Source organism: Idiotropiscis lumnitzeri, chromosome 5 (genome assembly GCF_059441095.1).
Source record: "Idiotropiscis lumnitzeri isolate Australia: NSW breed Sydney's pygmy pipehorse chromosome 5, RoL_Ilum_1.0, whole genome shotgun sequence".
Lineage (NCBI taxonomy): Eukaryota > Metazoa > Chordata > Actinopteri > Syngnathiformes > Syngnathidae > Idiotropiscis > Idiotropiscis lumnitzeri.
The window spans coordinates 3,667,363-3,789,258 of NC_142395.1; the positions used below are offsets into that span (position 1 = coordinate 3,667,363).

The 121,896-nt window shown below is 39.6% G+C and overlaps 2 protein-coding genes across 2 annotated transcripts; one reads left to right on the forward strand and one right to left on the reverse strand.

Annotated features, from left to right (window-relative positions):
- The first annotated feature begins 7,938 nt into the window (after window positions 1-7,938).
- On the forward strand, window positions 7,939-10,255 carry mesd (mesoderm development LRP chaperone). Its single transcript, XM_088296602.1, has 3 exons — window positions 7,939-8,122; window positions 9,173-9,405; window positions 9,576-10,255. The coding sequence occupies exons 1-3, from the start codon at window positions 7,970-7,972 to the stop codon at window positions 9,841-9,843; spliced, it is 654 nt and encodes a 217-aa protein (XP_088152728.1). The 5' UTR covers window positions 7,939-7,969; the 3' UTR covers window positions 9,844-10,255.
- Window positions 10,256-13,735: 3,480 nt separating this feature from the next.
- cemip (cell migration inducing hyaluronidase 1) lies at window positions 13,736-119,307 on the reverse strand. Its single transcript, XM_088296527.1, has 29 exons — window positions 119,163-119,307; window positions 69,586-69,764; window positions 60,309-60,446; window positions 59,493-59,631; window positions 58,160-58,396; window positions 57,399-57,578; window positions 54,516-54,586; window positions 54,171-54,266; window positions 52,115-52,236; window positions 49,862-50,009; window positions 48,922-49,113; window positions 46,020-46,189; window positions 40,900-41,109; window positions 39,077-39,282; window positions 35,038-35,107; window positions 34,146-34,274; window positions 31,549-31,634; window positions 31,013-31,144; window positions 30,910-30,945; window positions 28,539-28,694; window positions 25,373-25,553; window positions 24,803-25,018; window positions 23,430-23,641; window positions 19,687-19,872; window positions 18,782-18,986; window positions 17,940-18,026; window positions 16,067-16,224; window positions 15,728-15,828; window positions 13,736-14,930 (listed from the first exon to the last, which is right to left on the reverse strand). Exons 2-29 carry the CDS (start codon window positions 69,638-69,640, stop codon window positions 14,803-14,805), a joined length of 4,047 nt encoding a protein of 1,348 aa, XP_088152653.1. The 5' UTR covers window positions 69,641-69,764; window positions 119,163-119,307; the 3' UTR covers window positions 13,736-14,802.
- Window positions 119,308-121,896: the final 2,589 nt, after the last annotated feature.

The window sequence follows — 121,896 nt, forward strand, 5'->3', positions numbered from 1 at the left end:
CCCCAGCCAGGTCTTCTAGCTCTTCCAGAGGGATCCCCAGGCGTTCCCAGGTCAGCCGGGAGACATAGTCTCTCCAGGTGTCCTGGGTCGTCCTTGGGGCCTCCTGCCGGTGGGACATGCCCAGAACACCTCACCAAGGAGGCGTCCAGGAGGGACCCTAATTAGACGCCCGAGCCACCTCCTCTGCCTCCTCTCAATGCGGACAAGCAGCAGCTTGAGGCTGAGTCCCTCCTGGATGGCCGAGCTTCTCACCCTATCTCAAAGGTAAAGTCCGGACACCCTGCGGAGGAAACTAATTTCGGCCACTTGTATCCGAGATCTTGATCTATAGGTCACGAGCTGTGGGTCATGACCATAGGTGAGGGAAGGAACATAGATCGACCGGTAAATTGAGAGCTTCTCCTTTTGGCTCAGCTCCTCCTTCACCACGACAGACGTCCGCATCACAAGAGACGCTGCACCGATCCACCTATCAATCTCGAGCTCCATCCTCCCCTCACTCATGAACAAGACCCCACGATACTTGAACTCCAAACACACAAAAAACACGACTGGTTATATTCGGGACATTTAGCTACGCTTTTGTTAAGTGTGAGAAGTCTGTCAGGCATTGATGAATACACCTCCCAACCCCCACAGGTAACAAAAGTGCGTTCTTAATTAGCTTTTGGTTGCTAAACAGATGACGCAAGCACAACAAAATTAGCTTCTTATCAGCAACTTGGTGCCGAGGATGCCTGGCTGTTGCCACTCTTGCTCGTTTGCGTCGACCACCGCTTGCAGCTAATTCATGAAGCTGTCAGCGTTGCGTTGTGAGTCGGCATCGATTTCAGATAAATTCCTCATCAATGAACCCGGGAGGTGGTCTTCTTGAACAATGTGGGGCCGTGTTCGGAGTGTCAATGTTCAGCGAACAAAAAGTTCCAGCGAGGAGGCCAACTCCATGGCAGAGTGTGGCTGTATTGCAATGTATCATTGAGTGGTGTACGTGTAGCCCAGAGCTGTTACGTTCCAAAGAATAAAACGGCGTGTTGTAGTTATGTCGCCTACAACCAAAAAAACTGGGGTCAATCCTCATCCAAATAAATGTGCATGTGTACTCATTCCCACTTCAGTCTCTGTAAATATCCCCACTGTTGCTTATATGCTGTGCATCCTCACTGTGATCGGCAAAGAAGAAGTGTGCTGCGTCCTAACAGCATAATCTATGAATCTGTTCACTTCCTCTTTCTCATATAACTCAGACAAAAAGAGGTTAATCCTTTTGATATGTTGAAGTGGCCATGGGTAGGGATGTCTACATGAATTTTGGTGACATGTGATCACCATTTTTAGACGTTATAAGAAATTAAAGTACAATGATTTCCAATGGAGAGTTCTAATCTGTCCCTTAAGTGACTCTTGCTGTACCATGGGGAGAGCGGAGGGGGGAGTCCATCTTCCTCATTATAAGTACGCATTTTTCAAGTCCTCACTTATTTCCTAATTTCTCCAAAATGAAAAGATAAAAAAGAAAATTATATCTGATTTGAGTTTCCTGATAAAAAAAAATACACCAACTGAGCTTGTTAGTGAAAAATGAGCTATCTTGGCTCTTGTCCTCCTTTTAGGTCTTTATGTTTTTATAAGTTTGTGGGCAACAACAGTACAAAATAATCAAGTATTTCACTGCAAGTGCAACTCTTCCTAACTTTGTTGAAGTAAGGCTAAACTTGTCATTTGAACTAATCAAATTTCACACACAGGGACTTCCCAAATTGACAACATCCATCCATCCATTATCTTAACCGCTTCTCCTCACAAGGGTCGCGGCAGGTGCTGGAGCCTATCCCAACTGGCTTCGGGCAGGAGGCGGGGGACACCCTGAACTGGTTGCCAACCAATTGCAGGGCAAAAACGTCATTGTCATGATCCACACCGCTTATCCTGTCCAGGAAAGCATGGGTGCTGGAGCCGATCCCAGCTGACTACGGGCAAGAGGCGCACCACACCCTGAGCAGGTCGTCAGCCAGTCACTGGGCAGTTACAGACACCATCGCCAAGTGGGAACTGAACCCACGCTGCCCGCACACAAGTCAGGCGGGTGTACCACTACACCATCGGCGACATTAAATTGACATCATATGAAATTGTAAACATGTTTCAATACTGTCATAAGACACAAAATATGTGTGCTGTATATTTGAATCGGCCCAAAAACTTTGGCTTAGCAGACTCAGCAATGTTGACACCCTGCAAGTTTTTATTTCTTTTTTTTTAAACTTGATTTGGAAATAAAAATATATACAAAAACAAAAAAAGCAAAGAACATATACTGTCCTACAAAATCATAAAAAGCACACAGATAGAGGCTTCTGTCCTTTCACATTTGTAGATTGTTCAATGTTTACATTTTTAAAAAAATCATATGACTTTGTTTAAAAACCTACAAAATAAGGTCTCTAATTAATACATCAACATTTATGTATGTCATTTGTCCAACAATATAATAACATTAATAATACATAAAGATTTTTTTATTATTCACAGATGGGTCATTGAGACCATACAAAATATTTCAAAACATCTGGAAAGATGTGGCTCTAAAATGGCCAAAATATCTTTACAAAATTTAACGGAAAATGGTCAATCCTAAAACAAAAGATACAAATCCACAGGAGATTCTTCGAAAAAAGAGCAAACTGTGTCTTTTTAAAAGCGCTCTTCGAAAACGTTGCAATCGATTACATCAGTGAATTATTTTAATTACTTTAAATACTTCTTTTATCCATCGATCCATCCATCCATCTTCTGTACCGCTTCTCCTCACAAGGGTTGCAGGGGGCGCTAGAGCCTATCCCAGCTATCTTCGGGCAGTAGTCAGGGGATACCCTGAACTGGTTGCCAGCCAATTGCAGGGCACACAGAGACGAACAACCATGCGCGCAAACACTCATACCTCGGGGTAATATAGAGTGTTCGATTGGCCTGCCATGCATGTTTTTAGAATGTGGAAGGAAACCCACGCAGGCACATGGAGAACATGCAAACTCCACACAGGATGGCCGGAGCCGGATTGAACCCACGCCCAATGTTGTCTCTCACTGTGAGGCCATGGTGTTAACCAGTCGGGCCACCGTGCCACAGAAGAAGAGAAACGCTTAGGGCGCACCACAGTGCATATCGGAAAAGGGGAGGGGACATGTTAGTTGTCTTAGGGCTAAAAAGCACGTTGAGCTACAAGTACAAAGACGACTGACAACAGAGGTCCTTGGGATACTTTTTTTACTTTGTTGTTAATCAGAAATTTAGCGGGGAGGCTCCACATGTTTTTCCATCTTAGACTGTTGACAAGATTATATTATATATATATTTCTGAAAAAGTCTTCATACATTATAGGTATTGTTATGTATAGGAAATAAACAAATCCTACCAAATGTCAGTTTTTGTTGGATCAGAGGGCAATACATTTAGGCTCAAATTGTGACCAGCTAAACTGCTAAATTTGTATTTATTTTATTTTTTGAAAGTATACAGGGACAGTGCATATTAATCAAACAGTTTCCCGTAAATATGCCAGATTATAGCCAATGGCTAATTTGCATCCGTTGTCCCTGTAGCAGGTTGATGTTAGACTATACAATACAAAACATAACATAACTTTAAAATACAGTACATTTTCAAGAAACACACTATTGGACATATAAATACATTAAATGCAACCAAGTATGAGTATGAGTTGTAAATTGCTGCAGTGCTAGCTTTCATGCTTGTTAAAGTGTTGTAGTGCAGAAGTGCTTGACTGTTAAAAATGCTACAAGTCAGATGATGTCTCAAGTAGTAAAAACCAAAAACTGATAACAGCGCGACAGACAATTCCAAAGACATATTCTCAAACATAAATTACAAACAGAGGGTTTCCTACTCAATGGTAATCATATAAACTGAGAAGAAATATGAGTACAGACTTGATTCTCAAGAAGCCAGGTTTTCAGACGTTTACCAAAGGAAGTGAGAGTGGGTAAGTCTCGTACGGCATTTGGTATTGTGTTCCAGGTGTGAGATGCTCTGTATGAGAACACTGACTGGCCAAAGGTACTTTTTCTGAATGGAACTATCCAGTCACCTCTAGACCCTGCTCTGGTTGACCTGTTCATATTCTTCTGCACATATTTATTTAGTGGAGGTGGAGCCAAACCATGGAGAATTTTATACACAAGAATACAATCAGAATATTTTTGTATATTTTCCCAATTTAGGAGTTCATATTTCTTCAGAATTTGACAGTGGTGGTATGTGTTCGGCTTTTTATCCAAGATTTTCAAGGACTGTTTGTATGCAATTTCAACAGGCTTTAGTGTGGATTTACATGCCATTGCCCAACTAGTTAGACAATAAGTCATATGTGACATTATCATGGCATTTAAATATAGTTTTGATGAATCAAGAGTTAAATTATTCCTAATATATCTAAAGTTAGAGAGATTAAGTTTCATGTGATTCATTAATCTTTCTTTGTTGCCTAAACTGTAACTGCGAGTCCAACATGATTCCCAGATATTTAAACTCTTGTACAACCTCAATTCTCGTTCCTTGCATATATACGTTAGGATTTGTATCAGCACACCTCCTAATTGAAAAGAACATACAGACAGTCTTTGAAACATTAAGATGTAAGTGAGAACGTTCTTGCCAATTAGACACATCAGACATGGCTGCTGATAGATATTGTGCAGCTTGATATTTTGTTTTTGCATGTACATAAATGACTGCATCGTCAGCGTACATCTGACAAGTAACATAAGATGGACAATGTTGTGGAAGGTCGTTTATGAACAAGCTAAATAGCAGCGGTCCCAAAACCGACCCTTGAGGTACACCAGATGAATTCTCTTTTGTTGCAGATGTAATATTGTGTATTTTAACACACTGTTTTCTGTTTTTAAGGTATGATTCAATCCATTTCATCAAGTCGAAGGAGAAATTAAAGTATGACAGTTTAGTCATTAAAATGCGATGATTTACAGTGTCAAATGCTTTGCCCAAGTCAAGAAACACTGCTCCTATTACACCACCTGTATCTAATTTTGATTTAAAGTTTTCCAATAGATAGCTGATGGCCGTCTCCGTAGAGTGATTTTTTCTGAAGCCAACCTGCATTTCATGTAGGGAATATGGACTGTTATTCAAATACCTAATGAGTTGTTCAGCCACTAATTTTTCGGCTATTTTGGAGACTACAGGGAGAATACTTATCGGTCTATAGTTACTTATCATTGTAGGGTCTCCAGATTTCAAAACAGGATTAATGATTGCAGATTTCCAAGAAACAGGGAAGATTCCTGTCTTTATCGATTGATTAATGATAATAGCAATTGGGGCTATAAGAGGTTGTTTAAGACTTTTTAATGACACAGTATCCATATGAAAAATATCTTTGGCTCTGGAATTCTTTAGACCACATATGATTCTGTCAACTTGCAGATGCGTAACTTCGTTCAAATTAAAAGCTCCAACATGGGTGTTTACAGTCCTATTTTTTTGTGTCAGGTGAGAATATTTTTGAGTCAGACTGTTTACAGAATCTATAGAATCTATAATTATAATATAATTATAATCTATACAATCTATATATTCTCTCTGTGAATGTGTTTAGGGCTGTTGCAATCTCATTTGAATCTTGAGTCGTATTTCCATTTAGCTGGAGTTCCTTAATATGTCTATTTGCAGCATTCTGTCCTGTTAGTTTCTTTATGTTTGTCTATATTTCCTTGGCATTGCCTCTTGCATTTCTTATTGCGTCAATGAAGAACTTTGCCTTTGCATTCTTAAGAGCTTTAGTGACTTTATTTCTTAGGGAAGTGAATATTTGTCGATCATGTGTCGTTTCTGTCTTTTGGAATATTTTAAGTGCGTGATCCCGCTGTTTCATGCATAATGCAATAACACCAACAGAAATAGTGTTTACAACAGTATTCAATTCAGAAACAGAAATAATTACACCATATTTTGAAACAAATTCAACACGACCCCAGATGTCCGATCCACCTCATCTGCATCCTCCTGATGCCGAGGAGAAGTCACCCTCCTGGATGAGGAGCATTTCAATCGCTTGACATAGGAAACTCCTTCCTTATATCCATTTTCTTGTTCAACTTGTGACCACAGGTGTGGAAAGTAGATGCTTGATGTGAGCTTTGCATTGTGGCTCAAGTTCCTTCTTCACCATGACAGACTGAGTCTGCTTCACTGTAGATGCAGCATCAAGCCAACAGTTGATCTGTCACTCCATTCTTACCTTACTCTTTGACAAGACCCCAAAATCATTTTTAAATAATTTTACAAAGGATATGAAAAGTCTACACACCCCGTCATTAAAAAAAACAAAAAAACAAAAAAAAAACCCCAAGATAAATCATTTCAAAACCTTTTCCACCATTAATGTGATCAATAACATCTTCAACTCCACTTTTCTTCCTTTTAATGAGTTTGCAACCCAGTGTACAGTACACCCTCTTATAACTGGGGATTTGGCTGTGCTCAGAAAAAAACTAACACATTAAAACTAAAGCTAAATTGGAGTCAGCACATACCTGCTATAATTTAAACGGCCTCTGATTTCCCAAAAATACATTTCAGTTGTTGTAAAATACTTTTTTTTTAAGTTTTTTTTTTTTTTTGCTTTTTAATGGAAACAGAAACAACTAAAAGTTGCTAAAACTGATTATCATTCGGAACTGTACAATGACATGCACCTTGTCTAAACGCACTGTTCTGGCTGAAGAAACACGTCCCAAAGCATGATGCTGCCACCACCATGATTCACTGTAGGAATGGTGTTCTTTTGGTGAGGAGCAATAGTGTGTTTGCGCCAAACATTAGAATTATGTCGAAAATATTTAGCCTTGTTATCATCAGCCCATAAGACTTAAGATTTTCCCTAATGTGTTTGGGAGATTTATTTTGATTGTATTTAATTTAGTCACATAAATGTTTCAATAATAATAATAAAAATGATAATAATAATAATTAATAATGTGGCATGGATTGGAAGACCACCTGCATGGCAGGAAAGAGATATCAACATATACATGTTTTGTATTATTATTATTATTATTATCACGAATAAAAACATCACCACTGTAATAAAATATAATATGAGACTTTGCTTTCAAATGTTCTATATTTTGCACTATTTGTACTTTTTATGTAATTTATATATGCACCAACCCTATATTTGAGCGGGGGGGTGCATATATATATATATATATATATATATATATATATATATATATATATATATATATATATATATGATTAAAGCATGAACTTAGGTGATTAATCCAACATTTTTTAACTCAGTTAAATATTTTGACTCGATTAACTCACTTCATACATAATTTGCATACTTAGCAAATATTGTGCCATATTAGCTGTACATCTTTAGCAAGTCTCAGAACAAAACACCGTGCTCACGTTACCACTGGGCCTTGCAAACCAACACTGCTGGAGTGTGGCGCTTGTTGGCAGTTTTGAGAAATGTTTCGACGAAAAATGCCTGTAAAGATGTCTCCATTTAGATTGTATTGAAGAATCAAAGAAAGCTATAATAACAGTCTTTGAATGATTCCGATTCTGATTCTAAATATACTTCATATTTGGTGATTTTCGAATCAATTCCAAGATATTATTCAAGTAAATATCAGTTCCAAGCGTCACAAAAATATAGTATTTGAAAAATGTGATTAATCGCAATTAATCATGGATTTTTTGTGATTAATTAGTTAAAAAATTAATCACTTGACAGCACTAATATATATACATTGTGATTTCACGTTCTGTTTTCTTCACAAAAAAAAGCATGGTTTCTTAAATTTTGAAAATCCCTCAACGAAAATTAGGTTTCCGTCTTGTTTTACCTCTGAGACGTACCCTTCGGTCTTATGACATAGAAAGGCACCAGCCAATCAGATTGGAGCATCTGTAAACATGGCTGACTTTCGGTGGAAATGTGTAGCGCTCCTCTTTTGTACTTGTTTGCTTTCTTCTTTGGCGACTGACAGTATAGATAAGCCCAAGAAAAAAAAGGACATAAGAGACTACAATGATGCAGATATGGCTCGCCTTCTTGAACAGTGGGAGGTACCGTAATATTTTGCTTTTCATTCAGTCGCTCATAGGCGAGCCAGCCATGAGCTGTCCTACGTCATGTATCCAACTATCCAAATAACCACTTCTTCGCGGTTTTAACACAATAACATTGTCCTCAAATTTACCCAAGAGTGTGATTTCGCTGCTGTTGTATCGACTGTCACAAGACTGCTTTGCCATTTTCAAGTATCGGTGCGATGGTGCTTCTTTCATTTATATCAATGGCTTTACGTTGTGTGTTAGCAATCTTCGTACGTCCACATGGCTTCTCCCGCAAGTATGAAAGCGCCCCCCCCCCAAAAAAAAACTGCATAATTGGTCCAAACTAATGGCCATCTCACTGAGCTGTTAGATTATAAAAGCAAACATAGCAACATGACATGGTCAGATTTCTCTGATAAATAAACGTGTATCAGCCCGAGGACAACAATGTTTAAAACAATAATGACTGCTTTCATCAATTATTAACCAATTTTAACGCATTTGATTATTGCGGTATTTCAAGAGAGATATGTGACTCAAAAGAGTTCTAAAGATTTCAATCAACTTGCAGATGAGAAGCATGAAACAATCCGAAGAAAAATAAACAAACAATTTAAGTGTTTAAAATGCTGAGACATTTCTTGGCACACAAACTGACAAACATGAACTGACCATTTCACTCCTGATGTTTGGAATGATTCCTTGTGTCAATTTTATGTTGTTGTCCAGTCAATGGAACCTGTACAGCATTGTCAGCCTTAGAGTTTGCATCATCTGTCACATAAATATACAGAATATATGTGTATATGTGTATAATAATTAAGTAATTTTTTCATCATACCTGTGGTTGTTTTTTAACAACGTCAAACTAGAAAATCTATTTGCTGGAGTAATGAAACCCTGGTATTCTGTTTTTGAGTTTAGTGTAAATGAAATCAAATAAATGTATCCCTTACAAAGTCGCTGCTAAATGTCATACACATGAATACATAAGTGAGTCATAGTATGACAGCGTTTTGCATTTGTTTGTGTGCTACCTTTCTCCTCTCATGTCCACAGAAAGATGACGACATTGAGGAAGGTGATCTTCCAGAGCACAGACGAGCTCCTCCTCCCATCGACTTCTCCAAAATCGATCAGTCCAAACCAGAAGACCTGCTGAAGATGTCCAAGAAGGGTCGCACACTGATGGTCTTTGCTACAGTGTCAGGGGAACCCAATGAGAAGGAGACGGAGGAGATCACAGGCCTGTGGCAGGGCAGTCTCTTCAATGCAAACTATGACATTCAAAGGTATGAAAAGCATTTGGACAGTCCCGCCATGTTTGACGTTTTATCCTTTTGTACCACCAGAATGAATTTTATAAGCTTTCTGTCTTCCTCTTCTATACTGGAAGGTTTCTCTTTTATTTTTGCTTTTTTTAAATACAACAGTACACTTGTCGTCTGTGTCCCCCCTACAGATTTGTAGTGGGCTCCAACAGGGTGATCTTTATGTTGCGAGATGGCAGCTTAGCCTGGGAAGTCAAAGATTTCCTGCTGACCCAAGAGCGCTGCTTGGATGTCACTGTAGAAGGGCAAGTGTTCCCTGGGAAGGCTGCCAAGGATGACGGCAGCAAGCACAAGCAGGAGAATGAGGTGAATGCCAAGAAGAAGAGCAAAAAAAAGATGGAGGGCACAAAGGTAGATTTGGAAGGTAACAGAGCCGGCCTTGAGAAACAGGAGCTATGATGGCGTGATGGAGTTCTCTTTTAAGTTGTCTGAGAGGCTGTAGGACCACAGGAACAGGTTGCTGTTCAAGGTCATTTATCAATGAACTAATTAATAAATCATTTCTGGGTTGATTCCCTTGGCTGCTGAGCCCTCCCATGTGTTTTGTTGATCAATATGTACTGTGTTCTAAATTTGCTCTCCGTCTGATTACATCCCAAGGGTAGTCGGTACTCTCGAAAAGCAGTGTTGTTATGCGTTTGTTAAATTGTCCTTAACATAGGTACATGTCATTTATTTGACCTACAGCTCACTCCAAGTGTTTCGAGGAATTCATGTCCAGATGCACTTCAAGCTGTTAAAAAAAAAAAACAGCTTGTACATTCTTCTTGATTTTCACTCAATATGGAAATAAATGTTTTATACAAAGGTTTTGACAAAACAAAAGCTTTCTGTTCACTTTTCATTACATACACTGATTATGTGTATTTTTTGTTGTTTGTTTCTTCCTCCGTTTGCCTCACTTTTTGTGTGTGTGTGTGTGGGGGGGGGGGCGGGGGGTTCAAGCTATCGGTCATTGATGCCATCTGCATTTGCACCTCACTTGTTTGGGTTGGTTCATCCACAACAGTGATGCCGGCATCTTTTTGGCTAAGAGTACACCCCAGGTAGTATATGTACAAGAGCCTCTTAAGATAAGTAAGGCGAGAGGACCAAATAGGGTGGGAGACTCCTTCCATTGCTAATTATGGCGAATATAAGGTGAAGTGACTCACTAACGGATACACTAACAGCTGTCCGGAAACTGCAGTTGTGTTCTGCCACCAACTGTGGCAGCCATTTTCAGTCATGTCATGTACACTGATGATTAGAACTTTATATCCTCTTGTTGGTTGATTGGGACTTCAGTCATCCAAACCCGCGAAAACGACTGATTACTGTTGTTTAGCGTTGCATTTGTGATAAGTGGTAAAATCTGGACATATTCCTCATGGGAATCAACAACCTTCAGACCAAAAAACAAACAAAAAAAAACTAGCCGCGGCCAGTTTGCTCTCAAGACAGGACCCGCCACAGGAGTATGAAACGTCAGCAGCTGTGTGTCTATGTCTATACATGAATGTTTTCAAGGAATGTCCATCCATTCATTTTCCCGCCTGAACTAAATTGGATTTTATTTAGGTAGGAGACACATTACAATAGTAATTCGGCTGTGTAGAATCTAATTTGGTTTGAAAAATAATCGCGGAATGGTTGATTGGTGTATATTCATGCTGACTTTTTCTAAGTATTAGATTCGTATTTCAAGATCAGATCCTCTAAAGCTACGATTTATACGTAGGGTGCTAAGTTCTAATACGTAGTTCACTCCAGTGAGCGTATTTGATTTTGGGCTGTCCTCTACTGCCATCGTGTGGACAAAAGGAATACAATATACATTATGCGTCTCGAACAGGAGTCTCTAACTCCGGGCTGTGAGCACCTATCCAGACGTTTTTTTAGATAACCGTAACCATGTTCCAGCAGACCTGATTCAAAAAATCAGGCTCGTTATCAGGTTTATGCGAAGCTTGCTGATGAGCTGCTCATTTGAATCAAGTGTGTTGGAACAAGCCTACAAATAAAACGGACAGGAGAGAGTGATTCGGAATTTGGTTTAGTTTAGGGCCCTACAGGAGTGTGAACATGAGTTAGTTGTGGAGAATGGAAACCTAATATTTGGTGACACATTTATAAGCATACAATTTTTAAATGCATGGGAAGATGAAAAATACAGTTAAAAACGTAATTTCAATTCAACTTCATTTTGCAAGCCAGATGGTCACATAAGATGACAGTGATCTAACCAGTGTGGCAGGTTAGGTTTGTTCACAAAGTCTGAACATCTATTCTATAAAAACTCATTATTTTAGTTTCAAGTCTTTGAAAAGCAAGAGAGTAATGAGCCTACCTGAGACGGTTGCAGGTGTACGTTACTTTTAATGGTTGCGGATAGATTACTGCTATTCATGGGGAAAAAAATAAAAACAAATTTTCAAACTGTTATCCGACCTAAATAGTTGGATCTGTAAAATGCCTGCCCACCCATCAGTTTAAAAAAATCATTAATCTGCTTGTTTGATCATGACTTGACAGCTCAACCAAGACTGGACTGTACACTGTCTGAAATTTTACCATGCCAAAGCCAAAAAATAACCAGTGCTGTATGAAATTTTGTTGAATGCACAGATAAGCATTGTTTAACGTGCTTAGCTTCTGCTAACCAGCACAATCTTGTTTGCTCTATCAAGTTGTTGACGCGGTGTGGTTGGGGGGAAATTGTGTTCATGGTATGTCTGCTGCATGCATCACATGCATAGCTCTGTTGCACAAATTAACAAGTGCATAAAGAGTTTTGCAAGAAGTGCTGCCTACATGAGTGAAAATTATTTTTATTGTGTCCCCCCCCCACAGTGAAAAACAGCAGCGGTCTTGGGTTCGATCCTGGCATCGGCCTTCCTGAGTGGAGTTTGCATGTTCTCCCCGTGCCTGCGTGGGTTTCCTCCGGGTACTCCGGGTTTCCTCCCACATTCCAAAAGCCTGCATGGCAGGTCGATCGAACACTCCAAATTGCCCCTAGGTATGAGTGTGAGCGCGAATGGTTGTTCGTCTCTGTGCAATTGGCTGGCAACCAGTTCAGGGTGTCCCCCGCCTACTGCACGAAGATAGCTGGAATAGGCTCCAGCACCCCCCCCCCCCCCCGCAACCCTTGTGAGGAGAAGCGGTACAGATAATGGATGGATGGATTTTTTCCCCCCTCATCCCACTTAAACACACACGCGCACACGCCCACACACACCCACACACACACACGTCTCAAGTAGGAGCCACTCGCCTTGTCGCAACACCCTAGCTTTGGACATGATAGCTGAAGCCATATTCGCGGAATTTGTTTCACAGTGGAGCGAATGGGCAGACTGAACTGTCACTCATTTTCAATAGACAGGACTACCCCCTCAAAACAGGGTATGCTTCGGCAGACTTAAAAAAATGGGGCATTTAAGTGAGTTGTAATTTTTAATCCATGAGGTATTTTGACCAAAGCATGTCACAGACATATTAAGACACATGAACACTGTCTTCAAGTGAATCTACTGAGAAGTGTGAATACTAAATTGCAAGTTCAGTGATGTCCTGTAAATTTGCAATATGTTGGTTTTTAAATGTTTCACCAGTAAAACATCTCTTGTCAGCATTGTTTATTTCTGTACAAAAGTCTCGACAGACAAACATGAACTTTTTCAGTTTACAAGCTCAAATCACTTATACAACACATCCATTTTGTTTACAGTGAAATATTCACATGCACGTTTGCAGAAGGTTGAAAGATGGATCGATTATCTCTACACTTGGTTTAGCCACAGGACAGTAACAACCATACAGCTCGGATGACCTTATTCGCAGATTTGGATTAGTGGATGGAGTCTGTACAATAAATAAGTATAAAATATATGTCGTATCTGTGGATTTCTAAAAACACATCCAACATACAAAACATTGAATTACTCCTCCGCCATCCGAAAAAGACCAGCTATTTCGGCAAAGAGAGGGGTCCAGATTGGAACAAATGTTTCTGTAGGACTTTTAAATAAGAAAATTACACCCATAAAAACTCATTTGGCATTTAGTGGATCATTTTGTTTTGGGTTGCTGATTGAACACTAAAGTTACAGACAGATGGATCACAAATACCAGTTACAAGAACAATACACAACCCGGGGTATAATTTATGTTTCTTTTTTTCTCTCAGTAATTAAGTTCAACATGGACTATTTAGCACCCTCGTACCACAGAATAACAAACAAAAGATTACTTTCATGGAGGGATACAGATGATACATGTTTGATAACCAGGACCCGATTATATTATGTAAGTGGTCTTGCATTCCAATATTCTAAATGTCAGTCAAGGCAGAAAAGCACAGAAATCTGTATTTTTTTTTTATCAATTATTATGACAATTTTTTGCTTGTAATACTTATTATAAGAATGTACTTTAAGAAAATACTTCAGTTTGTTTGTAGTGTGTTAATGACAAATACAGCGTGCTCCAGTATTATCAAATGTTACTAATTAAAAAAAAAAAAGCAGTATGTTGTTTCCCAGGTTGAAAAGGTGTCTGGCTGACATCATAGAAATCCACGAAGAGTTGCAAACAAGAAACAATAGCGACCAAAACGCAAACCCAGGAGAAGTAAGTGCTTTTTAACGAAAAGTATGTCACATGCGCATCATCTAAAATAGATGCATGTTGTCTTTCTCCATAGGCAGGCTAATATTTAGCTTGACAAAAATAAATGAACTTTCAACACTTAAACTATCTGAAAAGCGTGGCCACTTCAATGCCAATGAACCTGTAATCTGACCAACTTTTTAAGATTTCTCATTTATTTCCGCACTGCTAAATTGCTTTTAACTTGTACCTGCATGTGTCCTCTGACCATAACTGTCCTCATGTACACGTTAGGCAGAATGCACATTCATTGCAGGATGAATATTACGGGATATGAGGTGATTAATCAACTCATGTTTACACAAGACGAGCGTATTGTTACAACTCACATGTTGCAACAGCAGGACTCAATACAAGGCTAATGATATCGTGACTAATGTGCTCATGACAGAACATATAAGTGCTGCATCACAAACTTGCCCATTAATGTATGAAAAGTCCACCATAATTGTGCAGGAGCAGAACTAAAAAGCACTCTGTATTTGAGTTTAAGCCGTCTGCTAATGAGGTGCTCTTAGATTCATCATGGACAACATTTCTCATTCTTAACACACCTAAACACACAATTCCTTTTCAAAAACACACCATGTGGACCTGGACCGCAGAAGACTGCAGTCAATGTATAGTGTATTATAGGAGTAGGTGAGATTTTTGTTGTTGTTGTCATTATATTCCAGCCACATAGCCTCTGTGTATTCTGTGAGTTGCTCATAGCTTCAACTTGTGGACCACGGGTATTGGCAGGACCTGGTGGATCTTGGCTCTGTCCGGGTCCACTTCCAATCGAATCCAGTCAGGGTGGAATGAGCCCTTGAAGCCCACAAATGCCAATTTATCTGCCGAAAGAAAACATCGGATAGGATGTGAGGATTGTTGTCTCGAAGCAAGCCTCTTCTGCATTGGAATTTGTGTCAACTCTAGTTTATGTGTGTGAAGCTTTTTAGAGAGGTGTGAAACCGCACATAAATCTGTTCGGTTTGGGATTTTTTTTTTTTGCCCAACTTTTTTTGGTAATATTTATCTTTTTTCATCTCCAAAACTAGTACAAAATTTTGGTGCGCACACATTGTAAATCTCTTTTTTGCCCCGCGGCCGCGATCTTGGTACCATTCCAGCCTCGACCTTCCGACCCCCAAAAAAAAAAAAAAAGAAAAGGGTCTGTCTGCAACAAAAAAATACTCAATAGAAATCATTAAAAGAAAAAAAAATCTGCAAATTTACTGGTTAACGCTGATGTGTGATGTGAGTAACTGACAATATTTGCAAAGTTTCCAATTGAGGGGGCAAAATGTCACCATTTTGAGGCCGTCCAGAGCCCTGCTCTGTTTTGCTCATTTGAAGTTTTGTTGTTTTTCTTAATGTGTGAGGACTGTCTTGAAATTACATATTCTGAATTGGTGCAAAATACTGCAAATAATATGTACCTGACTTGAATAATTATGTTTATTTGTCACTTAGTATAAAACCACTTATGGACAGTTGCTGTGCTTTACTAATATTTCAAAAAGCTCGTGTTTGAAGTTTTTGTTTGTCAAAGGTCAACTAACTGTATATTAGCAGACTGTTATTTTGGTGAACATTCAGGTCAAACCACTTTTTAAATTGAAGGAAATATTTTGTTGTTGAAAATTACCTTTCAGTGGCTTGCCTGAGTCCGCTCCAAGTCGCTCCAGTGCTTTGGTCCATGGACCTCTGGTTACCAGCCGGCCTTTTGATGTCAGGAGAACAACAGAACTGGAGAAAGAATGGGACACATGCAGTATTGAATTAATAATAATAATGGAGAAAAAAAAATCGTGGCTCAAGTCACTCAAACGTTTCACAAAGTTGTCGAAGTAAAATATTCACGCCAGTTCTCAATTTTTAGTGAATCAAAAATGATATTGATTTCATTATACAATACAATACAACTTTATTTATGAATCCAATATTTCTGTATTCTGTAGCTGGGGTCGTTACAAAGTGATCTTACCCATCTCTCAGGCCGCTGATGTAGTTGTTTATCTGCGCAGGCACACCTTGAAGGATCGAGTTCCTGAAGCCTTTGCTGTCCACCACCTTCCCATCATGCCCGTCGATTACAGTTAGCTGCACGCCATCCTCTGGTTGATACAATTTTCGGCCATTCACCTGTCATTGGCAGTCAATCACAAAACTCTTATGTGCTACTACACACCGTGCAGCATCATTTAATCTTACACGTAAAAACAATATTTGTTAATAAAACAGAAGGTATTTTAGTCAGAGAACAAGGAACAAGTCTGAGCAGGTGGGAGGCAAATGTGACCTGCCTAAACGCTTATCTGCTTGAATGCTTAATGTATGAAGGGTAACTACACTTGATCTACACAGTGAAGTCATTGAAGTTACAAGAGTGTTTTTTTTATACCTAGTTGAGAAATTAAAAAAATAACCAAAACATTTTTTTAAGGTCCAACAGTGCTAAGCCTCCATAGATGTTGATCTTTTTCACTCAGATGCTATTGGTATGGTACCAATTTTTTTTCACATTGCCGCTGTCAAACAGTTCAAGATAGAAAAATAATAAATAATAAAAAGCCACCGTCTGCCACCTGAGACTTGACACAACTTTAGCGTAGCTAGATAGCAATATAACCAGTTGGGGTTCGTGTACGTATACATGCTCTTGTCCGCTTCAGCCTGTGTAAGAGATCGGCACAGTATATTTGATTTTGTGGAGGTGATCACATGAACTCAGGTTTGATTTCAATAAATCCAGACTATTGTCCAGAACGCTATTATAATTTCACAGGTTGAAGTGGACAAGACTAGTAATGTGCATTTGCATATATGTGGCGATTGGTCGCTGTTTTAGACAACAGAACTGACAAAGCAAGCAATATTACAATGCTTGACTCCCTGCTGTGAAGTCGACGGTGAGACCGAAAAAAATAACAAGCCGATTTCCAAAAGGGGGCGTGAATCTTATCGTAAATCTCATCACAAAAAGCCCTTAGATCACTTCAGAGTCTTTTAGGGCGGAGAATTTTAGTAAATCATCATGCAAATCTATTATATAAGTGCCAAAGTTAATGTCAATAAACTGTCCCTTTAATGTTGAATTCATTTACGGGGTACACTTTGTTGAACAATTAAAGTTAGGGCCCAATTCAGGAACGACCCAAACTATGAGGTGCACAAGTCATTAACCATTGTCAAATGGATGGACAGGTTTCCTTTATGGGAGATTTCTTGTTCTGGTCAGATTTACACATGTCACGATTCTAGGACACCTTTTTTTTTTAATTGAATTGTTTCGGTACACAACTGAACATGTCTGCTGTTTGAAGTAAAAAAAAAAATGAAATGCGGCTCTATTATTTATTTCTCTTTTATTGTCCTGCATTTAATTTGGTCATTCATCCATCCATACATTTTTTTTTTACTGGTCATCTAGGTAAAAGTTATCTGTTAATCTGTAGCTTATGTCAGCTGGCTTTGGACAAGAGTCAGTCACAGGACATGTGTTTAAAGCTGGTTGTTCACCAGGGAAGGGAAATCAAATTGGGAACTTTGCTCCCACTGTAAAAAAAATCCCCAACTGGTGTCGGGAGCTGTCTTTTCTTGTTGCCCCGTGTTGTACTTTCACCGCATTAAAACCAGTTGTCATACACATAACAAGGTTTAGTACTCGAGCCTCTTGGTGCCTTGCTCAATGGCAATGCGAAGTTGGAACATAATACTGTTTACACGGCTCAAGACCTACTGCCATCTGGATTGTAAGTCAAGACTAACACTCGTAACATTGCAGTGTATGCACATCTTAAATCAGAGCAGTGATGGTGCTCTCCAACAAGAGGGATTGGCGGAAAAAAATGATTTACCTCAGTAAAGGCGAAGTCCTCCTTGATGTGGAAGAAGCGAGTGTTATAGGACTCGAGTTTGACTTCCAGTAAGTGCTCTGGCGAGTGCTGAAACAAACAAAAGGAAATCTTATGAAACCTTTTAGACACTTGAGAGAGATGCTTTCGCCACAATAACAGAACAGATAACAAGAGTGGAGATCAGTCCTACTTTGAAAAAAAAAAACTCACCACTTCAATCAAGATGAAGTAATCAAATTATATCACTGTTGGTTCCGTAAAATTAGTGCACATACAGTATTTGCCTCTTGATGAAGATAATTTATGATATTGTCTTTTTCTTAGTTTTTATGTTCAATGTGAATTTTCACTTTGATTGAAACAAATAAAAGCACTGGTGTGCTGGCACAGAATCGGAAAGTTTAGTCGGAGTTACGATAGGTGAGGGGTCTCCAATCCTGCGTCACAAGGTTTTCTGCGACGAACAGGATTGAATACCCTGCCTGGATCAAGAGTCACCAAATCCTTCATGGCTTCCATTTCTCCCTACTGCAACAGACCTGATTCAAATGATCAGCTCGTCAGCAAGCTCTTCAGAAGCCTGATAACGATCCTGATCATTTGAATCAGGTGTGTTGCAGGAGGCAGAGATGGAAAACAGGCATGATAGGTGCCCTCCAAGACCGGAGTTGGTGACCCTTGATCTAGAGGACAAACTCAAACCAGGTTAAAGCTAAACCTGAGTTTGCTGAATCACATGCAGCAACCAAACATCGGTCATGATCAAACTCCCCAAAATATCACCACAAGCTGAGCATTTTGTTATTATTTGTGCATGAATTTCATTCTTTCCCATCTCTCACCAGTCTGTCATTTGGTATCTTTTGGGGCATCGGTACATCTACAACGGGCAGGTCAGCATGTCTTGGGTAGGCCAGAGTCATGCAATTGCTGGGTGGACTTCCTTTAGGGACGATAGCGGTTATCTTTATCCTCTCACATCCTTTGAGGGAGCAGAAGGCAAATTGCTCCCTGTCATTATGAGCTTGAACCTTTAAGAAGAGCAGCCTGCAAAACATACACACACACCAGGTCAAAATGTAAAGTTATTCAAATGTGCTCCAATCTCCAATATAATTGCAGCTTTTGATTCCTTATCGAATTCTCTTTCTAACAATACTTTTGTGAAGCTTGACCCAGAAGTTTTTGATATATAGGGGTTTGAAGGAAGGTGGCCATGCCCCTTTTTGCCAAATTAATGACGAATCGGTGGGCCATAACTCCCAAACCCCTGTTTTACCTGAAATGTGAAATATGGTGTTGTACCACCACTATCAACAAGTACTGCATGTTCATTAAAATCAAAATTCACTTGGATAAAATTTTCAGATTTATTTGGGGCGGGTGACTTGTCATGGAACGAGATTTAATTCAAGCATAATTTGGGGGTGGGGGCTCACTGCCCCTTCGATCCCCCGAACTCACCCCACCCCACTCGCTCCTCCAGTGTACAAAGCTCGTTAAAGTATATCTTAGTTGTGGTTCAGGCTTGTCTTTTGTATGCAGCGCTGAATTTTCAACCTTAAACATTTCAATAGACTCATCGTATTTGTCAGCTGTGTACCTGCATGATTAAACCAACCCTGTTATTTATTTGGGTATAACGTAATCAGAAGCATAATTTATCCCACAACATTAATTTTCCCAACAAGTAATGCATTTACTTGTCTTTTTACATTTGCAACATATTTGCATATGTGTGTCTGACCCTGTGTCTTCCTCCCAGTAGTAATAGCTTCTGGTCAGGTGTGAGTGGTTGATCTTCTCCCTCTGCATGGTTCTCATGAAGACTCCTGTCTTGCGGGTCTGTTTGGTCAGGCGATTGTGAATGTCGGAGATGACAACAAAGGTGGTTCCTTGTGGGTAGCACACACCCACATTGACCCAGTCGTTTCTGTCATAAAAGATGGTTGTATATTTAGAGAAATCCAAAGGACTACTGTTTTGTCATCACTTAAATAAAACTTTCTAATAAATACCTTGACTGGCCACACACACCTTGATGTGGCATTACAAATGTCTTTCAAAATTGAGCATGAAATGTAATGGAAATTGTGTTATATTGTTGTACACCAGCTATTTAAATATTTTTTCAGAACCCATTGATTATAACATCAACATAGTCGGCATAACTCTGCATTATTTTTTAAATGTATTTAGAAAAACAATGTGATTTGTTTCAATAAATTGCTGTGCATGCAGATATGCTAATATGATAGTTGATAATATGATAATTGCTATGTTAAGCTCCAGCTTTAGCAGTGCATTTCTGAGGTGGGGCAAACCTGAACGAACTGACAGCGGATGTGACGTTGAAAAAAAAACAAAAACTCATGTCTTGAGTGTTGTAGTTACATTGCCTAGGTTTAGCGTGTTAGTGAAAAATGGGCCATCTTGGATCTTGTCCTCCTTGAAGAGGATGGGTTTTCCTCCCCAAGAGTGCTCACGAAGAATATATCACAGCAAGTAAAGAAATTTGATTAGATTGTTTGTTTTGAGCCGAGGCCCATCTGCGGTGAAGGGCTTGGTCTGGTAGTCGATGTGGCTTTCCATTTATGGCCTGAATCTAAAACTAAATATTTATAAATCGACAAAGTCAAATGTTCTGTTATCCACCGAAAAGCATTAAGTGACCAAAAAGGAGTTATTTTATATTTGTGAAATCAGCCAATTAATCGGTTATCTGAATTTTCTTTCTGCCAAATATTGGAATTAACATGTCGGTGGAGCCCTCACAATGATCTAATCGCAGTGGGCTTTGTGTTCCTTGTAGGGTCACCCGGGTTAAACAGGTCAAAGCACATCTCAAAATCTGTTTTGATGAAAAACAAAAATGGAACACCTTCCATGGAGGTGGGGCTCAGTGGCGCATTTGGCAGGGAAGGAGCCTGAGTGACTCTCCCCAGTAGTTGAAGTCAGGCTCACCTCAACTGGATTGGACTCTGATGTAGGAAATTGACTGTCGAATCAGTGCAGCGTCTACACAACTGTAATGTGGACTCTGCATCAGTCTGTACTGGAGAAGAGGGCACTCAGCCGAAAGGCAAAGCTTTCGATTTAGCGGTCGATCTACATTCCCCCCCTCAAACATGGTCATGAGCTGTGAATTGTGACCAAAAGAACAAAATCACAGATACCAGCAGTCGAAACGGGTTTTCGCCAAAGGGTGAGAAGCTCAGTCATGCAGGAAGTGCTCAAATGGATTTTTTTTTAATCTTGAAATAACTTTCTAACAGTATTTAACAGGATGGAAATATTTCGATTGACTATACCCCGTGATAGAACAGCAGCACTGTGGACGACGTGTTATATGATGGCCTCAAGTGCAGAGGCCGTGTGCCATGGTCCGTTTTGTCCTGTCATGTTTGTGTTTGTTTTTGCCCAGCTGGAGTGGGGGCGTTTCCTTCCAGCGCTTCGTTTCGGGTCAGTTCGTCATGGCTGGAGAGACGCGCCCACCAGCCACGTAGCTGTCACTTGTCATGTTCTTGATTACTGCACTATTTAAGGACTCCACGCCGACAACTCAGCGTCGGAAGATTCTCCTTGCTCATGGTTCCTAGCTGCGAATTGTTAGACGCCTCGTTGTTGCTTTCCGAGAATTTTGTTCGTAAGTGTTTTCTTTCTCCTTTATTGATCATCTCGGTTGTGCTCGTTCGTCAATTGGCTTTCCTTGCCCTTCCGCGGCAAGAGATTGTCGTTTCAATTTTGTTCCTTGCCTCTTGCAAGCGTTTTTTCCCTGGTGTGAGTTTTTCCACCAGCGTCCTTTGTTGCACTTTGTCGGACTTGCATATGATATATATATATATTGTTCTTTTGTAAAAATAAATATCTTTGTTAAATTCATCTTTCTGTGTCTGCGCTTAAAGAGTCCCGACCCTTTTTCCGGCGGTTCTGGAAAAATACGTAACATCGTGAGATCGATTCCAACTCCGGCCTTCCTGTGCGGAGTTTGCAGGTTCTCTCTGTGCCCTCGTGGGTTTCCGGTTTCCTCCCATATTCCAAAAACATGCATAGCAGGTTGATTGGACACTCTAAATTGCCCCTAGGTATGAGTGTGAGTGGGGATAGTTTTTTGTCTCAGTGTGCCCTGCAATTGGCTGGCAACCAGTTTAGGGTGTCCCCCGCCTATTGCCCGAAGATACCTGGGATAGGCTCCAGCGCCCCACACCACCCTTGTGAGCAGAAGCGGTACAGATAATGGATGGATGGATGAACAAAACAATCATGATGTTAATATATTTGCCTCAAGATGGCGCCATAGTACTAATAAACCAATAATGGTTGGAAAACTCAGATGATGTCAATCAACCAAGGATGCATCGGCTGGATTCGTGCGAGTGCTGCTATCGTGGAAACACTTGACACACAAATACCTCCTCACTGTGACACATTTGATCCCAACGAGGGATATGAACAACTAATGGTGTGTTTGCTTGTTCATTCTTGACTCTTACCGGTAATTATTTGTGCACCTATTTTAAAAATGTCATGCAGCAATAATAGCAATTTATTTTTCCTCATTTGCTATATTTTATCACATTCATACTACTATACATTTCTACATTACATAACTTTACTGAGGCTTTTAAAAACTTTTCCATGGAAAATTCCAATTTAATAAGTCATTGTAGTTTCCAAATTATGATGATTTTTTGTTCAGGAGAGAGTTACCAAAACATTAACTGCAATTACTTAATCAGATTATCAATTACATGAAATATAGTCTTTGAAAATAGGATAATGATAATGAACATTATGGAAGTTTGAAACTCAGATTATGAAAAAAAAAAAAAAGTCACCTAAAACCTTGAGTTCATGGCCTTTGCATGAAGACATTGGCTATAATTTTTCATTAATTTTAAAGAGTCATAATTTTCTTTAAATTTGTCACAGGGAATGATACTTATATCACAGGAATTGTAAGGTTTAATGAGAAATTAATAAATCAAATGAAATTTTACCCACATACGTACCAAAGTAATGAGGTGATGGTAAATTTCATTCTAAAACAGGAATATGAAACTAATGTTTCATTGTATCCCTCAGATTGCCAGTAACTGAGAAAGCATATAAATGTATAATCTCACCATTTACAGCATTACACACTTACCCGATATTATTTTTTCCTCCAACAAATTGATGTACAACATGTTAAAAAAGGGCTTGTAATAAGTGCTTAATTGCAGACAAACATTACATGCTTGTCTATTTCCACACATATATATATATATATATATATATATATATATATATATATATATATATATATATATATATATAAATATATATATATATAAATATCGAACTATGATATTTATTCAGATATAATGGCTGCAAAAGTAAATAAATACATAGTTTATTCATTAAGAAAATATAACGATGCTTTTTGTGAATCCACGTCATAATCGTGTTTCTGTGTGTGATTAAGGTTCTGTTGATGTGTTCACTTACTTGTTGAAGTTAATAAGCCAGATGATGACCTCAGCAGGTGCAGCTTGGTCCCAATGGATAGTGTAGCCCTTTGCCAATGTGATAACTGGTTGGAACTGCTGGTAGTGCTTTTTCTTTCCTAATGCACCCTCTAATGTCAGGGGGCGATCGGGGTACTCATCTCTCACTATGTGCATGTTCAGGTCGGCAGGATTACGTGTCTGGATGTAGATCTGTAGGATACAAACACAGCAGACTTGCTCAGCTGATTTAAGTCTCAAGTCACAGTATTAAGTAAAGTAAAATCTATCAATCTATTTTTCACTTGATGTCCTCTTCGGAGTCACAGAGATGCTGGAACCGGTCTCAGGAGACTGGTTGAAATGGAAAGTTCACCCGCATTCGCCACAATCACAGGCAATAAATCAGTTATATTGACAATTTCAAAAATATTCAAACCAGCAAACAAACAAAAAAAACTATTGTTCAATTAAAGCAGACTAGAGAATAAAAATAAAAAAAATAAGCAATGTTATTTTTTTCATCATTGTTTGCAGGATTATCCCCACCAAAATGGGATAAGAATTTAGACAAAACTTTTTGCAGGGGTGGAGTTGAGCAATAAGACAGATAAATCAAATAAAGAATTATTCTACTAAATGAAAAAGAATACTGTATGCAAGAGATGTGTATCTGTAGGTGTTGCGTATCTGTATGACGGTGTACTAGTAATTGGGATTGTTTGGCCTTGGCAGAAATCTGCAGTCAACTGAATGCTGTTTTACTCATAATTATAAAAGTTTTTCCACACAACACAAATCAATTAATTAGGCTGCAGGCATACCTTATTTGTAGCTTGTGAATGTAAGCCAAGGTATGCATGTTTAATGGTTGATATGATCATCTTGGAAAGACAGAAGAGCTATTGTGATAAAACAAATACAGTGATCTTCATTCATCGTGGGAGTTATGTTCCAGACCCACCTGAGAGCGTAGAAAATCTGTAACATCACCACCTTTATTAGGCCCATAATGAGGACATTTCCAAGAGAAACACCATCTTTTTTTAAATAGTTGAAGCCTACTTTAAGCATATTTAACCTTATTAAAACAACCTTTTTATAGACACACTAAACATATTCAAAAATTTAAATCTTGGCCTTGCTTTGCTGGCCAATTGTGAGCGTTTCAGTTCCTTCTAGTGTGGCGCACGGAGGTCACAGTGCGCTTGATTTCCCTCATCGAGCCGAGAGTACAAAATGATCGCTGTAAACCGCCGATTTCTCGACAGAGCAAGAATTTCCCAGAAGAAATTTAGTTCCATTTACATTGGGACCACAACAATTGAACGGTAACGTGTTTGTAGGAAGTGTGTTTCTCTATTGATGACCAACCTGTGCATAGTGCCCACTGCAGATAGCAGCCCTCCAATCAGGCACATCAATGCACTCAGGGTGACGGAGCAGCCAGTTGTCGTCCTTAACCAGGTAAGCTCCGGGATACTCACTCACTGAGCCGTCAATGTCATGGAAAATAGAGGTCTTGTCCCCATCCATCTGCATCGCATTGAACCATGGGCCAGGCTCCCCAAAAAACACACGCGATGTGATCTATGTAAGACAGAGAGAGCAATTTTTAGCAAAAAAAAATCTATACAGAAAATCTATAAACAAAGATTCACATTCATTGGTGTCCTAAAATGTCAATATATTGTCATTTGTGTTTTCACAAGTTCACTCTAAAGTAATTATGTAAATTAGTCTTTTAATTTACGATTGAGTACTTCAGACAAAATGTTGTTCATGCCAAATTGTCTTTTTTATTCCTATTGAAAATAAAGTCCCATCTGCTTTACTGATGGTAGAAGTATGGATTGTATGTTTTAAAATGTAGTCCTCTAAAAAGGAATCTCTGCTGTAGTGCAAATACTGCTTCAAACTTTGTTTCACACAACTCTGACTTACAGGGACGTGGTCGAAGGTGATGTCTGTTACATTATTGTTAGGGCAGCTCTGCCATGGGTTGTTGAGCCTGAAACCAAAAGCACTGCTGTGGCGTCCCTCCAAAGCCACGTACTTGCGAAAGGTACAGTTTTGCACGTTGATGGGTCCATCATAGATCTGAATGCCCCGGATAGGGAAATCACTGCACAGAAACAAACAGAATCGAATAGTAGAAACTTCACTCTAGTCAGTCTACTGTATTTACATTATTTATTAAGCGGCCTGTCACAATGAGAAAATTTTTCTGGATGATATATTTTCCCAGAAACTACCTTGATGAACAATAGTTTTATTTGTTTGTTGTTGTTTGTTCTTAAGTATTCGGAACATTTGCATTGAAATGTAGAACAATAAGATGTCATGTCATTATCCACACCGTTTATCCCGTACAGGGTCGCAGGAGGGTGCTGGAGCTGCAGCTGACTACAGGCGAAAGGTGCACTACACCCTGAACTGGTAGCCAGCCAGTCACAGGGCAGAAGAACAATAAGTATAAATAAATAAATAAAAAAAATAATTAAACAAAAAAGACTCAGGCTCTGTTTTTTTAAAACATCAACAAGAACATTAAATAAATATTACTACAACACATACACCACACAGTACTATTTGCAGTGGCAGATTAAAATTCTGTAATTTCTTTCCTCCATCTCCTCCTTCCTTCTTGATCAATTTATCTTAATTTTCCTATTTTTAAAATTCTGTCTGTCAGGACTGCATGCGCTAGCATTTTACTGTATACATTTAATATTCATGTTTCAAATCATAAATCACTCGCAGGATTATTTATTTATCAGTGACCTTTCAACAATGCACATTGCACACATTCATGCACACACAAATATTTTTAAATAAATGTCCAATGGTGCTAATTGTCATTTTAATGTGAAGACATTTTCAAGCAGCAAAATAAAAACAAATCGTTAAAAATATCTCCATAGCTAACCATCAATGAGCCGTGGACGCTCATTGACAATATTAAAGGGATGCTTCACCGACGTTAACATAGTTTAGCATGTAAAAATGACATCAGTACTAAAATGCACACACCCCTAAAAGCCTCTTTAGTGATTTAAGTTTTTTTTTTCTTTTTTGTGACAAATTGGCACTCGGCTTGTTATTTTTTTCCGGTTTCAGCGTCTACGTCACAGCAGGGAGGCAAGCGAGGTAATATTGCTAGAATTGTCACTTCTGTTGTCTAAAATGGCGACCGATTGCCACAAAAATCCAAATACACATTACTACACATGCCATAATATAATATAATATAATATAATATAATATAATATAATATAATATAATATAATATAATATAATATAATATAACATAATATAATATAATATAATATAATATAATATAATATAATATAATATAATATAATATAATATAATATAATATAATATAATATAATATAATGTAATGTAATATAATTAGGGCTGTCAAAATTAAAGCATTAACTCAGGTGATTAATCCCATAAATTTGAACTCAGTTAAATATTTTAACTCAATTAACGCAGTTTGATTTACTTCAAAAATAATTAGCATACTTTGCAAATATTGCACCATATTAGCTGTACATCTCTAGCACGCCTCAGAACAAAACATCGTGTTCAAGTTACCACTGGGCCTTGCAAACCAATACTGCTGGAGTGTGGCGCTTGTGGGCAGTTGTGAGAAATGTTTTGAAGAAAAATGGCTGTAAAGATGTCTCCATTTCAATTGTATTCAAGAAACAAAGGAAGCTATTAGAACACAGTCTTTGAATTAAATATACTTCATATTGTGTGATTTTGCATCAATTCCAAGATATTATTCAAGTAAATATCTATTAGAAGCTTCGTAAAAAATTGTAGTTGAAAAATTTGATTAATCGTGATTAATTATGGAATTTTTTGTGATTAATTAGTTAAAAAAAATTAATCACTCTTGACAGCACTAAATATAATATAATATAATATAATATAATATTACCTCCAAGATTCCTAAAAACATTCATGCTAGGTTGATTAAAGACTCTAAATTGTCCCTCGGTGTGAGAGAGGGAGCGGACTAGTTCAGGGTGTACCCGGCTGACTGCCCGAAGACAGCTGGGATAGGCTCCAACACCGACGCAAACCTCGTGAGGAGAAGCAGTACAGATAATGGATGGATAATATAATAAAATAAAATAGAATAGAATAGAATAGAATAGAATAGAATAGATGTCTGAGATTGTTTGAAGTTAAACACAAATACACAATCTGCCCCTAGAGTACGCTATTTTTCCTCTTGCTAGCACTCTGACCGCAGAGCAAGGCCTGCTCAAAGGAATGCAAAACAAATAAATAATCTCATACGACCAGCAAAAATTCAATGGCCAACATTTCTTTGAGCGCAAAGAGAAATGAGGAAGATGAATATGAAGATTACTACTTCATGTGCAATTTTAAACAAGAGTCCAGGTATGTTAGGTTTGTGAGAATATTATATTATGGCCTGGTTAACAACCCAACAAGAAAATGGGTTGTGTGACATGGGTGAACTGGACCCCATCCCAGATGTCTTTGCGCGAGAGGTGAGATAGATCACAGTGTAAATATCAACAAACAACCACTCACACATATTCACACCTGTGAACTATTAAGAGTCTTCAATTAACCTAACATGCAAGACTTGCAAATTTGGGAGGAACACTGAATATCTGAAGAAAATGCACACAAGTACGGGGAAACATTGAAATTCCACATATGAAGATAGCCTCATCTGTCAAAATACATCATTAGTAGATAGCTTGTTACACCAACAAAATAAAATAGAGTGCAGCTTTCTGAGGAGAAAAGTCCAATTTATGTCTATGTTTATTATTTTTTGTGTGTATGATCTACTCATGAAAAAATGTTCAGGTTGTAACTAAATAATACATTATTGGTGAATGTTTTAATTTTCTTTTTGCATCTTAAAGTCTGTTAAACAACAACACATGGACCAACAAAACTCAATATACATGAAAACTGGAACCAGGGCAAGGTTGACTAGTACAGGCTGAAATATATTTTGTGATGTTATCTATTTTGTGATTGCATCCACTTTGCGGTTTGGCGTCTGAAAGAGACGGTGGTGGGATAAAGAATTTGCACTTTCACTTACATTCCTCGCGGGAGGGTCCTGCCCATGAGGTCAGCACCCCCTAGGCCCCAGATACTGTTATCAGGCAGTTGCATCCCATGATTGCCACTTTCCCCCACAAACAGAGAATTCTTCACTTGCTGATGAGAACCATCATCATCTGGAAACATTCCTCGACTGCACACACAGAGAGCAAATGTAAGAAAAATATAAAGCCACAACCAATTCAGAAATAAACATATAATTGATTTGATTTATTATTGTTGTTGAATATGCTAGTGAGTCAGCAGTCCGTCACATCTCTCAGCCCTCTCCTTTGGTTGGACTAACCACCATTTTTAACAATAATAATACATTTTATTTGGAAGGCTCTATTCGTCAGGGGGAAATCTCGGGAACCCCTTGGAAGACTTGCACAAAGTGGCTGGGGACAGGGAGGTCTGGACTTCTCTAATTTGGGTGCAGCCCCCATGAATGGCGGATAGTAAATACAATTAAGAGTTAAAAACAAATTCCTCCGTCTCTCAATTTTATTCCAATGAGTTGATGCAGACGCTGACTTTTGCTTCTGGCCGAGATTTTCCTGGGGCGGGACTTTTCTTTGCCTTCCTTGACAATTGCTCGCTCATGTGGAGTTCAGATGCTTTTCTTGAGTGTGAGGACTTAGAGCATAGCTCGAGACTGTAAAGTTCCTAGAGATCATTTGTGAAACAGTGCTAGATGAATAAAATGGACATGATTTGATTCGACATTTGGAAAACAACAAAACATTAGGTGCAGATGCATTATAATTTTATATAAGTTTACAAAAAATATGAATAATGCAACCTCTACCAGAAATGTTGTGATTCTAGCCTAATTGATTACATTCTTTATTTTTTGTCATTCCACTCAAAAGATAAAATCATGAAATTTTCTGAACGTATCACTTCAGTTGTCCTGTCAAAATGTATTTTCATAAATTGCGGTATTTTCAAAGAATCTTGCATTGTGATTTTTCACTCTATTTCGTAGTTAACATATAGAGAGGTAAGATTGCATCCGTAACTCCTTGTTTACCTACACCAGGGGGTTAAGATCGGGGATGTCGATTGTGGCTATGTAAAGCTCTTTGAGACTGTCTGTGATTAAGGGCTATACAAATAAAATTGACTTGACTTGACTTGACTTGACTCAACATTCTCTGTTTGTTAGGTACTCCTTTTATTTAGTGCCTCTAGTGTTCAGACTGAGAATCATCGAAGTGAAAATGTGTGCCAAGACTGTTACAAAAACATTCATCTAAATGTCATCATTTCCTCTTTCATACAAAATTAATATACATTTGCACTTTTGCACACTTCTGATAAACATGATATCCCACCTAAATGTAATCTAAATTAAGAAACACTTTTTGGGTGAAATTCAGTTTTTTTGTCAGTCCATTAGTCCACTGAAATGGGTAAATCAAACCGATTTGAATATTTCAGACAGCCTCCGCTAGATAATGAGCAAACCATTGTGGAATGTAATGATTTAATGATTTAGTTTAAATGAGTATGAGTATTATGATGCAAATTAGAAATATGACTTTGTAAAGAGTAGGGGATGCCAGACAGGGAAATCTTGAACACAATTTAGCAACTGATGGTCCCAATTCCAGATTAAAAAAAAAAATGGGTGTGTTGTGACAGGAAAGGCATTCGACGTAAAAACTGTGAGAAAGAATTCATGCTGCGGCATTCCCAGTTAGAAAGAGCTGAAAGGAAAAATCTATTTGCATCATGTTCATGCATGTTCTTATGAAGATAAATATATAGAGTGCTATTTTCCTATTCCTCTTTTAATGGTTAGAAAGGAATTAATGGCATTTTAATTTATTTCATTTACTCAAGATGATTTGGGCTAGGAGCAGAGGTGTGAAATCAATTTCCAGAATGTAAAAAGCCTGCCACAGTCTGGGTTTAGCCACTGGTGCTTCTATGCAACGACTAAATGAGCTCCCCAAACTACCAGTGTGGATTCCAAATACAGAAATGTTTTTTCCAATTACTTAAACAGAGATAACGAGAGAGGGGGTATGCTTGTATTGAATACACGAAAAGCCCTTAATTTCATCCGTCAATATAATATGGTATGTAGGGGCGGCAGTAGCTTCTCGAATTAGGACTTTGCAACCGGAAGGTAACAGTTCAAGTCCTGCTGTGGACAAAAAGAAGTTGAAACTGGTTCATGGAGAGATACTAGTCCGCGTTTGACATTCAAGGTGCCCTGCATGTTTGTGAACTGCTTCGGTCTAAGGTGTGTAACAAAACCTTGGCAGCAGTGTATATTTTCCCTTGAGGTATGACAATAATCATGATCCATTTATTTTTATTGATTTACAATTTTGTGATTAAGTAGGAGGTCTTACCTTGCCAGAGTGAGGCCAATGCCATTATCTGCAAATCTATAAAATAAATAAATTCAGGTGAATTTTAAGCCACTCAAAAATCAACCATTTAATTTGGACTCACTGGCAGTCATTCAGCCAGACATCCCCTCCTCTCAGCCAGGCTCCGTGGTCCTGGTTCTTATAGGCTACAAAATGCTGAATGTGAGCTGGGACTCTGGGTTTCAAAGGGTCAGCATCCTGGTGGGGCCCATACCTTTCGGGCCACATAAAATGATGTTATCACTAGGTGATTAAAAATGAAGTTTGTTATTTTTTGTGCTGTTCATTGCATTTGCTGTTGAAACAGAACATGTTCTACCTTTTTTTTCTCCAGATCACTGATCTTTATTAATTGTATTCACTTTGCAATAAAGAGAACAAATGTGAATGCACAGCGAAAATGTATAATTCTTTAATCAATTTTCTCTACTGCAAGCTGGAGCCTCTTCCAATTGACTTAGGGTACTAAGATGTGGTGCACTTCCTTGACTAGTCGGCACATACGGACTTTTGACAATGATTCACACCAATAGGATGTAATAGAATATAATGACAAAATCCCTGACCGTAGTTAAAGATTTGTTAAAACTAATGGAAAAGATGGGCACATCTTTTTACCTTGCTCCAATCAGTGAGAGGAAAGGTCTTTTGTCTTTGTCATCTGCTTGAGTAGTCTTGACTCCATTATCTAGCATGAATCCGGCCTGAAACCAAGGAAGATATTTATGTCAAGTACTGAGCACCCATACAGGCTATTACGAGTTGATCACATTCAGGAGCTGTAAACTGTATTGTATTACACAATACAATAACACAAAGATTATCATCATCTTCATCATTCTCTTTTGCTTATCAGAGGTCGGGTTGCGGGGACAACAGCTTCAGCAGGGAAGTCCAAACTTCCCTCTGAGGAATCCTGATTCCCAATCTAGCTGGCAGATAGATAGAAAGACTTTCCAGTGTGTCCTGGGTCGTCCTCGGGGCCTACTCCCAGGTGTCATGCCCGTAACAAGAGATCACGGCTTGAAGACTTTACCAATACGGACCTCCTCATTTTCTCCCACCATCGGCGCTAACACGCCACCAGGCGGTGATGAGTTGAGTTGCTCAGCCCCTCTTTTCATACAAGTGTGCAAAACATGCGGCCGCAAGTCCGATGACATGACTACAAAATCAACCACGGAACTGCGGCCTAGGGTGTCCTGGTGCCCTATATAGTTTACTGTAATACTAGTGTAGCGCATACTACCGGAGATAAATTCCTTGTGTGTTTTACATACTTGGCCAATAAAGGTGATTCTGATTTTGATAAGTATATATGCACATCTGCTCTGCGCCTCTCAATGTGGGGAACTCCAGAGTGGAAGAGAGTCTAACCCCTCTCGACAGGACTATTACCAGAGCCCAAGCTGTGTGTGGAGGCGAGTCAGACTATATGTAGTTGGAATTTCTCTGCCTTGCATATTAGTTCAAACTCGTTCCCTTACAGAGAGGGGACATGTCATGCCGGGATCGGACTGCCTTTGGCCCTCAGCTCACATTGTAAACGACCCCCTCGACACTCCGAGAGGTGGTGAGCCCATAGAAGTGGGGACCCACGTTGTCCTTTCGGCTTACCCCGGTCAGGCCCCATGGGTGCAGGCTCACCCACGATGGCGCTTACCAACGAGCCTCGCTTCCAGGCCTGCCTCCAGAGGAGGATCCCAGTGATCCACATCTGGGCAAGGGAAAATGCAATGCAATATTTTTCATGGAGGGCCAATAAATTATAACGTAAACCAACCAAGATAATTCCACTCAAACTTATATCAGCCTAACTCTTTTTTTTATAAATAAATAATGCCATGGATATGTGTTGTTGAGGGCCCAAATGCAGGAAAGCACTGAAGCAAGACAGGCGTTCTCTCAAAAAGTATTTAATTACAAAAACGTAAAAGTAACCAAGGCACTTTGGAGTTGGCCCAAAGCTACATTAATAAAAGTCCAAATCACTCAATTCAAAGAAGCAAATACTCAGACAGTTTGCTATGATGTGATGGGACAACTGACTGGAGCTATAAACCAAAGCTAAATGATCCAACAAAGACTGACAGGAGACAAGCAACCTAACAAGACAATGACGAACATCTGGACAAGACACTAGTGGCTGTAGGAGTTCAAAGGTTGACACAAGGGACTGGGATGACAAGCACAGGTGAAAACAATAACCTGACAACAGACACACGTCACACAAGCAAAACATGACAAAAGTAAAATCCAATCAAAACTAAAATCCACAAAACACAGAACATGACAAATAACTATGAACCCACAGTATCTCCTGGTAGAAATACATGTGGAAATAAATACTACAGATGAATATGAATCTAGTTATTGATGATATGAGCATTATATATCACAGTCACCTACATAGAGTAGAAACACATGGCATTAGTTTTTGGACAATGATGAAAGTCAAACCTGTACTGGCTCCAGAACACCAACCTCAAGTGAACTTCCTTCTTACAAACTTCCTATGACAACAGGCTGACATGAGCTACGCTACTATTAGGGTGATCCAAATTAAAAGTGACAAAGGGAGAGAGACGCAAAGGAAGGACGATAACAACTCGCACTGCTGCAACTGTTCTTAACACACACCTCCGTTTCTGATTTATACCTTTGAGAATTTATTTTTATTCTATTTTGTTTAATAATTATTTGTAATTATTTTTTAATGATGTTTATGCGTTTCTTCCCTTGAAAAATCAAAGCCGTACTTCTATTTGTTTGTTGGTTGGCTGTTTGTTGCAGTTTGGGTTCTGACCAGAACAGAGAGACCAGGACATATTACTCCCGTCCCAAAGTCGTTACACTGGCTCCCAGTCAGCTGTAGAATAGACTTTAAAGTTTTGCAACTCGTCGATAAATCACTGAATGGTTTCGGTTCTGAATACATTAAGGAAATGCTAATGAGTTATACATCCAGTATGTCTCTGTAGTCGGCAGACTTGGGCCAATTAAGTGGAACCCAGAGTTCAAAGCAAACACGGTGAAGCAGCATGTATCTGTTATGCTGTCGGCAAATGCAATAAGCTGCCAATCTCTCTCTCTCTCTCTCTATATATATATATATATATATATATATATATATATATATATATATGTATGTGTGTGTGTGTGTGTGTGTGTGATGGATGGATGGATTTGATGAAGTGATATATTTCCAGACTCACCCTGTAGTTGGAATGAGCTCTGTTGTTGATAAACTGGCCCATAGGTGTGTGTTCGGTTTTTCCAGGCGAGTACATCCCCTCAGATGGTCCAGTGGGTACATGGTGGAAGATAAACCAGAATCCTGTTTCCTATGGTATGCAAACATACATCAAAAGCTGTACAGACACTGTCATAAATCTACTGTAGGGGTCATCAACGTGTGACCTATGTGCACCGGGTAGCCCCCAAGGGTAATTAATGCGCACACCTTTTTAAAGACTCACCAGTGAAAGGACAATTTAATTTCCTAGGAATGTTGTACAAGTGATAATTTGAAAATGTACACACTTTCAGAGATGTATCGAAATAAAGAATAGAATATTGAAATTTGTGTGCTTCCGACAGTGTTAAATCATTGTTGATATTTACTGTGAGAAATCATTCAAATGCTCACTACTTTAAATATGTTCATTAATTATTAATAAAACCCATAAATAAAGGAAACTTGTGCAAATTTCAAACATGTGTATCAAACAGACAAACCTTAACATCAATCACTAACAATAATTAACTATGAGGTTCAAAAGGGAAGTGATCTCAAACAACAAACACATACACGTCTGTTACAATATTTGACATATGTCACATAAAGTGCACATGTACACATTCTATTCACATGAATAATCTCACACTATCTTTCAGTATTTTTGGGTTATTTTTGTAGCAATGCAAACAAGGTTATTACGTTCCTGAGAATCATGAAAGTCTAATCATAATTAGGACTATCACCTTGATAGGTGGTGGTGTTTCTGTCTCTTTCCTGCTTGACTTGGGAGTTAATATGCGCGTTACAGTTGTTAATCTGATCTGACAAAATGAGAGGGTACGCTCAAAGTGAAACAAGAAACTCACCTCAGAGCCTGCAGCAGCACAGTTGATAAGGTTGTTGTTTGGGTTGGCAATCCAGAAAGTTGAAGTTGCACTAAAAAACAAAAGTCAGACAGTTGGGAAGAGGAACAAGATAAAATGTTTGTGTTCATCACAAGTTAAGTCTTGATTTCACTCTTTGGAGGATAAGTTATCCTCATCTGACCTGGTATCCGTCAACATAAGTTGTTACCTAATATGTTTCTGTCCGACAAAGAAGAAGGGAGGAAAATGTCTCCTTTCATGCAGACATGGTGGACAGCCTGACAGAGATGAAGGATGTAAACTTGGGGGGGAAATGTCAGACTAATAAGAGTCTGTCCCAAGAAAAACAGAGTAAAGGCCACACCAGCTTGAGTGAAGAATTGTTTCAGCTGCGAAACAAGCACATTCACGGCAGGTGTGGAAAGAATACCTTGTTTTGACTAAAGTTTTTGGATAAATGGTGTTTTGCTGATGATTGAAAGGCATACTTTGAAAAGGTTTTAATAAAGAGCTGACGGCTCTTAACAGTATATATTCTAAGGTTTCTGCAGTCCTCCCTGAAAGCAGACATATCATCTTTGTTTCATCAAATTAAGACATTTCCAAACATCTGCTTTTACTATGAAAAAACAATTATCCACTTTTTGCCCATTTTCTGATGGATATTATGGACCGAACGCAAAACCAAATCATAATCAATTTATGTTTTTGCACTGTGTGCACTGGCCGTTTGAAGGTACATCCTGTGGGATGGCAATTTTAAAATGTGTTTGTTAACCGATTCGTTAATTCATTGGGGAAAAAATAAACAACAGATTAATCAATTATCAAAATAATCGTTCGATGTAGTCCTATTGAGACAGTCAAGCCATACAGTAGCTTCCCTTTCTTTTACGGAGAAGTTAGAAGCGGGGGACTTGGCATTGGAAAGAACTGCCATGATCATCAGGTCTAGCTAAAAAAATCAGAAGGATGTTAAATCAACACAAAATTCTGGTACGGTACATTTAAAACCTGGTAACACCCTGAACCAAAGGATGGTACAGCACAAAGTCCAAAGTTCCATGCATCTGAGCATTAACACAAATTCCCTGAACATGCCCATGGCCGTCACACCATTATCAAACCTGTGCAAAACCTGAGATAATCAAGTTACATGATGTAGGCATGCTACAAAAAACGGAAAAAAAAAAAAAAAAAATCAAACCACCTTTATATCAAAATGAAATACAGATTCGGGACACTTTTATTTTAGCACACAGGTAATAAACAGAATTCTGCATATTAATGAAGTCTCAATACAATGTGTTTCAACGAGGGTGCACAACTTTGCATGGTCCTCAATTGTGCACCAGCGTTTGTTGTTTGGTGCTCTTTTTTTCCTGATCCACCGACCTCATGCAATACATGTGGCACATGTGGTTAAGGTTTATCAGAAACATGTGTAGACTTGTCATTTTGATATAATCCATCCAATATCTGTTCCGCTTCTCCTCACAAGGGTCGCGGGGGTGCTGGAGGCTATCCCAGCTATCTTCGGGCAGTAGGCGGGGGACACCCTGAACTGGTTGCCAGCCAATCGCAGGGCACACATAGACAAACAACGATTCACGCTCACACTCATACCTAGGGGCAATTTAGAGTGGCCAATCAACCTGCCATGCATGTTTTTGGAATGTGGGAGGAAACCGGAGTACCCAGAGGAAACCCACGCAGGCACGGGGAGATCATGCAAACTCCATGCAGGAAGGCAGCAGCCGGAATCGAACCCACGACCTCTCGGCACTGTGAGGCCATTGTGCTAACCAGCCGTCCACCATGCCGCCTTAATATAATGGAAAAAACTTAATTTCTTTTCACTTTTTATTTCCTTACTTATAACAACATATCAGAGTTACACAATGGCAGCTTATTAAAACCAAATAGTTTACTGTTTTATAAAACTACATTAAATTCATCCATCCAATATCCGAGGCGCTTATCCATACAGGGGCCGCGATATATAACACGAATCGGTCTTATAATAATATACTAATCATATAATCATGTTTGTTCATTTTGGAATGATGCATTTACGCAGAGACACACACATACATATGTACTCGGCTTTGAAAATCATTCCAAAATATTATGATTAGGACAAACGTGATAAAAAGCCAAATGAAGATATGGCACAATTTATACATACTGTAATTGGATACATTGGGATGGAAGAGGAGGAAAAAAATGCAATCAAACAGAAAGAATTCCATCCACTGGGACAGCCTCAGATAATGCCAGAGAGAAAGCATACTGTAAATCCTTCTTGTACTTTAATGGCGGGGAAGGTGAAAGACTGTATTAAGTCAGTTCCTGCGCCATTATCAATCCAAAAGCTCTGCGTTTTCAGTGCAGTTTAAGGAAGAGGCACGTTGACAAGATAACGTCATGTGACCTGGATTAAGCTACTTTACATTCAGCGTTGCATTGTAAAGTCTTAAATTTGAGGTTGTTCTCACAGTTAAAAAAAATTGCACACCTCTATTGCAAATACACTGCTTTTTCAGTGGCTTTTGAACAACGTGGGTTACATTTTAAATCCAAAATATATTTATGATTCAACATTTCATGTGTCTCTTCTTCCGCTCTGCTAACACAAAGCGTATGTTTTTATTTCAGCACACTTTGAAACCATTGTAACAGAAATGTTGATATTTTAGTTGAGTTTGAGTATGTACGAGTTTAGTAATGAGACTGGTCTTAAAGTTGCTTTTGTCTTCATTGAAAATGTACGTGTACTCTCCTCTCACTGCTAGAATGCAACTTTTCTGACATGCAATTGAATTCTGAGTAATAATTGGTTACTATAGAGAAAAATAAGTTATTTAGCATACTTACCTTCAATGGCATTATCTGAGATTTTTTGGACTTATTGTGTTTTCCAATATTCAGTGGCACACGGGAGTGAAACCAAAAAGGAAATCAGCTGACCGAGGAAAAGTTGCATGCCTGAAATGCTCTGAAGGCATGCAACGTTCCCTCAGGTCAGCTGATTTCCTTGTTTTTGTACTTTACACATTCTTCTATAAATTATTACACATTATTTTGGCTTTACGTGTCGTGCTACAACACAGCCATGATCAACTATATTGGCCGCAACCACTTGTGTGCAATGAATATGGATTTATCCAGTAATTATTATAAAATGTCATCTATACAATTTACATGAGAAAGTGAAGTTAAATTGTATATATGTTAGACAACGGCTCCATCACTAAGTAGAGTAGAGATGTAGTGTTGCTATTTGCTACAAAGACAAACAAGACGCTGATTCAAAAAGAACAGAACAGTATCTCTGGATAGGGAGGGAGAAATGGTAGAAAAACAGGGAGGCAGCGGGAAAAAAAGAATGGGGGACATGGAGACATGTCCAACAAAATGTGTCACAGTAGGAACTTCTTTTTAGGCTGAAGATTCCCCCATATCAGAGAACCTGCGCTTAGTCTAGGCCTAAATTGATCATTCTGACAACATGTTCTGGTATGTAATATGTTCCAGAGGTATACAGCATATAAGGTTCCCTCGGAATAATGTTATTGTTTGTTATTGTCAATGTGTGTAATAAAAAGATCATCGAACTACACTTTGATTGTTGATAATTCCTCCATGCTTGTCAGTTCAAAAAACAACATAATTTTGTGAAATATGTTTTTGTGGTGTAACAGCATTCTTGTGTTGTTTTTTTTTTTGTTTTTTTAGCCTATTTGCAATTATTTACCCCTTTTGGATGCATTCTATAGTCAAACATAGACACAAGCTTGCAGCTGATCAGAAGCATAGAGAGGTTGTAGCTAAAGCTATTTCTCAACTCCAGTCCCCAGTTTGGCTCTTTGACATTGCAATACAATATAAGATACAAAATATCTGTCAATTAAAAAAAGCTCAAGAAACCAGAATGTCAATAATCAAGGATTGCAATTAGAGTATATGACATTAACAATACATAAAATATAGACTAAAAAAAGGAGTGGCCAAAACACAGTTGCTTCTATTATCTTACCTGCAGTCTTGCCGTGGGCTGGCTACATATCCTGGGTATGCTCCATCAGTGATGTCGCGACACATTTTACTGTCTCGGTCGGAGGGCAGTAGAGTGCCAGCTCGGACCATGAGGCCCAGACAGTGGTCAAAAGTGTTTCTTTCCTCTGGACCATCCTCTGTAAAGAAACAATGGCCCAGCGCGTCATAGCCCACCACGTCTTTTACCTGCAAAGGACAACATTTAGTTTGACTCTTTTTTTTAGTTCCAGGCAAAGAGAAAATAATGTTTCACGCGAACATGTATGACTGCCAACAGCCCGGCACCAAGTTGCTGTTAAGTAGCAAATTTTGTCGTGCCAATGTCGTTTGTTTCATGACCAAATGCTAATTGCTGCCCTGAGCTGTGCTGTTCATTTTAGCAGAACGTACTTTTGTTACCCATGGGGGGTGGGAGCTGTAAACATCGATTCCTGGCTGCCTCCTCACACTTAACAAAAGTTTAGTGTAGCTAAATGTCCAAAATATAAATATATAAACAAAAATGTGCGCATTTTTGCTCTTTTCCACTTCAACCTGTGTAAGAAGAGAATCCATCGCCACGGTATTTTGAATTTTGTGTTTGCGATTGGGTAGCGTTTTAGACAACAGAACTGACAATTCCAGCAATATTACCTCACTTGCCTCCCTGCTGTGACATTTGTACATGTAAACTGATTATATAAGTGCAAATGCTAATGTCAATGAAGTGTCCCTTTTAATGGTTTTTAGATTTTAGAAGTGTTTTCAACAATTCCTTTTGCGGGATTAAAATAAATGCATTTATTATTACACACAGATACAAACATTTGTTGTTGTTTTTTAATGGAAAAGAAAACATTGTACTTTAAAAGCCACAAAATAAATTTGACATTGTTTGAAGGGTCGGCTACACAAATCCAATCCAATTTTAATGTCTAGACTTTCGCCCTGAGAAATCGATGTTGGTGACCTTTTTTCCACCTCTGCCGTCAGTGTTTATGGGTCTGCAATCAGTCATGCCTGGTACAGTATTTCACTGTATATTGCAATACATGCTGTTTTGCTTGTTGCCAATTCTTTTGTCTTTATGCCACATGTATTTCTGCTTTAGTCTTGTCATGGGTTCAATGAGTACTTAAGTTGGTTATTTTATTAAGTACTTCTGTGACTTTTGTTATATTGCTTCCTGTGTTTCCAGAAGTACTTAAAGTTTCTCTGTTTTTCCTGTGTTTTTTGTTTTTCCATCCCCTCGAATTTTGAGAATCCATGGCATATTCTATTTGCAACTTTGGTAAAGTTACTATCAAAATAATTTAAAAAACAAGGTGACCAGTTGGCCAATGTTCAGAATTTAATTTACTTCCCTAGTCATTTTTTCTGATTTCTAATCATTACACAAACCATTTATTGCTTCACAAAGTCATAGTTTGATAGCTTGAAAGTAGGGCTGGGCATCAATTAATTTTTTAAATCGTGGTCAATTGGATGAAGTCTTTGTGATTAATTGTATCCTTACAGACAAAATCCCCCAAATTTTGAAGCAGTGTATAGCAGTACAATAAATGTTTTTCCTCTTCATGTAAGTAAATGCCTACTATTGGACATTCAACCCACGCCACTGTTGACGGTCATCAGACAGCAGCTGTATTTCAACAATGAATAGCAAACCATTCCTATAGCACACCCCTTGTCAAAAAAGAAAAATATTTTGTCTTGCCACTTTTACCAGTGCTGTTATGTTGGTGCATCTGTGACAAACACTGGAGTGTGGTCTGATACATTTTTTTACACATGTTTATGTTGATATTCAAGAGGTGAACTCACCAGTAGTCCATTGGAGCTGTGGATGGTGACACAGCGAGAGAATGAGTGGTGGATTGACAGATCACTGACATAGGTGGGGGGGTTGTAACCCCCCCTCTCATCCACTTCACCATTCATATGGAAGTGGATAGGGTAGTGTCCCATTGTTTGCTGGCCCATGTGTTGCAGCTCCACACCGGATATATGCGTGGCCTTGAAACCTCGCTCTACCTAATGACCGCAGAAATGATCAGTCAGTCAGTCTTACAACAAAACATATGACAATTGCTACAAACCAGTTGGAGCAAAGTTCAGTAGGCGGAGTGACTTTTTGAGGAAAGAAATGGGGAGTGGAAAAGGAAACAAAAGGGGAGAATTTGTGGGATGCAATGAAGACAGACAGCCAGGAGAGCTTTTGTATGTCGATCAAAGAAAACTGACTAAAACAAATGGACGAATAAACTGCAGCCAATGTAAGCAGAGAAAAGGCCATTTCACGGTAACTCCACTTGATGGATCACAGCTTTTTGGAAAATGGAACAACTCTGCAGATATTTGGAGAGAAGGGAGGTTTGGAGATGGTAAAAGCACAAACGGCAAAAGTGGCTTTTTATTGTCAAGGGCTTCACTCTAATCATCTTGGGCTTTCCTGTTTGTGTGTATATTGTAAGTGCGCGTCTGCTACCAAAAGTGCTGCATACATGAGCAATAACTGACAGGACAGAATGTGATGGAAGAGCATAATAGGATATGATTGTACACTCTTGGACGGAGACTGGAAGGCTCTTCTCTCCTGTGTCTTTATGTCCTTCCGTGTCGCTCAGTGTTGTCATTGAATTTCTTACTCCAGACTGCATGCTCATCTTGCACATCTATTTTTTAGCATGTTTTTACAAGGTATATTTTTATTGGGATATATGTGAAAACATCCAACTAATTGTTTATCCATAAAGCAATTAATAACTATTGATAAATTGATTTATTAGCTTTGAACTGTTTTCCTACCATGAGGAAATAAAGATTTATTGAACCTCAAAAAATGCTTAAATCTCTTATTGTGATTATTATTACTTATTACGAGTGGTGGACGGTCAAGGCCTTTTCTGCTGGCCTAACATAATCAAGAAAAAATATATTCTTCACATTGATGTCATATTATATTCTAGTGTTGTATTATTAGGTGAGAGTTTTTATCCAATCAGAAATCCGCTAGCTCGTATTGCCAGGCAGGTTTCACCATACCAGTAGGATGCACTATTCTTCCCGAGGCCTTCAGATAGAATTGTGCGGGCATCTGTTCTGTCAATGTCAATGGGCTTTCAGATTTGATAGACAGTTGTGATAGCCAATCAGATCACGAGTTGCTTACAGGGAGCCTTCTCGCTGGCCTTACGCTGAAGGTGATGAACGCGGCTTGTGATTGGATACTCACTCATGAGGGGGATTGAGTATGCAGAATCAACACCCCTGGAAGTCGTAACTGGCGACCGTTCGAAAATGTCAAATATATTCTTGCTTTTTTAAACCACAATGGCCGAAGGAGGGAAAAGTGTGGATTTAATTGCAGATACACTTGCGATGCCATTTTCAAGACGGACCTTTCAAGAGAAGCTAGGTCATCCAACACTCACTCAGTACTGCGTAAAGTGTGGTTCTGTATATTATTTGTCCAGCCGTGGTGTCATAAATGATGGTATTATGAGGGGGATTTATTCAAATGGGACTAAGTAGGTCTTCACTGAAGGCCCAGGTCTTAAAAGCACAACCCGCCACTGCTTATTACTACACATTTGGGGCTGAATGACTTCAAATATTTTTTGTAGCTGACTTTAAGGTGATCATAATTGAGTTGACGTTGACTAATCGATCACATCAGTTATTTTTCCCAAGTCTCTCTGCGTCCCAATGTACAAAACAAAAACAAAAAAAATGCAGTACAAACTCCAGTTTCAATCACACGGACACATTCTCTCCTAAAGGCACACCCATGACTCATTTATCCAATAACATTCAGATAGCTACAAATACAGTCAGAATTTATGCTCCTCCAACAATTATTGAAACTCAACTACAGCTGTTACTTGCTGCCATATAGGAAAATAGCACAAGGTTTAAATAATAATAATAATAATAATTAAATATGGTAATGAGAGGCAATGCTCTTGTATAATAGTTTGCTGCAAGCCTTCATGTGTGTTGCATGGATTGATTGATTTTGAAATCATCTGTAACTGAGCTTCACATACAGTCGACAAGCAAACCCCAGTTAGATGTTTTCATTAAAAACTTAACCATTCATTTTTACAATAAAAAGGTTATTGATCAACCATGGCTTGTATTTGTTTCGTTTTGTAAGTAGACGCGTTAGTGCCGTACATTGTTGGTCGTTGGACAGCTGTCGTAAGTATTTAAATCAATTAGCCACAGCGCCTTTTTAATTGAAGGTCTGTTTTAATTAAATGTCAGGTTCTATTTATATTACAGTACGTTCTTTTTTTGGGAGGGGGAGTGGAGTTTATGAAATCCTGTGACCTTCCAGTCAGCTTCGCTCTCTATGAAGGAAAGCCAAGTAATTATTATTTTAGTGATTTACCATCTGTGTAAGATACTGTCATGACCCTTTGTGAAGTGTGTTCTATCTTTATATTGTTTATAAATAAATACAAATATATAGAAAAAAATAAACATATAATTTATACTTATATATAATCATGTATTACATGACGAGCTAAGAAATTGTCTATAATCCTTTGGAGAATCATTTAACACACAACAGTTTTATCACATGACTGGTGAATCATCTAATCAAAGCAATCATCCCGAATCCGGTATGATAAAATCAACGTGTCAAATTGTTGACTATTCAGTTCAACCTGTACTAACCACTACCATCTACAAGCACATTTAATTTTAATGTTAAGTATTATTAAAAATTAAAAGGGGGCAAAAGTAAGTAGAAAATTCCTAAGGAATTTTGAAATGACCCTTACTGCAAGTTGTAGTCTTCTTGTCTTGGAAAAGTATTTTAAACATTGGCCTCAGAAAAACTTGGTCAGTATTTTTTTTTTTTTTTTGGAGAGACGAGCTCAAAAGCTAATATGTTAACAGTTGGTATGCTAACATAAAGTGTTCCTCCACCTCGCAGCAATTTGCTACTAATAAATTCACCCTCTTTGCTGATTTTGTCGAAGTATCTCATATTTGCTAACAAACCTACCTATTGAACATTTTTGTGTTTTTTCCTAAATTCTCCAAGATGCTAGATGGCACCATAACTCTGTCTAATAAAACATATGCCATTTTGGTGTCAAGGAAATATGTTGAATTGAAGTAGCCCTTATTTGACAGGCCAAAGCACACAATTAAAAATAGTGCTTTAGTGCCATCTTCTGCCATCTACAGTCTAAGCAATTTTTGTTAGGTGCAGCACGGCACAGTCCTGATAACGCCCAAATGGGTCTTAACTGACAGCACTTTATTACTGTGTCAAGACAGATCTTTGTTGGAGACAGTCAGTCGGGATTTTACATTGTGGCATTTGATCAGGTGCCAGGTTGAAAATAGAATTTCATAAATTAAATGCCCAACATTTAGTCTGCTAACCTATAGCAAAATAACATCCACAGTAAAGAAAGTGCTTAGGCCGGTTGATAAGTGTTTTACATTGTGCCCTGTGGTCAGGTAATATTTTGATACGCATACATTTTCTGTACCGCTTATTCTCACAAGGGTCGTGGATGAGCCTACACAATGGACTGGTTTCCAGCCAATCACAGGGAACAAATAGACAAACAACCATTCGCACTCAAGTTTGCACCAGTTTTTCAGCATGTGAGCTATTTATAAAGTGACCCACTCCAAATGTTCAACCTTATTTATTTAGTTACGTAACAATTCTTTCTCATGAATAATATATTTTAGTGTACTTATCGTAACAGCATGAATTGCGCAATACAACTAGTGTACATTTCTGTCTTTTAAGACTTGCGCTGAATGGAATGGGGCTGTAAGTCTGGAAAGGAGCTGCTGATAGCGGGCCATCCTCACATTTCCCAATGAACATTGGTCATAGTGGAAGAGAACTTGGATTTAATGTTTTTATCAATGGGCCAACCGACCGGTGTGACACAACGGTAACCCAGTCATCTCAGGCCCCACCACCACACCGGCAACTGTGATACGGCATTGGATGCCCCCCGGCCTTGTTTCAGTGTTTGGGTGGATATCTCCTCCATCACACGGATCATTGTGGAATGCTGGGGAAACCAGCCCCAGAGCAGGTCAACTTCCATCTGGCCGCCCCGCCTCTGAACCCACCACAAAAAAATATCCTCCACTCACTCTGTATGCAAATACTTTGCTTATTGGTCCTGTACTTATTTTTCTACTTTAAATAAACATTTCCGACAACCAGCCAATGTGGCTGGTGACGCTTTAATCTTACTCAACAATCAGAATTTCCATCAGCATTTTGTTTCAACTTTAGCTGTCGTGTAAATGTCATTTTCTCACAATATGGCACAGTATTTATTGGAAATGTAGAAGTTACGCACAGGGGTAAAAATGACAGAGAAAAAAACGTAGCATTGAGTAGGGTTGGGCATTCTGTGAATTTGAATGATTCCGGTTTTGATTCCAGTTCCTTGTTTCGATTCCGGTTATAAATCATTTTTGATTTTGATTTATTTCGGAATATGTAAAAGCAAAGCAATGCAAAGAGTCAAGGAATCAAAGGAACATTGCAGATAAAAGGGCAAGAGTTCCATATAAGCGTGAAGGTTGATTTAAGCTATCAGTCAATGTCTGACTGCGCGTGAATTATAGCCGATAGCAGCTGCTGAATGAATGTGCATTCTGTTATCGCTTGTGAGAATAAAGTGACTGAAGACCCTTCAAACATAAACGGGGGTGCAATACACATTAGAGGTATCTTTCCAAAAAAGGTTGGGGACCACTGGATTAAATGTTTCAAGTTTAAAGAAACAAAATATATTGGAAATTTAACAGTTCATTCATATAATGGTTACATGTCATAAAAATCATCTATGCGGGTAAAAATGACAGACTGACAAAATAAAATTAAAATACCATTTTATATTTTAATTATCAGTTCAGTAATCATGTTAGAAAGAATAGCGTACCTTCAAATGTCCTCCAAAGGTATCAAAGTCAAAGAATTTGCAGGCTTCATTGCCGTAACAGCTGGGCCCCATCTCACCACGGATTTGGATGTTACGACTCAGCAGGCCAACCTCAGCTCTCATATCCACCCCATCTACCTCTTCACCCATGTGAATAAACTTGACTTTACCTGAGAACAAAGACACACATGCATATAGAGCTGAGCTTCTATAACTGCAGAGGACATCAAAGTCCCCACCAATGTACTTGCCTGAATGCTGACATCAATGGTTGGATAATTATTTAAATCCAGAGTCCGAGCCACACATGTGAAACAAATGTCACACAAACTCATCACACTTTTGAATTCATTTTTTTTCCTGCTGCAGCATAAAACCTTCAGCAGTAATGAACATTTGTTATTCTGTCATTCATGCAAAGGATGTACTCTGCCTCTCACCCTAAGGCTCCAGCTCACTCATGATCCTAATGAGGAAAATGGTGAAAGCAATGGATGGATAAATCAATAAATAATAGACTATATCAATGTGTCTGCCCTGTGATTCAACGACATCAATGAGGGCTGGACTTGCTTGTATTGAAGCTGGACAGACACTTTTTATAAGTCATTGTTTGATTCAATCGATATAATTAACAGAATAATTTTATACCCCAAATTCTTAATACCATTTTATTTTTTTATTCAAGCTGAGCGAATGAAGAGGACTCTGTAAACAATTTCATTGGTTGTTTGGCTATCCAAAAAATTCGTAGTCCCAAAACAAACCAAATTGTTCAAATTCTGACCAATCTATTGTTTAATGTAACCAATATAAGCTCAACTAACAACAATGCTAGTTTTTTAAAGCAATCAAACCATTTTAATTCGATGAAGTCTAAGTATGACCTTGAGTTAAGTGTGTGTATGTCCACAACTAAAAGTCAATGGAGCCATAAGAATTTGATTGAAAATGTGTAAAGTTCCTTCACCGTTGGAATTGGAGCTGCTAATACAGCCATACAGTAACAAAGAAATATGTTCAGTATTTTAAAAAAATAAATAAATAAATTATTGGCATGGGAACAAACTGAAGCACAAATATGCATGACAGCTGGTTGCTCAACACACGAAAACGGTGGTCCCCTCCAACCCGACAGAAAAAAATATACATGAATAAAAAATGTGTGTCAGCCCTCCAAACAGGCAGCACAACAAACCTGATTAATAATTTGAAGAAGCACTTGTACCCAAGCGATTATGTGGAATGCATGAAAATGTGAGTCTGCGCTACCACTTCTGCAACACATTAGCAGTTTAGCAGCTGCTAACTACCAATGATTCACTGGACCAAAGCAGCAATCATGTCATCTTTTGGTCATGCACAATTGCAAGTAGCAATGACGCTAACACAGTATGTAGCATCATAACTTAAATAATTCACATTTTAAGGCATCTTCATCATTCCTCAGGGTGCACTGTGTTTATTTTGGGTCTTCTATACTTCTAAAACACGCTCAACTGGGAAGTATTTCACTGTACTTGAGCAAATAAAAAAATAATAATAATATTTTTCTGTTCCTCTTTTCAATTTGTTTTATTTTCAATTTGTTTTAAAATGTACTTCATATGTTCTTCATATGAATTACTTTCCAGTTTTAACATTCAGAATACAAATGATTTAAAGCTGGCAATTTTAAAACAATTGAAAGAGAAATTGAGGTAATAAGCCGGAAAGATTGCATTCCAACAAGCCATTGATAAAATAAAAAAAAAAAAGTCATCAATCAATTATCGGAACCATCTCACTTGATCGGATAATTCTTACTTTCTTTCATGTCCGGGTTGACTTCCACTGAGTTTTCTCATAACACACATACTGGAATACCCCCCAGAGTTGCAAATCTACAGTCCACTGTTGTTTTGGATATGAGTGTCAGGAAATACAAGTGGTCTAGTATGCACAGTATCCTTTCAAAGTCTTTGAATCAGCTGACAAATCAGGCCTGAAATAATGTCCTCTAACTGTATAAGCAAGTCTAAATACCAACAGGAAACAAACTAACACCCGCATTTTTTTGTACGAACATAAATGTCCTATTCTTATGTCTAATGTTGACTCATATATATTGAATGGTTAAGCCAGCATGAATAGGCCCATTAAGAAACACACATGCCTACAGGATGCAGGCGGTTACTTTCCCTTGGACCTGAGTCAGTTCAAACACTTTTCTCTGATTCCAACACAGTACGCTAGTTTGTTCAAAACTGACCTGAATTGAACTAAAAAATGGCAAGCCGGCAAAACTCAACCACATCCACAGCTATACCTTGGTAAAATGTGCAGAATATGCCATTGCATTGACTGGTTGAAATATTTAAGAAGGTACTTGGGAAAGATTATTTTGAAGGTCGCAAATGATGCACCTAAATCAGGACCATCTAGGGGCGCAATTATTTTTGTTGACAGTCTACCATAGGTCATGGGGCTCCAACCATGAGGCTCAGGTCTAGTGCCAAACAACGGATCATTTGTTTCTTATGATAATACAAAAATTGGTTTACTGGATTCATTTGTAGTCAATCCGCCAACTATTTTTAGAACTTTAATGACCAAAGACAAACTTCCATGGAGAGCTAAAATGACAAGAGGGACAATAAGCTCCATGACTTAGAACAAAAAAAAGGAAAATATCAAGTGAATTCATCATAATAGGTGCTTAATCTTCCAAGTCCCTCTAAAGTTCAAATAAAAGTGCCTTGGTTTATGACTATAACATCCTTTTCAAGTATTCAAGTAGTCATGCAATGCAACTCATGAATATTGAATTTCTTTTTAATATAAAATCTTTTTTTTTCTTTTTTTTTAGTCAGAATTGTAAGTTTCTAATCCTTTTAAGTGTGCTGTGAGACACATTTCTCACCTTGAACCTTGACTTGGTTTGGTGTACAAGTAGAGCAGGGAATTAGGTTAAACTCTTCAGTCTGATGCATGGAGTAGTCAGTGCTGGCCACCACCACCTGGTCACCAGGTTGCCAACCCACAGGTTGGTCTGCAAGCTCCAGAATTGTGCTGTTTGACAACATGTCGATGGAAATTGAGGCCTGAGGACGGACTGAAGAATTGGAGATTCAGTTACAATTACAACAATGGACTGTTGACAGTTAATGAATTATCCCAAAAGTGCAGAGTCATGAATGTATCATGCTACTGTGAATGTTGTGACTATCGTTTTCCTCTTGTGATACTGTTAATATAACTGAAACGATTGCAGCAGATAATGGATGGATGGACATGAATGTGAATAATTGGATATAGATAGAAAGATAGATGGATGGATGGATGGATGGATGGATAGATAGATAGATAGATAGATATATTTGGAATAAACTTATCATAAATATGAGCATGATTTCTTGATTATGTCAGGCCAGCAGAGAAGGCCCTGAAGGACGCCCACCACTGCCCTAATCACACCACGACCAAGCATGAAAGTTGCGGTAGCTCTCATGGGAGATTATTCAGTCATTAATGTGATTTCTTCTATATAAACAAGACAGAGTACCGCGGAATTAAAATTTTGTTAGGACTATGAAGTCTGAGCAGTGCAGTGTTGTGGCAGCCTGCATTTGGGAAACAGCAACCTGCCAACACATACTGTGCATTTACCATGTGATCACCATTTGTATGAAATGTAAAGTGTTTTTACTTTGAATCTATTCTACTGACAAGCTTAAATGAGGCTACAATACATCAATTAATTTTTAGTTACCATTTCTATTTTCATAAAAGTGGGTAATAATAATAATAATAATAATAATAATGATGATAACAATAATAATAATAATAATAATAATAAATACCAAGTTTTCCACACAGAAATCGAACCCTGTAGTTGTGACAGAGGCCATGAGCTTGGTCTTTATTGCGGCAGATGAAGCCATAATCTTTGTTATTTTTGTGGATCACATCCCCGGTTTGGTTAGAAGGTATGCCATCATGTGTTTCAGCCTGGAACAAAAGAATACGAAAATAGGAGTATTCCAGAATTATAATCACTTCAAACCCTAAACTTGAATGTTTTATGCAACTGTCAAACCTGAAAAAGGTTGCGTTTACCGGTTTGTTGATAAAATATCTATTGTGATTTTGCATTTCTGAAAAGTGTTCATCAGACCAGGGAAAACCTCAGTCGAAATAACTGAAATAATTTGTCATTGAGTCCCTTATAAGGAGTAAGCCTGGTTTCAGGGTTTTTTATATGGACAGAAAATCCATTAGTTTTGTGTTTTTGTTTGTTTTCCACACAGATCATTATAACTAGAAAGACACTAAGTAGAGAGCAGAGCTTCACCAAAGAGGAACTACTGATAAAATGAAAACAATTCGCAGACATTTGTATTGGATTGTTTATCCATCTTCCTGTTCGTTAGCCGGCCTATGAGGATTGAGAACGGATGGGAGGTGCAATTATGATTCTTGGGGTTAGACGGTCCAAGGATACCGTCTGCTCTACATGCTATGCAGGATTATAACAGATACCAGCTGGTTGTTATATTTATCTTCTTCCACATGGTAATGCTCCAAGCATTGGATTCAAAGTTTGACAGTAGACTTGGCACAACTGATTTTCTTTGATGAGTGCAAACAGCTGTTGCTCTATGATGCCAGGCACAAGGAATTTGGACACTACACGATCCATGTTTATTAGCATTTAAGGCTGGCACTGTCATAGTCATAAGCACAACATGATATCAGTTAATTTAAAGCACACTTTTCATTTTATATTTGTGTGGTTTTGTGTAAAGTGGACCCCCATGAACTGGGCTGGTCAGTGATTAGTAACAATCCGTGTATAACTGACTCTTATTGAAATGTATGGGAAAAGTAATTAAACCTCCCAAAAAAAAACAAAAAATGGGGGATTGATGTCATTTTCATTGCTGCACAGAAAGCCGCTCTGCCGCTTCTGTGGTCCTTGTGTGAGTCCGCTAATCGATACCAGTACCAAGTGCCTTTGTGGTACGATACTGCAAATACAGTGCCCCAAATGAGTCAGTGTCAACCTTAACAATGTTTGCAGTTTTGCAATGGTTATTAGTGATATCATCTGAAACAGTACAGACACAGGCAAAATGGACCACAGCCTCTCGACACGACTATTGCAACTCTCTCCTCTTCGGCCTCCCTCACCTGGTCTCGCCATAAACGTCAACTGGTACAAAACTCAGCTGCTCGTGTCTTCACAAGAGCACCCTTGTTCCATCACATCACCCCAGTTCACCAACAACCACTGTCAAATTATGGATTCAATTAAAGCTGCTCATTTTTACCTGCAAAGCCATCCATAACCTTGCCCCTCCCTACCTGTACGACCTCCTGAACATAGTCGCTCCCGTTCTCCTCCTCCATTCCCCTGACTGTTCCACCTGTCCATCTCAGCATCATGGGGAGCAGAGCTTTCAGCTTTGGAACTCTCTGGCACCTGACCTCCGAAACACACCTTCACTTACCAACTTCAAATCAAAACTCAAAACTCAACTCTTCAAGTTCGCCTATTCACTCTGAAGGCACTTTGTCATTTTAATTCTTATTTGTATTTTATTATTTTAAATAAAATTTTCTTACATTGTAAAATTTGGTTTAAATGGCTTTTTATATTTGTACAGTGTCCTTGAGGGTCTCAAAATGTAATCTATTATTATTAGTCGTATTATTAATGAAACTTTCATAACACACTTTTTGTCCTTTTGTGTACCTAGTGTGTGTTTTGGCTTGGAAACGGCACTTCATGTTGGGCAAAGATTACATATAGTCGTCACGGTCTCCTGAAATTTGGATGAGCAGTATGAAATTATGTTTGGAAGATAATAAGATAATTGCGAACCGCTACCCTTGGCTGTGTGTGTATATATATATATATATATATATATATATATATATATATATATATATATATATATATATATATATGCCAATGCACTTCAATGGCCGTGAATTATACACTGATTCTAACTATTTGTTGACCGGCCTGGGCGTTATGCCCCACAAATAGACTAGAACAGAATCCAATGGATCTAATAACTGTGCATACTGTATGCATGTACGTGATTTACCTGAATGTCCAGTGGAGTGTTACACAGACGGTTTGGATAGGCCTCACGCAAATCTGTCAGCTTCTCCCAGTCACCAGACCCCCTTTCATCATCCCTGTCAAACCATTCCGTCCATTCAGTTTCTGTGGGACACAGATTCACATAAACACACGCACGCGCACACATACACACAATGTAGGGTTGATTGTCAGATTTATCTCAAGTTCTTCACATGCAACTTCCATTTACAGTATGCCATTTTAAATACTGTATTCACAGAAAATCTGGGCATCAGAATAACAGCATAGCTGAATTTATTTGTGTGTCCTTTTCAAATGGTCCACCCATAAGTGTAATCTTGCAATCTAATCTTAAATGTCTGAAGCATGCGTTAACACAACTGATGAGGGTTGCCCCATAACATGATTAGATGTTGTGACAGCGGGAATTGAGTTTAACAACATTTGGGGGTTAAACTTCACACTGTGGTTGCAGCTGGGTGAGTTATACCTCTGATCGGAGGAAGCAGGCAAATTCCAGGGTCAACTTTAACAGCCCATCCCAAATTAGTCTTTTACACAGGAAATCAATCTGGGAAAAAAATAAGCTTCGGGCCGGGTTCTTAAATGGCTGGTGTGAAAGAGATCATTGAAGGACTCTTTCCACCTCTTACTTTTTCTGACGTGCTGCTATGAGATTAATACAGGGCCGTGGGCTGCATTTTAAGACTAAAAGAGTGGATGAGAGGCAGCGACTTTGGTGCAAACATATTGAACTTTGCATGCCTGGGGAATTAGTTTCATAAAGTTGCAATCAGATGAAGGATGAGAAGCATCTAATTGGAATCAGATATGAAGCGTTGGTAAAAGCAAAGTCGATAACACCAGCATTGCACTGAGGCAGACTATTGATGAGAACACGACGCTGTGATGATAACATAATTGCTGATTAATTAGAGCCCAGAAAGACGTTAAAGATTCCAAGGGAGATGATGAAACAAGTGCTAAATTTCGTCTGTGCGTTAATGTCTGGTTATTGAAGTCAAGCACAACATCACATACAGTGGTCCCTTGCTATTTTGTGGTTCACTCTATTACGGGTTCATAATTTGTGAGCATAACTTGGACATTGCTGGGTTTGTCCCAGATCTGACTAAATGAAGTTAATGAAGTATTCAATGACATATGTATTTAATGTTGGCACTGAAGCTTACGTAGACGAGTCAACAGTATTTATAGTACAACTCAATGGTTTGTATGGTGCCTGCACTGCCTGCGCCATGAAGGAGCTGCAGAGAGGACATCGTGCCAACATACTTGCTAAAACACTTCATGTGACTCCATGAGATTGGATGCATCATAAAGAATTTTATTTACACTGCAGAACCATTCTGTGTTGGTTCCTAACATGCACAACTCTTTCTTTTTCTGTTTTGCTAATGAGGCCAAGCAGTGTACCTTAGTGCTAATCCTAGCCAAGATGGCGGCTTGCATGGTTGCAGTGTCTAACACTGCTTCTTGTTGGTGCTCTTTTTGTACTACAGTATTTTCTTGATTGTTTATGCACTATATGATGTGTGAACATTGCTACACCTACCGAAAACAAAAGAGACTAGCGCGCAATACATATCATACAACAGCAAGACCAGCAGACCCGGGTCTGTATCTCTCCAATGCAAGACCTCTGTTGCGTGCAACAGACTTCCAAGTCATTGTATTATTCACCAGAGATCTTGTACTGGTAAGACTACAACTTGCTTGAAATTTGCTACATTCAAACAAACACGTCAGTCTATGTGCATCTTAAAATGCAATATTGGCGTGAACATTCTTCCTGTGTTCATTCTTTCACTTTTAACCGAATACAATAATAATAATAGTAATAAAAATGTTATGACTATGCACTTTCACGTTTTTTTTTTTTTTTTACAAAACATATCTGATTTTTCTACGAGTCAACGCACACAGAACCAAACTGAAAACGATGACAAATTGAGATACGAACCGTACTGTTGATGTTGTATACCACTGTGCATCCAGGTTTGATTCGCATTAAGTGTAAAGGTAAGAATAGGTACCTTGCACCCACTGGCTGCTGGCTGTAACGGTGAAATGCTCTGCATAGCTCAACTGAAAAACACAAGAGCTTCGGGCTTCTGAGGAGGCTTTGGTCCCTTTTAATAAACACACAAAATATAGAATACGACTTTATTTGTATAGTGCATTTCATAACAGTTTATACTGTAATAATATGCAAAATACTTTAGTTTCGTATAAATACAAACTATTGTCATCTGCAGAGTTTTCTGCCCCTGCACAATTTTGATAATGTCCTGCATAACAACATGTAATGGCAACATTTTTTCCCTCTGCACTCTAGAGTAGAATAGGACTCTACAGAAGCGAGTGAAAATGTTTTCTACCTTGATAGAGAGCATGATCTTCAGCAGCAGAAGATGTGTTTCCTTTCACAACTATAAAAGACCATGGATGTCTGTCGATGAAAAGGACAGTAAAGATGAAAGGTAAAAAATATTATGGAAAAAAAATGGGGAAAGACCAACTACACAAATATATATGTAGCCAATAAAGTGAAAAATACACACCTGCACACGCACGCAAGGTCACTAGGTCACCTTAATTAAATGAACTCTTTCGGTGTCTTACCGAAAGAACAAGCTGAGCTCTGTGCGCGTATGTGGGCCCATGAAGGTCTTCAAGTATAAACAATATACAGCAGTACTGAGCCATTTTGTATCAATAGAAACAGGAAGTAAATTTCCATGAAAATTGCAAGCGCTTAGTCTTTTAAAAAATGAGTTAAAAAAAAAATCAATGAATGAGATTTGGTTAAAAAAAATATAAGCGAAACAGAAGTCAAATAATAATAACCATATTAAATGATTTTAGAAATGCAAGTAGGCCATATACGGTATTATGTAATAGAGCAAAATGTTTAGTATTATTCATGAATTAATGGTTAGGTTAAGCAACAGCTGTTATTTTTTTCGTAAATGTCATTACTTACAACACATGGTACAGCCATGGCAAGCTAAGCAAACTAGCAAGGCTAACTAAAATACATATAATAAAAATCTATCAAAACCTTTATGTGCTTAAAAAAAAACAATACTTTTTTTTTAATCAGCATAAAAAAGGGACACATGAAGCCATCACTGCTTATTTTTCTCTTGACCAGAGTAAATAGTAAACAAATGTCTTTACTCTCTAGGCAGCTGAAGTGAACTTGCCAATAAACTCCATGAAGTCTCATAAATTAAGCCTTATTAAAATGTCTCTGGGTGTGCCACAAATTACACAGCCTAGCTCCCGATGGCACCTGTGTTAGCCTGTTTGGCACGAGTGTGGAGAGGAAAGGAGACAAAAGTCATTAGGCAGGAACCCCTCTGTCGTCTTGCCATCCCTCCGATTTAATTACTCCACAGCCATGGGGCCAAGAAAGCTAATTCAAACCATTGCCTTCTTCGCCTATTTTTTTCTCCTCGATTAAGGCATCTTCAAGCTCTCCTGGTATACTTACCATCACGATTTATAATAGAACTTGTGTTATTAGAATGGCATTGTTGCATTCATTCTTTTCGTAACAGTAAAATAGTCTTACTATTGCTAAAATCTACTGTCAGAGAAACTATGTTTTCCAGCTAATTTATGATTAAAAGAAAATACCAGTCCTTCATAACTATTGATAAAGGAGATTGAGGTCATGTACAAACTCCATGGGCTCAAATCTGGTAGATGACATCCACAGCGTCCGGAACCGCCTTCAATTTCTCCCAGTCGACGGAAATGTATTTGGTGTACTTTGATCGGCCAATCAATAATAGATTAATGTCCATGTTGAAGGGGCATCCTGCTGATTAGGGGGGGCGTATACTTCGAGAAAGGTCCGTCCACATCCAGAATATGAAAATATATTGGGTTGTCACGGATGCCAGTCTGTGTTGTAACTTCCATTGCTGTATAAAGGGAATGTGGAGGCACGGAGGTCTAGCTCGGCGGACAATGCTCTTTGTTCCCAAGACAGCGGCTGGGGTTCGATCCCCAAATGGAGTGGTTATCTCTTTCATCAATATCCGGCACGGCATATCCGAGTGGGCACTATTACTCCCCTTAATTTGATGCAAATGAGGAATGCCACAAGGATTAGCCGGAAAAGGTCAACTTCCATGCCACAATGGCGAAAAGGTGCAAACACCCAGTTACACTGCCGTAAATTCTAGTAAAATGCCAAAAGATTCTTTTTTTTCCCACTTACCAATGCGCACAGTTAGACTTTATGTTAGACTTGTGCAGGGAGAGTTCTTCTCTTTTTGTTTTTTAGCTGTCACATTGAAGTGTGCCATCCATATATGCATACAGCAATTTCCCTCTCGTTATTGTCTCAAACAGCAGTGCAAGCAGACCCATTAGCATCAGAGTCGCTTGATCACACATTGATGACAGATAATGGATGGGTGGATATGAAAAAATTGTAAAATCACCATGCCTTCCAAAATTTTTTCCATAAAAACGAATTTGTAAATACATTAACCGCTTCGGACTAATCCGCGGGTCTCCGCATTGTTAGTACTTATCCATATCACAATTGTTTTCCGCAGCTATAGTTACACACCGTACTGGAACCTTTCTCAGAGTCACCCAAGGCAAATACACAAATGTGCTCGGACTGGAGTTGCATTGTAGAGATGGCTGTATTATTGCACTTGGTAACTTTGCTAAATTCAAACGCAACTCCAGATGCTTAGTTTGGCTCTCAATTGCTTTCTCACACAGCTACGCGTACTGCTTGCATACTTTCCCCTTCGAGTCTTGCTTTCTTTCGTTCTCGTTCTCTCTCTTTCAGCCAGCCAGCTTCTCCCGCACATGTGTGGATTATGTTGTTCCAATCACAAATAGCTGATGAGAATTCAGTATGAGGGCAGACTCTGACATTTTCATTGGTTCTCCATGGCGTGTTTCATGAGCATCCAATCAACCTGTCATGCATGTTTTTGGAACGTGGGAGGAAACCAAAGAACTCGGAGGAAACCCACGCAATTGTGATTTTAATTAATAATATCATTATATATTAATTAAATTATATATAATTTCTGCATGAAAAATAATGTTATATCAATTTTAACACCCATATTGCATAATGTATGTTTTTCCAATGTCACGCATGGGAGCAGCATTAATGTACTAATACTGAATAACTAAGTGTTGTTGTAAGCTAAGAAATATTTTACAAAGAGTGTGCAGTTAATAGCTTAAATTATCTTTAAATTGATTTCTTGAGCACTCACCTGAATCCCAAACTGTTGATGTGCTGACTGCCAAGCCTGAAGATGCTCTTTTTGGCGGAGTCCTCCAAGTTGTTGGAGCCCTCATCATTGACCACCATGGCTATAATAAGTCCTGCATCCACACCATCCAAATATTCTGCAAGACGATTACTCTCATCCTTACTGCGGTATGTGTCAAACCTGTGGAAATGACAACAGACCTGTCACCAGCCCTCAGCCTTTCGGGGGTCTTATGACATGCATGGGGTAGCCCAATTATTATTAATCCCCTAAAAATCACTACATGTGTGTGAGCATGTGTGGCTCGAATGCAACAGTGGAGAAATTGTATTAATCATGTCTGGGTTCAGACAAGACCTTTCATAATTTACGCTTTGTTTCGCGTGATGTACTATAATATAACATGCTTGCTTAGTTCCTCACAATTTTGGCCAAGTGAGCAAAATTGGCACGACACTTTGTTGTTTTTTGTTTTTTTTCCTTCGCAAATACTTACAAATGATGGATGACTTATTTTTTGCCACTAAATCCGTCAAATTATGTTCTGCACGCGCCCTTGGCTGCTAAATGTTGTAAGTTGTTAATGTGTTTTAATTTGTGATCTAATTTCCTGCTAATTTGTATTTCAACATATGGAAAGCGCTTTGTTACAGCTCCAGTTGTTGTGAAATATGCTATATAAGTAAAGTTGTGTTGTATTATATTAACTTCCGCCTTGTATTCCCCATGTGATATAGCCTCAATTTTGAGTGTCGTCTCACCTGTCATTACTCAGTACTTCTCCGTTCTTGGGGTCAATGACAAGGACAATAATGCCTCGGTTCCCCCAGCTTCTCTCTAATAGGTACTGATTTTGATGGCTTTCTCCAGGATAGAGGGTTTTATTCAAGAAAGTCCATGACAACTTCTTTGTTCCATGGATCTCCAAAGTCCCCCCGGTCCCTACACCGATGTATTTGCGGCCAAAATAGCTGTGCTCCTGATCAGTGTCATCTGACCTGAGAACAACAGTGTGCAAGAGTTATTTTGAAAAACAACAAAAGCCGCAAAGAGTATAAAACAGTATTGTGTCACATAGTCAAGACTAGTGCTAATAGGATGAAATGCACTTTAGATGACCAGAGCATACAAGCTAGCAAGATCAATTTAAGATAAGATAAGATTCCCTTTATTAGTCCCACAATGGGGAAATTCGAGATTCGAACCCAGGCCTCCTGGGGAGACTGGGACCGAAACGCGGCGCCTTAGACCACTCGGCCATCCTGGCAGCCACCCAATTTCCATGCCACATTATTAATAGTTAACTTTATGACTAATTATTTGTTACTTGACTAATGACAGCACTTGGAGAGCATATGTTAATACTACGGCCTTATAGCAAAAATTCAGCTGTCATTGGTAAGGCAGTGAATGTCTCCATAATTAGTGGAAAAAAAGATATATTCAAATAAAATATTAAGAAATGGGTGAGCCTTGTTTAGTTAGGGCTGTCACAATCAAATGTTTTTAGAATGGACTATTCTATTAATTTGTCAATTACTCCATTGATTAATTATGAATTAAAAAAATATTTAGCATTAAAATGTATTGCAAAATCTTTTTTTTTTCTGACGACTGTCTATTAAGTGATTATTGCTTTTTTGGTACCGCTTCACGTTGAAAACAATAATTAAGCAACATCCAACAAGAAGGAATGATGTACTCAGCAATGGTTTTGAAACTCAGAACTACTTCTTGGATATTGAGTAATGCAAAGGGCTACTAGTTTGATATAAACTTTTCAGGCTACTTCAGGTTTAACTTGATTGCTCAATGCAATTAATGATGATTTTTGTAATAGATTAAAATGACCACCCCCCCCCCCGACATATTGAATAGGATTCAGTAACTGACGGAAAATAGGGAAAATGTTGATTGTTGTTTTCATAAGTAAAATCACTGCAGATGTCTTATTTTGAACAAAAACAAAAGAGTCAGTCTGATTTTAAAAGGGTCTACAGAAAGGATTTGGACATTTTTAAGTGAAACAGACCAATGCAGACTCAAACATTGTATGGAGGGGTGTAGATGAATTTTCTTTTACTTTAAGACTACCTTCCAAAGAGAGAAATGGTAAGATTTCCCTTGTAAGGACAATCTTGACTTCCAATGTGCAGCTCCCCTTTATTTCCAATCAGAATGTGTTTTGCCCGAAGAAGAATGGGCCGGTTGGTGTCAGCAATCACTAATTTTCCTGAACAGGTGAGAGACACAAGTAAACAATTAAAGGAGAGACAAGACGCAGAGTGATAGATACTTTTTCATATTAATATTATATCTAATATTTTTACCCAGTGACCTTCAGTATAGAGGCTGTGCTCGCACATGCGTCTATACACATGCACATGTCTTGTTTTCTCCACATTAGAGACTTTGATCATCACATTTTGCCAGTTACATAATAGCAAAAGCATGATTTTGCCTTTGAAAAAGATCTTTGACTCTGAGGAACCTATTATGAAGATGCTTGAATCTTAGAGTGATTAACCATGGCTCAAAAAGTCTTTCAAATAATCCCAGGATCTGCAGGGAGACAACTAATTCCCTTTATATGATAAAAAGTCAGAGGATCAGGGACTAGGCCAATGAAAATTCTCAGTCATGTATGGCCATGGTTATTCAAGGAGTATTCAATGGAGGGCGAGGGGACTTGGCCCCCTAACAGGAACTTTTTCCAGTTCAAAACAAAAATGCAAACTCATAGTACTCACAAAAAAACCTAATTAGAAGGTATCCAAATTGATGATGCCCCATGATCCAATCAATATCTTCACAATTTAAAAAGAAATCTGTTTTAAGTATGACATTGGTGATTTACTGGAACAAACACAATGCTAAACATTCGTTAAAACATGGAATTGTTTGTCTCACCTCCGTTTAGAATCTCAATGGAGTGCACAGTAGCAGAAGTTGAGAGGAGGACCTTCCTGCCATAACCGATGACAACACGGTGATGTTTACTATGTCCCGGCATCCAATGCTTCAGCCCTGGTTCTTTGTCAGGGCACACTGTAAGAGTGCATGGGAGGTAACAGTTACACTTCCAATAACTCACAAAATGAAAGTGTCATCCATCCATTCATAAGACAAATGAGCTGATGTTACTGAGTGATGACTGCAAAAGAAAAAAAGATCAATCAATCAAATTTTATTTATAGAGCACTTTTCATACATAAAATGCAGCTCAAAGTGCTGTACAATAAAAGCATCCAAATTACAACAAAAAACTAAAACCCATTCGACCCACTCAACATAATCACAAGACACATCCACATACACGCCTGAACTCGCATACACACAGAACACTCGCATTCACACAACTTAAGAAACCATCTTAGTAGAAAGACAGAAAGACATGGCAAGGCACAGAGAAACCATATGAGAAAATGTACCCAGGGTAGGTCATCCGCACTGAGAGGGATGACGGCCCACAGCCACAGGGAGCTCCGCCAACACACAGACCCCTGGCCCAGACTGACCGGGGTAGACCCTACACATAGTGCAGAGGGCCCCGGTCCGCCGGGCCTTAGGAGCCTCCGGGATGAAGCCCCCTGTGAGAAGGCCAGCTACACCTCCCAGCGCGGAGGCCCCCCTTGAGGAAACACTGGAGCTAAAATATATAAAAGAAAATGAGAATGCTAAAAGAAAAAGAAGCTAAAAATTAAAAGACAATAATATAAAAAGACGAAGCTAAAATATATAAGAAAAATTATGATACTAAAAGACAAGGAAGCTAAAAAAATTAAAGACAATGATAATAGATAAAATGACAAATTTCCCCACTGTGGGACTAATAAAGGACATCTTTATCTTTATCTTTAAAAGACATAGAAGAAGCTAAAAATTAAAAGACAATAATGTAAAACGACGGAGCTAAAATATATAAGAAAAATGATGATACTAAAAGACAAAGAAGCTAAAAAAATTAAAGACAATGATAATAGATAAAATGACAGTCCTGAATTCAAAGACTATGATAAATTATTTGAAAGCCAAACTAAAAAGTTGAGTCTTGAGCCTCCTTTTAAAAATATCAACAGTCTCTGCGGACCTGATGTCCTCCGGCAGGCTATTCCATAGACGAGGACCAGAATGGCTGAATGCAGCCTCGCCATGTGTTCCAGTCCTCACCCTAGGAATAATTAACAGGTCGGTGCCAGAGGACCTCAGGGTCCGCGAGGGTTGATACGAGAAAAGAAGGTCAGATAAATAAGATGGCCCAAGACCGTTAAGACATTTAAAAACTAATAGAAGCACCTTAAAATCATCCTGAAACACACGGGGAGCCAATGCAGTGATTTTAAAACTTTTTGATGCAAGATGCAAACAAAAGTTCGACAGATCACAAATGAAGAATGTTTTGTGGCTTACAATGAGAAAACACATCTTAGAGTAGGTACTCACAAAACTGTTCAAGTGAAGATGAAGACAAAGAGAATTATTTTTAGAGTGGTGTGATTTCAATCCACAGTTCAATTACAATCTACGTAAAAGATTTATGATCGATTTGTATAGTTGTATTGGATTTATGTAATGAGCAAAGAAAAAATGTAGTATAGTTTAATATCCTCATCAAGACTGCCTCAGTGATTCATTCATTTTCATTATTGTTATTATTATCATCAGACAGAATTGGCTTTCTCCTATTTTAATTAAATCCTGAGATGGGGACACTTAGCAAGAAAAAAAAAAAAGAAGAAACCATGTGTTGGGATTGGTAGGGTAGTGTTACAGGTTTCTACCTTTCATGCATGACGTTCACCTTATGATAAGCGTTAGCTGCATTATATGGTTCTTCTCTAACATCTTGCAGTCGAGTCTGGAATGTCAGGACTTCAACTCAAACAAGGAATTCATCACATGTTTTCTTTGATGATATTATTAAAATGTAATCCTATAAAACTAAAAGAGATAGTTAAAAAATTCCTTCCAGATTTTGAAGCTAAATATTGCTGACTCAAGTCAACTTTATTTATAGAGACTTTAAAACAACCTCAGTAAAACTAAGGCACACAATAACAATAATACAAATACAGCAAACACCATAAAAAAATAAAAACAATGTCAAGTCTCATGCTGAGTGAAAAGCCATAGTATAAAAATGGGTTTTAAGGTGAGTTTTAAAAATTGACAGAGAGGAGGGCTCGTCTAATGTTTAATGGAAGGCCATTCCAAAAGGTGGGATCGACTCAATCCCCTCCGCTTGGTCCTCAGTATCTCCATTAGTGTTTGGTTCGCTGACCTGAGGCACCAGACAGGTCTGTATTGGTGGAGTAGCTCGGAGAAGTTAGGTGGAGTGACCATTTAAAGAGTTGAAAACAAACAAAATAAAAGAACTCTAAAATGTATCAAGAGCCAATGAAGGGGGGCCAGAATTGGAGTTTTGTGCTCCCTCTTACGAGCACCAGTTAAGAGCTGAGCAGCAGCATTCTGGACCAATTGGAGACGCTTGATGGAGGTTTGGCTGACTCAAAAATAAAGTGCTTTACAGTAATCCAAGCGGGTCGTAACAAAGGGATGAATTGCCTTTTAAAAGTGCTGTTGAGAAAGGAGATACCTTACTATTGCCAGCTGCTTAAGATGAAAGAAGCTGGATTTGACAATAGCACCGATTTGCCGGTCCAATTTAAAATCACTGTCAAATTTAAAACCCAATTTCGAGACTATTGGTTTACGATGAGACTCCAAGGAGGCCCAGGTCCACAGGGTGGGATGTACAAGAGCCGCTGGGACCAAATACCAAAACTTGTGTTTTCTTTTCATTAAAATGTAACAAAATGCATTGCCATCCAGGACTCGGTTTTATTCTTTTTTTTTTTTAGCTCCGACTGCCATCAGCAGAGAAGTGTTTTCTTAAGTTGGAACCCAGGGGCGTTAAATACAATAAAAACAGTAGGGGTCCCAAAATAAAATCCTGTGGCAGAGCAGGACTCAGAGCAACTAAGGCTAACGGAAAAAGTTCTGTCTACCAAGTAGGATCTAAATCACCCATCAGCAGTACCACTAATGCCCACCAGGTGCAGTAAACAAACCAACAGAATATTTATTGTCAAAAACTCAGGTAACACTTGAATTTTATTCATAAGACTGTCGTAATCATGAAATGACACCTGTCATGAACATGAATGAATCCCTCTGACAGATGTCATTAAGTTTCATTTGGTAAATTATCTCACTTTTGATGCAAAGTTGACGTTGACCAATGTATCAAATGTGACATAATTTACCAAATGACACTTAATGACATAAACTTTGCATGACGTCATGTCATGATTATGAACAAACTTCAAATAAAGTGTGACCAAAACTCGTAAAAGGGCTGACTCCGTGCAATGCATCATCTTAAATTCTGACTGGAAAACTTCAATGACAAATGTCCATCCAAGAAACAAAATGTCTGAGTGTGCACCAGTTTTCCTAATTTTAAAAAAATAAATAAAAGGAGCTTGAAAATGGTTTCAAACTTTCTTTCAACTTGTTTTGCATGACACTAGCAGACAGTTGGAATAATAGGTATAGTGCTGTTCTGCGCCCTTGCTCCCAGGATCATGGGTACTCGTCTCAGTCTGTGTTTTCATAAAACTTAGTTAGAATACCACTTTTACTCAGTTGCAACTTCCGACTGCCTTGGATAATGGCTGAATGGATAAATCCCACTCACTATAATTTGTGTCTCTTATTGCCTGAATACTACTGAAGCTTACTGTGTAGGTTTCTCATCCCTACACTCGAGTTTCAATTTTGTATGTGTTCCCTGCTCTCTGCCGCCAATTGGACACATCCGTGACATTGACTGGTTTGGGCTCTCCATTGACAAGCAGATTTCCCAATGGAAATGTAGTTTGGTCTCGGTGCAATTGGATTTACACTGAATATCTGTTTAGTTCTCAGACTAAGCACCAATAACTCCAGCGATTCAATCTTTTAGTAGGGTAAACATACAATGCCAATTGGGTCAAATTTGAGTATTTCTCACTCCCTTACTATCTGGTCTCTAAAATATTATTCTGAGCAATTCTACTGTAGAGTGGGTTGTCTAATAGAGATATCTCCTCCCTGGTTCGATTCTAAACAGTAAACAGAGCAGTGGGCAATTAGGAAGTGACCTGAAGACCCAATGATGGTGATGATGGGTTTGTGTCTTCCATATGATTCACCACAAAGAAAGTGATGGCATTTGCAACCACAATATAATTAGCAGACAGTTACCCAAGCTCATTCTATTTCTGCATCTTCTACTATTCTTTCTTCTTGTTTGTAAATTGCAGCAATCAACATGCACTATGACACCATTCTGCCTCTCACTGATCAGTCCAGGTACAAGCCTGGATATCATAATACTGTATGTGTGTGCTGAGCCATGTTGTTGAATACTCCTCTCATTCCAAGTAAGAATAAATAGATTTGTTTTCCTGCGAAATCATGTGAACTGTCAAAAATGTGTATGTGTACTCCCTCTATAGGGCAGAACCATCTCTTCTATGTAAAGACCTACTCAAATTAATCTACACAAAATCTAAAAGTCAGCAGTTAATGCTCAAATCTGACAACAATTTGGTTTTATTAATTGTAATCACAATAGGCTTTTGGCATCAGAAATTATGAGCATATTTTTCTCAAGTCGGTTCACAGTTGGAGGACATGTCGCGAATGAAAACTGAGAGATGAGAGAGATTAATTAGTACAGTAGGCAGGTGGTGATTTATGGGCAGCAGCTGTCTTTCAATTTAAAAACTAAAAAAGATCAATTATTAGTGACTATGCTTAATGGACTCATGGATAGGAAAACCCTGATCTAGCTTGCATTTCCTCTTCAAGGTGTGTGTATGGGATGACAATTGTTACATGAGAATTGTATCAAGACATCAAGAAACGTTATGGCTATAATTACAGCGCAAAGAGAGAAACAGTAGGGAGGGAGCTGCAAATGTGACATTATGCTTGAAATATTAGTATATTACTGATCACGTAAAAATGTAATGTCAGTTATTTCAAAATCAAAACTAGGGTTACACTTTATTTATGTTGCCAGATTTCACCACACCCTGATAAATAAAATTCACCCGCAGCTGGAATGTACAAACAATGGCAGTACAATAAAGTCGCGAACGGGAAGTTCCTCCACGGACTCCGTCATGAATGCCAATAGCATGGCAGTATATTCAGTGAAATCCCACAAATCATCTAACGCTGGCCGCTGATGGGTCATTTGCAAAGATGACATGCACATGGCTGAGCGCACATGAACTGAGGAAAAAACGAATCACTTCAGGAAGTGATTCAATCACGCATGTTCACTGAAATGATTTGTTCACGAACGACAACACTAATTTCCATTTCTTACTTTCTATCGTCAATAACACTGCTGTTCAGTTGCCAGGTTTTGTGATATAAAACAATGAGACCAAGATAGAATAATTTCAAAACTGTTCAACTGATAATTTAGAGAGAGAAAATAAAAGAAAAAAAAGAGATAATGTGATTGCACAGATTTGTGAGCGTGTCCCAGAAAAAGTCATGCAAGTATGAGCCAATTAGTTTCACAGTAAGCCTATTGTCACGATCCGTGCCTCTTCGTTGCTGCAGAGTGGGCGTGGTCGGCGGCGCGTTGCCCGGAGACGCGGCCGCGAGCGGGACACGCTCACTAGACTCACAGCTGCAACCGATCATCACCCTGATTAAGGACTACTTAAGCCTTCGACGCGCACACATGCGCGTCGGATTATTGTCTCGTCTATGTGCCTTCGCTATAGCCTTTGCCCAAGTTGTCTCGTGTATAGTTCTTGATTGATTGTTGATTTACTTTGTTCTACAGCTACGTTTCGGCTCGCTTTCTGTTTTTGCTTCGATGTTTGGATTAAACCTTACCCTTTGGAGGAAGGACATTCTCGTTTTCGGTTTTCTTGCGTTGCAAGCTCTTTCTGTTACTCGTTTTGGTTTCCCTGGGGTGAGTCTGTTCCCCCAGCGTTTTTCGTTCTCGTCTCCCGACGACAGTAAGTATAGAACCCCTATTATTGATGATAGCAACCTATTTTGCCTATCGCCTGTCCATTGCCATTTGCCGGTCACAATAAATCCTGTTTCCACCTCATTTTCTCTTGTCCGCGATTTAAGAATCCACCCACACCGCTTTCCAGCCTTGACTGGGAAGCGGTCCTCACACCTATGGCTTGGAGTCCTTTATGGATCATTCCATCACTTTGGTCTTATTTGTCTCGTCGGCTCTTCTCTGAACTATACTCAGAAATTCCAGCCCGGCCTCCTTCTTCTTGTTAAATAGCTAACAGTTGTCTAGGGGTTTTCTTTACAGTTCTAAAAATGTAACAGTCTGTCATCGGCTTCATAATCTAGACGCACACTGTGGGGACTTTTTTCTTCAGGACATTCCACTTGTTTATTGGCTATGGCTAATGTTTGTGCAATGGTTCTGATTGATTTTACATGTTCTTGTGGACCAAACTCTGCCATCGGTCATTGAGGGAATGAACAGGCCATATTAAAAGATCCAGTACCCCATATTGCCCAAGCAAGGCCCACAAGACTCCTTGAGCGACATGGTCAAACGCCTTCTCCAGGTCCATAAAGCACATGCACTGAAGACTAGTTGGCTGAAATACCATGCAGCATCAAAAACGATGCTGAAATAATAGAGCTGGTCCACTATTCCACAGTCAGGATAAAAAATACAATGCTCCTCTTGAATCTGTTGCAGAGGTGTGTCAACCAAGTCAAGAATTCCGGGCAGATCTCATCCGCACGTAGAACTCTACCTCATCCTCAAGAAAAACAGAACCCACCTTAAAGTCCCCAGGTCATCGCTTACTCATAGGAATGAAATTGTGAAGTACTGTATTGTATTATATAAGTATATCACACTGGACAGTTTGTTGTCTTTGTTATTTGTATTTGGTAAACCTTTCTTTGGTTTACCCTGCTGTCAGGTTGTTCTCGGTTGCCTTACTGGATGATTGAGGTGAAATACAAAATAATAATAATATTGATCTTGGGCTTCTACCACTCGTCCATTTAGAGCCTGCTGACTAACTGTGTCTCCACCCGGTCCTGCAGCTGTACTGAGGCAGACAGAGTGAGGTTTCAGAGGACAGTCAAACCATGGCAGAGGATTATTGGCTGCCCTCTCTGTTCCCTGTTGGACATCTACTCAACCCGACCTGTTGCCCTCCTTACCCATATAATAATACAAGTGAACCAGCGGAGTGAAGGAGTCCCCAGTGGGAGTGGTCTGAACACCCACTCCAAGTACTCGAAAAATGGTGACTACTCTGAGCTGTTGTTATTGGCACAGGCACAAACAACTATTAGGAGATGTCCCTCTAACTGAAGGCATAGGGACACTAATATCTCATCCATAATGTAAAGGTACCAAAACGTCAGCCATTAAGTATGTCCAACTTGCTTACAAGCCCAGCGTAGAAGACAGACCAGCCCCTCTCAAGAAAAAACAGAGTTTAAGGCATATTCAAGGCAAGACGGCTATACGTAGTTGGAACGTCTCAGACAGTTCAGGCACTTTCATGTAGAGAGGTGACATATGACATGCCTTGAGCCAACTTTTGTAGCTGGGGATCGGACCACCAAGGTAACTCCATTGACCTGTCCCGAGGGTGCTGTGCCCATGGAAAATGGTACCTATGTTTTACCCTTTAGGCCGTTGCTGGCTGGGCCTCATTGGTGTAGGCCCAGCCGATAGGCGCTTTCCATCGAGCCCCACTTCCAGGCCTGGAGGGCTTTGGTGACAAGAGTCCAGGCGAAGGACACAGTGGTCCAAATATTTTATTTGAGCTGATATGCGGGCTTCTTTGTCTGTTCTCCTCATGTGTTTGCAATGGGTGAGCCAACCAGGGGCACAAAGCCCCTGACAAATTAGCTCTAACAATCACTGGTGTACACAAACACCACAACTACTTTAAATTGACTGCTCAAGGAGGAGCACAGCACCATTATTTCTCACAATAACGCAAGACGGTGATGTCGAATATTGCTTTTGCATGATCAATTTCGTTGACTAAATAAAACAAAATGAAAACTAATACATAAGTCACTCATTGATACGATAAAGATAATATTGATAAAGACAATGATTGACAATTTCGTCAACAAATAAAAGACCACTCTGACAAAATCCAATCAGAAGAAGGAATCATATGTGAGTAGGAGAAAAGAACCACTCAGAAAATGGAACAGAAGGACAAAGTGAGAAGAGAACCAATTAGGAGGCCGACTGGAGCGGTGAACGGAAGCAAGTCACCCATTTTCAATCACGCTCCTGAGAAGAAAGCAGATGAGAACTATTTGATGCCGAAAGTGCGAGAATGTGCAGGGCTGGTAGGAAACGACGAGAGGATTTGTGGGCCCATTTCACGCTCCACGATGAAGAAAAAAATTAAAGACTGCGTAACGGTCACACGTGAAAAGAACATATTTGAAGAGACGTCTATAGAATGTACATTCCAAGATGCTTTCCAATGTAAATATGCAGCCGTTACTAACGTTGTTGTAGCTGTGTAAACTGTGGTAAACTGAAAATAATTGCGAGCGAAATGTAAACTACTAACATACACGATAAGTCCTGAACAGGTAGCCTTAATTAAAGCACCGTGCACTGCACTATATTCAATTAATGTTCAGACATGGTTGCTTGCATTATGTACATGTCTGATTACTCTGGCGCAATTATGTACTTGTTGAAAATTAATTGTTACAATAAGTTTTGAATAATATGGAATGGCATTAACAAAGTATAATAAAGACACAGTTGTGTTAAATGTGTGTCTTGTGAGTTAAACTAGTGATAAATAAGTGTTTCAACTTTTCTGTTTAAAAGTTTAATGTATGCTGAAGGAAAACATGGACTAAATTAATTATTAATTAATAGTTGGCTTAAACTGCTCTATTTTTGTCGACTAAAATTTTACTAGAAGTAAATCAACAATCAGCTGACTAGCATAAATTATGACTATATACTTTGGTTAATTTTAGTCAAAAGACTATAACTAAAACAACATTTTAAATAATTGTCAAAATTAACGCTGGGCATTATTTTGGCAATTTGTTACACCATGTTTTAAGGCCTCTTAAGACATGTTATTATTTTTTTAAACTGGTCAGTGAAAAGTCCATAACTCACATGCTTGGATAGAGGTGCACAGCAGAGCTGCAACAAACACAAAACATGTCTTCATCTTTCTCAGCTTCCCACGGACCAACCTCACGCCAGAGGCCTTCTAAGGTCGTTTCGGACCTCCCACTGGGCTGCAGATGGAATAGCGGTGTGCCAAGTTCGCAGGGAGTGGTAATCAAAGAGATCTGAAAATATGCAAAAGAGATTTCACATGACACTTATACTTTTAAAATTTTACTCTATTTTGACATAGCTTCCAGCATGACAGCACAAATGCATTCACGATTATTAAACATTTATTAAAATTTTAAATTGGCTTGACTTATAGGTCCTTTTGCCATGTAATTATATGCCACCATTTGACCTGACAAAATACTAAGATACGAAATAACATTCCTTGTAGGGTTTTTGGGAAACAAAGACTTAATTCACAAACTTCCTTGCATAAATAAGTATGTGCAATAGGTATGTCTAACTGCTTTGTGATGATGGTAGAGTAATCCTGATTTCTAATGAGTAAAAATGACAACTCTTTGAATGTTTAACTGCCCACTCAACTGTTTGATTAACAGGATAAAAAGCTCGTCTGTAAATAAATAGCAGAATCTTGGTAAAGTGCGCCACATAGCCCAATTTTGTATTTAATTAGCTTGTAGTGGAATTTGGGGAGATCACGGAGGGAAAATTGGTGCAAAGAAACACAATAATTATTCATCTTTTTTTGGGGATGGAATTACCTGTCTATTTCATTATCTGTATTCTAGTCACTTTGTCCTTGTAGAACCAGACGTATGCAGGTGATGACTGAGCTAGCAGGGTGCATCTTATATTCTGTTCAATTTGTTGTACTGTATTTTTAGCTAAAATACAGGTTTGTCATTGCACATGCACATGAACTGCATAGACAATAATTAAATACATTATATACAGCTTGGTGTGGTATCGAACATACTATTTGTCAACATAAGAGTCAAGTTCTACAGGTTTGTCCAGGCTGTGGATAGGCTGAGTATGATCATGAGCAGAGGTCACATACCATTTTAAAACTGAGTGCTACTTCTCGGATACAGATTAATACCAAGGTCGGTAACACTTTATAATAAGTACACACGAATAAGCATTAGCTAAGCATTTGTAAATACTGTAGTCATCATTCATAAAGCATGTTTCTGACATGAATAATCATGTAGTTGGTAAATACCTTTTTATAAAGACATTAACCATCATTATTTAACAAGGTACCACCGGATACCTTCCAATTTCTAATATCCAACTACAGTATACAGTAGCACACTGAATGAGTTTGGAATTTTTAATGTCATGAGAATCTCAGCATTACCTCTGATCTGGCGATACTATTTATCTAAATGAAAAATGATATCGCTTTGAATTATGTTACATTAGTAAAATATTTACAAACTATATGCAAATGATTATTTATGTCAGAAACATGCTTTATAAATGATGACTTTAGTATTTACAAACGCTTAGCAAATGCTTATTGGTGTGTACTTATTATAAACTGTTACCCAGTAGGACAAAAAATATAAACATGCACTTGTTTTTAATCAATCTCTGTAAGTGTATAAGTTTTCAAATGATCACTATTGCAACATTCCTCTGGATCAAAATGTCTCACTTGCAGATGTGCAAATACACAGTATATAAATCCAGGATGCAGCTCCTTGAGGTTGTGTGGCTAATTCAATACAGAGGTGCGGGGTTTGCTGAGCATGTGCCTGTATGCGTTTGTGTTAAAGTGGGAGGCGTGCGAGTAGGTAAGCAGGGAGACATCAGTAGGGGAAAAGCTGTTTTTGGTGGTTTTAGTCCATAGGTCGGGCAATAGTCATAAACACTGTTGCCCAGATTTGTGTGTTTGGTGATTATCTTAGAGGCGGTGATTCTGTTAAATGTTGAACTGAAGTTAATACATCAAAGTATGCGTAACTTTCCCCCACCTCTGTCTGAGCTAGAATGTCTGGAATATTAAAAAAAAAAAGACATGTGATCAGGAATTTATACATACAGTATGTATGCACAGATTCAACTGTATCATCACTCCCAGAGAGCTGCAAATCCAAGCAGAGCAAGGATTTGTGTTTTTCTTGGCAAATCTCCAATTGTTGAAAATATTTAAATTGAGTTTAGAGTAGATTTAATGACTTCAGCAGTAAACTAGCCACAGTTATTTTATTTGGTTTCAAATCTATCATTTGTGGAATAGAAGTATGAGGGTGGTTTTGAACAGCCTGAGTTCAATAAGAGTCCACATAACCACCTGAAAAAACATACAAATGGGTTATACTCAAATCAAAGTGTCTGACTCCCTGAGACACACACAAAGTAATACGTAATTAGGTAAATCAACAAATAAATACATTTTTTAAATTAAAAGTTTTTTTCAAAGCGTTTCCTTCACTTTGGCATACATTGGCATCGCTTGGTATGTGGCGGACTTTCAGCAAATTAAAAATGATGCCCAGTGGGGCATGTAAATTATTTTGGAGTTCTTATATTCTAGTCAAATCTTGCCGTGCTTTTGTTTTGTTGACTCATACATCTGAGAAAGTAGCATATGGCTTAGCTGTAACTCTCACTATTTTACACACAGAATTATAATTTATTTAGACGTTAATAGTAAATGAGTACATGCTGTGACAACTTTTGAGGGGAAAATATATCAAAGGAAACTCTTGTGAAACTTTCTATTTCTTTGTTTACGGCATGTTAAATAGTGTCTATATAGTAGGACGAGCTCTGAAACATCAATGTGTGGTAGATTGCACGTCTTTCACAGTGAGCAAGCGAGATTCTGGAATTTCTTGGAGGAACTGCGATGACCTACACACATCTGTTGAGAGCATGTTAGTGATTATCAGGCTCTTCAAAGGTTCTGTGGTTCTATTCTCAGTGATGCATTCTAAGTATTATTGTCTCATGAGGGAGCTCACATTCTTCTATTCCAGGGCCAAATAGCTCCTGACTTGGCAGGGAAACTGATTCATTGTTATAGGCCTGACTGAAAATCTGCTGTAGAGGAATAGGCATGTTGAGCGTTTACAATACAATACAATACTACTAACTACGGCCTACTCTTGTAAATGTTTAAGCTTTACAGGTCTGACTTGATCCCATCTAAAAAGAGAACAGCTAGATGACCAAATTAAACGGTAACTTACCCCAAAAATGTTAAAGGTATGAATACCATTTATGAGCTAGTACTAGTCAAAACATAGTAAGCTAAATAATTTCTATAAGAATTACACAGAATAATTATTCAACATAAGGACATTTCCATCTTTCTGATTGCGTGGAGGGGTCACCATGCTAGGTTAATACTGTACAAGCAGGGATACTGTGGTTTTTGACATTTTGGTTATCAATTAATAGCCATGTTGTCACTTTCAAGGTTCTCGTCTATTTTGGCTCATTATTGCGCTATTTGTAAGTGGAAACAAGCAAGTCATAGTGTCTGTGAACCTCTGAGACCCGGGGTCGAGATTTGAACCCAGAATGATGTGCTCACCACCATCTTCACTCATGCCCTCACAAGCCCCCTTGCCTCCTTCTGCTGCAATAATCACATATAGACTTGAAATAGGCTCATTCAAGAGAAAGACACGATGACATTGTCAGACTGAATCACATTGAATTAAGGGTGTGGAGGGAAGACTTGTATAGAAACAAAAGGTTATAATTCATCACTTAAAGGACAGCATTAAGTCCAAGAATAGCACGTAATAATATACTGTAGCTACGAGAGTCGGGTAGGTCTTGGTCAGTTAATTCACCAGCAGCTTTGGTCATAGACTGACTGAACAACATGTACATAGGACGAAAATCGTGAGCTTACATTTACCCATCACTTTTCCAAGGCCAATTTTTCTTCAGTAAATGTTTTCATCTGTGTCTCATGAGGAAACCGGTCCTCTCCGTGCTCTCAGTGAGTAATGGAAATTTGCATAAGCTTTTGCAGCATTTTACAAAACCATTATCGCTCTTTATTTCACCTGACATTTTTCAATCTACATAAAAAATGTCCCCTGATCTTAGTTGCACTACAAAACTGCCCATACAGCAAGTAGGAATCACTCGTGCATAAACAACAATATTCTCCCTTACTACTCTCACTCATGAATACTAACAATAGTATTCTTTATTATGCTTGACATAATCACCCCAAGTTTCTTCTGATGTTTGCCCTGTGACTGAATTTCAGACCCTTGTGACTGCAATCTCAATGTTTCAGTTGTAACCGGATATCTGCCTCAGCATATGGTAAGAAAATTTTATTTCCTTGTTTAAAAAAATGAGATGAATAACAAACATTTCTTTTTGATTGTCTCTTTGGTGGCAGTTGGGCTGTTTACTTCAGTTTTTTTTTTTTTGAGTTTGTTTGTTGATGGTAGTGTTGCTGTTTTTTTGCCTATAATGTTGTAGTCCAACAATTCCTCTAAGAAATACTTGAATACTCAGAGCCAGAAGAGAGTCAAGCTGCTATTATACACATAATTAGGAAAGTGTATAAGGGACAAGTCAACTCTGGAAATGGTTCAAGATAGTTCAAATCCGAATCAGCTGTTATTGCCAAAGGCGCAACAATAATAAGTGCCTGTGAGGGTGGAGGGAGTAAGACAAGCCCATAATAATAAATTCCGCTCCTTCACACTGATGATGTCGCACCAGGAGCAACTGGCAGTTCATTACCTTGCTCAAGGATACTTGGATATTAGCTCACAGCCCACCAGTTAATTGACAAGCACTACACCCGCAAAATTACGTGCCAGTAGACAACATTTCTAAGCCTTAAAGTGAATAAATGTCACAAATGATCAAATCAGGCTGCTCTCTCCATCTGTGAGTATGTGGAGGTGAGCCAAAGCATCAGCCGGTACTGTGTATCATGTGGCACCAAGCCACCTGGAACAAATATCACAACGTGCTATAAAATTATTGAGTAAAACATTTTAGAATCACAAATAACAACTGCATTCCTGTTGTTTCCCCAAATGGTAACATTTCCCAAATAAATCACTGAAGAGATCCTTACTTCCCCACGGTTCATCCAAGTGAGATCAGCGGTGCATCGAGTATTAAGTGTCAGCGATGACCGACAAAAGACTGATCCCTCATTCCTCTTCAGAAAATAAAGCCAAGGAAAGCAATGAGGTTATTTTCAGGACATTTCGCCACATTTCATTTCCAATCACATATTCATCACAATTCCATTTAATTACTATATCATATTAACTTTTCTCCAAGTGTATAAAAATACAATTTTGTTGAGAAAAAAAAATACTGATGAGTAACATTTTGTGTATGTTGTGGGTTGGTGGGGTGTTGTGATAGGGTCATTCCATTTATTCCTTCTATGGATGAACATTTTCTGACATTTTCAAAGCTATTAAAATGTTCATATGCAAACCGAGAGATCCTTCTAAGTTAATGGAATCAGTTGCTTCATTAAATTGCCTTTAGTATTACAGCCTGATGTAATTAATTTGCAGAGGTCAAGTCACCCAATAATTACTGAAATACTTTGTTCTCCTGACAAGAAAATAGACCCATTCAGCCCACTAGCAATAGGAAAAGCCAATATCATTGATGGATATAAATAGGAAATAAAATAATCCAAAATTAAATAGGCTGCAACTGTATTGACAGTTGACTGTGCTGAGAACGGGTGTTACCGTGATGTCTCAGTGGTTGCATCGTCATGCCTTTCCTAACCATTTGTAGTAGTCAATCAACTTTTTCCCCAACCAATTTCTGGTCATCTTGCTCAGGTAGGGAAACAGTCCTCAATAATGTCACATAAATTATTCCTTTCATCATAGCAGAATCTTGTCTATCTATCACATAAAACACCTAAAACATTCAACCTGCTTTGATCATTCTCTTCAATAACAATTGCTCTCGACTGATGACGCTAAATATTTAAAGTCCTCCAGCCTTGCGATCGCTTTTCACTGGAGCCTCACTCTTCCCCATCCATGAGTATATATACAGTGAAACCCCGCTACTTCGCGGTTCACCTTTCGCGGGTTCAGTGCTTCGCGGGTCTAAAAAATATTCAAAAATTAAAAACTTTTTTGCCCGGGCACGATCGGGGCTCTCCATTCGCTCCGCTCCGCGGGGGCATTGTAGTTTCGCCTAGCGGCACGACGGGGCGCTGGAGCGGTTAGACGGCCGGCGTGCGCCGAAGAAGAGCGTGGCCGAAGAGGAGAGTGGACGAAGAAGAGCAAGTTCCCCCGGGCACGATTGGTGGCGACGTTTCGCGCGGTTCGGACCGTACCAGAGCTCCGGCCGGCGTGCATGGCAGTTAAGCCGTAGAGGAGCACCTTCCCCGGGCACGGGCGGTGCCAAGCGGCCCCTAAGTTTAACCGAATGGAAGCTCCGGAGGAGGAGGGCATGCTCGCGTCACAGTTTAGCCGAATAGGAGCACCTTCCCCGGGCACGAGCAGTGCCAAGTGGCCCCTAAATGCAGCCGAATGGAAGCTGCGGGTGAGGAGGGCGGGCGTGCCTCACAGTTAAGCCGAATAGGAGCACCTTCCGCCCGGGCACGAGCGGGGAGACATTTCGCTCCGTTCGGGACCGTGCGAGAGCTCCGGAGGAGGCCGGCCGGCGTGCGTGGCAGTTAAGATGAAGAGGAGCGCCTTCCGCCCGGGCACGAGCGGGGCGAAATGAAACCGAGTTCAACCGAACGGAGACACGCTTCGGGGGAGCAGGTCCGGCGTGCGTGACAATTAAGCCGAAGAGGAGCACCTCTTCCACCCGAGCACGAGCGGAGCGCGAGGCTGTCAGTTATGAATGAATGAATAAATAAATGAAGAATGCCACCTTTCATTTCACAGGGCACACCGGACGGCGTACCAGCAAGTAAAAATCGAAGTAATTAAATAAATACAAAAAGAAGTAATTGAATAAATACAAAAATAATGGCTGGGGAATAAAAAAATAATAAGTTTTAATAATAATTTGGTTTTTTGTTTTTTATAACATGAATTTCACTCTCTCTCTCTCCACCCGTATTCTATATGGTGTACTGTATACAGGGGGTATACTGTATACCTGTATAGGTTTTTTTAAGCATTTTTGGAGGGGCGCCGCTACTTCGCGGATTTTCAGTTTTCGCGGGTGGTCTCGGTCCCCATTAACCGCGATAACCGGGGTTTCACTGTAATATATAAATATAATCTACACATATTCTGTCTCATAATCTTCATTCCTCTTCTTTCCAGAGCATATCTCCAACTTTTGGACCATAACACTGTGTGTTTGGGAGACTTTGTTATGGTTAAATTTCATCAAGGTTTAACATTTTGGCCATAATTACAAGAGGCATATTTGACGCAGGGCGGCACAGTGGCCTCACTGTGCAGAGGTAATGGGTTCGATTCCAGCTCCGGCATTCCTGTCTGGAGTTTGCATGTTCTCCCTTTGCCTGCGTGGGTTTCCTCCAGGTATTCTGGTTTCCTCCCACATTCCAAAAACATGCATCGCAGGTTGATTGGACACTCAAAATTGCCCCTAGGTATGTGTGTGAGTGCGGGTGGTTTCTCGTCTATGTGTCCCCTGCGATTGGCTGCCAACCACCCTCCGCAACCCTTGTGAGGAGGAGAAGCGGTACAGATAATGGATGGATGGATGTTTGATGCAAACAACTGTCATCATCAAAAGAACACCAATCATACAAAAACAAATAAAAGTGCACATGCATGACACATGTGGTTGATATGTGCCGTTAGCGTGCAAAAGCACTGTACATACACAGTGTTCCCTCGCTACTTCGCGATGCGGTAATTCGGGATTCACTTTATCACAAATTCTAATTTATAAGCATAATTTTATCAATTGCAGTTTTACATCACTGCTTTATGAGTTTCCTAGAAGTTTAGATTTTTTTTTTCGGGGTGGGGGGGTAATATTTTTTTTCATTTGTTTTGAAACCGAGGCCATCAATACCAGAGTCATGGAAGAGGAAATTTAATCTGACCACTTGCACTACTCCAAGAATTTGGGTGTTTGCGCTCTCCTCTCATTAATTTCCGACTGCAGCCTATAACTGGGTAACAAAACTAAAGTTAGTCCCAATGAAAAGAAAACAGAGGTTATGGTGTTCGGTCCAAGTGGCCCTTCTACTCTCAACCTTGTTGACCTCGGCCCCCTGACATCTAAAGCCAACAGTCGCAAACTTGGGTTTTAAAGTGGACAGTGATTTTAAATTAGATCAGCAAATCAGCTTTTTCATTTTAGGCAGCTGGTTAAAGACAATCCCTTTCTTTCCCAACAACAATTAGAAACAGTAATCCATGCATCTGTTACATCTAGGCTAGATTACTGAAATGCACTTTACTTTGGAGTAAGACAGTCCTCGCTCAAGCCCCTCCAACTGGTCCAAAATGCTGCTGCTCGCTTTTTACCTGGCACTCTGAAGATGGATCACATCACCACAATCTTGGCCTCTCTTCACTGGCTCCCCGTGCACTTTAGAGTTCACTTTAAGATACTTCTCTTCATCTTCAAAGTTTTAAATGGCCTCGCTCTTCCACCCCGACGCACCTGCCAGCTGCATCAGGTCTGTGGACCAAATGTTGCTGGAAGCGGCGAGGACTTTTCTGTTACCGGACCTTCCCTATGGAATGAGCTCCCATTAAATGTTAGACAAGACCCTTCTCTCCATTTTTAAAACCCGTTTGAAGATATATTTTTATTCTTTAGCTTTCGACTCAACATAAGACTGTCGCTGTTCTGCTGTTCTTCTGGTATCTATTGTAAATGTGTTTATGTGTTTTAATTTGTGTTCTAATTACCTGCTAATTTACATAACGGCATATGGAAAGGGCTTTGTTACAGGTTCAGCTGTTGTAAAATGCACTATATAAATAAAATTGTATTGTATTGTTACGAAACCTTTGCTCACATGAAAAATGGGCTGGTTGAAACAGGTTTTGTAGCTGGAATGAAAATGTCTCTTTTTTTTCCCATGCTCATCTTCTGATGTTAAACTCAAACGTTTTCAGTCGACAAAAAAAAAAAAAGTAAATTATAATAACTAAATAAATAAATAATGGAATTGGTCTCACTGTTTCAGTATTTTAGGGGATTATATGTAGAGGTAGGCATATCAATACGCCTATCAAACAACATTTTGTTGCAGTTTATACATGAGATGCTATGAAATGTAGCATTCAATGCAGTGTCTGTATCGTTACATTTAGAAAGAAAGGCTCAGTAAACTTAGTAGGTCAACATCGTAACTAACGACCTTCTCACACAATTCAGCAAAGCATTGTAGCAAACTCTGAAAATGTCTGCACATGTTTAAGTTAGCTCACACCTTTTTGCTTGCACCTCGCCATCTTTCCTAAATGTTTATCTTGTTTATTTTCTGGTTTCTCTTGAAGAGCTAAATAAAGTACTGACAACAACCCATATGTGACTGCCAGTCTGCTCAAATGAAAAATATAGTTCCAGGATTCCATTTGATGGATTTATTTTATGGTACTTGAAGTCTAATTGTGAATTAAACTTATCAAAATTGGATTCACCTTCTTCTAAAAAGATAAAAGAAATATTTAGATTAAATTGTGTTTCTGTTTTGCTTTTATGTGGTGTCTGTTTGGGAGTCTAAATAACAATGTTTCTTAGCGTAATTCAAAATTTAAAAAAAATACATTCAATACGTGCAAAATAACAGGACAAATTCTAAACGTTTTTTTTATTGTTGGCTGCAAATGGAATGCTTATTGTTCAATTAATTACGATCACATTATTGTTTTAAAATTTGTTTTGTAGTAATGGTTGTCATTTTCAAATTTTATTAGGCAAAACCTATTTGGCTTATTTTCCACATGAATATAAACATAGAATGAACTAAGAAAAATTGTAATGTGGCTGAAGTTACACATGTCCCTGCTTATTGGACTTGTAGAGGGCTAGCTGCAGAAGTCCTCGCACTGGGAAAAGTAAGCACATGCAGGCTGGCACATCTCAACTGTGGCAGCGCCTTGAAAATTTCAGGACAAAAACATGTTTTTTTTAATTGATTAGTTTTGTGAACACAGGTTCTTTTGGCTAAAGCAGAAAATAGCAAGTGATCCGAAAAACAGGAAAAACTGTTATAATCAGCTTCTGTCTCTCTCTCTAATCTGTCAAGACCAAGAGGAGAAGGGGCCCTAATTGAGCGAGCAGTAACAAGAGCAGCAAAGAAAGCCATCCCCAGCGAGCCCTGCAGTTACTACACATAACCTGTACACATAGCGTCTGAATGTGCGTTTGAAGAAATACATGATGCAAATGCTGATATCTGTTGTGAAGAGGATCAAATCTAGATCAGAGGATAGAGTGAAGAATTTCTCGCTTGCTCTCATTAAGTTTGTGTTGAGTGAGAACATCGCAAATTAGCTGGAGCCTATTCCAGTCGCTATTGGTCGCCACATAGAGTACATTCGTCTTATCGGACCTCAAAACTATGACATACCCTGCTGTATAACACTTTACTGTATTCCAGTATAACTTTTAAAGTTGCGTGAATAGACTGCATCTGTGAATGGCCAAAGTCAGCTGGGGCAGGCTCCACCTCACCAACAACCCCAATGAAAATATTATCTATAAAAAAAAAATGATGGATGGATGGTTTATTTTAAGGCACAAGACTTGCTTTAGCATTTCTGAAAACAACTAAAATGAGCAGAGTTTAAATGCCAACCATTCGTAAGGTCTTTCAAACTTAAACCAACAAGCTATAAATTTCCTCCCACTGCCTGCATGCAGAGAAACACTAACTCCTCCTTACATTGTTGACGTGAGGTTGGCTAACAACCCTCCCGTTCCTGATAAACGACTCCTGACACAGCACGGAACAACTGAGATAACATTCTATGAAACTTTGCAGATGTTTGTTTTTGTCCAAATAAGAAAAGCTAATGTTCAAGTGTTTTGATTGGGTCAAGACATTTAAAATTCAGATGAGGAACCCTATTTTCCCCAAACACGCTCACCACAACAGTGAGCCACCCTGACCCATATAGTTGATTTGTCTCGCTGTGCTGCTACATAAAGGAAGACGGAGTATTCCCAACTCAACTATTAATCTGTCTGAATGTCCGCTACTTGACAGGTTTGTTGATCTTAAAAAGTGGTAATGTGTCTGCCCTAGCACATTACATATCCATAATGCATAACCCACCACAAGCTGAGTAGGCAAAGCTATGCAAACACAAACCAGGTTTTTGTGTGATGATGTCAGGCAAAATAAATGACTCATTCCAAAGCATTAGGCCATGCTAACATGCCTCCAGTTGGTTATGATGCAGCGTCAATAAAAAGCCATTAGATGTTGATATATACACAAGACTTGAAATATTTTTTTTTAAACAAAAGACAATGTATCCTCTTGAAAATTCTATTGAATAATCAAATATTCGGATAAAATATATTTTCGCTTGATTAAAGAGCAATTATGAATATGAATGATAAAAAAACACTTCACTTAATAATGAATGACCAGTTGGTTTCCTTTTTTTATCAAAACAACTGTCTTTTTCAAAATTCAGATGAGTACGTAGTAGCCCTCTGTGTTAGTCTGATAATTAGATGAATAAGACAGAGGTTGCAACTTTGGGACCACCTGCTTCATTTGACACAAACTTTCGCAGACAGTGTATGTCGCACCCATGTGTGCGAGTGTGTACGTGTGTGTGTGGCCAGATTTAAGGTAATTGTAGGGAGGTGAAAGCAGTGTGTCTGTGTCAGAGCTCCTGTACATGTTCTGTGGAGGCTTCACTGAAACAAAATGTTGTTCTGCAAATTACATCGTTGTGTTTGAGTTTGTACCACATTAAAGCCATAATTTTAAACGTGATTCTTGAAGCAATTTTGCTGAATTGAAGGTAATGTAAAATGAGCACATTCCCCAGTACTGAATGTACTGTCCCGTGCAAATGCCTTAGTCACCATTAGATTTGCTATTTCAGCAAACCTTTAATGACCTCAAACTATACCATTAGAATTTCAGACAGTGGAGACAGAGTATAACTGATGAAAAAGAGGATGAAAGAGTAGTTAGTTAACAGCCTACTTCCTGTGTCATATAAAGGGCCACCAATGGACAGAATGTGTCATAATTGCAGAGTAATTACAGCACTATTCCACTAATGAAAGCAATTCCTGCTAATTCAGACCACAACCAAAATGTTTCGGGTTCTTCTCCACCCTGCACAAACTGCAGTGCAACTTAATTTTGTATTTTTGTGTAATCCCACAACGTGTAGCTGTGCTGCTATCGATAGCATCACGATTACCAGTTGTAAATATTTTTTGGAATATAATACTGGACCACTTCTATCATGTAAGGAAAAACCTAACAACCAAATTTAGGCCATATTTGTCAGTGTTTTTTATGCGCGAATTTGCAAATAATGTATGTTTATGGGATTGCCAATAGATGCTGCAGGACAGAGACAAGTGCAGTTTTATACTCCATGCAAATACATTGACAGCCAAGGGAAATAGTAATAGCATCAGATGTCTGGCTAGAATCATAAAATATGTTTCAACATAGTGTGTGGCTGTTAAGAGACAGCGAAACAGCTTGTCTGTCAAAAGACAGTAAATCTAAGCAATTAAAACAGGATTGATACTGGAGTGCAAGCAGGATCCTTAAAAAGACACTTATTCTTTCAGCATCGCACTAAATCACAAGCTTTCTGTGCCCAGACTACAATTATCTCCCCCTTCATCTTTCTGCGCCTGTTATGTGACAAAACAAGAAAACTGAAGTCAAACTCTCTAATCCACACTGATGAAGAAAAAAGTTATTTACTGCTCAGGACTGTTACTGACAACTGAAATCGAACGCCACGTGTCAGTGAGTAAGAACATGTCACTCCTCTGAAGCAGATGTTAAACTAATAAAATTGCTTGAAAATTATGCCTGCTCTTACTCTTTGCCTTTTAATTATATCACTACTTTTTTTAAGTGTTACTTTTTGGTCTACACGGTCTGAGTGTGAGTAGATTGTCATTGTGAGTCAGTGGTGAGCAGTTACCCTCAATCAGATGAGATATGTTCCAGCTTCCCAATGATGATGAATAGAATGCATGGAAGTCAACAATTGATGAAATGCTGATGGAATCATGCAGAGATGTCGACAGTACAGTCAACCTCCGTTATTCACGGGACAAACAGCAAGTATGTGTGGGTCAAGCGGACTGGCTTCTCTCCAAATTACAACCCAGCATCAACTTAACACACACTTTGACACCTTTGGACAACATAGTCTTAAATGAACATGTTGCCTTTTTTTGAACGTGGGAGAAAGCGGCACATTCATGACTCATCAAATTGAGGAGAAAAACAAATGTCTCATCAACTCCTGTTGATAATGTTCTTCCAACAGGTGTACCAAGCTATGCACTTGCAAACATTTTTTGATCTCATCATATTTAATCAATCTTGAATTAGTGATTGTAGTGATGCTCGAAATTGGCATTCCTGCAAGAGGAGTTGCCTAGTGACAATTAAGGAAGGAAGATAATGTTGCTTTGCGCTAACGTGCACAAAAGCTGAATCCTATTTATTACAGTGAAAAGATTTTTTCTTTCCGACTATTCACTGCCATCTTTACTGCTAACTCACGTGTCATTTTGTGGTAATTGCAACAGTTTATGCTACAAAGTACATAGCACATAGATATTAATGGCCATCATAAGATTTACTTATATTTTTATATTTAATCGTAGCAAGGGGCTTATGTTTTAGGTCTTTGCTTGCCTCTACAGTGCATAAAAAAAATATTTGAACGATATCCAGAAAACCTAATCCTGTATTAGCAGGACACCAACACACGTACACGCTACAGCTGAACCAAAGGTCTTACATGACACGACACATTTGTCATGGTTACTCCGCTCTCAAGTCACAGCATGCTTGTCATTTCTCGTAAGCAGAAACAGATACGTTCATGAAAGTTTGGAGGTTTTTTCATTTCTGCTAGTGATCTGCCTCCAGGACATGAGAGCTATACCATGGTCACACTGAGGCAGTTCAGTTTGCTATGTTTGGCATCAAGATAAACAGAAGACATCAGGAATCAAAATCAATTTCCGAAAAGGACTGACAACTTCTTGGTAGGACAAAACAGGAAATGTGAGATGCTAAAAAAATATGTTTCAAAATCTGCTTGAGTGAATGTGCCAAAGTAAAAACACACCATGATTACTGACAATCTCAAACACAATTTTTGATCAGTACATCCAAAGTATTGATCCATGTTGTGTTTGTGCTATATGAACAGACACAGTGTAGAGATAAGAGCATAAGTTGACAAGCACCACATTTACAGCATGTATGCACCACATCCCAAAGGTCTCATTTTAAAATAGACAATCTTGCCTTAAGAAATCCAATTAGTTATTCAAAAGGAAAACTTAAAATCCACATTGTTTCTTGATAAATGCAGGCAACATCAAATGGACCATTTAATGCTACCAAAGTCCACCAAGGAAGGACAAGAAATATAAAGGACTGTAGTCATCAAACCTTTCAAAGGTTAAAAAAACAAACAAACAAACAAAAAAACATGTTCGTGATTGTACGGCCAACCACTCTCCCCACATCTAATGTTATTTCCCTCAGAGTGGGTGTAATGTGGGACAAAAGCATTTATTTTTTTGAAGAGGAATGCACTTCAACAGCAGTGTCAAGCAACAGAAGAACAAGAATGCATTCAGTCATTTGTTACTGTGAATAAAGCATTCAACAATCTCTTCCAAGTTCTTCTTCAGCTGATGTTGGGTGGTAGCAGGTGTACAACCTTGCGTGGTCGTCACACATTCACTTCTATAGGAAATCCTCAATTACCTTCCTATGCATGTTTTTGGAATATTTGGACCAACGCATGCACGGGAGAGAGAACATGCAAACTCCACACAGCTGGCTGGAGCCAAGATTCGAAGCTCTCATCTGTCTGCTAACTCCTACTCCTATGTGCGGCCCGCTTAAGAATAATGAAAGATGAGTGAAAATTATACATACAAAAACATGACCAATAAATGCACCATAAAACCTCTTTACGAGCATGTCATAATGAAGTCACAAGTCATGACATGATTTATCGTAACTGCTAACGCCGCACATGAGAGCCTGGACTGAGATTTGAACCCGGTACCGCTTGATTGTAAAGCAGAATGCCAAATCATTATTCCAACAGGCTCCCAGCGCTTTCAGCTGTTTGTTGGGAAGCCAATAACTTTATTGCGCTTTTGTTTCATGGATTTCTATCATTTCACTGATGGTGGAGGTTCTTGCTTGACATTTATTCAGGCAGCATGGATTTCGTGTCCACTCAGGGAAATCAAGCCACGTTTGCTGAAATCGCCTCAAGTTCACCAAGTTCCTGAATATAGTGGTTGGATGGATGGATTTTTATGGAGGCAGCACAGTAAATTAGAGTTGAACTTGGTTTGTTTTTCGTTCTCAACACTCCCTGTGCTTACTTAAGTACATTGATTTTCTGTTTGCACATCTCAAAAACTAGCTTTTTGGGTTAATTGAAGCCTCTTAGGCACGGGGTGGCAACCTTCAATGCTCAAAGAGCCATTTTGACTGTCTCCCACAGGAAAATAAAAAAAAATAAAATAAAAAATGGGAGGGAGCCCCAAAAAAATGACATCTGAAGTGAGGATAACACTGCATAAAAAATATACATAAAATGTCTATTTAAGTAATCCACTTATTAATAAAATTAGAAACAAACTTAGGTTATCCACCTGCAGCCACCCAAAACGCCATCTGTATTGTCATCAGTTTATTAAATGTGGATTGTGTAGTCAGCTGTCCAATTGAATTAAGGGCTATTTCATCTCCTTATCCTGTACATGGGCCGAGTGCTAGGGCCTAACCCAGCTGACTAAGGGCAAAAGGCAGACTATACCCTGAACTACTCACCAGACAGTTTTAGGGAGCTCACACGGCAAAAAAAAAAACAACAACCATAGATACCACCAATGAGAGGGAACCAATCTCACTCAGATAATATATGATCCGATAATATATTTTATCACATATACAAAACAGAAGCTAGTCAAAAAATGTTTGTTCAACTATTTTTCAATTTATTTCTGAAGGGAAATTTGTAACAGAAATTGCGTGCCAAATCACAATGTTATTAAAAGTGAAGAAAATATGCAGTTTTGACATTTTAAATTTGAAGTTGACATAATTTGTCTTCGCGGGTCACAAAAAAATGTGGCCCGGCGGATCTGGCCCAATGCAAGTTTGACAGCTGTGATCTAAGGACTTGTTTAGACGGACAGCCTCTATTCCATTATTTGTCATGTCCTGATTATATCTGCTTTGATTTTACAAGGATAACTAAAACCAAATTAAGTCTTATTTGAGTTACACCCAAATCACAAAGATTAAGTGTTTTAAAGTCGGATCAAATGTATCCATATGTGCCTTCATTACAGATGCTCTGGTCTCCCAAATTAAAGTGATGTTTTTCTCACTTGCATATCGATGAGGTGAAAACGGAGGAGCGGAGACACGATTTCAGATAATGCAGTCTGGATAACATTGACATGGAAGAAACCAAAAACCAATGTCGCCAAACCTCACTGAATGCTGATGACTTCTTTGAAATGAAATGGAAAATACTGTGCAAGTTCTGTCAGGCACTATTGTAACTATTGTTGTTTAACTTTTTTTTCTTCTTTTTCTGAAGCATGGCTGGATAAAGAAACGCATGGGGGCATCAGTCATGTGATGTCCGTAGCTCTATGAAGCTCAACTCAACACTGCCATATGCTGACTGTGGTACCGAACATTCAGTACCAGACTCCAACGTCCACTTTGAGTCATTTTCCTGGCTGATAAGAAAGATTAAATGCCACCCACATTCATTAAATATATGAGACAGACTGTTGCACGTCAACATATGCAAAACATGTGTGATAAAACGTATATTATTGGCAATGTATGAGAAAACCAAAATATCCTGTGTGAAGCCTCACGCCATTCACTGCCTGCCTCAATTGATGTATGCTCGGTTGAAGCACAAAGGGAACAATGACTCACGATCACTCTCGCAGCTCTTTCCATGCATTTGAACTGGAAATGTGCAAATTCTTTACCGGAGGAGATACACTGTTTGTGCTATAAATGCTGTAATGACCTGTCGGTCTAAAAATAGTCTTGACAAACTGTAATTTATCAATAACGGAAGTACGGTTCAAATAACGATGACGGACTGACGGACTGACAATGTCAAATTTGGTTGCCGTGAAATAACAACGTACTATAAGGATGATGGACAGGTGACCCAATCACTAGCGGATTACAAATACCCGACCGGCAAAATTTACTGACGCACCCACGTCTGCGTTTTTGTCCCATATCAGCCTTGGCTGATGGAGTCAGTGACATGTCTGGACACAGAAGCCATTTTAATATCAGGTGCTTTAAAACCCTACAACAAAAAGCTGCAATTACAGTGACCATACAAAATATTGTATTTATTCTATTTTCGTGCAAAATGTAAATTTTGACTTCATTTGCCTCATGAGTATATATGGTGATTTTTTTTTTCAATCAAAACTGTAAACAGTGATGATTGGAATGTTGTGTACCTGTGTTTTTAAACTGTTTTGGAGCCTCTGGTTTTCCCTACAAGAGCTTGGGATACTCCCTCTTTCTATTCCTGGTCACACCCCTGCAGCTCATCAACACCCAGATAGGAGACTCAGTGCAGCCAAGAGTCTGGCACCAGAATATTCCCGCTTACATCGTGGTACTATGACCTAGATCTGTGCACTCAGAATTTATCCTGCCTTGTATTTACCCTGGTAGGTGCAAACCTGTCTCCCTGTGTTTTTGTTCTTCTTGTGTCTGCTCAAAGCTTCGTGCCGACCCACCCAAGCCCTGCCTCACCACTGCCTTCATTCTCTTGATTTTGGATTGCCCTCCGAGACTCAACCCTCAATTTCCACAGACTCTGGACACTTGGCTTCGCATCCATTCACTCCAAAATAAATCCTTTATCATTGCCTTCTATGACTCCGCGTGCACTCGGGTCCCATTTTCACCTCCTTGTTTACAACTAACCACAACAAAATAATCTAGCCACCATGGAGCCAGCAACCCCGGAATACCTCAGAGAGGTGCTCAACATTGAAGGAAGGCGACTCGGGAATCATGAAAAAATGATGAGTGAACTCATGGAATCCATCCAGAATTTCCACCACCAAGTCACACACCTGTCCTCCTGGATTCTCTCACCCAGTCTTCCCGTCAATCCACCAGTGAGTATTTTCCCCAGAGCCCTCTCCTTCTCGGCAGCCCGGTACCTGTAGTAAAGAATTGTTTATTCCCACCCCCAAAGCCCTTTGCTAGCGATTTAGGTTCTTATGGTCAGTTTGGCTGACAGCCTTTAAGTTACCCCTCTGATAGATTGATTTTAAGGTGCTTGTATTAGTTTTTAAATGTCTTAACGCTCTTGGGCCATCTTATCTATCCGGTCTGCTCTTATCATATCAACCCTTGCGGACCCTTTTAGTTATTCCAAGGGTGAGGACTGAAACACACTGTGAAGCTGCATTCAGCCATTCTGGTCCTCGGCTATTGAATAGCCTGCCAGAGGACATCAGGTCCGCAGCGACTGTTGATATTTTTAAGAGGAGGCTCAAGACACACCATTTAATTTGGCTTTTAAATGATTTATTTTACTCTTTTAATTCAGGACTGTTGTTTAGCTAGTGTTATTGTCTTTTAATTTTTTTAGCTTTTTTGTCTTTTAGCATCATCGTTTTTCTTGTAGATATTTTTACTCCAGTGTTTCCTCATGGGGGCCCTCCGCGCTGGGAGGTGTGGCTGGAGTTCTCAAAGGGGGCACTCATCCCGGTGGCCCCCTCACCATGTGTAGGGTCTACAATGGTCAATCTGGGGGTCGCTGTGATGGTGGAGCTCCCTGTGGTTGTGGGATGTCATTCCTCTCAGCGTGGATGACCTACCTTGGATTTTCCTCATATATTTTCTTTGTGCCCTGCCACGTGTTTCTGTCAAGACAGTTTATCAGGTTGTGTCAATATTTGTGTTTTGTGCGTATGTGAGTCCAGGCGTGCGTGTGGATGTGTCTTGTGTGTATTTTGGGTGGGTGGGGAATACTTAGTTTTGCGTTATAATTGGGATGTTTTTATTGTACAGCACTTTGAGCTGCATTTTCTGTGTGAAAAGTGGTATATAAAAAACATTATATTTGATTTGATTTGATAGCGCCAATGTTGCCTTTATGGTAAATTTGAAAATGAAACTGACATTAAGCTTGGCAGCGTTTCAGTAAGCACAGCAATCACTCCAAAGTATGTTTAAGGGCTATTTTTCTCATTGTTGTTTTTGGGTGGAGTGTTTTGTCAACTGTTCTTCTTTTCCTTGTCTGCTGTCAGACAGCCAGGCATCTACTTTTGCAATAGGATTCAGTATTAAGTGTGGCAGCACGGAATGAAGACAAGCCCAGTTGCCAGCGTGCCCATATTTGGAGGTGCTGATGTAGCAACACCAGGAAATAAAAACAGAGACTTTTGCTATTGATTTAGCTGAGCGGTAGACCACACCGTGACAAGTTGTATCTTTCACAGTTGCAAAATAAAGCACTGGCTCTGCTCATTGTCAGAAGGAGGAGAAGGAGTTGAGGGGCAAAAAAAGATACATCAGAATGGATGCATCCTTAACGAATGGCTGAGTAGAACTCAGAAAGTTGAATCTTCTTTGTGAGCAACTGCTGCTTCAAGGTATATTTCAGGCTATGGGCACAGTGTCTTCTTAAAGATGTCAATTTATGTCATTTCTTGTGTGTCACAAAGCTCGGGACACTGAGACACTGTATTAAATAAGTCTTTCTGTTTTGTCGTTACCTGTGAATAAGTTCACCAAAATAGCACCAAATCACTTTGCTAGATCCTCTCCTATTGAAGACCCTTGTCTGATGTCATAACAATGCCACTCTCGAATAGAAAATGTTTCAGTTCTCAACATCGCTGAACCATATTTACAATTTCATACCCAGTAATGAATGAGTTTTTGATGATTAATGGTAAAAAAATTCACAAGCACACGCATCCATCGGTGTTGCGTCCTATTTACTTGAAAGAGAGGGCTTCAGTCACCAGAGTGGAGCGTCGCCACTTCCCCGGCCCAACAGAGATGGTGGCCACTGGAGGGCTTCGGACGTCGTAAAGTCAAGATAATGAGCCGTTGACTTGGAGAGGCGGCCAAATGAATGACACTGAGCAATCCATTAAGAAGGGATCGTTGGCGGTGAGCTTTACATGCCACACGTGAAATCACTATCGCACTATTCAATCCAATACTATGCGTATGTAAACTCTGATATGTTTTCTAGCAGTGAAGATGAAGCTTTGCGCCTTGGACAACATATGGTGTAGATCAGGGGTGTCAAGATCCAGTTCTGCAGGGCCGCTTTCCTGCATGCTTTGCAGTAAAAGGATAGTTATCAGGCTTCTTCAGAGCTTGCTGATGAGCAGATCATTTGAATCAGGTGCGTTACAGGAGGGAGTGATGGAAAACATGCAGGACACTCGCCCGAGAGGACTGGAGTTTGACACCCCCCGTGTAGGTAAAGCACTATATGCTGTATGTGTACTCCATTTAGCATTATAATCAAATGAGACTTTTTCTGGACTATAATGACGTGTATTTTGGGGAAAGTAAATTAATAAACCATTTGGACGGATTTGGGATTGGTGGTTAATTGGTCAACGATTATACAAATGCAGATTTGGCCTTTGTACCATACAGAGTTCGCATAAGGAATAATTAAGGGACTTTCCTAAAGAGATGAGCTCATTGCCAAGATTTAACTGAAATTTAGTGGCTGCCTTTAATTTACTAATTAAATTTTACCATTCCGTGTACCCCTGTATATTTGCACTTACACGTTTAGCATTTGGAAATTTACCGATTTGCTGTTTTTTGGGTGGGTGGGGGTTACCTATCCTTTATTATTAGATGAAAATTCACCTATTCACTGCTTTATGTGCTTAGGCCATAGTATAATTAAATATACAAATATTTGTGTGGTGCCAACTTGCGGCATCTTGGGGACTAGGAACAATGTTGAAGTCAGGGGAGAAGCTTCATTTAGTCAAGCGATAGCCTTGTTTATTAGAAAACAAAACTGCCTTGCCACCATCTTGTGGCTTCAATAGGCATTTACAAATCTTATTGGTGGGTGTCATATACACCGTTTTATACTATTTGTGCCTATTCGCAGCCAAACACGGGGAAACGCTACTTTCATGTCATATTTATCCTCACTTTCTTAATAAGGCGCTTATAAAACACTTGAACAAACCTTCCTGAAAACCAGTAGAGCATCCTGAAATAAGGGCTACATAAATCTGAACTGTAGATCACCAAAAAGCAACTTCTGGCTGGCATGTCTTGCATTCTTCAAAGAAATGCTAAGAGAATTATATCCATACAATTTAAATTTTAATGGATGGGAATTGTTAACATGATATCAGTGTTTTTGCCAAAATAGAATTTGAGGTTTCAACCCCCAACGCGCATGCTAGAGCTGTTGTATAAACTGTTGAAACCTGCTCATCTCAGAGACGAAACGTCTTCTAAGTCTACCGGAACATTCCGGTAACAATCGAGTCAATGCCCTGAAAATGAAATGATCTGGATGAATGAAACTGTTCAAAGGCAATAGCATTTAGCATTTAAAAAGGTTTTATTGCTTTGCATGCAAACAAAAGGTACTTTTCTTTAAAACTGTGGTGCATACAAAATTGAAAGAAATTGCAAATGTTTTTTTTTATCCACGCTCATTGTTCCAAATATATTTTGTTCATTTCTTTTTAATTTTCCAATCTCAAAACCATCTTAATAATAAATATATTCCATCATTCTAGATAGAGATATGGGTTTCATATATGAACTAAAAAAGGCGAGCACTTGTTTACTTGCATAGTGTTTTGGGTAGAGTTAAGAGACAAAGGCAGGGGAGCCACATTTAAAATCATCACCTTTAAGCAATGTCCTCTGATGGCGCTTTTTTTAAAAAAAATTATTGTGATTGTTTTGTTTCCATCGATGCTGGCCATTTCCCTCAGAGGCTCCAGGTACAACAAGCAGTTGGCTGTCCTTCACGCTTTTCCTTGAAACGTTTACCAGCCCGTGTCCCAATCACATTTATTATTATTATGCAACACATGGAAAAATGCTCTTGGAGAGGCCAGCATTAAATGTCACAGTGCACTGAAAGAACCCTGACACATGGAAATGCAGAAAAAGACAAGCAAAAAAGGAGTTTTGTCATACAGTCGAAGGACGCATTGGCATGTCAACTTCCTATGACTGGCTCCAAGTAAGCACATTTGATCAGTGCCCAACCAGTCAATCGCAGTAGACTTGGGACCAGTCTACCAGTGATTTTGAGGGAAAAGTTAAAAAAAAAAAAAAAAAAGAGATTTTTGTGTGCCTGTTATTGATATATATATGTATATATATCGTGTTCGTGTACACTTGAGCCAACGCACCCAATCAGTCTGACATCCTCATGCAGCACAGTCAGCACATGCTTGCAGCCAGCGATCACAGGCCTTAAGACAGCTACTTTTGGTTTATTCTCATTCAAAATGTGTTTGTTTGATCTGCAGTTCACTGATGGCCTCTGGAGCGCCATTTTAAACGGTACACACGAGCTACGATAGTGATGATTCTGCACTTTACACGCTATAAGAGTGCATCTCTACCTCCGTATGTCAGGATTCCCATTAAGGTAGGTGGTGAATTCCTTTTTACAAACTCAGAGATCTACCTGTCTTGCATCTGGTTTATTTTTTAGTTTTGTTCATTTTCAGTTATGTCCGCTGTGGCTATTGCTCATCACGGCATGAGACTTTTGTAAATCAGCTCCATAGTCTCTGCAACATCTCCTCAATTTTCTAACTCACAGTGGGACGCACCCAAAACACCTCAACGTGAGTTGTCCAGGTGGAACCCTAACCACAAGTGGAGTTTATCATATTGCCTCTAAGCAAGAGTTGACACAATACAGAAGAAACTCATTTTGATCGCTTAGGCAAAATCAAACACTTTGCCCTTTGCATTGATCAACGCTCAATAAGTAGCTCTCACTTTCCAAAAAGTTGGAGACCACTGATCTAAATAGTCAAACTAAAAAAAATATGCCAAGTATTTGCAAGCAAGGTGTTTCACCAATTGCCATAATTTTTTTTTTTTTTAAATGACATTATATTAAGTATTCCATTGTGAAAGATTGTCATTTTACTAAACTGCTTACTGCAATGTGCTAGAGACAGAAAGTTCAGATCCATCAAGTGATGGGTGCAAAATCCATTTCAGATTGAAATCATTCCTGTGGCGCTTACAGTACAATGATAGCATTGAATGAAAATTTGTAGTTGGCAGCTGAAAGAAAAATAAATGGTTTGAAGTGAATCTGGATTCTTAAACCTCACAGTGTTTTCTTCCATGTTAAACCTTTTTTTATCGACTAGCTTGTAATAGGTATTGACAGCTTATAAGAAAATTGCCAGCCTTACAATATCAACAAGATGTATCCGTTTTTAACGACTTATTGTTTTCAGCGTTGTCTTTTTTATTTTGGCAATTTAGGATTTTCAAATAATTTAAAAATGCTTTTGGACTTAGTGAGGAAGTGGGAATATTCAGAGAGCTACAATTACAGCAAAATGTGAGAATAGAATTTTATGCAGCTGTCGATAATATTCCAAATTGCGCCTCATAGCCTCATCTCCAACATTGCCACTTTTGACACTCAACACACACACGAAAAAAAACCTTGGACACTAAAAGGTCAATGCAAAGCATTCATGAAGTGCTTTGCGCAATCAAACTACTTTGACAAAACAGACAACAACTCATAGTAAACCGCGTTTGCATGCATGCGTATTTGGATGGCACTTTACTCGACGTTGACGTACAGTGCAGAACAAACTCACAACAGCATAATAGCACAATAAATCATGATATACATTGGATTGTCGTGCAAACTTCTGACTGCATCACAGTGCCCCAGCATTAAAAAAACACGGAACTCATGAATTCACATGTCTCATGAAAACTCCACAATGTGGATATTAGGGACTTCAGACTTGAGCGAATCACTCCGCTTTGGTGGTTGCACTCACATCACTCATGTGATGCATAATAGGTGTATCAGAAGCCTAGACGGAAGAATCAACGGAACTTGAACGTGTGCAAGACAGGCGTGTAAGAAATTGACTTCGGCGGGAAAAGAAGAATGCGCACCAATGTGAATTTAAAAAATAAAAACAGGTGATTAAACCAAAAAAAACCAAATGTTTAATAAAACCATTGATTCAATTCCCTAGCATTACCTTGCAAAAGAATTACCCTAAAATTAGAAAGTTGTTCCTCAAATTAAGTCATTAATTGGCAAAACCTCTTCACAAAGAAAAAAATATATATTTCGAACTTAGTATTGGGATTTCGTTGCATTGGTGTGTGGCAACTTTTTAATTGCTATACAAAGTGAGACTCTCGTCTCATTTGTCATCAAATTCTATAAAAGTGTTTTGGCACCGCATAGCCACTCCCACCACACAACAGTAGCATAGGCTTTGTGCCCTTGTCCTGTCCTGTACAGTCATGAACAGTTTGCTTCCTTTGTCAGTGTGTAGCACTACTTTCCTTATGCACATAATATACATTTTAATTTATTCGCTGAAAATTTGTTTCTCTTTTTGGGCTCAGTCCAAAGCCATATCTAATATTAAAGCTTTGGTGCCTCGAATCCCTCCGGATGATCTTAACGTAGGGGCTGGGGAGAGGTAAATCTGTACTTGCCTTCTCAAGATGCTTCCCCTGTGACCCGACTCAGGATAAGTGCAAGAAAACGAAAGGATTGTGCCATTTTAGTACCAAGGGACTGTGTTGAAATGAAGAGAGGAGCTTTTCATACAGTGCTTCGGCCTGTCTAATCCAGAATAATATTAATATAGTGGTCTTCGTTAAGTAAAGAAAACTTCATATTGAGTCAGCTCTTCACCGAAATGCATTTGATAATTTTGCAAAGATTCTGAAACAATGTTCTTTGGGCAGACAAAGCAACACTGGAGCTTTGAATGTGACAGCTTAACTCAACAAGGCAAATCAGTTCAATTTTTCAGATAGAACTTGGTCCCAGCCACAGGTCACGGGTGATTCAACAGGATACTCAAAAGGGGGAAAAACAGATAAACATTACCAAGAATGGCTAATAAACACCAAATCAGACAATTCTACGGAGCCGTTTGAAATCCTATTGAACCTTTGAAACAAGAAGTCTAGAGAGGCATGCTTCAAACCTGAAACGGGTGCAGCCGTTTTCTCACCAGAGTGGGCCAAAATACCCATTGACAGGTGTGCTAGTCTCATTGAGAGTTATTTCAATTGTTTCTACACACTGATTGCCTCTGAAGGCTGTGGAATAGCGTTCTGAAAAGACCATCCTTCTTATTCAGGCCTGCCTAAGGATCCATTTTTAAATATTTTTCTGACCGAACCGAATTAGCACTGAAAGAAATGTATGAATCTAGTCATTTAGCAATAAATGTGGTGAGATCTTGCATGCTTGAAAATTTATTTTGGTTGCCACTGTTAACAATTCCTTCTTGTTCTTGTATTACATTTGGATGCTGCTTTTATTTAATTTTTGTTTTGAAATAAAATGTGTTGCAGTGATTCAAAGTGTTCATCTGTGATATCTTTCATTGGCCAACACTGTTATGGTTTGCTAACCACGATTTAAATGTGAACATTTGATCTACATGTTCCCCGTCATGTCTCCAGTTGGCCTTGCTGTCACTGGCAGTTAGAGTTGGGAATACCTTTAACTGCATTGTTCTCATTTCCCGAATTTAATCCCCCTTCATTGACCTGTTGACACTTGCACGACCGCACACAGTCAGCTGAGTTTCAGCATGATCTTAATGAGCTTAAACTCAGTGTTGACGTGCCGACACATGCAGGAACATAAAGCCGAAAATAGTTGAACACGTAAATGAGCAATCAGTTATTGAATTACAAAGCAAATAAAACATGGATTTACTTGTCCATCAACCAAAAACACCAAAATGCCAAAGACAGGCGTGGCACTTTTTTTGTCAGTAAATTGATGTGGTGAACAAAAAGAAATTGTTACTTGAGCTTGCCTTATACAGTATTCAAGCCTTTTAAATAACCCATCCATCCATTTTCGATGCCACATATCCTCATTAGGGTTGCGGGTGAGCTGGTGCCTATTACAGGTTACTTTGGAGGAGCGGCAAGGTAACCCCCCCCCCCCCAACACCCCCCCAGAATCTTTGCCAGCCTATCGCAGGGCATTAAGAAATGCCGCAGAACAAGGCCTAAACCCAGAGCCTGCGGGATTATTTATTTTTTTCTTCGTATAAATGCAGAATAATGACCAGGCATTCCAATTGCACAAAACAATCTTATATTTGATTGTATTTTTATCAAATCAAATAAGGATTGCTTAAAAAAGTAATTATTCTTAATGCCAAAATAGAACAAATGCAATTGATTTCTTTCTACAGACGTTGAACTCACAGAGCTCCTGTCCACACACGTTTAAGTTTGCCTGACAGTAGAAAATCTGTCTGAATGTTTATGAGAAAATAAAAATTCCAAAATGACACTGTTGCTTGCGTCTCGTGTCAGAAGGGTTTAGTTTTATGTTCTGACATTTTATTGCTATTCCCACACATAAGCAGCTGACATGTGTTACGATTATTCAGACAAATAACTGAAAAGCAGTGACATTATAATCAAAGACTTCAATAGTAAATTAAGAATCAATTGCCACTTTCAAGTCACCTCAACATGTTTCACAAATATTCCCCTTTGGCCTTCAATGTGATTTGTATAGCCCTTATTACATCCCAATCATAGTGGAAGTAGCAAGGAGACGGAACAGAAAGTAGTCAAAATTAAATACAGCAGAGACATAGCACAACTGGGAATTAAAGTGTCTGTGGTTTTGTCTACTTCTAACAAATAAAGTGTCAGTGCAATCTTAAATTACATTGTTTGTGCTGGAAAAAAAACATAACCTGCCTCGTGTTATGAAACATAATTTTGTCTGCTGTTTTCCTTTAACACAGACAGCTGACATTTCACAGATGTGTGGTTGAAACAGCCAAAAGTAGCAACCTCAGCATCCCATGAGACATGTTTTTGGGGTTCAGCCACCATTCACAAGAGGCATGCTGCCAACAGCGGATTAAAGTGCGTAGGCACAGCAGGTAATCCTCCGGCTGATGCACTGCTCCTCAGAGCAAAAACTAATCTTGTCACTCAACACAACACAATCAATTCCCCTTTCCTGATTTAAACAATAAACGTGTGCATAGAGATGATGCGTACAGCAAAGTAACAAAAACGGAAAAAAATAATTAAATTCAAGTATATGGTTAATTCTTGGGGATTGTTTTGTAAATTTTCAGTGAAATCTTACTAGTTACACAGTTACGGTATACAATTAGAATACTTCCGAAAGTGAAGTTTGGAGTTAAAGAATAACAATGATGGTGAATTCTTTATATATCATATATAATCTTGATTCAAAACCAATGATGGATTCACATGCCGAAGCAAAATAATGGACAAGTCTCCTAAAGGTCTTAATTTACTTTCTAGTGACTATTAATGCTTTTCAGATAGTTTTCATGTTCAAATGTCTTTGGACAGTGTACCCGAGAGTGTCAATCCAATGTATAAAAGCAACCTTGTATACAGCAGCGAATAAAAACTTGGTTTCAAATCATTTAAGGTCACTAAGAAACAATTCAACATGGCTTGACTACATTGGACAGATGATAAAATTATACTTGGGGAAAATCATGGGAACCTCTGAGTCATCACAGTTATTTATAGTGTTCGCTAACCACTGAAGCCTTGGAACTTGAGTCTTGAATACTGAGTGATGCCACACATGCATACATACTCGCACACCCTCAAATATCAACTGTCTGACTTGGTAATCCCTTGCACTGTTGTGACAGCAGAAGAATCGAATTAGATGACTGCAATGGAATGCTAATTTGGTACAAGACTGTCTCGAACTGTTTATAGTATTTAGCACAGACATTTTGTGGACACAACTATGTGTGCAAAATTAGACAGAATACTTTTTTGTGTGACCCGCAAGGATGTGGTTTTTAAGAGGAAAAATCATTTCAAGAGATCTCAACCGGAAAATCGGTTTCGATTTGGCCAACTAAATGTATCCCATGCATCAAGATATTTATCGAAATGTCTTTTGTGGAGCGATGCAAAATCAGCATGAGGATCAGAATGCCCTTTATTGTCATTGTACTCAGTGTACAACAAGATTTTTAGAGCTCCCATCTCCACTGCAAATATAATAAATACTTTAATTAAATATATCAATTAAATTAATACCGCATTGCAAAGTCATATATATTGTATAATACGACATGAATCCCACTTTGGTTCTAGGCAGAACATGCCCTGCTGTTTCACTCGAATTCTGGGCAGGGCCTGCACTGCTGCAAAATGACTGGCTGCTGGATCCTGGAAGGAAAGTGTGACATAAATGTGAATTGGCCTTTATACTACCCACACATGGCCAAGAATAGAGTGGCAAAATGTGCATTGAATTGAATGAGAAAGTATGACAAAAACAGTTTCATTATTTCATTTGTCATTACTGTATGTTTTTATGATGTGTAATATCAAAAAGTGCATTTTTTTGTCAGGCAGAACGGTGGACGACTGGTTAGCAAGTCCGCTTCACAGTTCAGAGGCGCAGGATTCGATCCCGGGCTCCGGCCTTCCTGTGTGGAGTTTGCGTATTCTCCCTGTGCCGGTGCGGATTTTCTCCGGATACTCCGGTTTCCTCCCACATTCCAAAGTCATGCATGATAGGTTAATTACAGTCTCTACATTGGCCCTAGGTGTGATTGTGAGCGCGAGTGGTTTTGTCTTTTGTGTGCCCTGAAATTGGCTGGCAACCAGTGTATCCCGCCTACTGCCCAAAGACAGATGGGATAGGCTCCAGCATGCCCGAGACCCTTGTGAGGAGAAGCGGCTCAGATAATGGATGGATGCTATTTTTGTCATTTAAAAAAACAGATTACATTTCTATTTTGGGGGGTACTGGAAGGGATTTACCTCTTCTCCATAACTTTCGAAGAGGGAAGATAACTTGGCATATGAGTGATTTGAGTGGTCAAGGAATGAATGAAAGTTAAATCTCGGGCCACCACTTCAGCATGTTTCCAGAAGGAAATGGAAATTTATGCAAACAAGCTGGCTTCTCAATACTGCATCAGCTGGAAAAAAAAGAATGGAAGTAGGAAATCCTACTCCAAAAAATAAGTGCAAACTGAAAGGACCAAATGAATTTATCTGAATGCAGAAATAATTCCTTTTGTAGCTTTGTTTTGTCAAAGCAGAATTGGCATTATGATGTAATGTGAGTAAGGACAAGTGCATCAAAATGAGCGCGATTGAAAAGTGTTGAAGAAATGTGAAAGATCAAATGAGAGGCAGGAAGAAAACAACAAGCAAAGACGCTCAGAGAGTCATCGTATCCACGGCTGATGTGAAGACATCACTTTCAATCATGGCCCTAAAGGCTGTGAGCCAGCAACTCCCCGGAGGAGCCCTGGCATCCAGGTCAAATATATCAGGACTGACTGAGAGAGATGGATTATCACGTGTAAAACAGTCAAGTGCTTCCTGAATAAAAGGAATCTATCATTTGGAATAAACATCTCAACTGGCTCAGCGTTTGAGTTTCTTATTAAATGCATGAATGCAGCACAGAGCTATAGAAAAGTAAGACTAAATACTTGAGTCTACTTAGACATGTTGAAGGATGCCACAAATATAGTTGGCTTCTGCACTTAGACATAAAGAATGTATAAATTGTATGCCAACAGCAAAGACACAAGTGCATACACTGTAAAGCTGCAAAATGGAGGTATGTTGTAGTTTTTCTCCAATTCTGTAAAAACCATCATCCTCACTTGATTAGTGAAGTATTATATCATCAAATGAGGTGTACCTACAGTATATCTGTAATTTGAAGTGATGTATAGGAAATTAATGAGTGGATGAATGTTTGCAAATAGTACAAATATATTTCCATAAAGTCGGTTCTATGTAAAACCAAAAAGTTGAAGAAGTGAAAAGTTCGATCCATGGTGTCCTCAGATCACTCTGTCCTTTCTGTTAGAATGTCAGATTGAAGCCAGGCATTTTAAACACGCCAACATTCCTGGAGAAATGGCCCAAATATTCCCTGGTTGAAAGTATTGGAAAATCCAAACTGGGGTTACCTCGGTGTCTACTAAGAGTATCAAATGTTCAAACATGGAAAAGCCATGTAAAACAAACGTTCGGATCTATGTCAACTATTGCTGCAATCAAAACTGAAGTCAAAAGTTTTCTTTAATGATTTTGTCTGTGATCTTATCTAAAGTTTTTGCCTTCAGGATAACACTCATATGAGTGAGGTTAAATTGGTGATGAGAGGTGTACTGTTTCATTGACCAATAGAGCCCCTCCTACCACAAAAAAAAACTATTTCAGAAATACTTTTTTGAAAGCAAGTCTTGCCAAGTGAGTTTTGCATAACCCTTTTTTTTTTAAATAATAGGACAGAAGTCAAAGTAGTGCAGCACTGTTTGTGTGTGTCTGGTGGCCATTGTGAGTTGGCTGAGTTCCACGCACAAAATAATCTGAAACGGTTGCAATCCTGCACTTTTCAGCCAAGATATTTACCCAGCGGTCAGCACCCTCTTTACAGAATTCCGAGGACTTCCAACTGGTGACGTGGTGGGGCATCGGTTCAAATCCCAGATAGGTAATGAAACATTTATAAGCATAAAACTATACATCTTCATTAAAATGCCGTGAACTAAAGTAGGTTGGCATGAGCCATGAAACTGCATGGCTGAAAAGGAGTGCCACTCTGGACCCAATATGGGTTTCAAACCTCACTCCTTGGAATTCTCAAAAGAGAGTGTCGGTCTCTGGATTAGCAACTCAGGCTTTGAGTGAAGCGGTCAGTGCACTCGACTGGGTGATCCACCAGGATTGCTGTCTTTTACTAAGATTCCAAATTAGCAGGCACCAAATTGCGTGTTCACTCAATAACAGATTGCACGCACTGTTGGCAATGGTGTCAAAGTGGTAGAGACAGACGCATTTGTTGAGGGTTTTGCACTATTAGGTAGCTCTGGTGGTTTTCACCATGGAAAATTGGGGAGTGCACCGCAAGGAAGGAAGTGTTAGTGCAAGAGGCAAACAAACACATCACTGAGTTACAGAAAATAAATGGATCACTCCGACAATTCTGATGAAGCCAGCAAGTAACTGCATAAAAGCCATGTGTTAGTTGATTTAACTCATTCACAGTGTGTGGTATGTGCATGCCTATCCCGTGAAGCATAATATTTAACAGTCAAGTCAGTACACCCGAAAACTGCACTGGGAGTGGACAGAATCAATTGTCACCGTCTGCTAAAATGTAGAGTTGAAAGAAGTTTTGTCACTCCTTTTAAAGACTGGATCCCAGACAACCCTTAGATCAGATATGGTCTATGAAGATATTGCGATATGACTAGAATTTGCTTAAATTGTATTTGTATGTCCTCTGCCAGAATCCTGAGTGTGGCTGTTAACAAATCAGCTTCTACATAGTTTTGCATGAGCAATCATGTTTGCTCCTGTTTTCGCACATGCAATCTATTACTAAATCAGGTCCGAAGAAGGTCCAGTTAGTGAAAGGTAGACTTTACACCTATATGACCACTTGGATCGATATTTTGCATTTTATGAAAAATCCGTGATCGACGGTAATCAATGATGTAATTGATTTGTTCCACCAAGAAAAGCAAACCCAACCTTGTCGACTCCAGCGTGGTTATGTGCTAGCATGGTGTATGTGTGTACTATTCTTAGCCTCTTGCGTCCTGAGCGCGGAAAGACATGCTCTCGGAGGCTGACGTTCCGCCCCTGCACCCTCGCCCATCCAATCACTAATAGGGTTCGTGTAATTTTATAGTATGTGCGCTATTTAATTTTAACAACTCTTTAATTGAAAAATAACTTGGCAGCAGGCTGTTGTCTTTATCAACAAACATAAATAGATTCCTTGTTGACTTTTGCTAAACAAGAATATGAGATAAACTGTCAATACAATTTGCGTAAATACCGCCGATCCTGTAAAGTTGCAACGCAGCCAAAATAATCATTACGGTCTGTGGGCATCAGGACTTTTTACAACACAGCCAACCCAGTTTCCAATGTCAGCCGAAAAGGAGCAGGCGTTGGCTACTTGGTGTAGGTGAGAAGTAAATGTCTTGACTTGTTTACAGCTGCTGAACCACGATAGTAATAATTTGAGCAAAAGCCCGACTACCTGAATGACCGGCAATGTTCATGCATTTTTTTTTAGGGTGTAAATTGTTAATTTTTTTCAATGCACTATTGCTATGGTGGGGTTGACTGTTCAGTAAATACACAAGTTGATTTAAAATATTACTCCATTTCTAATCAAATTGATGATCGAATATTGTTGTTTTTTTTCAAACATTCTGATGTTTCATAGCTGATCGACCTAAAAAAATCATAATTGAATAAAGTCTACCATAAAGGTTGATGAATTATAATCTCTGTCTAATATAGAAGATATAGAAGTGCATTCCTTATTAATATCATTGTACAGCAGGCGTTACCTCTTCTTCATTTCTCAAGCACAGTTGAATCACAGTAGATACTGTGCAAGACAGATCACATGCTATCTAATTGGTAGATGCGGTCTAACCTGCAACCAACAGGGGTGATCTCTGTGTGTTGCACATGACAGCTGGAGCTCTGCTTGAGGAGGCTAGGCAGCAAAAAAATAACAGATAAAAAACCTTTTGCAAAGTGAGGCTACTCTGAACTTGCTTGCTGTTAAGGTACAAAAGGCTGCTCACTCCCCCTGCAGCTGCAGCAATTTTATTCTTTGTTTGAGACTAATGCACGAGGTCGCCTGGAGGAAAACACAGTAACAAAACACACCTTATCACTTGGTGCATTCCTAAGAAGTTTTACACCTTTTTTTTTTTTTTTTTTTTTTTTTAAACCATTAACATCAATCACTGAATTTGGAGCTAGGTTTGAATCAGTGGCAAATAACTAAAAGAGGTGCCGCAATTTTTGAATTGCTACATATGTGAAAGAGCCTCAGAGGCCAATAGTCACATATTAACTTTTTTACATATATTTAAATAACTTGATACTGTCAACGCTCAGACTGTAATTGAAAAAAATAACAGGTTTCAAGAGTATTGCTTATTTACACAATCGGATCTGCCAATAGAGTTGAGATAGAACTTGCGAAAGGGATATTTAATCAACAAATATTTAATAAAATATTATATATTTGGGAAAAAGGACAATGTAAATTTTAATTTGAAAACATCATACAATAGTCATTTTTGACTGACTTAACGAGCTATACTAGATATTGCTCTCTTTGATATCTAATAAAACATATTTCTGACCTTCCAGCTCAAGAGGCTTCTCACGAGAAATATATTTTCTCAACCATCATTATTGCTATTAATAATAGGAGACAATTAGCTTTATTCTGCAAGGCGTCTTATCGGCAATCTACTCTTCACAACTCTGTTTTGCTAAATGCCACGGAATTTTTGTGTATGACTAAAGTGTGATCTTAATTTTTAAAAAAAGATGCATAAGGTGCTTGGTGTCAAGGGCAAACTGGTTTTAAACTGACATTTAACTTTGCTTTAATTGCTTTGTTTCCTCCAAATTGGCTTTCCACATATTCTGTGATCGCACCAAGGCTTGTTTTTTTGCAAATGCAGGAAAGATAGACATGCTTGGCTGCAGCTGACATTTAGTTCTCCCTTCTCTAAAACAAAAATAGTGTTGCTAGCTTCAATACAGTTTAAGGCTCTAAAAGCCAAGTTTACACCAATTCAACTTTTTCTCTTGTGCACTTTAAAAAGAAACTCAGAGAAACATTTGCATGTTGTACCTATCAAACATAAAATAAACAATTACATAAATGTAAGAATAATAATGTTTTGTAATTAAGATACGTTCTAAAAAATAATTAATTAATTTATTTATTTATTTAAAAAAACATCACCAAGCAGAGCAGCACAGATTGCTTTCCCAGTTTCTCACTCAAATTAAACATGGGAACAAATCTTTGCCCAACCTCGGGTGTTATTCAGTTTTAATGTCATAGAAAAAAAAAGTTTAAGATGAAGCTCTGTCTGTAAGCCAATGACAAATAATTAATTGTATTTATCACGCTGCAGCAGCTAAATGATAGAAGACTAAGTAAGAAGTTGCGGTCAGCTCTCAGACAGTTTAATTAGTCGTGTTGTTCAATTCCTCAATGTTATTAAAATTACAGTAAATCCTTTTCCATTCTTGGGGGTATTAAGCGAATACACGGAGTTAAAGACATTCAATATTTCAGAGACCATTTAGAGAGGCGTGAAGTCTGGAAGAAAACATGACTATTGGTAAAATATTGTATAATTTGTAAGGAAACAACAATAATTAATTAGTATGTGTAAACACTAAAATGGAGAAACATGTTCAAATGATGGTTTTGTTTTTATTTCATTGTTTTACTCATTTACTGTAAGTCTGACTTAAAGGGCTTGCATCACTGACAATGAATGAGATTTTTTCAAGGTTGTTGATTAAAACTTCTTGAAAACATGCAGGGAGGGTTTGAACCTACCAGCAAAAAAGATAAAAATGATACCAGAATGCTGATTCATTTTACAAAAATAAAGTCATGAGATCATCTGTTGATACATTTTCTGAGCCTTTTCTGATTCAGTGATGTGTTAAACATATTTTGCTAGTGGATACATTTAGAAAATTATCATAATGCGCTTTTTAAAAGAGATGACTTTTGATTTGAATGTATTTACACCCCCCCGCGAGCCGTCACCTTACCGTGGTGGAGGGGTTTGCGTGTCCCAATGATCCTAGGGGCTAAGTTGTCGGGGGATATTGCCCCTGGTAGGGTCACCCATGGCCAACAGGTCCTCGGTGAGGGTCCAGACAAAGCACGGCTCACCAAGACCCCTTATGAAGCACAAAATTATTGGACCACGATTTCACTTGCACGGAAGTGGGTCACCGGGGCCCCCCTCTGGAGCCAGGCCTGGAGGTGGGGCTCGTCGGCGAGCGCCTGGTGGCCGGGCCTGCACTCATGGGGCTCGGCCGGGCAGAGCCCGAAAAGGCAATGTGGGTCCCCCTTCCCATGGGCTCACCACTTGTGGGAGGGGCCAAAGGGGTCGGGTGCAATGTAAGTCGGGCAGCGGCAAGAGGCAGGGACCTTGGCGCTCTGATCCCCAGCTACAGAAACTAGCTCTTGGGATATGGAATGTCACCTCTCTGGCGGGGAAGGAGACTGAGCTGGTGTGAGAGGCAGAGAAATTCCGACTAGATATCGTCGGGCTCACCTCCACACACAGCTTAGGCTCTGGTACCAGTCCTCTTGAGAGGGGTTGGACACTCTTCCACTCTGGAGTTGCCCAAGGTGAGAGACGCCGAGCAGGTGTGGGCATACTTATTGCCCCCCGGCTTGGTGCCTGTACACTGGGGTTCACCCCGGTGGACGAGAGGGTAGCCTCCCTCCGCCTCAAGGTGGGGGGACGGGTGCTGACTGTTGTTTGTGCTTATGCACCAAACAGCAGTTCAGAGTACCCACCCTTTTTGGAGTCTTTGGAGGGTGTGCTGGAGAGCGTTCCCCCTGGAGACTCCCTCGTTCTGCTGGGGGACTTCAATGCTCACGTGGGTAATGACAGTGAGACCTGGAAGGCCGTGATTGGGAGGAATGGCCCCCCCAATCTGAACCCGAGCGGTGCTCTGTTACTATACTTGCTCGTCATGGATTGTCGATAACGAACACCATGTTCAAACATAAGGGTGTCCATATGTGCACTTGGCACCAGGACACCCTAGGCCGCAGTTCGATGATCGACTTTGTAGTCGTGTCATCGGATTTGCGGCCGCATGTTTTGGACACTCGGGTGAAGAGAGGGGCGGAGCTGTCAACTGATCACCACCTGGCGGGGAGTTGGCTCCGATGGTGGGGGAAGATGCCGGTCCGACCCGGCAGACCCAAACGTATTGTGAGGGTCTGCTGGGAACGCTTGGCAGAATCCCCTGTCAGAAAGAGTTTCAACTCCCACCTCCGGCAGAACTTTGCCCACGTACCGGGGGAGGCGGGGGACATTGAGTCTGAGTAGACCATGTTTCGTGCCTCCATTGTTGAGGCAGCCGATCGGAGCTGTGGACGTAACGGTGGTCGGTGCCTGTCGTGGCGGCAACCCCCGAACCCGCTGGTGGACACCGGCGGTAAAGGATGCTGTCAGGCTGAAGAAAGAGTCCTATCTGGCCTTTCTGGCCTCTGGGACTCCTGAGGCAGCTGACAGGTACCGACTGGCCAAGCGGAATACGGCTTCGGTGGTTGCCGAAGCAAAAACTCGGCCGTGGGAGGAGTTCGGTGAGGACATGGAAAACGACTTCCAGACGGCTTCGAAGAAATTCTGGTCCACCATCCGTCGTCTCAGGAGAGGGAAGCAGTGCACCATCAACACTATTTATAGTGGAGATGGGGTGCTGCTGACCTCGACTCGGGACGTTGTGAGTCAGTGGGGAGAATACTTCGAAGACCTCCTCAATTCGACCGACACGCCTTCCATTGAGGAAGCAGAGCCTGAAGACTCCGTGGTGGACTCACCTATCTCGGGGGCTGAAGTAACCGAGGTGGTTAACAAGCTCCTCTGTGGCAAGGCCCCGGGGGTGGATGAGATCCACCCGGAGTTCCTTAGGGCTCTGGATGTTGTGGACCTGTCATGGTTGACACGCCTCTACAACATTGCGTGGACATCGGGGACAGTGCCTCTGGATTGGCAGACCGGAGGGTGTGTTCCAATTATAGAGGAATCACACTCCTCAGCCTCCCAGGTAAGGTCTACTCAGGGGTACTGGAGAGGAGGGTCCGTCGGGATGTTGAATCTCAGATCCAAGAGGAGCAGTGCGGTTTTCGTCCTGGCCGTGGAACAGTGGACCAGCTAGACACTCTCTACAGGGTCCTTGAGGGTGCATGGGAGTTCGCCCAACCAGTCTACATGTGTTTTGTGGACTTGGAGAAGGCGTTCGACCGTGTCCCACAGGGAGTTCTGTGGAGCGTGCTTCGGGAGTACGGGGTACCGAGTCGCTTGATACGGGCAGTTGGGTCCCTGTACCACCAATGTCAGAGTTTGGTCCGCATTGCCGGCAGTAAGTCGGATTCGTTTCCAGTGAGGGTTGGACTCCGCCAAGGCTGCCCTTTGTCACCAATTCTGTTCATAACTTTTATGGACAGAATTTCTAGGCGCAGTCGAGGCGATGAGGGGATCCGGTTTGGTGACCTCAGTATTTCATCTCTGCTTTTTGCAGATGATGTGGTACTGTTGGCTTCCTCAAGCCGTGATCTCCAACTCTTATTGGAGCGGTTCGCAGCCGTGTGTGAAGCAGTTGGGATGAAGATCAGCACCTCCAAATCTGAGACCATGGTTCTCAGTCGGAAAAGGGTGGAGTGCCCTCTCCAGGCCGGGGAGGAGATCCTGCCCAGAGTGGAGGAGTTGAAGTATCTTGGGGTCTTGTTTACGAGTGAGGGTAGGATGGAGCGAGAGATCGACAGGCGGATCGGTGCAGCCTCCGCTGTGATGCGGACGCTGTATCGGTCTGTCGTGGTGAAGAGGGAGCTGAGCCAAAAGGCGAAGCTCTCGATTTACCGGTCGATCTTCGTTCCTACCCTCACCTATGGTCACGAGCTATGGGTCGCGACCGAAAGAACAAGATCTCTGATACAAGCGGCCGAAATGAGTTTCCTCCACAGGGTGTCTGGGCTCTCCCTTAGAGATAGGGTGAGAAGCTCGGCCATACGGGAGGGACTCAGTGTCAACCCGCTGCTCCTCTACGTAGAGAGGAGCCAGATGAGGTGGCTCGGGCATCTGTTTAGGAAGCCTCCTGGACGCCTCCCTGGTGAGGTGTTCCGGGCATGTCCCACCGGCAGGAGGCCCAGAGGGCGACCCAGGACACGCTGGAGAGACTACGTCTCCCGGCTGGCCTGGGAACGCCTGGGCATCCCTCCGGCAGAGCTGGAAGATGTGGCTGGGGAGCGGGAAGTCTGGGCTTCCCTGCTGAAGCTGCTGCCCCCGCGACCCGACCCCGGATAAGCGGCGGATAATGGATGGATGGATGTATTTACACAAAAACGAGTTCCGGGCAGCAATTAGATACAGTGTCGACTTAACCTACAAACATTTAGGTGAACTGTTTCCACTGTTCACACCCATCTGTTAGATTGCTCACAATTAAACCAGCATACACATGATTAGACTGATTTGTCATTTAACAACAGAAAGAATGAGCGCCAAAGGGTGAACAAAATTCCATCACAAGCCAGCTATTATCCTACATGACTACCGGATTAGGAATGATTATGTACGTAGCAAACAAACAATTTTGCATGCACCGAAAAATGTGAAAAGAAAATTACTTTTGGTTTCCCCCCTAAAAGGAAGACAGCAAAAAGTAATATCTGAATCTTAATGCACACTATCAATGAACGTGTCTATGATGCTATCATTATAAGAAACCATGATCAGATTGTTACCGGCCGCATAAAATACAATGTGCCTTGTTTTTGTCCGTAACCTGAGAAATCAAAGTAATGTTCTGTGTTATTATCCAACGAGAAAGCTGGTACCTATAGCTCATGTGGTCATGGTTCCTCATTATCATTCTCTTCATCCACTTGATGGCTGCGCCCCTTGCAGTTGTATTTTTTTTTTGCATACACTTCCATCTGTGTTCACTGTCCTATATGCCCTCCCTGATGCTCAGATGAGGATCCAACGACTTTTATCAGCTCCTCTGGTCAGAGGTGCAGTACATGTCATGAACCTTCCAAGGCTTAAGCATCCAAGTCGGCCTGGTAGCAATGTACCAAAAGATGAAAGCAGACTTCTCGTGCCCCATTGTGTGTATGGCTACCGTGCACCTGCCATTTTCCAAACAAGATTCTAAATTCTTTTCTGATTTTATCTTTGAGATGAACTCATAGAAAACAAATCATCTGGCATCTTAATTGAAATTGCAGTGACTCATCATCATCGTCATCACAAACAGCAGGCACTCACACGCACTTCCCTTTGAAGTTGTGGAGACTGATGTTTGCTTGTCCAAACACATAACTTGGCAAGGAGAGTTCGATGAGCAAGCAAGATCACCAACAAGTGTGCTCTGCCATTATTAACACCGAGTTCACAAGCTTAGCACAGCAGTGTGGGGGTTTCTTGTGGAGATCTGCTCTTTTCCGTACACTGACATGCTTCATTATCTCTTTTGACAGGCCCATGCCGACTGTGATTCTGCTTAAAATCGACTAATCACTACTGAGGCTTTCTTGGCCCGTTTCAAAAAGGTCCTACAGTGATTTTGCATTTGACTTCTCTGCCCGGAAAAGGCCAGCAGTGTTTTCACCAGTCAAGTCTGTGTGAAGGTGGATGAGGAGACATGACAGCGATTATTTTGAGGTGTCTCCAGCTATAGGACCATGCTCAAAACATTTCGACTCTCTTTGGAAGCCTTTTTTTCTGACAGGCAAAGACAAGTTATATTAGCATGAATAATCACACGTCTTAAAGTACGGCATAACACTAAAATCTTTTTAGGAGATTACTTTAATAAGAAACCATCCATCCATCAAATTTGTTCATCCAAATATTATGGTACTTAATATGCTGAACTAGTTTTAGTTATTTTATTGTTCTTAATATGTATATTCACAGCTGCTGACTGATCACTGATTGATCCAAATTGTACAGTCTGGCGGACTTTAAACGGTTAATGAATGCATTTAAGTATGTCAAGTGGTATGAGATTCGTTGCAAATTTTTCCACCAAACGTAATGCTCAGAATCATTTTGCATGTGGCATGGAAAGTGTCACACTTTTTACTTAGTTTATTTCCTCATGCTGCAGTGGAAAGTAGCCAAGAAGCAAATGGAGACAGACAAACAACTGCTCTTAACAATTTCACAACTCATTAAGAAATTGATTGATGCATCAAAAGATTAGTTTTGAATTCATTCCATGCTATCTCGCAGACATTGGTGATTATTCTTCCTATTTAGAATGCAGGACATCATAATGAGCAGCCAGCAAGCCTGACTAGAGGAAACACAAATTTTCTTTAAGACTTGTTGGTTTTCTCAAGTAAACTGCGGAATTTGGCTGTCTGCCCTCATTCCCCATGCCTGCCCTCTGCCAGGACTTCTCTTTGTCTCTGTGTGTTTGCACGAGTGGAAACTACAACCTACATTGGAAAATTAGAGCTTTGTTGCTGCCAAAAGTCATGTTCTTCATATTGCTTTCATGAGAAAGTTTCAAAGGGAGAAGTGAGGAGGAAAGGATTTTACAAAAAAGTATTTCCTTCCTCACTTGCAATTTTTTTCCCTCGATTATTAAAGAGAACACGAGCAAATTAATGAACATAGCACCATATAAATGCAAAAACAGTATAAACGTGATCTGTATTAATTATAAATACTCATGAGCAATGTGATATGACATTGAATATGTTATATTTGTTCCAAGAACACATTGAGTATTTCAATAAACTCTAAAGCCAGCTAATTATGATTTAAGCTTCATGCTGCAAGTTTAACTATTCAAAAGCTGGCATAGATTGAACATCTACTTTCACCAAAGGTAAATAGAAGATAAGGCAACGTTTGTTCAAATATTTGTTTGTCAGAAAAAAAGAAAAACAGCTTCAGCAACTCGGCTTGTCATAAATTTACATGCAAACTATAGCTAAGAACTAAATTGGAACAAGAACACCCAGTTCATTCCTTATTATTCTCAAGGACTTCAACAGAGGAAAAACTCAGTCATGTGCTGCCAAAATATATTCAGTATTTCAAGTCTTTGTCAGGGAGAACAACATTCAAGACGAGTACTCCACCAATGCAAATGCATTTAATAATTTTTCTCCTGCACAAAGCATTGGTTTTGACTGATCACATTTTAATCTGCTGATGCAACCATTTTGAGTCTGAACAAACAACTTCATCCACACAATCCATCGACACCAATGCCCTCAAATGACTGCCCCTCAACGCTGTAGTCTGCAGATGACACCACTGTCATGATTGTTTTTGGGTTTGAAGTTTAGTTTCATATTTTTCCTTGTGTTCCTTTAGTGTCGCTGTCTCGTCATGCGTATTGTGTCCACCTGTGCTCTTTTAAACAATCCCTTGGGTTGACATCTTGTCCAGGTGTTCTTTGTTTTCTCGTCAATTTGTTTGTGTTTAGTTTCCTGGTACCTTACAGTTCATTTTCTCCGTAAAGTGTCTATCATCCGTTCGTCAGCGTCTTTCAGTTTTCTCAGTCAAGGTCAGAGTCATAATTATTTTGCTACTTTATCCATGTTGTTTTGCACTTTAATCTTTTTGTTTTTCCCAGTGCCTTGTTTGCTATTTTGTTTCCTTCAATTAAATACAATTTAAGTTACTCCTGCAATGAATCCGTTATGTGTTTATCCATCACACATTGAGAACATTCTTACCTATGACGTCCTGGCATGGTATGAGATTAGCTCAGCAGCAGACAATAAGGATCTGCAGAGAACTGTGAAAACTGCATAACACATGAAAAACTCACACTAACAACCTTGAACAACAACAACAGCTCCACTTCTCATTCACTGATAGAGATGACCATAGATACAGAGAAGCTTTCCAGGGATTTGTGGAATCCCGCCAGCAAAACCACCTCTGTATCATCACTTGGGTAAAAAAAATAAAAATAAATAATTACTGTTACTCTTTACCAGCACTGTTGTGAACATCAAGGCAAAGGGCATTGAGAGGGTCTCAACGACAAGAATGTGGCATTCCACATTAAAAAAAAAAAAATGGATTGGAGCGACAACAAAGACTCTTTCTACAAGAAAGATCAGAGCAGATTCTTCCTGCTGTGGAATCTGAGATTGTTTGTGTTTCGTTTAGTGCATGCATGGGGCTGTTAAGACCGAAATGCAGGGAAACAAGGACTGCCAAAACGAATTCATTTGCAGCAAGGCAAAACAAAAAGGGACTGAAACAACGCAATCGATACCAAACAAGAAAAAGTCCAAAAATCCAACGACAACAACTTGTGACACAGGAACACAGATTGACCACAACAGGTAATATGATAAGGCTCAAAAGAAACCAGGACATCAAATACAAGAAAATTGATGAGACAACGAGGAACAACTGGTTAAGACACGAATAGAGGGAGATGATTGGTTTAAACAAGAGACCAAACTGACAAGAACAGGTGGGAAAAAACCCTGACTAGACAAAAAATCGAAACGCAGATCACGACACTTTGGTGTCCAACAGACACTCTTGAAAACATTTATGACTCTGTGGTTGCGCAGGAAGGATGTCAGCTCAAAACACACAGGTAAAGTTGAGGCAGCTCTGTTCTGTGCTGCTCCCTGGACTCAATGGACGCATTGGGGCACAGGAGGATTATGGCTAAGATGTGATCCAAGATGGCCAACCATCTTTTCTTTCTTGAAAATGTCAATCTTGATATTTATAGCCTCTTATTTATTTATGACCTGTGCTTAGAGCACATTGCTTACATTTTTAAGTGTCCTCCTTGCATGCTGCTTTTTATTTCTTGTCTCCACTATTGCTGTTGAAACCATGCAAATTTCTCCAATGTGGGACTAATTTCATTTCATCCTAAACTATCTTATCTGTGTCACAGACTCATTTGGTGCTGCGAGATACAAAGAAAGGCAAAACCATACTTGCAGCAACTCTTAAAGATGCCAGCAATACCCAAGAGGAAGGCAGATTATCCAACCCTTGACACCTTTTCCAACTCCTTTGATCTGGTGGTAGGTGCTATGAAACTCTGCACGTCCAAATCACCACCAAACATTTTGATTTTCCCCAAGTGTTCAGCTTTTTAAACGATGGACACATAAGTTTATTGCGACACTTTGCTATCATCTGCCACCCTTGTTAAATCATCATTAGGCTGCGTTCAGACTTCAGGAAAGACGGATTTGTTTGCCCATATGTTGATGACTGTTTTTCACATACTCCTAGTCCATTATTCCAATAATTCTGATTGCTGTGTACCTTACTATTAAGTGAATGCTTTGTGTCGCCACGGTGGACACGGCGTGGGTTTTCTCCGGGTACTCCAGTTTCCTCCCATGTTCCAAAAATATGCGTGGCAGGTTGATTGGACACTTTAAATTTCCCCTAGGTATAAGTGTGAGTGTGAGTGCGGATGGTTGTTTGTCTATGTGTGCCCTGCGATTGGCTGGCAAACAGTTCAGGGTGTACCCCGCCGACTGACCGATGACAGCTGGGATAGGCTCCTGCATCCCGCCGCGACCCTTGTGAGGAGAAGCGGTACAGATAATGGATGGATAGATGAATGCTATGCTCTCTGTTATAAATTAATATTCATAGGTAACTTGGCCATTGGACTCACATAATATTTGTATCGACTCAATCAAATCCAGCTATGTTTTTATTCCTGAAAATTAACATCCTCCTTCAGAAGAAACTTGAAATAAAGTTTTCCAGATTATCAGAATAGCCATCTGATTGGTTGACCTCACCGGAAGGGAATCAGGTACAGAAAACATTTACCATGTTTTCCTCAAAGTTCTGAGGTTTTGTATTTGAATTTTGGGTGCTGCAGCTTCCTCCCGCATTCCGACATCATTCATAGATAAAAAATATTTAAAAAAAAAAAAAACAGCAGACAAATATATATTGCTGTAAACAGTGAACCCTCGCTACTTCGCGGTTCACCTTTCGCGGGTTCAGTGCTTCGCGGGTCTAAAAAATATTCGGGGGCATTGTAGTTTCGCAGAGCGGCACGACGGGGCGCTGGAGCGGATAGACGGCCGGCGTGCGCCGAAGAAGAGCGTGGGCGAAGAGGAGAGTGGACGAAGAAGAGCAGGTTCCCCCGGGCACGATTTGGGGCGACGTTTCGCGCGGTTCGGCCCGTACCAGAGCTCCGGCCGGCGTGCGTGGCAGTTAAGCCGAAGAGGAACAACTTCCGCCCGGGCATTAGCGGGGCGACATTTCGCTCCGTTCGGGACCGTGCGAGAGCTCCGGAGGAGACCGGCCGGCGTGCGTGGTAGTTAAGCCGAAGAGGAACACCTTCCGCCCGGGCATGAGCGGAGCGCGAGGCTGTCAGTTATGAATGAATAAATGAATAAATAAATCGATGAAGAATGCCACCTTTCATTTCACAGGGCACACCGGACGGCGTACCAGCAGGTAAAAGTCGAAGTAATTAAATAAATACAAAAAGAAGTAACTGAATAAATACAAAAATAATGGATGGGGGAGGGCGGCACGGTGGCCGACTGGTTAGCACGATGGCCTCACAGTGAGTGACAGCATCGGGCGTGGGTTCAATCCCGGCTCCGGCCATCCTGTGTGGAGTTTGCATGTTCTCCCCGTGCTTGCGTGGGTTTCCTCCCACATTCCAAAAACATGCATGGCAGGCCGATTGAACACTCTAAATTGCCCCTAGGTATGAGTGTGAGCGCGGATGGTTGTTTGTCTCTGTGTGCCCTGCAATTGGCTGGCAACCAGTTCAGGGTGTCCCCTGCCTTCTGCCCGAAGATAGCTGGGATAGGCTCCAGCACCCCCCGCGACCCTAGTGAGGAGAAGCGGTACAGATGATGGATGGATGGATGGCTGGGGAATAAAAAAATAATAAGTTTTAATAATTTTTTTTTTTTTTGGTTATAACATGAATTTCACTCTCTCTCTCTCTACCCGTATATATATATATATATATATATTTTTTTTTTAATATATTTTTTTAAAGCATTTTTGAAGGTGCGCCGCTACTTCGCACTTTTTTTTTTAAGCATTTTTGAAGGTGCGCCGCTACTTCGCGGATTTTCAGTTTTCGCGGGTGGTCTCGGTCCCCATTAACCGCGATAACCGAGGGTTCACTGTATTTTGTATTGATATTTAATTTATTTTGTCTTTATTTGCATTTTTAGGACAGCATCAATATAAAAGTTAAGCCATAAAGAAGTCAACGCGAATAAATATAAATAAATAATATAAAAAATAAAAATCAATATAAATATTAAATAAAATCCTTTTTTGTATTTCATATCAGTCTTTGTTGATAATTATTGATGGTTTTTTTTATCTTTAACTGTTTTGTGTACATTGTAATGTAGTGTAACATTATTACACTAATGCTTACATTAATTATACCTTAATGCTTATTTGCATTAGATGCTACACCAAAACAGTGTACATACATCGGCCTTCATTCAATGTTCATAATGAGTAGTGATCTAATACTCTCTTGCGGTGCATTATTAGAGATTGACCAACCACCTTACGACTACTTTATCTTTTTAGCGGACTCATTGTTGCCATCTAGCCTTTATATTTTACTGCCTTATTTTGACTTCTGAGTGGGATGCCGAGCTTCATATCAGCAAATATAGACCCATATCTGATTCATTTTCATTAGGGGTGCTCCGATTGTCATCGTCCGATTTAAAAAAAAAGAATGTGATCAGTGATTACTGATCAAAGTCTTTAATGGCCGATCGGTGACCTTAAGTGGCTCGTTGTTCTTCATCTTATGCAAAAAAAAAAATAATAATGAAAACGTTACAGCCCCAGGTAAGCACACGAGAGATGTAGAGAAAACATTATTGCGATATCAAAATTGACAAAATATCGTCATAGCAATGTTGCGATAATAAAATGAGTACATCTGTTAATAAGGCTGTTTTCCAGTTATGCAGTTACATCACCCTCTGCTGGTTGGTTTCATTCGGCATGTTTTGGCCATCTGTGTTTATGACCCACACGAATCTGAAGAGAAGGGGAACCTTTGAAGACAAAATTTGAGTTCCTCTCAAAAATTATATCGATTCACAATATTTGCATGCGTTAGGAAGTAAGTGCCTCAATATAAGATGGTATTAGTGATTGCACATCATTTAGGTAAATTGAGGTTAATATTACCTGTACGATTTGAACTATAGGTATAATTATGAACTCAGCTATTTAGCATTGCATCGACAAGAAATGTACATGCAATTGCTCATGTTCATTTTATTTGTATTTGCATTTTGTGTCCTTTTTCTGACATGTTCAAGATTAAAATATTGAATCATAATTTGTTGCTGCATTTTCTGTACTGTCAATTTGAAGCAATGCCATTTATTAATAAGAAAGGGACAAATGTTTTTAAATTGGAATATTCAAATAATTAAAAAAAAAAAACATTATTGAAGGAAATCTGGGAGAGTTGCTGAAGATGTAGTGGTACATTCGCCTGACTTGTGTGCGGGTAGCGTGGGTTCAGTAGCCACTCGGTGACGATGTCTATGTCTGCCCTGTGACTGGCTGGTAACCAGTTCAGGGTGTAGTGCGCCTTTCACCGTAGTCAGCTGGGATAAGCTCCAGCACCCTCCCTCAACCCTGTACATGATTTGCAGTGTGGATAATGACATGACATAAAGAAAATTAGTCCCAGTTCTAGAATTTAACATTTTACACCATGTGATCAGTATCGGGAAATTAAAATCCTGATTGGAACACACACCTGATTTATAAAAACTATGCATAAAAAGGAAGCTCATGCTTGCAAAATGGCTACCTTTCTGTTTTTAAAACAACCCACATTAATATGCATGAATTCTACAATGAGAAGCACTTCAGCATGACATCTGATAAACTGGGCACTTGGGAAGCTACTCAGACTTTACTGCAGCCTCTTCAAACACAATGTGATGGACATTTTCAAGTATGAATTCTGTGTGACTCTTCCCAATAAAACTTTCCCATCAATATTAGCAGCCCTTCTGTTTGGCTTCATGCCAAGCATCATTGCCTTTTTCCATCTACATGTTACCATTAGTTAAATCATCCAGGGACATAAATACAACAACAATATGCTCCCAAAATTAAACACTCAGTTATTGTGTCTCTTAAATGCCTCAGTGGGCGCAAAAGATAAACAAGTTGATGAATGGGACAATAGATCCACTCTATACTTAAAGAAATTAGCCAGCCGAGACGGCCCATTTTTCAAGAATAAGCTCAGTTAATATTGATCAGGAAACTTAAATTAGTAGTCATTTTCTTTTTTATCTTCGTTTTGGAGAAATTAGGAAATATGCTACGACTTGAAAAACGCCTACTTTTACCGGGGAATATGGCCACGCCCCCCTGTGCTCTCGCCATGTCTCGTTGGGAGTCACAGAAGGGACCGATTACAAAGAAATCGGCACGTTATTTTTTATCTTGTGGAGGTGATCACATGAGCTCATAATTGGTGTCAATAAATCCAAACTATGATGCTTTTATACTTTCAAAGGTTGAAGTGGACAAGTATAGTAATGTTCATTTGCATTTTGGTGGCAACCGGTCGGCGTTTTAGTCGACAGAACTGACAATGCAAGCAATATTACCTCGCTTGCCTCCCTGCTGTAACATAGACAGCTGACACGGAAAAAATAACTGGCCGAGTTCCAAAAGGGGGTGAGCCAATTTGTCGTAAATCTCACCACAAAAAAAAACCTTAAATGGAATTTAGTACTCATGTCATTTTTACATACAAACCTATTATATAAGTGCCAATGTTAAGCTCATAAATGTGTCCCTTTCAGCAGTCAAGAATGTATGTTAACCATTATGTAAAAAGGTGGAAACATCGCATCCATCAACTGCTTCCATCATAAATGGTACAATGCACTGTAATTTTCTCCAAAATGGTCACAGTCAATTCAGAAGTTTTTAGTGCTATATCCTGGACACTTGGTGCTTGCTTTTTCACTCTTTAGTAGGCCTACTCGTTGGCTGCGCTCTATAGTTACGTTTTCCATTTAAAAATAGCGGGAAACTCCAAAAAAACTGCCAGATTGAAATCATCAGTTGGAACGACACACTAACAAACAAAAACAAAGAATAGCAAGTGGATCCTGTATTTACTTCCCAACATGTGGTTGTTAGTCACAGTAGGAACACATCTTATTCCAGAGACAGGATGGCACAACAAAAATACTGCTGCAGTAGAGTGGAGACTGTGGAATAACATGCAATGCTCTAGCATGTAGCGCCCAGCCACATAACTAAGTTAATGTTAGCGCAAGTGCTCACTTTTGTCATTTCCCACTTTGTAACCTCCAGTTATATTGAAGCTTTAATGACATATCTGCCCTACCTAAGTATCAAATTGACATACTTGGAACAAGAGATGAAAAAGCACCATCATTTCACAATTATGGTGAACAAACATTACATGCATATTTGCATTAGCTGAAAGAAATGTAAACATGTTTATATAATAATAAATATTAAAATGAGCAACCCTCTGCGTGTTTGGATGTCAGAAACAGAAGCAACCAACAGTGACATTTCATGCATGCAAGACACTACTGCACACTTACTTGGTTATGTTGGTTGTGGACATTTTTGCTATTATCCAACCCACGGACTCATTTGAATGTCTGAGTTGACTAGTATTTTGCAGTCACAGCCGGACAATTTGGAATAGCTACATGACTTTAACAACTTCACCCTGTTAACATAGGTCTTCGCTCAAAACTTCATTTTATATTTCAGCATTATTTATTCTATTTATGTTAATATTTCTTTATTTTATTTTGTGCGTGTGTTTTGCGTTTGTGGAATGTATACTGCTCTGTTGGTTTGCTTTAATCCCATATTGTATGAGTGTTTGTTATGGTAATATACTGACCTTGGTCTTTGGATACCATTTTTAGTTCATCTTCAAACAGTAAGAATGGCAGGATAAGTGGGCTAAAAAGAGCGGGGGGAGCATTCATTCTCGAAAACAAGACTGGAGCCTTGCCAAAGGGAGAAATGATCACCTCCGTCATTCTTGAGTGGTGCACGGCAGTGCACTTGTAACCTCTGAAGTCAGACAGCCAGTGGGCACTGCACACTCAAGTAGACCACCACAGCAGCATTTCGATTTTTAAACTTACATTTTCTAGAAAATAACGCAATACCGTACAAATTAATCACAAACGTATACAGTCAAACATTCTGTGCACTATACGGCGGTCGTTTTCTTCAGTCACGCGGGCACTTGCACGCACAGCGAGTTTTGGAACCGCCAACCAGGGCTGTATCCAACTGACCTTCGTCTCACGTGGAACTATACAATTTAAGTATGGTCAACATTTCACTACCCACACCGCGAGTAAGCAAATCATGACACCGCAGGCATTGAGACCTGCATCTTTAGAACTGAGGCGCAAGACGCACGCAGAAAATGATGCACACCTGTGGCTCCCAGAGGACACATGACGCCCTCAGTTATAACACCCTCATCAATATAGAAACCTTCGCTGGGACAAGGTTGTTAAATAAGGGTCGATTCTTACCGAAATGTTGCAAATAATCTGTGCCGGGTGTCGGAAACTGAGAGTTGAAAGGCGTGCAGTAATGGAGCAGATGTGCAATGGCTGGTGCCGGTACCGGAGCGAAGAGACGCTGTCATTTCTTGACTGGGGAGCACAGAGGCGCGCTTCTATTTACTGCTGCTGGAGGAAAGACACGCCCACCGCGTGTCTGTATGGCTTGTTTGATTCTGTGCGTGCGTGCGTGTGTGTGTGTGCGAGTGAGTGCGTGCGCGTGCGAGCGCGTGTATGCGCGTGTGACTGCGCGGGCGTGCATGCACGCGTGGCGCGTGGGAGTGTACATGCGCGTGTGTTTCTGTGTGCCCGCGCGTGCGTGTTTGCACCACTGATAACTGAACATAGCAAAAATAGTTTGCACAAACGTTCGCGCACAAATGATTTTGTGTCTCTTATTTTTAGGATGGTAGTGGGGGTGGAGTGGCTTTAAATAACATTGTGAAACCACTGTTTTGTTTTTGTTTTTTATTTTAAAAAAGGGGAAAGCTGGGCACCAACCACTTAAGCAGACGCCACACCAGGAAAACTGCAGTTCTGTTTTGAACTTCTTGATGAGCAACAAAAGCATCTGTGTGTGATCACATTCCACATTCACATGTGGCGAACGAGTAAGTGATTGAATGTTATTACGTCATGAACACTCAACATAACATCAATTTGTGTATTTACATGTTTTTCTGTGCATGTTTCATTTTGATCTCTATTCATTTATTCTTAATACTCAATCAAACAGACACATTGGAGTGCTTGGAGGACTAAGCACCTATGGGCGGGCTACAACAGTGCTTTCTGACCTTTATTCAGCTCCATTTCACACAAGAAAGCTCAGATGACACAATACCCCCCTAAAAATGTCGCAAAATGTATGAAAACAAAAATGACCTTGTCTCAATTTACTTACTCTGTGTGAAATCTGGGCCAGTTTAATTAACATATATGAGGGAACGATTTTCATGTATCATATAGGGAGGTTCTCTTGTTTGTTTTTTAAATAAAAGTACAATACACATAAATGGTGCGCGGTAGAGACGTGTATTCATAATAAGGTATGAATTTGCCAGAGATGGGCATTTCGTCCCTGGGGCAGATGCCCATTTTTGTGACGGAAGGGCTTTAAAAGGACGAAGATGGACGGCGATAGAGGGTGATTATTTTTAGGAATAAGGTTGAAAGTGTAAGGATGGAACGGTACCCAGGTTGCAAGCGGAAGACGCAGGATGGACTGGCAAAATAGGGTAAAGTGCCCACCTATGGAATTTGCTTAAAGTAGAGTTTGGACTTTGGACCCCATCGTCTAATCGCAGTAATTGATTACATCTTTGTATCCCCTTCCCGTACAATGATCAGTATGACAAAAATGTCTATATTATACGCCTGCATCGCCTCGCTGGTTTCCCCTGCTCTTAATGGGAAGGTCTGATGCACACTATTTTGCAGTTATTCTATTCTATATTTATTCTTTATAAGCACTATTTCCGCACTCATGAGCTAAGGTTGGTGCTCCTTCAGGAGGTGGACTGGGCTAATTTTTCCAATCACCTTCTTCTTTACCCTCTTGGTAGAGTGGAAGATTTTTGTGGGAAAAGGTGTTTGCTAAGGTGGCCTGCAAGCTAACTAACTCTAACTTATGGCATGTTCGTAAATTCACTCTGATGCCCATACACTACTCTCTGAGTGGATGTGTTCAGAGAAGTAGAGTGTACTCTGTTTTCATTCATTTCTGAACGCAGCCAGCACTGTCACACCGTATCCCCTGTCCGATCGCCTATTTCCTAGCACCATTTCTGGTGCACTTGGAAGAGCAGAACGACAAATTTGACTCTAAGTGTTTGAGCGATTGGAGTGAACCATTGCGCGTTCTGAGATAATTTCCAAATGCGCCCCATGATAATTTCCGAACGTGCCCCAAAATTATTTCCTGTTTGTGCTGCCAGGCAGAATACATTTTACTGTTTCGTACATTTTAACACAATTCCATTCCCACATTTTTGAAAGATAAGCATAATGCTCTTTGGGAAAGTCTGTGACTAAACCGTCAAATATGAGAAATGTTGTTTAAATGTTGACTCACAGCCAAAGAGGAATGAATTTTATTAATAACAAACATATTTTATTTTAGTCCCACTGATTTTGAGCGGGAAGACAACTCATTTTGATAAATCAGCACCTCTTACTACACCAACACATTATCAGTTTGTATTTTTGTACTGGAGTGCATAACTGGACATTGGACATTCAACGTGCCTCATCCGACATTTTAGGTTCACACTGCAAGAATATGCGACCCAGATTGGATTTTTTAGCCCGTATGTGAACTGTATCTGAACAGATATTACACTATCCTCCCCTTTATAAATCCCTCGCGCTGAGGGGTCAACAAAAAATCCTATAGCTGTTGTGGCCTTTGCCTCCTTCTCTGTGGTTGGCCAAGATGAGCCTTCAGCCGATTCTGCCTCCAACCAGCTGAACAAGGACTATATTAGTGGGATCTAGGGAACATGGTTCCACCACACGTTCTGAAATAGCAGGTAAGGCAGACCCTGTCTCAAAATCAGGAACACCGCTGCCCCGGTATGGAGCCAACCTGTCCCAATAAATTTCATCCCCAACCCGCTCAAGTACCCGACATGGTCCGTCCCAATGGCTGTCGTCTTTGGGGCAGAGGTTTTTTTTTGGGTGGATACACCCAAACCAGTTCATC

What these genes read in the sequence shown, in the direction of transcription:
- cemip (XM_088296527.1), bottom strand. Translation starts at nt 69,640, where the DNA reads ATGAAGACATGTTTTGTGTTTGTTGCAGCTCTGCTGTGCACCTCTATC. An exon ending in AGCCCACGGCAAGACTGCAG is followed by an intron (nt 35,108 to 39,076) that starts GTAAGATAATAG and finishes TTTGTTTTTTAG; the next exon opens with TGCAACTTCAACTTTCTGGA. An exon ending in TGGCTTATTAACTTCAACAA is followed by an intron (nt 19,873 to 23,429) that starts GTAAGTGAACAC and finishes CTTTTATGACAG; the next exon opens with AAACGACTGGGTCAATGTGG.
- mesd (XM_088296602.1), top strand. Translation starts at nt 7,970, where the DNA reads ATGGCTGACTTTCGGTGGAAATGTGTAGCGCTCCTCTTTTGTACTTGT. An exon ending in GCCTTCTTGAACAGTGGGAG is followed by an intron (nt 8,123 to 9,172) that starts GTACCGTAATAT and finishes TCATGTCCACAG; the next exon opens with AAAGATGACGACATTGAGGA. An exon ending in GCAAACTATGACATTCAAAG is followed by an intron (nt 9,406 to 9,575) that starts GTATGAAAAGCA and finishes TCCCCCCTACAG; the next exon opens with ATTTGTAGTGGGCTCCAACA.